Source organism: Plectropomus leopardus, chromosome 7 (genome assembly GCF_008729295.1).
Source record: "Plectropomus leopardus isolate mb chromosome 7, YSFRI_Pleo_2.0, whole genome shotgun sequence".
NCBI lineage: Eukaryota > Metazoa > Chordata > Actinopteri > Perciformes > Serranidae > Plectropomus > Plectropomus leopardus.
In genome coordinates this window covers 5,481,734-5,625,912 of record NC_056469.1, presented here as the reverse complement: position 1 = coordinate 5,625,912, position 144,179 = coordinate 5,481,734, and the positions used below count along the sequence as shown (strand labels likewise).

General features: G+C 38.8%; 4 protein-coding genes and 1 long non-coding RNA gene across 8 annotated transcripts; 1 reads left to right on the top strand and 4 right to left on the bottom strand.

Moving 5' to 3' along the window:
• Nucleotides 1-1,912: 1,912 nt before the first annotated feature.
• On the bottom strand, nucleotides 1,913-15,599 carry LOC121945574 (14-3-3 protein beta/alpha-B-like). Its single transcript, XM_042489819.1, has 6 exons — nucleotides 15,494-15,599; nucleotides 11,876-12,187; nucleotides 7,044-7,167; nucleotides 4,079-4,242; nucleotides 3,738-3,833; nucleotides 1,913-2,995 (listed from the first exon to the last, which is right to left on the bottom strand). The coding sequence occupies exons 2-6, from the start codon at nucleotides 12,176-12,178 to the stop codon at nucleotides 2,939-2,941; spliced, it is 744 nt and encodes a 247-aa protein (XP_042345753.1). The 5' UTR covers nucleotides 12,179-12,187; nucleotides 15,494-15,599; the 3' UTR covers nucleotides 1,913-2,938.
• Nucleotides 15,600-21,667: 6,068 nt separating this feature from the next.
• LOC121946326 (zinc finger protein 706) lies at nucleotides 21,668-25,730 on the bottom strand. Its single transcript, XM_042490845.1, has 3 exons — nucleotides 25,591-25,730; nucleotides 24,061-24,209; nucleotides 21,668-23,220 (listed from the first exon to the last, which is right to left on the bottom strand). The coding sequence occupies exons 2-3, from the start codon at nucleotides 24,193-24,195 to the stop codon at nucleotides 23,125-23,127; spliced, it is 231 nt and encodes a 76-aa protein (XP_042346779.1). The 5' UTR covers nucleotides 24,196-24,209; nucleotides 25,591-25,730; the 3' UTR covers nucleotides 21,668-23,124.
• A 1,777-nt stretch (nucleotides 25,731-27,507) lies between these two features.
• Nucleotides 27,508-43,089, top strand: LOC121946148 (grainyhead-like protein 2 homolog). Of its 3 annotated transcripts, none has more exons than XM_042490598.1 (15): nucleotides 27,508-27,833; nucleotides 28,545-28,731; nucleotides 29,303-29,740; nucleotides 30,441-30,496; nucleotides 31,452-31,608; nucleotides 31,890-32,001; nucleotides 33,073-33,167; nucleotides 38,654-38,812; nucleotides 39,321-39,378; nucleotides 39,634-39,776; nucleotides 39,900-39,937; nucleotides 40,163-40,254; nucleotides 40,343-40,428; nucleotides 40,581-40,645; nucleotides 41,777-43,089. In XM_042490598.1, the coding sequence occupies exons 1-15, from the start codon at nucleotides 27,820-27,822 to the stop codon at nucleotides 41,889-41,891; spliced, it is 1,815 nt and encodes a 604-aa protein (XP_042346532.1). In that variant the 5' UTR covers nucleotides 27,508-27,819; the 3' UTR covers nucleotides 41,892-43,089. The 3 variants fall into 3 exon arrangements, with proteins under 3 accessions (XP_042346532.1, XP_042346531.1, XP_042346530.1); XM_042490597.1 differs by having other exon boundaries at nucleotides 31,452-31,710; nucleotides 40,166-40,254; XM_042490596.1 differs by having other exon boundaries at nucleotides 31,452-31,710.
• On the bottom strand, nucleotides 31,613-46,608 carry LOC121946149. Its single transcript, XR_006105996.1, has 3 exons — nucleotides 46,523-46,608; nucleotides 46,231-46,319; nucleotides 31,613-31,686 (listed from the first exon to the last, which is right to left on the bottom strand). It is a non-coding gene; the product is annotated as an uncharacterized LOC121946149 (long non-coding RNA).
• A 3,587-nt stretch (nucleotides 46,609-50,195) lies between these two features.
• LOC121945171 (neurocalcin-delta A) lies at nucleotides 50,196-135,221 on the bottom strand. 2 transcript variants are annotated; one of them, XM_042489203.1, is made up of 6 exons: nucleotides 135,120-135,221; nucleotides 130,766-130,887; nucleotides 66,629-67,039; nucleotides 54,951-55,056; nucleotides 52,266-52,385; nucleotides 50,196-50,622 (listed from the first exon to the last, which is right to left on the bottom strand). In XM_042489203.1, exons 3-5 carry the CDS (start codon nucleotides 67,004-67,006, stop codon nucleotides 52,288-52,290), a joined length of 582 nt encoding a protein of 193 aa, XP_042345137.1. In that variant the 5' UTR covers nucleotides 67,007-67,039; nucleotides 130,766-130,887; nucleotides 135,120-135,221; the 3' UTR covers nucleotides 50,196-50,622; nucleotides 52,266-52,287. The 2 variants fall into 2 exon arrangements, with proteins under 2 accessions (XP_042345137.1, XP_042345138.1); XM_042489204.1 differs by lacking the exons at nucleotides 130,766-130,887; nucleotides 135,120-135,221 and adding an exon at nucleotides 97,064-97,382.
• Nucleotides 135,222-144,179: the final 8,958 nt, after the last annotated feature.

Sequence of the window (144,179 nt, the reverse complement as noted above, 5' to 3'; positions counted from 1 at the left end):
GGTTTTGCATAATTTTGTGGTTTTGTGTCACTTCATAGTCATTTTCTTGTCTCTGAGTGGTGATTTTGTCTTTTTTGTATCTTTGTAGTCATTTTGTGTTTGTATTTATTTTGGTCTCTTTAAAGCAGGGGTGTCCAAACATTTTTGAATGGTGGCCAACTGCTTCTCCCATCACATGGGTTATTTTAAAAAAAACATTTATGTCCCTTTGCAGTTCCTTTTCATCTCTTTGTGGTCATTTTGAGTATCTTCTGGTCTGTACATGTTAATTTGAGTGACATTTTTACAGTGAAAGCCAGGGGTGGCCTGTCTGGTAGGCACATTTAGTAATCCATTCATGTGTATACAAATACTTTAAGTGGTGTAACCAGGGTTTCTACAGCTTAGAAAGTTGGATTTAAGCATTTTTATTTTTAAAATGCCACCTGGAAAGAAATTTAAGAACAATTTTACAGTAGCCAATACTGAAGGGGAAAAAAAATTACTTAAGGTTAGCGGGAATTTTACTGTATTTTTCAAATATTTATTGCAACATAAAACATGACTCTATAGTGATGTTAACGCAAGAGGCATTCCGTGTATTTTTATGATTTTTAATGTTACCCATACTTTGTTTTTTTTTCATCAGTGTCAGAAAAAGATGACTAAATAATTAATATTTAAAAAATAATTTTAATGCCAATGAATACCTTGTATTTTAGATGAATCTATTCAATGTCTTTAAGACTTTTTGAGGATCAGCAGGGACCCTGGGTGTCGCCTGCACATACAATATGTAAGCTAGGGTCATTTTGATGAGGAAAGTGAAAAAGTTTGCTTGCAGATATGTAGACCAATTATATCTTGACAACTATATTCTAGTCTAGCCCAATTAAGCTGATCTTGGTTTTCTTGCAAGAGTAACTTAACTGCAGATTACAGTGAGGCCTTGGAAAACACAAAATATTCATAATTAGATATTCTATGGCCACTTACCTAATAAATGCTTATCGCAATTCAGAGCTTATTTAATATATCACCCACAGAGCCGGTTGCATGTGTTACCTTGATTTCACTTATGAGCAGAATTGACTGACAGCAAACTCTTCTGGAGCAGTTCTCTGCAGACGATGTGCTACCAACTGTATGTCTGTGCACTTGTGGGTAGGCTTTGAGAGGTGGCACTGCAGCTCTACATTCTTCTGTGGTGGCCTTGCAGTGCCCTCCCTCCTCGAAGTGAGACACACCCAGAGCGCTGTGTGGAAGGAAACAGTTTAAAAAAAGGTTTCCTTTCCCTTTTGCTGTTCATTCATGCAGTGGCAACGATGTAAATTTACTGGCTTTACCGTGTTGCTCTGCTGTCTTTTTTGATGAGCGATGCCTTTTTAAGGGGGGGCAGAGATCTTGCGTCTCCTGTCTACAAAGGTCCAGGATGTTCCAGTGTGTAGCTATTGTGCTTGTAGTTTACATTGCCTTTTATAATTTTATTTTTGTGAGAAATTTTCAGTTTTTCCACTGAGAACAAGTCTATGTGATATGTTTAAATGAACAAAAGACATGACTGAGCACAGCGACAGCAGCAGGGTGTTTGCATTGGAGACACTGAATCAAACTGGTGTGCAATAATGAGAGGACTTTCTGTGGGTCTCCTTGTCTGCTCCTAGCCACAGAATCTGTGTGACTCACTTATTCTTGTACAGTGTTTCAAAAATAGAGCAACTGAGTTAAATGGTTGCTGGATCTAGCGTCCAACTGTAGCAAAACTTACTGGTTTTTGAGGTAAAGCAACCACTTCTGGGAGTGAAAACTCATTAACTTCAAATACAGATGGCTTTGGATAATTCAGCTATGTAAAAAGAAACAAACTATAAGGCTGCTGGAGTCAAAACAGTCAAAACTAGCAGTGTATAACTTCAAATGGACAAGTAGAAACTTAAATTATTATTTTTTTATTCCACTTACATGAAATTACACATTTTCCCCAAATAACAAGTTATGCTTGGGTGTTCTGTATGAAAATTCCAAAGACATGAACAAACCTAGCCCGCCCGACAACAACCATCCTTACATCTCCACAAACTACTTCTTACCAACATGCAGTTTAGGCAAGTATTGAAAGAAAACAAAAGGAGAATAAAAGTCAAATCAAATAAAAATCTTAATTTGAAAAAGCAGTAACTAGATAAGCATGTGGATCTTTTTTTTTTTTTTGCTGTGCTCATAAAAACATCAACAATACCAAGCTTGTGTGCTCTTTTGTTCTTCAAAGTTTTCTATACCTCGTAATTGATACATAGAAATACAAAAGCAGGTCACCAAAATCAAAAAAAAATAATAATAAAGAGTAGAAAGTTGAGCAACTGACAGTAAATGGAATGTAACCGTTGTGTTCCAACAAAACCTTGTCTTCTGTCTCCAGCACTTTCCATCACACATCCACTGCCTTTACCTCTGCTGTCATTCCTTTTGCCAAGTAGACTTAACAGCTGCTGTCTTCTAACATGTGTGGAGCCAACTATGCATTTTGAGAAACCACAAAGGTATCATCAGAACGGTGTTAATCAAGGATGGTTAATATGAATAGGATACGCACACAGTAAAGCTGTTTTCTGACTCTAAAAACTCAACCTGCTGCATGTTTCAGGAGTATTGCTCCCACACACAAAAAAAGGTCAGCAGACAAGCAACCAACCCCAAATACACTTTACCCTTCCACATGGACACTCCCACCACGCAATTTAAAACTTTCCCTCCCTCCCCATCCCTTTCTCCCACAGTTACTACAAAAAGGAGAAATAGTAAACCGATAGGAATGAGATGAACTGAGAGAACTAAATAGAAAAAAGATGGAGAGAATTGGACGACAATGATGATGATGAGGTGGTCTCAGTGTTGATGATGGTGATGAAGATGAGCCAGGATGATGGCAGGTAGACAGGGACGACTACGGGGGTCTGGCTCATTCTCTGGTCTCATCTTGTTCATCTCCCTCAACCTGGTTATCGGAGGTCCACAGCTGAGGACAAGCAGCACAAAGAGAAGTAGTTAGAGGGAGGACAATAAGATGCTCACAGAGGTCAAAGAAAATAGATCAATACCGAATCTTAATATACTTTTATTTTTCAAGTGAATCAACACTAAATCAGGGTTCCTGCAGCTTAAGGCAAGTAATATTTAAGGTCTTCTAAGACCCTTTTAATGCCACTCTGACTGAAGTTTAAGACTTAAAGGGGAGTGGAACACATGAAATACAACGAACATTTATTATCATAAACATATCTATTTGGTTAACCAACAGAAGCAGGAAACATTAGGCATTTCTTGCTTTTTTTCTTGACGATCATGTGTTGCTCACTCTTCTCTCTGAAATCAATTTTTCATTTTTCCAAAAATGTGATTATTTTTCTTCTGGTTACAGTGTGGGCTTCATGCTAGTTCCTATAGCTTGATGGACTATCGAAAAGAGGCAGGGCTTAGAGGAGGGTCGGTTAGGGATTATCAGTTCGTCAATCACAGAAAATTGCAAAAACTTTTACTACTAAGGTTTAAAATCATTCTTCAGCAAAAATGGCAAAACCTCTGGTTTCAACTCCTCTAAATGAGAGTGTCTGGTTTTCTTACTCCTCTGATAGTAAATTGAATATCTCTGGGTTTTGGACTGAAAACAAGACATTTGAAAACAACAGCATGGGTATTTTAAAGCACAAAATCTGTTGGTGTAATTTGAATTGATAAATGTTTCAGTAATGGAAACTTACTGTCAAGTTGTCTCTCAGTAGCTGCATGATTAGTGTACTGTCTTTGTACGAATCTTCACTCAGTGAATCGAGCTCAGCAATGGCATCATCGAAAGCCTAAAAGATTCAAAACACCTTTTTAACAGCAAGAAAATGGAGATCTTCAACAATCTGTTATGTGTCAAAAGAATGTTTGTGTGAGGTCAGTGTTTGTGCACAGGTCTGTATTGCTTTCTCACTGCAATTCAAACAATCTTATGAGTCTTCACAAAAAAAGTGACATGATCACAAATTTGCATTACATTAAGCAGTTTAATATCCTCATAAATATGAAAGACAGTTCTTTGGCGGTATGATCTTACACTTTTTGCCAGCTGGCAGGCCTGTTCAGGTGAGTTGAGGATCTCATAGAAGAAAACAGAGAAATTGAGGGCAAGACCAAGGCGGATTGGGTGCGTGGACTGCATTTCTTCTTTGCTGATATCAAAGGCCGATTGGTAAGCGTCCCTTGAACTTTCAATGATATCTGAGAGAGGAGAAAAATTCACAAAAGCTATCAAACATTAAAAATCACAACTGATGATACTATACTATACTATACACCCACTTGTTGGTTCAACATATAAACCTAAACAAAACTAATGCAATATTCTGAATCATTTCCAATGTTGTGGATATTGCCTGGTGCATATTTTGGTACCACCTTGGTCGAGGCTTTAAGCTAGCTGGATCGATACCAGAGAGTGGAGTAACAACACTGCAGAGCACTGACTGATCAGAGAGAACTGTTACTGGTGCAACACGGAAATACTAAACCCGCCATTTATCAAAGGGCCAAGCTGCCGTAAATAGTGCGTGCAATATTTTCTCACACTCAACCAAAATTTAATAAAAATGGAAGCTGCAAAACCACACTGTGGTAAATTGACAAAGTGCAGACGTTCCTCTGGTTCAACTGCCGATGAAATGATAATTTGAGAGCCGGATTGAGCAAAGATTGTGTGTTGTGTTGGATATGATGTCGCAGCAGTATCACATCGCGTTGCTATGATGGTCAATTAAGAGTTCTGCCTATATTGGTAATTACTACGCTGGAAACAGAAACTGAGAAAAGCGCTTGGTATCAAAAGTGAGTTGAGTTGAGCTTGTGTCCTTTATTTTGTCCCCTTAATTATTATCAATTGATGTTAGATGAGATCGAATTGACACCTCACTTCGTATATATATATATATATATATATATATATATATATATATATATATATATATATATATATATATATAAATATATAAAAGATAAGTTAGCTTCAAAAGTGTCTCATGACTTTCCTCAACACTGTATAGTAACACTGTAGCAAAAACTAACAACTAACACAATACACCTCTCTGTAGTATGAGCAAGGGCTTCTTCTTTTAATCTCTGCTGAGTATATAGCACCAGGGAGAACACTTTTTATACAGATTATTTCCTGGTTAGTACAGTAGCACCTCAACAAGCTCAAATTTAAACACATGTATTTGCATCATCTAGGGGCAGTTGTTCTAAGATCTAAGTTCAGCCCAAAAAACCAAAACAGATTAACAAGGTTTGGAAAAAAATGGATGACATGACTCTTCATTATGCCCAATCAGACATGCAAAGCAGTAGCCAGCGGGGTGTATCATTGAGGTGGCTCAAAAAAGCAGTATTATTCTGAAATTGCTTTGGAAAACTGAATTTCTGCTTTCTTACAGAAAGTTTGATGAGAACATCAATACACTCACTGTCTGTCTGCCAAACGGTTTGGGATTTTATGGGAGAGTTATGTGAAGGACTATTTTTTACCAGGAACAGTAGCCTGTTAACGTTGTGGTGTCACCATGAGGTTGCCAGGCATCCAGACAGACTCTAGGAAATCCCTGCTCTTGGAAAAGAAATGGTGCACAAGAAACTATGAAGTTCTTACATTTTTTGTTTACACAGTTGACTTCTGTGACAGGAGTCAGAGTTAGACAGTAGAACTGACTGTAAACTGACAGATTACTACTGCCAGGGTTTTATTGGCTGTATGCATTGATATGATTGGAGGCAGATTATGTTGTCCTCTTGCTAAACAGCTTGTGACCTTTTAGTTTTCCCGATAACAAGAAATTGTTAAATAGAAATAAAATCAGTAAATGCAAACAGTTTCAAATAATGAGGACTTGCAAATGAGTCCACTGAGTTTACTAGCTTAAGGGAGGAGACCAGTGAATCATACTGCCTCTATCTCTTAACAGCCACTAGGGGGCAAATAGGTAAATGAAATGAAACTGATGGACTACACATGAGGTGCTTGCTATCCAAAAAGATGTGATCACACAAAAAAGCTGGACCCCCAATATTCGGCTTTTTGAATATTTGTTCATTTGGTGGGTATTCGTTGTCAATATAGGGATTGAGATATTTTTTTATTTTTTAAATTTTTTTTCTGCAGAGTAAGAATGTCATTTCAATATTTGTGAGAATAAATAAATAAATCCATCTTAAGTCTTAAATTATTATACTCTGCTTCTGTTTTACAGGGATTTGTCAGGTTACTATGGGTAGCTTATAGGTTTAGAATTATTTGTCATAGAAAGGCGCACGCACGCACGCACGCACGCACGCACGCACGCACGCACGCACGCCACACACACACACACACACACACACACACACACACACAGAGGAATGATCATTTCACCCAACGGTTATTAACGGGTTTATTGACTGAGTAGAGCCACTTCACTGTCGATTTGAGCAGCACCAGAAAGCAAACACAGAACCCCCCCCCCCCCCCCCCCACCCCCCCCCCCCCCACGACGCAGTAGCTCACCCTGAGTGCAGCTCTTTCCTGCAGCACAGCGCAGGCAAATTTCAACGTCTTTCAGACGCACAAAACATGTACTGGGGCCCATTAAAGCCCAACAGTATGTATGTTGAAATTTAGGTTACATTTACAAAACCAATGGTCTCTGCTTATAGTGCACTTTTTTTCAAAATATTTACTGACTAGTTGTTAACTATTAACAGTCAAAAACACTAAAAAGAAGCTGTAGCATTTAAAAACATTATACAACCTTTTCTGTGATGGTGTTGGAATCAGCACTGAAGAGCCACTGTCATAGAGCGTCATAGGCCAATGCTAAAGTGTTCATTTAATAGGATTTCATCTGATACACCCTTTGTGGCTATGCTAGGAATGGAGGATGTAACTTCTTACAATTCACCTTGCCAGAGAGCAAAACATACACATAAATAATGAAAATAAAGAACTACCACCCCCAACATAAGATGGTAAAGAAAAGATTGAACATGGTGCTTACTTGTCTTATCCTCTCCACAAGCCACCTCAGCTAAGTAGCGATAGTAATCTCCTTTCATTTTCAAATAGAAGACTTTGCTTTCTGCTGAGGAGGCTTTGGGAATGAGATATTTGTCCAAGAGACCCTGTGGCAGAAACACACAAAACAGAGAGAGCAGACTGTTAGAAAAGAGCTAAGATATTCAATCCATTGTGTCAACTATAATGCATATACATTGCTTGTTTTACGCTTGGGGCTGTAAGAAGTTGAAATGAGCAGACACAAGAGCAGTGGTCATTATTTTAACCTTTACTGAGCATAATATCTCACCAAATCTAAATTAGGGTAGAGCTGGCTACCTCCAATAGCCCTGGGACTTGAGCCTGAGACTTAGAGCTACATCACAGATGCTTCAGAGACCACTGAAGGGGGTGGGGTAGGGGAGTGGATCTGTGAGGATAGCAGATAACATGAAAGCATAAGGGAGGCGAAAGGGTCGGGCTGTACAGAAGACGGGGGAGTGCAGAGGGTTGGAAAAGAGTCGAGAGTGTCTAAGAGAAAAGATGTGAAGAAGATAAATGATAGGAGCATGGATGAAAGATGGTGGGGGTGGCGATTGAGAAGACAGAGCTAGGCTGCTGAACTCCTCATGAGCTTTTGCTGAGGAAGTAGGTCACTCACAGAGCCCAGCTTGGCTCTTTCTAACACATGCACCACTTGACAGCCTCTTCTTGTTGCTAACCTGACTGCTAGCTGGCAGAGAATAGCATACCTATTGTGTTAGCTGGCGAAAGTGCATCTAAGCTTACTATCTGAAGAGTGCTGTTAATCCACTATGTTAACATGTGGGACAAAGACTTAAATACTGCTTTTACATAAATATGATGTAATGCTTCACTCTAAGTGCAGATTTGAAACCATCATGGCTTAACTAAGGGTTTTAATGTAGTTTCCATGTGGACATTTCCATGTTGTTTCTTAACAAAAGCAATGACAAAGAGTTTGCCATATACATATATTCATAGGAAAACAGAAAAGCAGAATTCCCCGTGCCATTAGTGATGGTGAAAGGTTGTTAGAATTGCAGCTTAGAGCTAAATACAAAAAGCCTCCTAATTTCTAAAACTATGAGTTGAGATAGCATCAGTTATGGGCCAGCCTAATGCTCTTTAAATAGGAATAGTAATATACGGGTCTCTGGATAGAAGGCAAAAATGATAAGTGAAGCCAAAAGTAGCAAAATGCAGATTCAGTATGAAAAATGATGTAATGTAGGATTACACCGAATGACTCAATAACAACTCCGCTCCACAACAGCGTATGATATTAATAGCTCAAGCACAGACCAGTATTCCAAATGGATTCAGAGACATGGATTTTTCAGGTTGTGTAAGAATGTGTTTCATTACACAGTGCATTTGTACATTATCCCAAGTACAATGGAACAAACAAGCCTGATGTAAGTGTCTGCATTTGCTGAATGCTCTTAGACTGATGTGAGGGATCAGGGAAGCCCTCTGGGATCTGAATGTGGAACTGGGCCACTGGCAAGGGCATAGCTACAGTCCAACTACAACCATGACAAGGAGGTTCAAAGCAAACTAAATTCTATGATCCCATTTGATTATATCACTATATTCTCGTTGCATTCATAGGACTGAGAGATGCCTACAATGGGCAGCACAAGCAAGCCAAGATGAAAAAGCCTCAGAGCTCAGAGGAACAGGCAACATAGTCATGTTACTAAAAGAAATGCACAGGTCAGGCCTCTGTGTAGATTTCTGCCCACTGCTAGAGAACTTGTCGTTCTGTTTTTGCAACACGTCCTGGAAATCTAATAAACGCCAGTCAAAGTGAGCATCAGGGTAATGTGCGTGTGTGTGCAAGCACATGCTCTAAGGAGTGTCCAGGGCAAGCAGCCCTGCAGAACTGAAAAATTATTAGTTTATTTTACTTTTTCTATGCAGTATATGATGCTGCTGAAATAAAAGTCAGAAAGACTGACGTGATGTGCATCTATTATTTCTTAAAAATGTGTTTCATACTTTTTATGCACTGTTACTGTTTTGACTTTTGTTGTTTAATATTTATTTAATATTTCTATATTTCTGGCCTGTCTGCAACTTATTTCTATGTATGTATGTATGTATGTATGTATGTATGTATGATGTATGTATGTATGTATATATATATTTATGTGTGTGCATGTGTGGGTGTGTTTAAAAGTATAGCACTCTTGTATGTAAAGCACTTTGAGCTGCATTTTATGTATAAAATGTGCGATACAAATAAAGATTATTAAAATTTTTGTTTTTGTTTTAATATATGCCTTTTTAAAAATTGAATGTTTCAACCTTTCCCATGTTCCAATAATAAAAAAGTAATCAAAATTATCCTAATAAACCATTATATTGAAATCGCAATGCTTAAAAACAGCAACACATATTCAACACCCAAGAATTGTGATATTATTGAATCCGGTGATATACTTATTGTCCCAGCCATATCCGTTACCCCCATTTGATTCATCATGTTTGTGCCCTTTTTTAGTTTCCATTCAGGACAGGAATGAACACGACATGTATGTCGTCTGAAAACACCTCGTACAAACTAGTTTGCTTCATGTACACCCCAGCCTTGTCCCTGTCCTTATAACCCTCCTACATTGCCCTCTTTACTCACATCTCTCTCTATTTTGGTCCCCATAAGGCTGTTCGGCTGAAGTGGAGGTCAGCGAGCCAGAGCACTGGTGGCTCAGCGGCTGTCATTAAAGGATTAGGACATAGTGAGTCACCAGGCAGATAATGCACAGGCTGAGAGAAGAACAGAGTAGCAGATGTCCTATAGATGCTACAGTACTTCAGATATGTACACATGGCAGTTTGAAACTAGTTAGGATATAATCTGGAACAAAAATCAAGTCATTTAACTCATAAAACTCCATATCTTTAGAAAAACTGGCAACATGCTCTAACCAAGAGAGTCTGTGCGCAGGGAGCCCAGGATTCTGGGGCATCTTTGCACAAGGCCTGGTTGCCACTGTCGCTTTAAGGATACACCCTGCCATAACAAACCCAATCAAACAAAAGGCTGATTAACCAAAATCCTTGGTAATTTCAGTGATTTCCTTTGTCTTGCTACAGTATGCATAGTTTACACGGTGCAAAGCTAGCTTGCACTTCTGTCAGTGACATTTACACTAGCACCTGCCCATCATGACAGCCCTAAACCATAGCGGCGACTTTTAAATTGGCTTTGCTTTTTTGGGGAACACCCTTGCAGGCAGGCAGATGTCAGGTCTCAGCGGTGTGAAAGCAGCTTAATTTTTACATTCTCAAATGACGCATGATTACTTTTTAACAGCAGGCAGCAACATTATAATGTTGCCATTAGCAGGGCTGTATGTGAGAGTACACACAACACACCACATTCAGTTGATTTTCAGGGGATAACCCCACAGACTTGATGCTGACTCTGCACTGGAGCAGGGCCAACAAACCCCAGGCTAAAGTCAGGGTTAGCCTGCTTGGAATGTGTCAGGATGGGCTAAGGTGGAAAATGAGATTTTTAAAGATCGATGTTACTACAGGGATGTTGTGCATCACTGCATTAGATTGTTCAAATGTACCTGATAAAATGGCTACTGACTTTTATTAATTCCCTGCACTGTGTGGGCTCATGAATTCTGTATTTTCCTACTTCCTCATATTGAGGTTGTCCATTTATAATTTGACTGCGGCTTGAACCACTAATCAAACGAGGAAGTTTTTGCCATTTCAAAAGAACTGCTACTACTACTCCTGCTGCAGGTGTAATGAGAGAGGTCCACTTGGAGCACTACCATAAGTCAGTCTGACTTAAAAGGATTAACACACTTACCACTTAACTTACTGTTGAAAAATCTGGCTACCTCAGACTATGAATGACGAACCAAATTAATATAAGCTTAGTGTAAGCCGGTTTAAGAACTTAAAAATCTCCTTTTCATGTGAGGAAGAATGCAATGATAAGCTACAGGTCATTAATGATGACAGAAAACATATCGTTGTCGGGCGCAAACCTATCTTCACATTTCACCATTTTCATGTTTTTAATAAATTAATTCCATTAGTCCCCATCTACGTCTATCAATGGGTTTCTACCATTTCTCAATCAATGTAATGTGTTTAAAAATGCTTGTAATTAAACCTCCTATCTCCATTGGATCCTTTTAAAATCCTACCTTTTTTTTCGATTCCTGAAAAACAGCAATTTTGGAGATAGGTGGTTTGAGCCTGACAGCAGCAATATGCAGAATTTCTCTGAGACAGTCAGGAAGAGAAATGAAGCACTTAAGGCGTGGCACTTCTCTACAAGGTCTACTGCGTCTTATTGACAGAAATGACACATCAGACAACATGAGCTGTTGAAGGGAGGCATAACTGTGGAGTTCGACTCACTCCTCTGTCATCCAGTATTTCTTCACATGTTGAGTGTCAAAAGGAGATGACCAGCTTAAGTAATTCCATGAGGTGCATTTTCCTCTTATCAGTTACTTCATTATCCCTGTACCTCCACAATAGTGCCTCAACAACTTTGACACTTGCTGAAGATTATCAAATCCTTTTTGTGTTTATGGTAAAATGTCCATTCAGTACTACATGACATCATATAACTGAATTGTGAACATTTGCCCTCCTTTTACCATGCAGTATACAGAGCCTTGTATAATTAGTGTAACCCCATTGAGACAAATGAGCCACTTTCAGACATGCACCTTGTTAAGGATAAGGACACCTATGCCTAAATGACAAAAAGCTTTATCAGATAGACACAGCTAGCAATGTTGTCCAATGAAATGTTATCAGTCTCACCAGCACGTCCTTGCAGATGTCTCTCAGCTCTTTCTCGATCTTTTCCCGGTACTCTTTGGCCATGGCCTTCTTGCATTCGCTGCCCTCCGTCTTCTGCTCAATGCTGGAGATCACGCGCCATGAGGAGCGGCGGGCACCCACCACGTTCTTGTAGGCCACTGACAGCAGGTTGCGCTCCTCGTTTGTCAGCTCTGGGCAACTCTCCGTCACGTGCTTCATCGCCGCAGCCATGTCGTCATAGCGCTCAGCCTGCTCGGCCAGCTTGGCCTTTTGAACCAGTTCCTTCTGGGGTGCCTCGCACATGACTGCTCACTGGACAAAGAAAATCAGACAGGAAAAGAGGACAGATGGCAGCCAATTAAGTGAGTGGCAAGAGGACATATTTTTCTTTATTTGGACCAGCACCTATTTACCAGAAGAACCCTTCGCTAAAGAGTGGAGTAAAAGGGACTAAAAAAATAGAATATCAAGAGCAATTAATGCAGCAAAAGAGGAATCATCCATTGGTTTAATGATTTATTGTGTTAGTCCAACTAAAACTGGACTTTTAAAAGCACTGAGTTCAAGTGAAATAATTTTATGTCAAATTTCTTAAATTTCAAACACCTCAATAATGCATTTGGAATTGAGCTACTCTTTCATGTATATGCCACAAATGGACCTGAACTGGCCAGGGCATCCTGTGCATGATCCTAGTCGCGGTGCTGGGCCTGTTCATTATTTATGAAGGGGTAAGGGGTGGTGCAAAACAGGTAAGGCATTCTGAAAAATTAAGAAACTGGGGAGGAAATTGTGTTTTTAGTTTCGCTTAGGTGAGGGAAATACATATCTAAATTGTAGTATTTTGTTATCCCTTTAGATAAAAAAGTCAGCCCCTGCCACCCCCCTGGTCTGATAACTAAAGTACAGTCCCTACAAGAGATTGGGTCAGGTTGCAGTGAGGGTAACACACCAGCACAGAAGCTAAGCAATGCACTGCTGCAGATGTGACCTCAGCAAAAAATGTTAAACACCTTAAAAAAAAACAATATCAGTGTAAATGTACATTATATTTGAATATTTGCTCTGCTTTACCTTACACAACAGCTGATTGAGGCAGTGGTAGTCCAGCAACTCTACTGTGTGGTAGAGTAAAATGACAGTGGAGTCTGGTGTTTTTGATATAACAGCTTCAAATCCCCATTGGAAAGGGCTGTCTTGTGGCAAGATAAAGTGGTGAAAATATTCTAAATATAGTGTATACTGATATTGATATTTTTAGGTAGTTTAAAACTACCCAATGAAGGCAGAGTTTGTTCTGCTCTGTTTGATTATATCTACGTAATGCGGTGGTTTTCTCCCTCGAAGTTCTTGCAAATAAACATTTTGATTCAGTCCATTACAACTAGCTGAAAGAGCTATATCACCAGGTGGTCATATAGCTGACGGATATAGCTCTTGTGTCAATAAATCGATTCTACCCCAGTTGTTGTATACATGGACAGGAGTCCAATTAAGTAACTGTAGCTACACTTATCTCTGCATGTAAATGTACCGACTATGTACAAGCTAAAGAAGTTATAAAATAATCATTGTGACTTTAGTATTGAAATAATATTGTATCATGGGGCCTCTGGTGATATACACCCCCATTAAAGATGCAGTTGCATTAAAATAAAAAATACTAGAAATACTACTATTAGCTTAGTGCTGTATTAGCCCTGCAAGTTACTAAGCAGTATTCAGTGCAATAGGGGCTGGCAAAAGGAGAAAAGAAAGGTACCAAAAGATATAATGTAAATACAGCCTGTGTGTACATTTGACACAAACACTCAACGCGCAGGAATCCTCATCACTAGATCAATAAGCTACATCCGTTCGACCCGCCCAAAATAGCCAGCGGGGTTACCCAAAATCAATCCCTTCTTTTTCCATTTCAGAGAGCTTGTAGTGTGATGTGATCAAAATCTGTCCTAACATACAGAAAAAAAAGAGAATTTAACTGACACGTACTGACACATGTTTTGTTTTGCTTTGCTTTACTTTTTTTCAGGTAATTTCCTTGAACTTTTTACTGATTTCTTGCTAATATCTGGGTTTTTCTTCTTAAATTCCTCATTACCTTCTCCCCATGTTTTGGAAACAAATCAGGCCAATTTGCTCGGGTTTCAAAGGGTTAAAAACACACCACTACTGGTCTCTCTTTGTCAGACTGAAATGGTGTTTCACTATGCAGTATACACGTGTTATAACGAAACGGTTTCAGGACTTTAAAATTTTAAAAACAGAATGTACTGGGTTTGAGCTGGTTTGTGGAAATTATAACAGTTCCAGGAAGTAGACTGGCAATGTACCCCTGGATATTATGCAACATGAACGAGGGGTGTTTATACATTTCGATCGATAACTACATGTGCTACATGATACAGGTCATTTCGTATTTACAGCGTAAGTCACGCATGCTTATAGGAGACTAGGCACAGATACATGCAAAAAGAACTCAATCTTGAATCGCTGGCATGCCTCCTGGGCAAACGCCAAAGCCCCCCCCCCCCCGGCCTTCTCTTTATGCTGTCCTCACAGACACCACACCCATCCTTCTACCTGTGGCTCGCCCAACAACCGCGAACATGGAAATTAAAGTGAAAAATTACAGCGCTTTCCTGAACTAAACACCGGTATATTCGGCAGACATGAGCCCGGAAGCCCCCCATTAATTAAAGTTTCGTTAAATGTAACAAGTGCTTACGACAAACAATTCACCGAATGAAAGAAAACCGCGACCGTTAGGCCCTCGTGACCCGTTTCCAGTATGGCGCCGACTATTTCCTGAAACATACGCGCTCCAAGCCAGACCACTTCAAATGGACTAGGTGTTACACCCATTTTTTTTTTTTGGCTATTCTGATTCCTTCATAATGTGCAAACACACGCAGACGTTTCTGATATCCTCACGTTGAAAAAAAATAGTTTGGTTGGTTCGAAGCTAAATAAAAAAGGTGTGCATCAGAGTTTCGCTGACCGTCTGGTGGCATATGTGATGTTAATACTTTGTCTCATCTTTTTAGTTTTACCTATTCATAAACCTACTCGACACCCAGGAAATAAACCGATAAACTACATGAAGCGACCGTACCACGTATGTTATTGGCACTTTCAGCAAATTTGTAGTATCACAGAAGCTAAATTGCTTAAGATAAAACCCGGAGAATAACAGACATATTCACAAGCGAACGTTATTATTCCTCCAACACAACACATTCCCATCACAGTTGCCTGGATATTTGGCAACAGCCACACTTAACCTATTAGGATAACCTGACACTTTACCCGTTATCTGGTTTAACAGTAGTAGCTAATGTAATAGAATATTAAGAGCTTCAACTTCCGACTTGACCCGCCTTCCACGTCTGCTCCTCTGATGTTCCATTTTAAAACCAGCCATTAGACACATCCCAACTGTAGCTAAGCTAGCCATTGTTCTTGTGTCTGATGATTGTCGCCGCTACATACAGCCCTACAGTCAATCGGCGGCAATGCGATTCCGTTATCTTTACATTCTACGCTGAACTAGAAGACCCAACGATAAATTAGGCAAACGTAAAAGTGCAGTATTAAAAGCTGCTGGTCCTTTCATACCTGAATACTGGCAGATAGCAGTGATTTCGGCGTGCCAAGCTACAGCTGATTCTCTCAGCCCGTCTGCGTGAATGCAGTCCACGGGGTTTCCCTCCAATCACACCAGTCCAAGGCACGGCTGGAGCAGGGAGGACTGACGTCAAACGGTACCAAGACAACCGAACACGAGACATTGTGAGAGGTGTAGTTTCTCTTCCCTCTACCAATACTTATGTAGTCCATATCAGGCAAATGATGAAAAAAGACAGTGTTAGAGCACATTGATGTCTTTATATTGTATGGGTCCATGTAATCGATTTATAAAAATATGATTTTGAAGCACTTCTTATTAAATCAATTGTGTCGAGGTGCATCTTAGCAAGCACATTGCATTTCTGAAAATATTAACATGGAACATTACAGTAACATACAAATTATTTTTTAAAGAGGAATTATGTTATTTATTTGTTATTTCTTATTTGTTTGTTTATTTATTTTAAATTTATTTCAATGTATTATTTTTCTATAGGTATGACTTCCATTGTTCTGTACTTCACTTTATGACCAGGGTATTTGGCCCATAAGTTGAGTTAGCTGCTAACTACTACTAGAAGCTGGGTGCTCCCTTTTAACAACTTAGAATTTGCAAAAAAAAAAAAAAATACAATTTAAAATTTGTTTTTTAGAAAATATTTAAAATATAGAATTTTACTACTTATAAACAGAGTTTTCTGGAGATTTTGCCCTTTTTTTATTTTTAATTTTTCTAATAATTATGTCTCACTTTGTATCTCTATCTCTCTTTAAACTAATCTTTTATTAATATCCAGGAAATTTTCTTGTCACCTTTTCATAATTTCTCACAGTTTGCTGGCATCTCTCACCAAGTTGCTGAATGATTTTATTTTTGCAAGTTTAAAGAAGTCAAACCAATTTGTTCAAATTTCAAAGGTTTAAATGCTTGTGAAAAGAACACAACACAAGACACCTGATATGATAACTGATAAGTCTCGAACGCTGCCCATTGTTTGGATGATGTTGAACAGATCCTGGCTGTGTGGAGGTAATTGGTGATGGGGGTTTTATCTAGAGTGCACAAATCTCTACCAAAGTGATATTTCACTTACAAAATGAGATATCATCATTTTCCACACAGTGATGAAATTATGTCTGGAATTGCTGGAGATGCTGAGGGCATCACAAACTAGAACACAGGACACAGTGCTACAGTATATATTGCCTAATAGAAACTACTATTTCTGCATTCTGGTTGGTTTCCAAGGGGAGAGAGTGAAGCTATTTTTGCCTTGTCACATGTTTTCCCCTCGGGCCAAGATTTCAAGCTTGTAACCTATTTAAGGGCAGATCAGATAGTGTCGACCACAGAAATACATACCTACCAGCGCAACAAAAAAGTGAGTCACCTCTCGTCAAGGTGCGGTCCAGGAAGGTTGTAGCATCAAACCAGCAGCAAGTAAAGGAAATAAAGAGTAAACTGAGTGAGTCAAAGAGGTAGAACCGGTTTGGTAAGTTCTCATTTAGTGTAACAACGGTGAACTTTAGCACAAATGCAAACACACACACACACACACACTTACAAATGACTACAAAAAAATGTTTCCAAGCAACTTCTTGAGACTTATGGGGAACTTTTACATGGAATGTCTGTTCTGATTTCATCAACCAAAAGCAAACAAACGAACATCAGTCTATCAGTCTTTTCATATGTCATTAAAATCTAAATCTTCTGAAATCTAAAACCTATCTGTGCAACATCGTCTTGGCCACGACATGAGCTAGATTTCAGCTTGGGATGGGAGACTTCACCTTTGTAGCACAACGCCTGTTCAGGGTTAACCCTTTGAAATCTGGATCAATGTCACTTTTCTTGTGCTGCATTCAGGTGCCTTTCAAAATATGTAAACCTTTGAACTCTGAGAAAATTGGCTTGATTTCTTTCAAAACAGAAAAAGGCAATGAAAAACTTGGCAAAAAAACATAGATTTAAAGATAGTTTTTAAGAAGCTAAGCCAAAAATGCCAGAGAACCATAATACTAATTATATAAACTACACACAATAAGTAAGGAAATTTGTGTTTGGTAGATTTAATTCTTTGTTGTAACAATGCCTCTTGGCAATAAATCTTATACCGTTGGAAAACCTTTTTATTTCCCTTTTAAATGGTGCCACATTTCTAAGGAACATGCATTTGTGGGATGAGCAGCAGAGTTGTGGGTTGCACCCATGAAAAATTTGCCAAATCTTCTCTGCCAATGCCAAACAGCTTTTTGTGCTGTTGCTTTTGACTCTTGTTTGAGCTTCTGGTACCCCCAGGTGCTGACTATCAGGTGTCTGATTGGCACCTGATTGTCAGCACCTCAGAGCATGGCCCCTGTTACAGTGGTCAGTTGGTGTCTGCTCCAAGAATCGTGCCAGAGTGACTAACACAACCACGTTGGCTGACTTAGGACAAATGCTGGTTGAAGAATGGGATGCCATCCCACAGCAGTGTGTGACCAGGCTGGTGACCAGCATGAGGTGAAGGTGCCAGGCTGTTGTGGCTGTGTATGGTTCTTCCACACGCTACTGAGGCTCCTGTTTGTTAAATGAATTGTTAAATTGCCAATATGTCTTGTTTCCTCTGACTTCAAACATCCAGTCCACCAAACAACACCAAACAAGAGTCAATAGCACAAAAAGCTGTTTGGCATTGGCAGAGAAGACTTGGCAAATTTTTCATGGGCGCAACCCACACATCACCTCTGCTGCTCATCCCACAAATGCATGTTCCTTACAAATGTGGCACCATTTGAAAGGGAAATAAATAGGCTTTCCAAAGGTATAAGATTTATTGCCAAGAAGCTTTGTTACAACAAAGAAATAATCTACCAAACACAAATTTCCTTACTTAATGTGCTATCTTTATCTAAAATTATTTTAAACAGTATCTGTAATTTTAAAGTTTTGTTCAGTTTATTTCACTGTATTTCTTGTGTGGTTTTTTTTTTTTTTTAAACTGTCCTGCCTTTTTTTGTGTTTTTCAGGTAATTTTCTTTCTGTGTCATTTATTCTTAAATTGCTCATTGCCTTCTTCCCCTGTTTCTTAAAGAAATCAGGCCTGTTTGCTCAGGCTTTAAAGGGTTAACCATGCAGGGAAGCTCTATTGAAAGAAGCTTTTGAGGTGCAATATGGGAAATGTAGGATCTAGTGGTTTTGTTTTTTGAGCCAAAATAGGGACTACTCTGGAGCAGAGTTAGACCTGAGTTTGCAGGATTGTTCCCTGAAGGTGGACTTAACCCAGGGCTAAAAAGTGCCACTGTGAAACGGGGCTAAGTAAACAATGGAATTTTAGAATGTTAACATGAGTCACGTGTTTCAACTGACATTTAACCCCAGGTGAGCAGAAGTGCAGAGTGAATTTTGTAGCCCTGGGCTTAGTTTAACAATGGGTTAAAAATGTGTGTGTGACAAGGGGCTCATTTAGCCCAGAGTCCGATCAGGGTGAAGGATAGCCCTGGGCTAAGAGCATGCAGTGTCAAAAGCATAAGATTGTCAGCATTCAATTTTGGAGCATTATTTCTTAGACCTTATCAAGAAAGGTCTAAGAAGACAAACAAAGACCTATTGACTTAGATCCCCTGATGGTTCCAGGTGTTACACACTTGAACATTGTGGGGAATTGTAGTTCATTACAGTTGCTCTGATGCCAAATATAGAGAATTTTAAAAAGTGGAAAAAAAAGTACAGGTACAAAGTATATAAAATGTTTTAATATCAATACAGTAGTAATAAAAACAATTAACACTAGTATGTAAAATATTTAAAATTAGGAATATGAGTAATTTTCCAAGTACATAAAAATATAAAATATGTGCCAAATGAAACAACACAATGTGTAAAAGTAATATATGTAGTTTGAAATTGAAATTATATATAAGTACAATAAGAATATAGACAGCATGACAATAGACAGACAGATGTTTAGCACACAGATCTTCAACAGCCAGTTAATACCAAGTGTTACTAAGAACCAATATTATTGGTGTTCACCAGGGGCCTCATGTACAAAGGGTGCGTACGCACAAAAACGTGGCGTACGCTCTTTCTCACGGCAAAGTTCAGATGTATCAAGAGTGAAATGACCGTGGAAATGTGCGGTGCCTCACGCCAACTTCATAGCTGGCGTACGCACGTTTCTACAGCCGTTGATACTTTGGCGACACTCAGAGGTGATCCTGGGAAACATAAAATAAACACGTGTAACCAATCCGTCCTCTGAATGATGACTTAATGATGTGCACATCAGAGACACATGAACAATTAACACCAGTGAACAATTAACACACACACACACAAACATACGTGTCTCCAATTACATGAGTGGATATAAAAGCGTGCGCAAAGTGGTGCAAAAAGTACCGCTGAAAACAATGGCAGCTTTAGCAGCATTAGAGGACATTGCAAATGGTGCAATTAGAAGAGAGTGTGTGTTTCGAGACAGAGACGATGTACTGGCACACGATGACGACTGGCTCATCAGCCGCTTTAGGTTCCCGAGGGCAATCCTCGTGGAACTGTGCGCAGAGCTGCGGCCGGCCTTGGAGCGCAACACAGCCAGGAGCCATGCGCTGCCTGTGCCCATACAGGTGCTGACCACACTGGGGTTCCTGGCAACCGGGGCATTCCAGAGGGAGCTGGCCGACCGATCGGGACTGTGCCAGTCGACCCTCAGCCGAGCCATGCCAGCCGTATGGGACGGAATTATCCGCATGTCAGCCAGATATATCAAATTCCCATACCATGCAGCTGAACAGGTCAACATTAAAGCGCAATTTGCAGCGAGAGCCGGTTTTCCTAATGTAATCGGAGCTATCGACTGCACACACATTGCTATAAAAGCGCCGTCACATGATGAATTTGTATACGTGAACAGGAAACACTTTCATTCCACCAATGTACAGATCATATGTGATGCGCAAATGCAGTTAACCAACATTGTGGCGAGGTGGCCTGGTTCAACGCACGATTCACGCATTCTGAGTAACAGCATGGTTGGGAACAGACTACAAGCTGGCACTGTGCGCGATGGGTGGCTTCTTGGTAAATAAATTTGTCGTGTAATTATCCTAATATTAGTCCCTGTGATGCGCATTGAGCATGTGCGCCCCCAAATCATATCCCGTCTTCACCGCATCATTACAGCGGTTAGAGTTAGTGACTTGCTGTGTTTTGCTGGTTAAACTACAGTTTCAGATCTAACAAGCCCCTATTTGTCACTGTGCGCAACATACTCATGTTAATAACCCCGTGCGTAAAGTGTGCGTAAAGACTTATCGGCCTCACCTTCTCCCCGGCGCACTTCTGCACTAATTTGCAACAATAGTGTGTGATCCGTGTAAGTGTATAAACTTAATGAATGGAAGCTTAAAATCCCGTCTTACTCGTCTTTTGTTTCTTATTTTCTGATCGTGCAGGTGCAGGGCTTATTTAAATATGATTTGCTTATTTAAATGGGGGCGTGGACAGGGAGTGGTCGGGTACTCCAACATGTGCGCTCAATTCCACGCTGATTGGGATGTACAAAGGGAATGTGCTTGGATTCATGCGTGCGCCCAGATTCATACATCAGGATTTTTTTGTGCGTACGACGTTTTCTGGATTTGAGCGTACGCCATGTTTCAGTAGGAAATCCACGCAAGTCTTTGTACATGAGGCCCCAGGTCTTGCAACATTCCCACTGACACAGTGATCCATTATTACCTCCATGCTACATTTCTCGTTCTTAAGAATACAATTGATTTTATTTACACTTTGCAGATGAGCAACAAAACAAGTCTTATTCTCACACCAGGGTGTAACCTGATAAGCTAATAAAGTTATGATTTATGTGGTCTACAGCACCAACAATAACACTAAAGAGCAGAGGTAGATGAGTGTGCTTTTCTCATAGATTAATTCTCACTTTCATTGCTTCACCCCATCGTTTATGGACAGTGCACGTGTTCGCTGTAATATGATAATTATTCAAACTGTTAAACATTATAACTACAGTACACATTAGTCTCTACCCGTGTAGTCTGAATAAGCGTTTGACGAATAAACCTTACAGTAGGTAGAGGCTCAAAACAACTTGACGCAAACATTTAATCACACATTAATACATGATAATAAAAACAACTTAAAAATAGTTCATATAAAAGTGACACCTTTATTAAAAGGGTATACATAACATTGTTTGGACAAAGATATGATTATTACAAAAGTAAAAACATGCCTGGTAGTCAGTCCAGACTTTAGCACAGTGATACGATGTCAGTGGTTAATGAACAGTAGGTCTACATGTATTGAAAATAGTTCCTTTTTATAAATTAAATCTCTGTCTGTTAGCATGCTAGGAAAAATAAACTAATATAAAAAGCTAACTTACAGTGTAATGTGGACTTTCAACGTAGGTTCAGAGTCAAAATACCTTGCACCGTCATGATAACATGAAACAGCGTGAGACTGCACTTGGGTTTGTTTACACATATGGCCTTGAGATGACAGGTTACATTGCAAAAATATAATAGTGATGAGCTAAATCATGAGCAAATACTACAGTGGTGCACACCATTATGCCATAGACTTGTTACAGTGACAAAGTGGGAGGACAGGAGTAGATTTTGTGTTTTCATGTCGAACAACCAGTGCAAACTTGTATCTTCACCCACCCTTACTCAACAGAGCACTTCTAACAAGGAAGAAGATATTAGAAATGTGTTATGCAGTCATACGAGTTGAGGAGGTTGCGTCATGAAAGTGTTTGCTATGAGTAGACAGACAGTGCCCTCTCTGGTCAACTTTTACTTCTCTGCTTCACATAAGAAAGTTACAGTCAACATGAACTAAACAAATTTCATGTATCACAATGTGTTAAATATAATCTTTATATCAAAAAAGTAAGTACAGACTCTCGATGAAATTAAAAAAAAAAAATCAGTAGACTGGAAGTAAAACTGAATCTACTAAAAAAAAAAAAAAGTATTAGTGGTTTTGAATAAGCGTCTTTCCAAGCACACTATGAACTCCAAAATCCATCTGAGTAAGCCATATTTATAAACACATTACAAATTAATTTCAGTCAAAAATCCATAATGGATTTCACAGTACATTGGATTAAGATGCAGATGACTTCCAATTATCATCTCAGTATTATGACTTTGTTCAGCTGAGCCAGTGCCAAATTCACATTTTCTTCTAAATTCAAAGCTTGTCCTGACAGTGAGGGAGCCCTGAGATGGTGTGATGGTAGTAGAGCCCATGGACAAGCTAGTCTTGTGAGCATAACATTTTGAAATGATCAGGTAGAAATATTGCATACAATCAAGAGATAAAACATATACATTTTGGCACAAGCCAAGAGAGGGTAGCTTTCTGCAGTGTCTTCAAGTCTGGTAAGCGAGGATATTTTTGTAAAAAAATTCAAATTAGCAAAAAGACCATGGGCATGCAGGCCAGTAACTGCCCTGCATAAAACACTCATTTATCTAAATTAAGCAGCATTGGGGGAATAACTGAAGTTGGACTGATCATTTATCTAACTCATTGCAAAATGTAGAAGCCTGTCCTGAAATCAGCCACAAAAGGTCTTACTGAAAGAGAGGTGAATCTATTATGCCTCCACACCGACCAACTCCGGGGGCATCGGGGACTTTGGATGTTTGCTTTCAAAGTGCTGCTTAAAGGTCTTCGGGTCGGGCATTTGTGTCTGAAAAGGTGTGGGAAAGAAAGAGGAAAAAATGAGAAAACACACATTGTAAGAGACAATATAAATGAAGCACAGCAATAAAAATGGCAATAATAAATGAGGCATCCAGCAAAGCCTTGCTGTTACTGTTTTTCTCACTGACAATTAAAATGAATGGTGGAGGAGCACACGTCAATATGCAGACATACTATGTTTATGGGTGTTTTTACGTCCATTTGTAGCAAGCTGTCCTTTCTTGATGAGTGCGTGTAGAGCGGAGGTAAAGCTAGAGTTTGCATATCAGCTCATATCTGTCCCAGCTGTTGCATAGGTGGCAACAAAATACCAACAGAGCACAAACAACGATGGAGGTCAGAAAACAAGGTATGAGCAAAGACTTCAACACTTTGAGTTCTGCCCATTTTCATACCTGTAATGTGAATCTCAACCATTACTGATTACTGCGTAACCATCAGACGGTTACAGAAAGATAAAAAATTGGACAGAGCCTTCTCAATCGAAGTGCTGTGAAGGCCTTTAAACACTTAACACTACGGTCTAAAAGAGCAAATCTAAGAATTGGTTATGCCCCCAAAAGATGTCACAAGCAGGGACTGCAGATTTGCTATGGTTCATTGAAAGTGGTGAGTTTGGAAGTGTGGTTATTCACTACAGGGCTAAAGCAATAAGTAAAAGTAACATGATCAGGTACCAGCCTTACCTGAATCACACCTACACTACTAACTGCTAAGAACAATATATCTCAGTACTCATCTCCATTAATTTCCATCCTTACTTCACGGTTAAGTAATACCGAGCTCATACGGAATAATTTATGTTGTTTCCCGCCTAAGCACATACCCGACACACAGTGCATGTGTATACTAAAGCAGCCTTTGCTGCTGCCTTCTGGTCATGGCCTTTGCTCTTCTTGATGTCTGCCTGCTTTTTGGCATTCTTCTGCTGGGACTGGATCTTCTGGTGCCCACGGGCCATATCTGATGCTAGACCTGAAGAAATTATACAGGAACAACACCATGAAAAAGGTGATGAGCCATAAACCGAGAGATTATAAAACCTGGCGTGCAAACAAAAACTTCAGAAAAGGAAATGGAAGGGAAAATGTTAAGATAGAGGGACTGTAAAACCACCAACTGGACACTGAAAGCACTTACACCCAATGTTGAGCGAGTGGGATTTTTCTTTTTGGAAAGAAATTTAAGACCAATACTACAGTAGCCGATATCAAAGAAAATAAACATTTAACAACATTAATTACTTACGGTTAGGTTAAATTTCATTTTATTTTTCAAACAGTTACAGTTAAAACATGACTCTTTAGTGGTGTTAATGCAAGAGGCATTCTCTGAAGTATTTTTGATGTTACTCATATTTTGAGCTTTTTCAAAGCAATGTCAGAAAAAAAGATGAACCAAAATCCCACCTCCAATGTCTGAGCATTATTTAGACTTTTGAAAGATTGATTTAACACATTTCAATGCCAATTAAGGCCTTATTTTTAAATTAATGTATTTATATATTATACCTGTATTATAATGTATTGTACCTTTTAAGACTTTTTAAGGATCAGTGGGGACCCTGATTAGACCCATTGATGCTTCAGATGAAGCAATCTTTATGATTAACAATTTAAGGACAGCTGTCAAGTGGATCAATAAACTTCAAAGTGTGCAAGACAGCAGTGGCTGTGAAACATTTATTAAAACTAGGTTAATTGCCGTTTTTTGGGTCACAGGAATAAGGCAATTAACTTGGAAATTTCCCCAAAGAAAATCAGACTGCAGATAGACAGTTATTACAGACAGAATGCTAAAACTAGGTCAGTGGTATGGGTTTGTTTTCGACGGATATTGATGTTGGAGGGACTGACATTCAATCAATACATTAGGGTCAATCAACAGTCTAAAAATAGTGTGTGTTGGAAAGAAGTGCCGATTACTCTCGTTGCCTGAAACTTTGTTAATTTACAAGGCAACCCTTTCCATTAAAAATGTCATCCAGTCATGAGCACTGTGGGTGATGTGAGGTCAGGCCACGCCATGCACGCTAACTGATGCTACCGCTATCAGTGAAGACCGGTGAAGACTGGTTTAGCACAACCGTTATAGACAACTTTAGCTAGCCACCGAGCAACGACAGTTGCAGAGGTATACTACGGAAGACAGTCGTCATAGGTACATGAAACCCACATCTTTCATCATCGTCCATATAAAGAATAAATAAGCCATACATTTAATTGCCTGCTTCTCTAGAGAGGCGAGCATTCTGTTAGCCGGTTGCTAACGCTAGGTTAGAACACATACAGAAAATCGAAATGTGAATAGATATTAGGCATTAAGAGTCAGAATAAACATTTTGTAAATCCCTTACCAGTTCAAAAATAATGTACTATTGAAGATAGCCACCAAAATAAAATTCAATCAACGCTATGTTAAGTTCAGTGGACCCTCCGCTGCTTTTGGTGGTTTGTCCTCACTGTTCGCTTCTGCGCATGCTCGTTCCCCGCTCTGTGCTGCCTTCAAGTGCTGTCAGTGGTCCCGACTGAAGCGTGTGTCTCGCATGATGTCTCGCGATGCTTTGTAACCCGTATTGCAGGGATAATGATGGGATTGAGACATTTCTAACAACACTTGAAGTCAGCATCACTTGTGTCCTATGTTGCAGTCCTATGTTGCATCAGGAAACGCTTCAAGGCCACAGTAAATAAAATAATTATTTAAAAAAAAACATTACAAATGTACTAAAGTTTCTGAGCGTTAAGACGCATTTTACCAATAAAAACACATCTCTAAAAATAACGCGTATAGTAAACCACATGTTGGGATGACTGCTTGATTTTCTGTCTGCATGGTGCGAAATGAAATGCCTACCACAAGATGTCACGGTACAGACAAAAATAGGGCCGAGTTTACTCAGACCAACCACTGTACTTTCCTCCCACCTGTACAATATAATAAAGATAAAGACAGCATAATGTCTCTGGCGTATTAGAATACGACACACATCTTTAAACTATGGGTATTATTCTAATGTTCACTGTGTGGTAGGCTATAATCATACATTTCATCTCATGCTCAAATCAATGGCTGTGGGGGCGGGTTTCTATTAGTAAAATCACATTAGGGACTGTTTATTATGCGAGGGAGGGGTGCAAAACGGGGGAGGCGTGTCAAATAATTTTTATGCATTAAGGAGGGGCTTATGTACTTTTACACTAGCTTAGGGGATGGGATATACAACTTTAAATGGTTATACTTTGTGTTTGTTTTATTGCCAATTTTTACAGAAAAAATGGCTTCCAAACCTGATTTTGGAAGACTTTGTTTTAATCACCAATATTACACCATTTATCACTGCCAGAAACAGAGAAAACAGAAATAATCTTTGGATTTGCCTTGAACACATTATGTGGGCTGAATGCTTCTAGCAGAAGCAAACATAACCAAGTCTGAGCTTAAGATAGTGATATTTTATCAAATGTCTTTATTCTACAAGTCTTGTTTAAAATAGTTTTAGTGAAAAAAAAAAATATTCTAAAACAGTGAAATTTTATTAAAATCAATTTATTCTATATCTTTAAAATAAAGTTTTAGTGAAAAAAAAAGAAAAGCTAAAGCAGTAATATTTCATTAAAATCAGCCAATTCTACGTGCGTCTTTTGAAATTTTGCACCCAAAACAAACAAAAAACAGTTTAAGTTAAACACTTGTTTAAACTTGAGCCAAATATGAACAATTTAAGTAAAAAAAACAATAACCGTTTTTTAGGTCAAGGATTTCATTGTCAATTTTTAACTTTCCAACATCAAAGGCTAAGTTTGTTGGGGAAAGCGTCGTGCATTTTACTCAAGTCACTCAGGAGGCTCAAGGAAAAATATTTATAGCTTTAGAAAGGCAAAAAAAACAATAAAACCCACCAAACAACGCGCAACAGTCAACCCCTTTTCTGGTAAATAATGAACAGTCCCTTACCTCTGATTAATCTGCCATGTTTAGTCAAACTTCTCACATAATAGCTTAAAATGTGCTTAACTGAGAAAGAGGATGTTGTCTTTCACTACAAGTGACAGAACAGTTGACAGAGTGGCAACAATAAACTTTAAAAAAATACATACAAAATACATCAGTGTCAGACAGAAACTGAACTTGGATATCGGCGTGTCAACCATCCCTAATATAAGACCACGCCCCTCCCCCTTATGCACCAATAAGAACACGACTGTGCCACCTGTAGAAACATCTATCCAATCAGCAAGCCAACTTTCGCTTCCGTGTTTATTCTGCCTCTTCAGATGCTGCAGTGCCCATCTCTTAATTTGCCAACTTCTCCAAACAGGACACAAACTTGGCCCGTCCAAGGAATTTTACCCTATACATTTTGTCATTTTATGCTTAAATTTTACCCGACACTATAGACATTCGAGTTTATTTTACTACGCAAGGTTACAGCGGTTGTTTTATTGGTTGTTTTCACTGAGAGGTTAAATAGAGGTAGCCTCTCGCGCGCCTGGTTTTCTCCCACAGAAACTTACCTGCACCAACTAGAAAGTCCAGTTTCTCAAGCAAGTCCTACACAACGCCAGAGAGTCCTGGAGGCAACATGGACCTGGACAGGTAAGAGAAAGTCATTAACGTTGTGGGTAATAACTGTCAGTATTATTACAATTTTTACAATGAGCTTACTTAACATGTTTTAGATATCGTATGTCTCTTTGTTCTTTGCACACAAGGCAGCAGGACCTCTCTCATTTAATAAAACAAAACAAAACACTTTCTAGTTAATGCCTTTAACATCTATTTCAAATGGAACTGTTTTTTTTTTTTTTTTAAAATGTTTATAAATCAAATAGAGGTGCAAAAGATTTAATTAAAAAACTTTAATGCATCCTAGGCACTGCAGAAATGACCAAATTAATAAAAAGGTAATATAATTTATTGTAATGTACTGAGGTAGGGTTTAGGGTAAATGTTGCCATACTTTAATTCTTGCTTTTTACTTGGTTAATGTTACGTACTGTATAACTTGTGCTTGCCAGCCTCTCTGAATGATGTTTCTTAAATGACATATTTAGAAATAATTTTCATGTCAACTTGACATTTCTAGAGCTTAATCAGTCAATCTTTTTACTATTTAAATCTGATATAAAGAGGTGACCTTAAATAAACACGCCTCACACGGAGCAGGCAATTAGATTGAAGTTTGGTGAGAAACAGCCTGGGGCAGACTTGGTGGCTTGGCAGACATACTTTCTGTTGATGACAGATTGGCTTTTGCAGTAACAACATGGCTTCTTGTCTCTTCCCACTGTCCCGTTGTTCTCTCAGTAAAAGGCTGGTGGTGGTGGTACCAAATGAAGCGCTGATGCCCTCTCGCAGAGTGTTCAGCAGCGAGGATGAGGCGTGGAGGAGCTACCTGGAGAACCCACTGACGGCTGCCACTAAGGCCATGATGAGCATAAATGGAGATGAAGACAGTGCAGCAGCACTGGGACTGCTGTACGACTACTACAAGGTGCACAAAATTTGATTTCAGAAAGTGGGCCCCTGGGCACTGAAATACAAAAGCCCCCCCCCCCGCGTGCCTCACTTAATAGTTGTTAAGTCAGTTTGTGTCATTGTTTTATTTGTGGTTTTGTGTCTCTTTGAAGTAATTATATGTCTTTAAGTTCATTTTGTCTCTCTTAAAGTTAGTTTAGAATCTTCTTCTCTTTAAGGTAATTTTATGTCTCTCTGAGGTAATTTAGTGTCTGTTTTGGTTGTTTTGTGTCTATGCAAAGAATTTTGTAACCCTTCAGGGTAATTTTCTGTCTCACTGGGGTAATTTTGTGTGTCATTGGAGTAATTTTGAGTCTCTTTTGGGGTAGTTTTGTGTCGTGTTGTCGTTTTGTGTTTCTTTGCAGTTCTTTATCACCTGTTTGTTGTTACTTAGAATCTCTTCCTGGTCAGTGCGTGATTATTAGAGTGAAATTTTGCAGCTGAGGGCCCCCCTTACACTGTGGGCCCCTAGATGTGTGCCCGGTAGACCCACTTAGTAACTGATTTGTTGTAGATAATGTTTTTGTATTTGCTTTGACCCTTTTAAGGTTCCTAGGGAGAGGAGACGCTCCTCCAGCGGTGTTAAACCCATAGACCCCTCTGCTGCTGGGCCTGAAAACTGCGGGAGCCTGGAGATACTAGATCACCATCTTCAGGCTCTCAGATCTATGCCTGTAAACCTCTCCCTAAACAACAGCACCACCACAGAACATCAGGGCTCCAAGTATGGAGCTTCATGTCTCACAGGGAACACCAGAGGAGGAGACGGGAAAGGTGGAGGTGGAGCGGCTCTGGCTCTGGTCAAGACAGAGGGACAGACGTCCATGGGAGTGTCCTGTTCTCGAGGTTCCTACCGAGGGGAACCCAGAGATCAGATAAGAATGCTTTACGAGCAGAGCTACTATGATTTGTCCCGTGCTGGGTACCTGAAAGAAGAACGGAGAAGCACCCCCGACAGCACATATGAGGACGCTGCAGAAGAGGAGGTGAGCCTTGGGGGAATGAGGTGGAGATTATGTCCATTTTTTTTAAACCAGGATCACATTTACACAGGGTTCGCGCAGCTTAAGTCAAGTAATGCGTAAGACTTTTTGAGGCTTTTTTAATGCCACTGGGACTTAAGTTTACCACAAAATTTCTAATAACCAAAACTGAGGGACAGTTTTATTTTGCCCAAATGTTTATTGTAACATAAAACGTGACGTTCTTGTCCAGTGAAAAAGTTGTTGACAATTTTTGGAGCAGAATACATGGAAGACTTATCTATTAATTTACCAACAGAAGTAGGAAATAAATGGCATTTATAGTAAGGTTTTCTTGGTGATTTTGTGTTTCTCACCCTGCATGTGATATTCAGCAACCTGGATTCTCATCATGACGAGTTTAAGAAGATGAATTTATGAAACTATTTAACCAAAAATAGATCTTGCCAATATTTTGAGATTTTACAATGTAACGTCAGAAAAAAACAATTAATAAAATCCTACCTCCAATGTCAGAGAATTTTAAGACTTTTGTAAGATTATTTAAAATTATTTTAATACCAATTAAGGCATTATTATCAGATTAATTAGATCAATGCCCTTTAGGACTTTTTAAGGATTCATGGGATGCATGTTATAGGATTGTTTTTTTCAATTAGTGGCAGTTTCATGCATTAAACTCAGTATTATTTCTCCTGAGCAGATGTACCACAGACGTCCCTCTGCAGAAGTGGATGAATTCCATTGCAGCCTGCCATGGTAAATGGTTCAAATTCAAATGTTCAAAACATTTAACATACAGAGTGTAATAATTATGTGTTTGCAGGATGTTCTAATGCACAAGTGTTTTTCTGGTTTTAAAGGTTTCCAATATTTGTAGACATATCACACGTTAAAACCAAAACCAAGCCTGTCTCCCAGTATTTTATGACTTCCCCAGACAGCTGTGGCTCTCAGCCCCAGGGCCCATTAATTCCCACTTAAGATGATGAACAAAAGCTCTCTTAACTTGGGTCACAAATATATAGATTTGTTTAAAAAAGACCCGGCTAGGCCATGAAAATCACTTCTTGCTGCAACAGCCTTTTTCTCATGTTTAGTTCTTTAGTTCATGATATAAAAAAGCATTTTTTTGCATACCATCGGTGCATTTTCTGAAGTTACAATAACATCAGAAAATGCACAGATGAATGCAAAAACCCCTGAGCCCTTGCAAAAGTACCCCATCTAACATTTATATTTCAGACAGCTATGTGTGTTCACCAATAATTAACAGACATAATATATATATATATATATTAAATATCTTTAAAATAGAAAAAGTTCTGTAAAACTGACTATATAAAAGATCAGCACGTCTGATGTGAAAACAGTGGATCTGAGAACTACTTGTAAAGAAAGAAACTCAGAGAAAATGAGAACTTAATTGTTAAGAAGTTGAAATAAAATAAATAAATAAATAAATAAATAAAATACCAATCTGAAATTTACTTACGCCAAATACGTTAAATAACACTAGGGTTTGAATTAATGTAGTATTGTGTACATTTGCAATGTAAAAACACACTTTCCCCCATTAAGATACTTAGCCTAGCAAGAAAACAAATTTTAAAAAACAATTTTTGTATCCTTATTTATCAAAATGTTGACACTATTTGTTTAAATGTTACTTACAAAATGTGTTTTTTTCACACACATGCTTATGTTCCTACAGTGACAGCTTCCAGTACTGTCTGGAGGCCAACATGTCGTTGCGGCCGCGGCAGGGAGAAGGACCAATGGCTTACCTGAACAGGGGCCAGTTCTACGCTCTGACGCTGTCAAAGGCCGACTTCAATTCGTCCTTACATCAGCCCAGAGACAAAGTGCGGGTGAGTGGGTCGACGCCATCACACGGGCCTGAAGGGGGTCCGTCCAGTAATGAGCAATGCACCATGAGAGGCTCTGAGCTGCAACGGGACAGTATTGTGCAGGTGAGGGAGGGGAGATAGTTCATGGAGAGGACACACAGAGGTAGAGGCTTATACATTTAGCATATGGTCGGGTAGCCTGACATCTTGTTACACATAGAAAAATCTGTTTTTGATTGATTTTTATTGTTTAGGTGTGATTATACTGTATTTTTTCCTTTATGTCTTTGCTTCCACTTCAGAGTGTTATCATGGTTGTCTTTGGAGAAGACAAGTGCCGAGACGAGCAGCTGAAGAATTGGAAATACTGGCACTCCCGCCAGCACACTGCTAAACAAAGAGTCCTGGACATCGGTAAGATGAATACCAACATTCATGGCTAGATGCGGTTTTTAGGTGGAACAGCTGGAGATTAGGCCCAAATACAAAAATGGCACGCACACTTTGGTATCGAGTATCATACTTTGATATTTTGACACTCAAGCTCCACAAAACCGCAGAGGTAAAAACAAAGTAAGCAGGTGGCAAACCTGCAGGAGCCTCCAGGAGGATCCCGTCACACGTCCGGGAGGTGAAACACGACACAATTTGAATAACTGTCAATCCTCAATTCCCACAAGAGCACTGGGAATAGGCAGCCAATGCGTCTGCATTTGCATAGACGTTAACAGGAGAGATAGGTGGGGGCCTGGACGAAAGCCATATCCTGTACGATCAGCCAGAGACAGGCCTCAACATGTGGTTGAATGGAATGAGGCAGAGATGTTAGACACTGTGGTGGTTTTGTCTATGGCAAGTTTATGCCAGTACCATGGTAAAATCTTTAACCTAATGTAGGCGGGTGGAAATAAGCCCATGCGATGAGAGGTTGACTGTTTTACAAGGTAACAATGGCTTTATCGGAATTTATACAAGTTTGGAACTTGATTTATTGGCAGATCTGTTTCATGGCTGAAAATGTGGAAGAATATGATATAGATAGGATTCTGTATTTAAGATAAAGTTCAAAACGAGCGCAAATGGATGACTTAGAAATTGAACCAGTGGCTGATAACGTTTTCCCTTGAGACCCCTTGTTAACCCTCTGCAAGTAAATTTCTTTGACAAACATGGGAAGAAGGCAATGAGCAACTTCAAAATAAATAACTCACAAATTAGCAAGAAATTTGTAAAAAAAACAAAACAAAAACAAAAACAAAAACAAAAAAAACAACTGAAAGAAAGGGCTTCAAAATGATCACAACTCTGTAATGTAATTTTAAACGTTTTAGCTGCAGGACTTTAACTTGTTTAAGGCAGAATTTTCACACTGTTGCATTATTTTGTTGCTTGTGCTCCATTTTTAAAGACCCCTTTAATGTTAAAATTAGGGCTGACAACAAAGTTCAGCACCCACTCAAAATTTTCTCCTCACTTTGCATGCAGCCGACTACAAGGAGAGTTTCAGCACGATCGGAAACGTGGAGGAAATCGCCTACAACGCTGTCACTTTCACATGGGATGTCAGCGAAGCTGCTAAGGTAAAAAATAACAACAACAAAACAATAGGGGGAACCTTGTTAAATCAAGAAATGATCGATGCACAAGCGAAAAGAGTCAAATGAAGCAGCTTTCACTATTTATTCTCATACCTTCACTTTAACACACAGGCAGGCAGTTAGCAAATAAGTTTTGTCATATTTTTCTCTCTTTATGTTCGCCACCTGTGGGAAACAGTGCTCCATGAAACCACAGAATTGTGGAGCATTCCCCGGGCCCCTCCATCCACTCCAAACCCTCTTTGTCCTCAATGACACAGGATGCATCTCTTAGCTTTCTATTGTATACTTTTTTTTAAATTGTAGACAAGCAAGGCCTGAAACTCAGATTTCACCTTTGTAAAGGTGGTCAGTTGCATAAGCACAAATGGCAAACAACATCTAGACAGGCACATACACATGCACACACACACACATAGCAGCAGCCCACCCTCGGGGTGTTTTGGGCTCAGGAGACTGTGGCTCCCATTCAGCTCAAACATAATGAGGAATCTACAAACAGCCTCATTGTAGGAGAGGTAATTGCAGCTTTGTGGGTTTGTGCATAAATATTTACTGTTTGGCATAAACCTTCATTCCACCCTAATTGTTTTCATTGTGTTCACATGGTACAGCACCAAGCGCTGTTCAATCACTAAAGGCTTTTTCTACGTATTTGTTGCTCACCTGACCACAGTAATGTAGCAGTATTTTGAGGATGTGCCGCAGACCATGTGTAAATGGAAGGCAATCTCAGATGTCCCTTCAGCTATCATCGTCAGCAGTTAAAGAAATGTACAACCATGTTCACACACATTTTCCAGATTTAAACCACTAAATGTTACAGCTTGCTGTTTCATCTTTAATCAGTACTGGTCATTATGGAGAGATCTTGACTCACTGTCTTTCATATGAAGGCAAGTTGCAAAACCCTTGAGCCTACGCTTCTCATAATACACGTTGATAGCATCTTTTGATAGACCCTCTCTGCCAGGAGAACACCAGCGACTATATAAAAAGATGGATGACACATCTCCACTTCTTCAAGCTAAAATATTGCGGATAAAGAAACTGACATATTGTGCTGTTGATGTAATTTGGAACCAGAGTCTTTGCAAGAGAGATCGCCTCTGTATTAAGTTCCCGCGCATACACCCATCCGACCAATCACGAGCAGCACCACTTATGGCGAGCCCATCCATTGACAAACATAGCTGTTAGTTGCAATGTCAAATCTCCTTTTAATAGCATTAAAAAAGTAAGAAAAGTCATACTAATCAGCAAAATGAAGAGTCAAACGCACATCAGGCTGACAAGAACCATCAAAAACTGTTATGTGATTTTATGTGAGTCTCATGGGTATGAATGCTTTTTTTTTCCATGTTGTTTGAGCCCGTAACCAAAGGCACTTTTCCATCAAAATATGATGGACAATAATGTCTTCTGAATCTTGAAAATTATCGTAACCATCTTTGGGAAAATTAATTGGACATGTACTTTAGTTTTTAGTTTGGTCTATGTCCCATTCACTAACATAAAGGGGGCTGGATTTATGACCAGTGGTACTGCTACCAGCCACCGGGTGGCGAGATGTTTTGGCCTTTTGGGAAGCTGTCATTTTTTCCATCTTTATATACAGTCTATGGTAAATGATTTGATTTTGAGTAAAATTTCCGGATGACTTTTGGATGGCGTAACCTAGAATTTGGTGCAAACGTTTCAAAAGATAAACAACCAAGGAGACATTCCATCCAATGTCAATATCAGATCAACATTAATTTTATCCAATACTTGCTTATGACTAAATCCCTGCAAAACTCATGACTCTCCAATCACCCTCTCCTGGACTTTGTGCTCAGTGCTCATAAGCAAATGTTTGCATGCTAAATGGTAACCTGAAATATTAAACATGGTAATTATAATCTGCTAAACATTGTCACTTTGATCGTGTTATCATGTTGAACCAAGCATTTCAATCGAATCATAATGTACAAATTTGACATATCTGTGATTTGCAGTAGGGATGGGCATTTTAGGTAGCTTCCATATCTGAGTACTGGACTACTCACAAAGAAAAAAAAAAAATTAAATTAAGAATCCAAATGTAAATTAGCTGACAATGAGAAATTCGAAATTCATTTATTGAACAACCAGACTACAATTAGACTAATAAACCACAAATTAAAAGCTAGCATGAGAAAAATCTGCAAACTTTCTGTCAGTGCCATGAACAATATATAGCCTTGGTTAGATGCAGCGCTTAGGACCGTCTCCAAGCCACTACCCTCCTATTTAGATTACTGTCTGCACGATAAGCACGAGCTAACACAGTATCTGTGACCAACATCCAACACCAAGCGGTTTAAAAGCCCCAAATAACTATTACCAAAGTAGCTTGACTCTGTTGTTAAACCCATTATTCATCGTAAGGTAACATTAGCCGTGTGACACCAACAGTAAGCCCTGTCGCTGTGTGTGCGCATGCAGGCGGACCCTCACCAACAGTTCTCCAGTGCGGAGGTCACACTCCTGCAGCAGTAACCTCTTAATAAAAAGAGAGAGAAAGAGAGAGATGGACAGCAGGGCAAGGAGGCTCTGAGAGAAGCAATTCACTGCACAAGCTCTCCATAAAAATAATATTTTACTCATTTTAAATAGCAAAAAAAAAATGTGAAAAGTCATTTTCACATGTGGGCTGGGCAGCAGTGAGTATTCTATATGTTGAACAAATACTGATGTCCAAACAAGCACTGGAGTACTCGTGCCTATACCTAGTTTGCACAAATGTACAACAACAAGATTTCTTCTGGTCAATGAGTTGCATGGAAATCAGGTGGAAGAGGCTGAGAAAGAACCCCTCTGTTATTGTGAGGAAATATTTGGGCTCCCGGGTCACCACTCTCCTGTCTCTTCCCCTGTGTTTTGTGCCACCAAAAAAATGTGGTTTCCAAATAAAATTGGATGTCCAATCAGGCTGTGACAGGGTGACACACAAAATTGGTATTTTTGGTGTAAAATGATCAGTTTTGCTTTTTGTTTTGGCATGGCTCTGCTGTTGCCTAGCAACAGTCATCATCCTCATTGTAATGGAGTGTGAAATGTGTCGGTAGGGGAGATGAGGCGCTTCCTGCAGCATGACTGCTTTTTTGTTTGTTTGTTTGTTCCTGGTTTGTGGATGGCACTAAACAGCCACTTATGGGTGCCCTCCTGAACTTATTTCTTTTTAGGAAGGTATCTGAAAGCTCACACAAGCAGTACGTGCAAAAACCAAAAAGCGTCACACACACACACACACACACACACACACACACACACACACACACACACACACACACACACACACACACACACACACACACACACACACACACACACACACAGATGCTAGCAGCAACACGTCCGGTGCTTATGGAGAAATTGAAATGGCTTGGGTCTGTGGAGGTGTGAATTTGTGGAGGTGTGTAGGAGGCTCATTTGTGCTCCAGGCCTTTCCAGCAATCAGCCCTCACCTCTGCAGGTTCAGGCACGATGCTGTTGATGCTGCGTAGTGGGAAAACTGCTGTTGAGCCACGGTGAGGAATCTCTACCGTTATCCGTCTCTGCCGACCTGTTGCTCAGGCTGTCTGACCGGTTTAACTGGAAAATTCAGCAGGAGGTTATGTTGCTTTAGATGGTTAGGCATCATCGCTAATCACGGAAATCCTGTTCCTTCATGTAGCTTAATGTGTGAAGATAAGCGCAAGTAGTTCACAGTGTAAACTTCATGGTTCAGGACTGTACTGCGATTTAGTTGAGATTTTAGGAATTCTTTTTTTCTCTCACAAGCGTTTAAAGATTCAGTAGATCAGCAGGGCTGCTCTGCTACATTATTTATCTCTGGTAGAAGAGGGAGTTTGGAGTGAAGCCTTGCATTTCTAAAAGCTGCAGCGGAAATGGGTTTGCGATAATAATAAAACACCTGTAATTCAGTATTTTAGTTCGCAAAAATGTTTTCCTATGAATCAGTTTAATTCACAAGTGTGTTCTCACAGATTAGCAGCTTATTTGTCTCTATATAAAACATTTAACGTAAGGAGCGCTGAGAGGAGGTGGGACACATTTGCATGGCTGAGTGTTGCCTCTGGCTTGTAAACTGACGCTGTTGTCATGACTCATGACCCTGTGGCCCTCTAACTCATCACGGCACTGCATTTGAGTCAGAAAGAGATTCACCAGGGAACACATCTCGAATCCTCATCAATTCTGACTCATCATCTTAGCCACACTGGCTATAAAACTAACGGAGGACAAGCAAGTGGGTTTTCCTCATTAAGATAAAGATGATGATGAGATATTACTTTAAGTTATGAGTTTTTTTTTGTTTTATCTGTACCTAAAGTGACTTTATGTGTCTTCATGGACATCCCCCTACAAACATTAGTTGCTTTACTAGTTTAAAGGAATATTTCATCCCCCAAATGACAATTTGTATATCAGTGACTCACCCATGTTACGTTGAATTTGTGAAGAAAACTTTGTTTTTGTGGCATGCCTGCAGTGAATGAAGAATCCAAAAACAGAGAAAATTCTTGATGAATTGAAGTCATACAGGTTCATGTTTAAAAACAGCAAAACTATATGACAACATCAGTTTACAAACTCTCATCTAACTTGTACAGTATAATACAGATCTCATTAATCCTATCATGATCAGTGCTTCCTAGACAGACAGCTCTTTCAGACAGTGGAACTTCTTGATGCTGTCATAAAAGCCAGATTCCATTGACAAAAAAGGTAACTTTACCCCACTAAACATAGGAGCTGCTGGTCCTACAGCTGCTAGTTAGTTTGTGTCAGTGGTGGATGAAGTAGCTTAAAGCCATACTTGAGTAAAAGTACATATCTCTTACCATAAAATGTCTTTGGTAGAAGTCAAAGTCACTTTTAGAATCACGCTTGAGTAAAAGTCTTGAAGTATCGGATATTTACAGTACTGTAGTACCAAAGTATCCAAAGTAATTTTGTGGCATTAAATGTACTTAGGTTTTGACAGTAAAAGTACAAATAATGTTAAATGCTGGTTATAGAAATACAAGCAGTCAGAATTTTAGTTTACTTCTTAAGATGTACACCACCTTAAAAATGGAACTGAGAAAAAGTAAATTGTTAAAGGAAACACCAGGTGTGTTAATTATATAGAAATGGTCATTTGGAGGCTGGACTATCCCTTTAACTAATTATTGTAACTACTTGTACACTACTTTTAGCTAGCTGTAGACGTCTTTGATTTCTTGCTAGTATTTGTTATAATTAAATCAAAACTTGCAATTGTTTCATATTAGTTGAGCTATTCGACAATCTTTCCATGTACCCTTTGGCAACTGCAGAAGTACCCCATGGTTGGTAACCACTGATCTATGACGACGTTTTGATATCCATCTCACACTACTTGTTTTAGGGCAGAAAAGTCAAGAAACTGACACCATCTCCTGTTTTTTTGGTTTCCTTAGGTCTTTATCTCGGTTAACTGTCTGAGCACAGACTTCTCCTCACAAAAGGGCGTGAAGGGGATGCCTCTGATAATCCAGATCGACACCTACAGCTACAACAACTGCAGCAGCAGGCCGATCCACAGGGCCTTCGCTCAGATCAAGGTCTTCTGTGACAAGGTGAGGACAGCCTGCTGGTTTGATCAATAATCAGTATGTTTACATGCACAGTTAAGTGGAGCTATGGTTATAGTTAGATTAGCCCATTTAATTGGACTATTGTCCTTATCCCAATATACAAGCACTGGGGGAGAATCGATTTATTGACGAAGTATGTCCGACTTTGCCATAGTAGTTGATGATATACTGTACCTCCTTTCAGCTAGTTGCTATTGGACCTTTCTCTGGTTGACCTATTACGCCACATACTAGAAAAGTTAGCAAGCGACAAACAGCATGTACAGAATGCCTGGACTAACATGTTTGCATGTATTTTAGTATTAGTAGTAGTATTATCTAGTATTAGTCCAATTTTAGTCAGACTTAAACAATAATTAGACTTTTTCTAACATCATTTAAATGTACTGATGGAGCAAATCGTTTGGACTTGGAAGATTTTACTTCTTAACTTTTACTGTCTTTGAGCATATTCAGCCTTTTCTGTCCCATCAAACTGTGTGTTTTGCAGGGCGCTGAGAGGAAGCTTCGTGATGAGGAGAAGAAGCAGCTCAGGAGGAGGATGAAAGGTAAAAACATTTTTTTTCTTCTTCAGTTTGGATAAATAATGAAATATTGATGCACAGAAATAATGCTGTTGAGCTTGATTTAAAATCTGCTGAAACAAGGTTACAAAGCACTGTCCCGGAAATCCTAAAATTGAATAGAAGAGTGCGGCAGAAGACAATGAAGCCAGTCAGGGAAATGTAATCAAACCATATCAAATCTGCTCTTGGAATGGTTGCCTGGCAACAGATGCTGAGTTCACTGTCTCTCTGGATTAGGGAAAAATGGCAGCTCAGGGCCGACCTCTCCTCCCTTTAAGAGGTCTGATAACACGCTGTTCAAAACCATGGTAGACCTGGACTCCCAGCCGGTTCTCTTCATTCCTGACGCCCACTTTGGAAACCTGCAGAGAGCTGGACAGGTGAGCGACCCCGCCCTGTCTCACTGTCTCACTGTCTCACATTAACACACATGGGAAATGTCCATTCCAGTTATTGTTTAGTCATGTGGTGTGTTTCATGTTGACTTTTTGCTTAATTTGCAGGTGTTTGCTTTCAACACTGAACAGGTTGACAGAGATGGGTGAGCGTCATACTGTTATTTTCATGCCTCTGGTTTGAGGATGTCTCCAGACAAATAGTTAAAGATTGGTAGACGCACATGTGGGATTGTTTAATTCTATCCATCAGAAATCTTTAAGAACATGCAAAGGAAACAAGACTTTGCTGTAGTTTAGAGAAATGAAACATTCAAGTAGGGATCACATAGAATTTTCCTTTTAATGATGGACATGTGTCTGTGTGTTAGAAGTGTCCTGGTGAAAATGATGTCATGTGTCACTGAGGAAGACGTCTGTCCACCTCAGCCCAAGAAGTCCAAGGTGGAACAGGAAAGGAAAGGTTTGCACGTTACTTTTCTACAATTACAAAATTCTGGTCTCAAACCGTATTATTTGATTAAATGAATGACAATTTAATATCTCATCAGTTCTGCTATATGTGAGGAAGGAGTGTGATGAAGTGTTTGATGCCTTGATGCTGCGCACCCCAACCCTGAAAGCACTGATGGAGGCAGTAAGTATTGAAGTATGCTTTGAGCTACATCCAGTGTGCTAATACAGGATTAGTCATTGATACATTGGTTTTTTAAACAGTGATAATGCAGGTTTGGCCTCATGGTGCTTCAACATGTTAAAAATGCACTGTTGCTTGACATTGTTTCACAGATCTCAGAGAAATATGCAGTGCCTGTTGACAAGATGACCAAAGTTTACCAAAAAAGCAAAAAAGGGTGAGTGAGTCAAACTATTGGAATGAGACTACGAGTTCTAAGTCTATGTGAGACCGTATGAAGGTACTTTGAGCGAAATGCTAATGTATATGTTTAGCAGGCAGGGTGTTTAAAATGGTCTCCATCCTAGTTTGCATGTTAATGTGCCAACAAGTGCAGCTGTGGATAAGGATAATGTTATTGGCAAATTTACAGGTATTTGGTCATAAACCAAAGTAGATGAATGGTATAATTAATTTCAGTCAATCTTATGGCAAAATAAATGAAACAAAATTCATGGCAATCAGTTCAACAGATAATGAGACATTTCACTGTAAAACACAAGTCTCAACCTCACAAAGCCATCAGAGGGAAAGTAAAAGAATCAACTAGGCCAAAGTTCAAAGTGAATCATCAAATGGTTGAGACATTCCACTAAAAAGCAAAAAAACAACAATTACGCAGCGGGGACCACCAGAGTCAGTAGAATTCATTACAGTACATTACAGTCTTGACAAAAGTAATGGGGCGACCTACAGAAAGAAATTACCAATCACAGAGCCATGCTAGCAGCTAGCGTAACAAAAATTACGTGCACATCAACTCAGGGAAGCTTTAGTTTATTGGAGATTTTGCCCCAAAGTAATTAAGGACCAGAATCATCAGGGACACGGGCCAGGATCCAAATACACTTGACCAAGAAAATCCAGTTAGTTTGATTATTGTGAACACTGTGTCCCACTGGATTCCACTTGAAAATGTGGTTTCCAGTACAGTTCATGCCTACTCTTGTACAGTACACATCACGGTAAACAACTGTACCAAAACATGGCAACGGACGACTTATTTATTCAAGTAGTTACACATTACATGCTACCAAAATGTACTGCGGTGCTAATAGGTTGTGGTCCTTTCACATTGTCTCCAAAATATAAACCACAGTAGGCACAATGTGAAGATCAACTCCATCGTATGTGCTCGGGATCTTGCGACTGGTGCTCTTAACTGCACTGTAGTGACAACATAAACAAATGTGGATTACACTAGTGCATTCTGGTACGGGACAGGGGTGGGGGACAATCATACTTGGGCACAGTACAAATCAATTGGATCTGATATGAAAACGCCCTCAGCGTGTTTTGTCTTTCACAGGGTCCTGGTGAACATGGATGACAACATCGTCCAGCACTACTCCAACGAGGACACTTTCATCATGGCTATGGAGAGGTCAGCAGACTCCTTATGTGTCACACTGTCAGAAATCTGATGACTGTTAGCCACAGCACTACGTACACGTTCCTCACATTGTCAGAGAGTGATGATCGAGGCTGGGTGACATGTTAGCCACGCCTTGTGTAGCATATGTGAACACTGTTAGCAGTATTAGATGATGGCGCCAAATTGTGTTCCTCGAAGAAAGCCACCCAAGGAATCTTAATAGGGTTTGTTGTCTTACGCGGATCATTGGGAAACTCCATCCAGCAGTACATGTTTGCTGCACAAGGGGCTCTAGGAGGATTTCTTGCACCATGAACACTAATTTAAAACTCATAAAAGTGCTCAGATTTGTGGCTTAGGGCGGGGGGATGTTTGATATTTCTTGCGCAAGTCTCGACCAGTTGATTTGAATAAACTTCTTGATACTTCGGAGCACCAGAAGAGAGGTCTCTACCTATATCACCACAGAGCTTCCAGACAGCTTGCTGTGGTTTCAGAGGAAGAAGACTACACAGTGTACAATAGTCTTATTGGATTATCAGTAGGGACTGCTGTTTGCTTCCTCTGCACTTCCTGCCATCCTTCCCCTTACCTCCTCTGGTGGTGGAAGCTTATAATGACTTGATCAGATGTGTGAAAGGCTCTGTGTAACATCTTTTGCTGGCACTAAACAGTTCAAGATAATGGCTTATTGTTTAGTATGTATATAATTATTTTTAGATGCATCTCATGTAGTTTTTTATGCCATGTTTCTAAGTCAAAGTGAACTCTAATTTGTCTTTTTTTTTAAATTGATTGGTGATATTTTTACTGCATACTTAATGTTTCCAATCGGTGCTAGTGAATAACAGTTGTGATTTCAAGTTGCAATTCCATGCTGGTGTCTAAGGGTCTGTAATTGCATGATGCACCATTACAGAACAGGACACTAAGTCTCCAGGATGCTGTTAAACTGTTTTGTGTCCTCTGTGCATTGTGTTTATTGCTTTTGCTCTCACTGGAGAGACTGTGGTCATTAGTATTTATGACGTTAGTTCGGTCTTATGAAGCCAAACTACTCCATCCATTTACACAGTCCTGCTCTGAGGCTGCTGCAGACCATCAGAGCTGAGCAGTCTAATTGCTTTGTTCCTACTCACCGCCTGTGTTTACACTTGATTCACTGACAACTTCAGCATCCTTCATTTGCTTTATACACCGTGATGTTCAGTCTTTTCAATGAGTCAATAAATATAGTTTTATATGCACTCACTTGCATGTCTTGCATGTTTTAAAATTTTTTTTAATACCACTCTCTAATAAGACAGCCTTTATAAAGATTATGGAAGTTGTTACTAGTGGATTTATTAACGGTTAATAATCAGCTACCAATGCTTTATAGACCAGTTATAGCCATTGATAAGGACACATTTTTGGTGGCCAGGTTGTTATCAATCCCTGTGGTTGTTTGTTGTTTTTTTTTTACATATTTAATTTAATAAGAAATGCAGTTATAAAAGCACTTAAAAGGTCCAGTGTATCAGATTTAAGGGGGATATATTGTCAGAAACTGAACATAATGTAATCAACGTTTTTTTTACGCAAAATCCCTGAAAATAAAAATTGTTGTATTTTCAGTATCTTAGACTAAAACGTTTATATGTACATAGGGAGCAGGTCCTCGTTTATGGAGTTTGCCATGCTGCTCCGCCATGTTTCCACAGTAGTTCATATCAATCACTGGCCCTTGATAGGGCCAATCGCGTTTTTTGCATTGGCCACTATAGTTATCAGCCCCTCCATGACAAAACTGTTGCTAAAACAATGATTTTTCAAAAGTGCGGCAAAAAAAAAAAATCTGATTTCTAAAGCCATGCACACGCCTGCAAGTCTGCAATTTCCCTTTATAAATCCAAAATCAACTTGGAAATGTCCACAAGTGAATCTGCCTCATATCCTGCCCATCAACCATAAACACCCAATGCAGAGCACCTCATGAATGTTAACAAGCTGATCAGTGGATTTTTACTGTGAATCACGGCAACAGCAGAGTCTCACAGCAGTTTACAGTGATCACACTGACTGTTTCACACTGTGCCGTAATGATCATGACGATCAGTGGTATCCCCGAACCTGGGAGGTCATTTCCAGATGCCAGTTTTATAGATGAGCACAATTTAGCCTATTTATTTCTATAAATTGGTTATGGCTATCTCAGCTTGTATAAGATCAGGACTCAAAGTGAGGATACGGAGCACAATGATTGTGCAAGAGCTGTCACTGGCTTTACATCTAAAGTAATTTACACAGTCCATATTTGCAGAGAGGGGAAGATGTACGCAAGGTGACCGGTGAAGGCCAAGTGTGTGTGGAGACATTGCCGTGGCTGATGTCTCCAGTGCGTCCTGTAACACACACAGTTATGTTCACTGTCGCGATTTTACACACATACCGCATGAAAACAGAAGTTGTACTTGGTGATCTATAAACAGTATGAGAAGATATATATTTGACACTGTTGATGCTTTGATTTGCAATTATTTAATGCTGTTTCATCAATAGATGCCTCCAAATCCCCCTAAATCTTACACACTTTCTGTAAATAATACTGTAAAATTGTAGATATTTGGTTTTGGGTATGTGGGTGTATGCATTCATGTTTCATTAGGGGATTGGGATTAAATAAGTTTATACTTCTTCTCACTCACTTTTTATTATGTAAATTAAGTCATCATGTGTTTGACCTTTTCTTTTGCTTTATTGTTTAGTATGATTTTCTTGGTCCTGCATTATATTGAGAGTTATGACTATTCTTAAGACCATTTCTTAGATGTTTTACACATATCAGCTCTGATCTATAAAGCATTATAAACGGATCTTTTTTCACTAGTTACAGCGGATAATCCCTTTATAAAGGGCGCCTTAATAGAAAATGGTGCTGGCCTGCTTCGACTGGAGCCTTGGTGTAGCTGTAAGTGGGTGTTCAGAAAGAATAAGTGGCATTGTACTGAGTGATAAGGTTTGGGGTGACTGCTCACAGTTTTAGGATCGTGCCTCGTCCAACACAAAAACATTGAAGACGCAGTAAGAAACTGGAGCTACATCAATTTTCATCTTTCCAAGAGGTGATTTCACAGCGTTCCTCTCTGTAATCAAGGATCAGAGTACTTTACACAGACTGCAGCTCAGTGCGACAGGTCACAGTGATCTCATCTGAGCAAACTGAACTGACTGAAGTCTTCAGTTGACATTACAGCTGAGAAAAACGGCTCTGTGGATGGTTTTGGTAAATAGAAGCTTTCACAGAATGGGAGTATCATGTACTGTACTGTCCTGTAGTGTACTGACCGATTAAAAGACCGAATAAAGCAGTTTCATGTTAAGAAATGTGAAAATGATCGAAAAATGAAGAATGAAAAGCGTGTAAAATGTGACAAAAAACAGTCCCTAAGGGTTAAATAAGTCTACCTTTGCAATATTGCACTTGAAGTTCATATTACCTAACTAGTCACTCAGTATATGTGCACCACATATTACATAGCTGAGCTTTTCAAATTCTGATTCATATATAGTGTAAATATATATGAATCAGAATTTACACGACAAATAATAATAAAAAAAACCCCACAAACCTTCCCATAAGATTTGTATGTAAATGCAGTTCCATTTTGGAAAAACCACATCAGTAACACGTGTTACTGTGGCACAAACATTCTATAGAGCCTCCACAGCTGAGTATCACTTCTACTATGATCCTACACAAAAACTGCAGCCACACCTTCAGAACCCAGCCGACCCACTCAAATCTTTGCAGTGTTGTACTGCAAAGATTTGTTGTCGATTTGTAGTCGACTACATTTTTGACACTTACTTGTGTTGTACACGTACTTGCATTTTTTTAAAAATGAACACACACACACACACACACACACACATATATATATATATAAATAAAATTTGCACAACCATTCATCCGATACACGGCTGGCATAATAACCTGTCCAAAGGAAGCGATAGAGGCCACTGATATAAAGATGACGACAGTCCTCACAAGTCCAGCACCCTGAGATTATACACTAAGCGAAAAAAGAGGGGGCCCAGGTACTAAAGAGCATAAGAGCCACTGTTTAGGATGAAACTGCTAAAATCCATAAGTATATACTTTGATAAAAGCCAGTCTGCATAATGACAACATTTTACTTGGATACTTTCAGTTTATTTTGCTGATAATATTCTGATACTTCTGAGCTGCCAAACACTTTTCTTGGAATGGAGTATTTTTAGACAGTGGTAGTTCTACTTTTACTTAAGTAATAAATCTGAGTACTTCTTCCACTACCGGAAATAAAATCATAACCAAAGTTTCAGTAACTGCAAACTGAAATGTCATTTGACGGAGTGCTGCTCACCTCCTCCATCAGCTGGGAGTCGGGCTGGGCCATCGGGGGTGGGGGGTTACACAGGCCTGCTGAGGATGAAGCTGCATCTGTAACAGCTCCTGGTACCGAGCACGGACAAGGACAACTCATTTAATATGAATAACCCGCTAAGGTTTGGCTATACTGATGAAATGACAGCTAAAAGAGGAGCAAAAATGTGAACTCAATTTTCTGTGAAGACATTAGCTAGCTAGGCTGCTGTTAAAGGAGCTATTTCACTCTGGACTAAACAGGGTAATTTCCAGCACTCCCAGTGACCCACCTTTCTTTGCGAAGAACTGGGTGACAGTCTGCCGCTCTTTCTTTTCCCTCTACTGTTTCTTTTCGGTTTTGGTAGCCAGGTTTAGCTCCTCCATCACTCCTAAATCTGTTAACGAGCACCGTCTGCGCCAGGTGTAGAGGCAGGACAGAACCATTTCATGAAAATACAGGGGGGGGGGAGAGGGCAATACACGGGCTCTCTGAAGGTTTACTTTTTCTTTTGTCGCCAAAAACAAGAAAAGAAACTGTTTGTATAAAATAGCAAATTCAAAATAAAATCCTCTGTTAATTATAGTAGGTTAATAATTTTCTATGTTAAAAAAAACTCTTTATGTTTTAGTATTCCAGGTCCCCTATCAGTCACGGGTCCTTAGATTCCTCCTAACTTTTGATTCACAATTATGTTGGAAATACATAGGAAAGCAAACCACACACAAATTGTCTGAAAATGTCACAAATTACACCAATTCTGGGAATTCTAAGGAATGCAAAAGTATTTAGCTTGGAAATGAAAATGATTGTAACATGGATAATGATAGGTAATGATAGATGACGTTATTGATCACAAGCAAGACAGCAAGGAACTGGTACAAGACTGAACTCCTATGAAAAATTGGTTAGAAATTATAAGAGACATATATACTATGGAAAAAATGGCCTTCCTGCCCAGAGTGGGAGAAAATGTTATCAATAAAAAAATGGAAGAAATTGATGTGATAGTTTTTCTTTCTATCTGTGATTATGGAAATAAATCCACAAGTTAATATGAATGGAACTTGTGGCTGTATACACAAACTAAAATTCAATAAATATTAATTAAAATAATAATAAATAAATAAATAAATAATTGTCCTAATTTTTCTCCCCCATATGGTGCCACTAAAATCAAGTACAGCCCTCCTATTCGGGACTCATGTTAACATGCCTCTCCTAGCCATACTCAACAGGATATAAACATTTCTCACTATTTTTATGAGCCTTTTGGAATTATTGACCAGATTTCAACATTACTAAAACTAGAACCTTAATGTTACTGGATTTTTGAGGCCAATACCCACATCGATATTCAAAACTTAAAAGAATTTTTAGCCACTACGCTATATATACATATGTGTGTGTGTGTGTGTTTTGAGGGACACAACAAATTATCGTTAACATCATTTCTATACTGATATTTCTTGTTGTACACATATGTGATACAATATATCTGCAATAAGCTAATACAGGTTCAACTGTATGGGTCAAACCATTACTAAAACCACAGTATTACAATTAAACAGACACCACATAAATGCTTGCACACAATAAATTGTAAATTTAATTCTTGCCTTTTAAAGTTGACCAAAAAACAGAATCCTGTGTTTCCAAAACTGCAGTCACTAAATACAGGATACCATACAAAACCTACAAAATGCAACAATTACAAACAGTTTGTTCAACAGATAACAATTGTACAGTATAAATTTATACAATACTGTTTTGTTTTTATTTGGCACTTGACCACAAGATTCTATTTTGTGTCTTAACAGAAATGTAACACCTGACATAGCTTTTTTTTTTTTTTTAAAAAAAAAGAAAACAAAAATCAGAAAAATACATAAAAGCAACACATGGTGACGGTATTGTTGCAGCAGTTGTAATTCTTGGTTTGTTTGTCTGCATCTTTTTTTCTCTTCTTCACAATAAAACAGCAGTTATTTAGTAAAACATTCAAAGCTTTTCCAATTGGAGAATAATGCAATAACTCAAACGGCTTGTGTCTGCCCCGGGGAGGGCTCAGGTACATTCAGGTGAGGGGCACATTGGTCCTGGTTGAACTTTTTTTAAAGGGGAAGTACGCCCATTTTCATAATTTGTACGTTATTATTATGGTCTAAGACAGTACAAAAATATTCATAAAAATGAGCAACTCTCTCCCAAATTCAAAACCAGGAGTGCTGAAAGTGCTGAGTATAAAGTCTGGTGCTACTCAGCAAACGATGAACTGAGGAAGATGTTATGATGACACTGAGATGAAATAAACGGACACAGAGAAGTTGCATTACCAACAACAATTACTTCTCAGTAGAAAACTGGCAATTCATTTCAAATGCGAAGACGTAAAATTGGCAAACTTGTTTGTCATTTTCAGCCATAACTGTATTGTTTAAAGATATACAGTCAACTTTTCAAAAATATGGCTTAAGTTTTGCACAAATCTGTAATTGAAACCTGCTTATTGTCTATGACGCAGCTCCAGACTTTATACTCCATCACAAAGTTTGAGACTTATTTCTCTGGTTTCTGGCTTTGAGAGAGAGCTCATGTTCACAAATATTGATTAAACTTTCTCACTAATGGAAATAACATATTGGAATTCTTAATTTAGGAGGCATTCCCCTTTAAAAACATCATGGAGAGCTTTTTTTTTCACTTTTCTTTGACAGCAGAATGAAGAAAAGAAAGAAGGAAAGGAGGTCAGACGTTTAAATTAATGTCATTGTTCTTAATAGTGGGGGGCCAGCACTTCAAATAATGTGTGACCAAGAGAACATCACTCATTTTATGAAATATCATAAAGGGGATACATGCTATTTGCTTGTGAACTGAGACTGTTGCTGCAGAATTCAGTCCTCTCTGTGTATGTTTGGCCCTGATATAAATACAGCTGTGTGATGATTTCATTATTAAGCTCAAATGAAACAGAAAAAAGGCTCTCAGCTCTGACTACCCAGCATCCCCATTAAAAAGTGTGTCTATTTATTGATTGTTGTGCGTGTTGGTCTTTGTTTCCGTCCATGAAGTTACTCATGTGATCCATACGATGTGTCAGCTTCGGCAGTCCGTACGCTGTCAATAACACTGACCACTGGTAGCACTAATCATGACAATACTAACGTACAGAAGCGAGCACAGAGCTGGATGGGCGACTGGCTGTTTAGCCACTGATATCCATAAACGTACAAAAAACACACACATGCGCCAAGTCACATGCATATGTGTTATTGATCCTATGCACCCCTGCACCCAAACATGCTGTATTTAAAAACATCAAAAAGTGAGCGTGAAGAAGTGTGAGTCTACTCTTCACAGAGTAAATGCCAAAAAAAGAAACTGCTTTGCATGCTTGACATCCTGCAGTAGCTTAAATAAACCATTTGTTTTTTTTTTTTTAATGATCTGAATTTGCTTTACAAATTTCGGTGCACTTTAAAATATCTACACAAATACTTTTAAAGACTAGTTTCTATTTTACTAAACCTGGAGCGGAGCAACACACTGCCACTCTGAAACTCTCTCTCTGTCAAATTCTTACCGATATGAAAAAGCACTGGAACAGATGATGGATAAAGGGTTTCCTTCTTCATTACATCAGTGACTTCACAAACTACCGATTTAGGGCGCGTATGCATAGTAGCATAATATTACAAGTTCATGTTATTTTTAATTTTTTTTTTTTGTCCCAGCACAAAATATGAAACAAAGTCTATCAAGTTTGCAAAATGCACAAACACACGTACACATTCTCACAGTAGAAAAGAGGAAAACTAAAAGCGGTACTCGTTTGGAGTGAAGGACGAACTTCACAAGTCCTCTCTGCGGATTAAATAATCTTACCTACAGTTTGTCCCGTTATTCAACACCATTATGTCGCTCTCTCTCTTGTCTCATGCACACGCTCTGTCTATGATACACGTTAGAGTGATGGAGGCTCTGTCGCTCTGGCTGGAGCCTTCGAGGGGCACAGAGAGCCAAGCAAAGACACTGATACAGAGACTCCAGTTTATACTGTATATATACAACCTACTGTAGACCTTCGCTATACTCTGACGTGCCTAGAGGAGAACTGAGGGGTCCTTGGTCAACTACAATCAGTGGGAGTGGATAACCTGATGAAGGTTTGGGAGAGTCTTCAGGTTCAGTCTTTGTTTGGGTTAGGAGGGTTTAGATAAACAGCTCATGGGGGGAGTAAACTGGAGAATTTGGCTCCCGTGCCCGTATTTGATGTCCTCAGTGCATGTTGAAGGCCTGTCTTCTTCATCGTCATCAGCTTGTCATTCTTCATCATCAGTCTGCTCCATAGTGGAGAGTTATGGGCATTTGGAGTCACCCAAAGAAGCACTGCGAGGAGATGGATAAAAGTCAAGTCATGATTATCACAGGAGTCGCAATTAACCCTTTGAAACCTGAGCAAATAAGCAGCTTAACAAGAAATGACACCACAATTAGCAAGAAATTAATAAAAAGTTGCAAGAATGTGACCTGAAACTAGCAAAAAGAAAGAAAAGTGACAAGAGAAAAATAGGAAATGACCTGAAAAAGGGATAAAATGACAAAATTAAAAATAATAATATAAATAATAAAAATATCTCTATTTTTTTTCCTGTAATCTAGTTTTAAATATATAATCATAATAATCAGAATTACTGTTTCATTGACGCACACACCTCAAATTTTATCAGAATAGAAAAGTATTTTAAAAATAAATGACCTGACATATTACATTTATGATTCATGACAAAAAACGGACAGAATGACGAGGGAGTTTCACAATAATACCACTACTACTAATAATACCAACAACAATAATAATAATACATTTTCTTAACAGGGTTGCAAAGTGCTTTTCAGACAAGCAACAGATTGAAAACAAGGCAGCAATAAAACAACAATAAAATAAACTGCAAAAAACGCAGTGATCATATATTAATAATAATAACCAAAACAACAAGCAAACCTTGTAACTACTTGTTGGGATTTTCCTGAGATGGTCTTTCTCTCTCTCTCTCTCTCTCTATCTATCTATCCTAATATTGTAAGTGTTGCCTTTTCCTGGTTTGAAAGGCTGCATTACAGTAAAGACTTTTGTAGTTGTTCTATTTGGCTTTACCCACTTAGTTATTATATTCACATCACTGATGATTATTTATCAAAAATTAAATTGTGTAAATCTTTCCAAATAGAGTACTTTATCAAACTGTGACATTTGATTCTCTCCATATCCCACAGCCCGAGGTTTTCCTATCGTCATAAAACGTTATTAAGATCAGTCGCTCTGATGGACGCTCCAGAATATTTCTATAGCGCAGGAAGAGGTTATGTTCCTGTTACACACTGCACCATCTGACTGCGCTTACAAAGTTCATCAAGAGCTGCTGTAACCTCGGGTTCAGAGTCACAAAAATTAAGAGATGCTTGTTGACTGCACATGACCTCTACAAGTGCCATAAGAACCCATGAAGAGGCAGCACAAATCCAGTTAAAAGTTAAAATCTTTAGGAAAGAGTTTAAATTTTAAGAAAACAAAGAGGTTCTCTACAAGACTGCCAACAAAGATGGTACTTCAAAAATTGGTGAATCCTACACACGGGGGCTTTAAAAATAAGAAGCATCTTAAGAGCATCAACACCTTCAAAAACTGCTCCAAAAAAACCCAACAAAAAACAGGCCACCTCCTACAGATTCTCTAATATCTATCCATGAACTACAAATAGTCACCCAGCCTGTGACATCGTGGATGACCCATCCCACGTCCAGCACGGTGCACGCAGCCTGCGAATCCTGCCTCCAGCAGGCCTGTTCACTGCCTGCGAGGCACGACTGATCGTAGGAGAAACACCTTTGTTCCCGAGGCGGCTGAACCTCAGCCCTCACACTAATGGCACGCTCTGAAACTGGCTGAAACACCAGCGCACTTTAAGTAACTCTCACCTAACTGTTTGCAAAAAGTTTAACTTTCATTCTGAGCTGAGTGTGAGCCTTACAGGTTGTGTTGATGCCTCGGCTTTAGAACTGTCCGGCGCTGCTGGGGTCACACTGCAACAGACGGACGATGGAGGGGTCGCTCTTTGCGCCTTTGATGAACTCCTCCAGAGACAGCTTACCTAAAACATATACAAAAGGATAAATTATGTTTTTGTAAATTCTACTGCAGTACATAGCAAAAAAGGGACAGTATTGGAGCTCAGAGCAAAGACAGGTAAGATCTAGGAATTTATGAATTACTAATTTCCCTGGCGTTTAAATTCAAGTTTAAACATTGGCCAGCTGACTAGTCTAAAAGTAAGAAACACACAAAAAAAAAAACAATTGAGAATGACTGAACCAATTAGGTTCAATGTCTGAAAAATTATTGTGTATTTTATACGATCTACTGGAAATTGTTTATCAGAGTTTTCAATCACCAAACCGTATTTTAAATGACACTGATATGTGTGGCACTGCACTGTGACATGATTATTATTGATTCAATTATGACATTTTTGGAAAATACATCTTCAGGAAATGTTGCCAGTTATTACGAAATTTTCAATGGGTGAACACAATTGCAAATTGCAAATATACAAAAATACAATAAATAAATAAATGAATAAATAAAATAAAATGAAAAAATAAAATTAAAAAAAAAGTTAACAAATTAGTATATCCAGTGCCGACTAGCGAGGACAGCAACTTTCAATCGACTAGTTGTATAATAATGCACATCCTTACTAAAACTGAAGTAAGATCGCCAAAATTTTACTTTAAATTAAGAAGAAAAAACCTTTCCTGCAATGTTATGTACAAGACATATACAGTACTAATTTACAACAAATACTATTTACTGTTTTATAGTGAACATAAAGACTTCTCTTTTTTAAAAGATTATTTTTAATGCCTTTATTTGATAAGACAGCTGTAGTGTAAAAAGGGGGAGGGAGAGGTGGGATAACATCAGCAAAGGGCAACATTGCAGTGCATAACTGGAAGACACATTTGGTTCAGAAAGCAGCATTTACTGTGTTTTAGCTCCTGTGTCCCTGTTGGGTCTAATCAGCTGGGTTACTCATTGTGCTGTAAAACGTGACTCATACTCTATAAGCTCCCTCATGTTGTGACAGGCAACGCTGTAGAACGCTTTAGATGATCTTATACCCATTCACTTCGAACATTCAGCATGGAGTGGCTGGGATTTGTAAATTGGGTTCAACCTAGTTAAGGATTTTGAGAGATTATTAGTGAGATGACAACAAAGCACACATTTCAGTGTGAATTACATGTGATTCTTTGTGACTGTTATCTCTTCAGAGCCTTCGCAAGCTGCATCAGTGCATCCTGATGATGTTTCATTTCTCACCAACAGGTGGCGGTGTTGAAGCAGCTCTTCTCTCTCACACTTGAAACAGAGTCAAGATGCCTCTCTAAGACTCGCTCGCTGCTCATGATTCTCATTAGAAAAGAAAGACAGCACATTTTCCATGTCCAGGTCAGCACACTTTCTCGCTCTGTGTTGCTGTCTTTGTTCTGCTGTCACTTTCCTCCCCGCTCCTCTCTCTCTTTTCCAACCCACTCCTCTTTTGCTGTGTCTTCTCTTTCTACCCACACTGCTCACTAATTCCTCACTGTCCATCTCTCTGTTCCTCTCGTCTTGCTTCTGTTCCTCCTGTTGCTCTGGAGTGTTTACGCTGTATGAATGCGCTCTCCGAGTATGTACTGTGCAATTGTGTGAGGCTGAAGTGTGTTGTGTGTGACTGAAACGGCAGGTCAGGTGTGAGTTCTGTTGTCAATGAACTGCTGCTTCATCCTGGAGGGCTCTACAAGTGCCTCTGCTACAGAGAGCCAGGCCTCTGCGTACAATGACAACAGCTGCCCGCCAGCTAACCAGGTGGCCGTGACAAGCTGTTCAAAACATTTGCAATTTAAATACCTGCTGTGTCCCATTTCACTGGAACCAATCAATTGACCCATAAATACACCAGTTCCAGCAGGTTTCAATTTAACCCTTTGAAACTTGGATTGATGTAATTTTCCATGTGCTACATTCAGACGCTTTTCACAAGTATTTAAACCCCTGGACCATGAGCAAATTGGTTTGATTTTCTTCTAAAACATGGGGGGAAACAATGACCAATTTGACAAGAAATGCCCTGCAAATTGCAAGAAATTAGTAGAGAAAAAAATGTTATTTTTATTATTATTTTAAATTGGAAAAAATGTCTGGAGAACAATACTTACAATTACCATATAATGATTTATCATATTTAAAATGATTCAGAATTGTTATATTTTTTTCTTTGTCATTTTTTTTGTCTGCTTTGTTTGTTGTTTGTTTATTTTTTTTGGTTTAGTGTTTTTTGTTTTTTTGCTAATTTTTAGGTAATTTGCTTGTACTTTTTACTAATTTCTTGCTAATGTCTCGGTCATTTCCTCTTAAATTGCTCATGTACTTCTTTTCATGTTTTTGAAAGAAATGAAGCCTATTCGCCCACGTTTCAAAGGGTTAAACAGAATCCATATGGACCTCATGCAGATGTTTATTTTAGAGTTATAGCAGGTACACAAAGCAATTTTCTTGACTTACAAGCTGTAAGCTGTTTTAAAGTCAGATGCCATTTTTTTTTACCACCGTCTACTGTTAAAGCAAAGTGAAGTGAAACTACTCAAAAAAGGAGCAGATGAGGTTGGCCTACCGTCTCTGTTGGTGTCCATCTGCCTGAAGATCTTCTCTGTCCTCTTCTCAGGTGTCGACTCGTCCTCAGGCATCTTCATCACAGAGGACACCATCTTATAGATCGCCTGCACACAAGAGAGGTCACAAAATCAATGATAAATCCATGCATTTCTAAACCCTTTATTTTCTAAACTAAAGGTATTGTAGTACCAATAGATTGCCTCAAGGAATGTCACAACTCTGCAAATGTCCATGGCTGTCTTACTGTATCAAACTACACATGAGATTTTGCTGCCATTCATTTTTTTTCCAATATTTTGAATGTTTGAACGGTGGATGGACTTAACTGAAAATAAGGAGGAAGATGAACTTTTTGTCTACCTCTGTATTCTGTAAAAAGCTTTCTCTGACTAATATCCAAGACCCTTGAGATAGATCATTTCAAAAGACTTGATAACCTTATTTTCTCAGTAAACTTCTTACTCAGCAATGGGAATGCTGAAACAAACAGGCTATTTTCTGCCAATGTTAAAGCAGTCCTGTTTATTCCACAAACACGATTTCTTTCTTTCTTTCTTCTTTTCCTTTTTTTGTTGGTCATCTGAGCTCTTCTTACTGGTTAGAAGGTGATGTCATGTACTTCCGTGCACCAATTGTGAATTTAGAAACATTTGAATGAGAATGTGATGACAGTTGCGGGGTTATTTGAGTATGTTGCCAGATCAGATCATACACACCCACACAGTCTGATGAAGCAGACTGGCTCAGTTTGAAAGTATTAGACTCAATGGATAATGATTTGCAAGACAGACTTCAACTATAAATGCTGTCTTAATGAAAAACTTTGTAAATAGTAATGCCTCTCACATCCTCTTTTAGTGTGCTGTTGCTATATGTGAATGTTAGAAATTAAATGACTTTGGTTTTCCTGAGATTGTGTGTTAAATAATCTATGCTGCCATTTTGGCCAGATTTGTCTTGTAAAAGAAAAAGTGCATCTCAAGACACTTTCCAACTGCGTGAAGGTTAAATTAAAAATGTATGATTTTCCACAGATCTGCGATATTTTCGTAATGCCATTAAAACACAGTTGCGAGATGACTGTGTTTCCATTGATTGATATTATGTGACTTCTCCTCTGGCGATAACATTCTAAGAAGCATGGCGATGGATGTTCAAAACATCCGCAGCTTTATTTCTAGTGCAGCCACCGCACTAGCTGTCATTATTTCCATGTGATAATGAAAAGGCAAGTCCCTTATAAGTAGGAGCAGCCACTTATAAGGGATTTCTGGGAGGTGATCGTCCACGACTTCAGAGGAATTGTGGATTAAAAAACTCAGAATGATCTGCTTAACTTTTGAAGAGTCATATGATGCAGTAACACCTCTTGGAGCGCCTGCTGCATCATGAGGGAGCCAGTTCCTACTGACAAGTGCATAGCCATAGCATCATATGACCTATAAAAGCCAAAATAGTGTTTCCATTGCAGTTTTGTAAAATATGGCTTTTCCCAGTCGCCTGAAATACCACGTCATGTCACCGTAAAAACTTTTTTTGCAATTCATGGAAGTTTTTTCAAAAATGACTTGTTCCCATAAGGCAGCATCTGCGCTGATATCAGCACAAATACATCTGGTAGGTGCGTCCCTGGTCCAGTCTCCAGAGAGGAGACTCCAGAGGCTGCTTCACTGTTGTGTGATTACATTTCGGTGGTTTAGGTAACGAGGGGTGCACATACACAATCCCTCAGACTATTTATCAGTGTTGTGTCTCCTCTCTTCTGTGTTGCATTGCAGCCTGTTTGGCAGTAAACAGTGAAATCACAGCCCACTCTCCCAGTCTCTAATAAGGGGGCGGATTTGAGGGGAATGGGAGCTGACATGTGAACAGAGGAGTGCTGATTGTGATTACAGTGCAGGGCGAGCTTTAAATAGGTGCTGGTTATGCCTGCGATTACATGGTAGCAGGGCGGCTCAGCTCCTGGGTCACTGAGGAGCTGAGGAACCAGCAGCAGCCACACTTAATATCAGTCTTGGTTTCAGTTTGCAGCTGGGTCTGTTATTAATCAAAATCCTTCAAACTGCTGTGAGTGTTTAGTGCATTTAGCCAATATTACATTTTGGGGATTTAGCTGCTGGTCTAATCCAGAGCAACGCAGTGGAATAAGCTTAAATTTGTAAATCCTAAAATTACAAGCAACCAATAAGAAGTGAAACGATCTGGAGCTTAGAGCCCTCTCATATATTCCCATATACACACAGTGCTGATGTGAGAACAGTTAGAGCCAAAAAGAAAGAGGAATTTTCTTCTTCTTCCTCTAGGCCAATGATTTTTGGACAAATGTTTTCCGAAAAACATTAAAAACACATCAGTGAGCCACCTTGTTGCACTGGGTGACATGCTCCTTCATTACTATGAACTAGGGCTGAACGATATGGCTTTAAATAATATCGCAATATTTTAAGGTTATATCCCGAAACACGATATACATCTTGATATTTTTGATACCCTTTAAACTAATACCAACTACCAAAGTACAAAGTTAAATAAAGTAACTACTGTACTGTAACATAATAAAGTTGAATACACTACTTTTATAATAACATTTAAAAAATTTTGGTTATAAGGAAGATTAAATAAGGCACTTCTATAAATACATTTTTAAAAAAAGTATTTTTATAATTAAATAAATCGAAGCAAATCTACGTCTGAGTGGCAAGGACAGGACAGAGAAGTCAGAGAGCATTGAGAAACAGACTAACACATTTGGGTCTTGTCATGAGATTTGTTGAGAGTTAGAAATATACAGAACACCAGTGTCATCCTTTAACAGTCAGTCTTTAGTTTGCACGCCTGAGGTGGTTGAAATATCAGGCAGAGTAACTCTCCTGCACTAAAAGTAAAGCCAGTGCTATTGAGGTTTGATCCTTTCTTCCCCTGTAGCCACAGACCTCAACCTTTGTCTTAATTGGCTGTGTCTTTCTATCTGTTTTTTCTTCACACATGACACCATGCCAGCTGGTGTGTCCCTCCTGGGCTGATTGTCTGTCTCCAGCTCCCCTCTCACCTCCACCTAGGGATTCCTCTTTATGTCTCTCACAAATTAAATAATATAAACCTCCTAGTCATCCTTTGTTGTTTTTTTTTCTTGCACAGATGTATTGTCTACATTTTAGACACACAATTCTATAATCGGAACACCACAATGAGAAAAAAACGCTTTTTTTTTATTCTCCAGGGAGCGTCCAAACAAGAAAACAACATAGTCTCCCGTAGAGCTGGAAACAGCCTCAGCCACACTTAAAGTGAGAACACAGAGGAAAAAAAAAATAGCTACGAAGCCAGAACTATTACCTGGCCACTTATGAATGAGAGTGAGGAGGAAAGCATCATCGCATAAATGTTATAAGCTCCCCTTTGCACCTCAAACACATCAAATAACAGAAAGAGTCAGAGTTTAAGAGCGACACCGATGGAAAGAGTGAGGGGGGCTGTTCACTTGTTGAGACTTATTTGTGCGGACAGAGATAGCTGAGCACCGTTTGAGTTGTCCTGCCGTAATAAGCACACATACACAACGTGCATGCAGCGCCTCCCCTCACCCTCACACAAAAGATGAATACGTTTCCCATGGCGACTTTATCCGCCTGAGCAGTGATCTATTCATCAAACCTGCTATTCTCTTCAGTCTCACTTAATTACCAGTATGAATGCTCTCTCCCTCTGTTTTTGCCAATACAGACAATGAACTTCCCTCTGTGCCCGTCCGCTCTGCTGATAACTCCCTGTTTCAGATGAAAGGTCGACAGAGGGTAGATATCAACTATTGGTGAGTGGATGAGACACTTTTATCCTTCTCCCCGAGTTCGGTTTTGGTTATTATCTGAAGAAGATGAGGCAGGCTGGCTGCGATCCATCTCATTCAATTACTCCCACAGCAAGGCTAATTATGAGCATCACCAGCATTTACACACTCTCTGCAGGAGAGACCATTAGCTAGCTGGAGAGAGCCGCAGAGCTCCCTCACCACGGCGAATGGAGGTCTGTGAATAGAAAACACAGAAACCACTGTGGGTGGGATAGCAGGCTCCGGGATAAAGTATTTGCAAGTGATGATGACCATAATGCTGTTGACGTGGTCAATATTCCTTGCAGAGAGAACAATGGTGTTAAATCATTACTAAAACAGTAAAATCACATTTACAGAAACATAATTTGTTCGATTTTGGATGCAAATCATGTCTTTGCATTTAACATTTTTGCTCTTTGTCATAAATGGGATGTCAGTTTCTGTTTGTTTTGATTTCCATTGGGCATCACCCATGCATTTCAAAGTGCCTCTATTTCGAGGTGGGGAAATTTTAATATTTTAAGATGTAAATGTCTTGACCTTAAAAAAAAAATTCTGTTGCCTTTGCTGACAGACAGCCTGCTAGCTGCGTTAACATGTGGAAACATCCCTGCTGCCCACCCTCCAGTCTCTCCTCATTCCTTTGCCACTCTGAAGTACTCACCATGCAGGTTGAGTGGGAGCTAATATTAGCTAGTTAGCAGGACTGCTCATTTGGCAGTTGGTAACGCTGCCCTGGTGGCAGAATGTGCTGCTGTGGAAACATTGTGGCCATCCTCTGGTCTTCTCCAGGTTGCTCAGGTGAGTAAGTGGTTTGATTTTGACCATAAAACCCCTTAAAGTGTAACTAAATGCCCAACTTTTGGCTTGAGTGCCTCCTCCCTGGAATGTGTAAAAAGTCTCAAAAATTGGCAGGGCTGATGGGGGGGGCGACACGCCTAGTCACCCAATCATGCAGCCTCTCGATCCAAAGCACCTCCCTGTCCCTTGCAAACACAGAAAGTACACGGTTGGTGAGAGGGTGGTGATGGGGCAGTGATGGGGGCTCAGTTGATGAGAAAAGCGGGCTCCTGCCACTGGGATCAGCCAAGAGCAAAATTTAATTGCAATAGCAGGTTTGAACTTTTAGAGGGCAGTCCCTATGCATATTTATCATATAGAAAAAATATGGACATTTAGTACTTTGCACTTAAATGTCAATTGGACCTGAATCAATCAGCAACACTACTAAACACCCATTTATACTGCTTTTCAAATGAAAAAAGTGGTTTGGGGGTTTAGTTACTCTATAAGCATAGTTAACTATGTTGGCACCACTAGCCGTGCTGACACTGCTAACGGTGGTAACATTGATAACAAAGTCAACAAGGCTGTGAGGTTTTATGACTCAAAATTGAGCTGCTTACTCAGTGGGGCAAAGCTGGGGGGAGTCCAGAGGATGGGCACAATGTTTCCACAGCAACAATGTTGGACTGGGATAGAGTTACTCGTGGGACTTAACGAATGAGTGGCGCTGCTAGCTAGCACATACCAGACCCAAGTGGTGCACAGTGAAATAACTGAAGACTAGTAACCCTTCAAAAATATTCTCTGCGATTAACAGATTAACAATTTTTCCATTTACATCCCTATTTAGAATGATAGTAATTTTAGTTTGCCGTAATTGTCGGATAGTTTGCATCCCACATGTGTTTCTTTATTAACAGAGGTAATTTATTTTATTTCACTGATTTATATGAAGTGGGGGATTAACAAAGTTACTACAATTGATGCTGAGGGGGACATGAAGGTCTGCATCAAATATCACAACTCTATCCATCTATCTAAGAGTTGTTGCAAAATTTCACTCACAACCATAAATGCCAACCTCATGATGGTTCTAGGAATTTTGTGTGTACAAAACTTCAATGCAATAGTTGTTATTATTTCAGTATTTCAGATTTGAGTTTGAAACTGGAGTGGTGGCCAGATCGAATGAAATGTCCATCCTTGAAGCCAGGCCACAAACAATGCTAATACTGTGTATGATAAAGGTCACTAATGTGAAACAGGAAAGTTCACTCACCACTTAATTCGCACTTCTGATAACCTGAACTGAACCAGCGCTACATCAGCAGCAACACTGACGCATCAGCACTGAAGCTTGTGAATGTTGCCTTTAGGCAGAGAAGGTTTGTAAATCTGGGCTTCTTTGCTCAGTCTGCTACCATCACGACCCTGACCCATGTACGCAATTCAAAATGAATGGATTTAGCTTTATAAGATCCACAGGCCAATCTGCCCTCTGAAAACGCCTAAAGCGAATACTGTGATCACACTAAACTGCAGACTTTACTCAAAGACTTTGAGCTCAGGCATCATTTTAACTTCAGCAGTTAGTAGCAGGAGTCAGTGCTACCTGAAAACTTTTCTCTTCAGCCTGCAGAGGTGGGTGGCTTTGAACCGGGAGAGTTAGCCAGCCAAAACCAGAGACGGACAAAAAAGACAGACATGAGGGTAGATGAACACTGCGTGTATGTATTAATGCTTCTGTGTGAGTCTGAGACAGTGAGAGAGAGAAACTGATATGGCCCTGGGCTCTTTGTAAAACTGCGCTTTAGCAATGCAAAGGAATGGCATTGTCTGATTTAAAACTATGTAAAACATAGAGCTCCTGCTGCCACATTTCAAAAGCCACAATCAAACTTTAGTTAGAACTATAATACTGTTTTTTTGTGCATGGTTGAAGAGGACAACATTTCTGAGCCCTTAACAAACTTCAGCTAATTAACAACTGCCACATACACACAAAGAAATGAACTAAAAAGTCACACTCACACCCATTCCCTCATTAAAAGCAGATCTATCAACTTTTCAACACTCTTCTCGTCTTATTCACTTCAATGGATGAGTCCTACAGACAGCCAGACATGAGCGTCTGAGTCATTGCCTTCTATTCTTTTGTCCTTGGGAAGAGCAACACCTTTTAATGGAAAGTGGGCACAGGGTTTGTGTCGTCTGGTGACAAGCTGAAGTCTGAATCACTGCGGTCTTGAGGTAAGAAGGCTGATTTAACCTTGAGGTGATGATACATGGGCAAATATGAGGCGTTACAGATTCACACTCGCTGGGATTGTGGCTATCATGAAATTGATCAAAGAAGTTGGCTGGATGAGCTAAACTATCGTTACTAAACTGACACCATCAGTGATTCAGAGTATGCGTAGAGAAACTAGAATTCGAAATACCAACCCAAGCTCTGTGATGTTACTGTGGGAAAGGCACTGATAAGTTTTAACAAGGAGGAGAAGAAAATCTGACAAAAGTTGTTGCTGGTTGTTGCTATGATCAACCTTTTTTTGGATAACAGTGGATAAAATAATTAAGTGTATTGCAAATGGGTTGGCTCAGAGTGACAAACCCACAAAGAATTATAATGCGACTACACTTCCTCTGAGCTCCACAGGTTTGTTTTTTAGCATCTTTAGCTCACTGTTTTGGTTTTATGGCCAACACAGTAGGCTTGGATCGGTACAAACATTTGAATCGGCCCATTCCACTAAGTTTGATTTGACAGATTTGCCTGGCATTGGGACAAGAAAGACCAACATTCACAGCTACCTAAAGTATCGTTAGCAATGATATTTAGGCTGCATGTTTAACTTTATGTTGGATAAATAATAGCTAATTTGTATTAATCTTTAAATACATGATTGTGTATTTTAGAAATATGCAGAGGAGATTACTGAGCCTTTTACATATATTTGTATATATCAGCACCACTATAAATATTGCTATCAGTTTTTGATTAAGATTATACTGTGGACACATTAACAACAATTTAGTCAAATTTCAATAACGGAGTGTAATGTGTGATTGGCTGTATTAACACACAAAATAAGTAACCAAAGACACAGTCTTTAAGTGTGTCTTACCCTCCGAGATAAGCAGCAGATGGTAAATTTTACAGTAAGTACAGTAAAGAACATTCTAGCCAGTACAATACACTCCTTTGGTGCACAGGGAGTCTCCAGATTCCCTTCATAAGAGCCTGTTTTTTGATTTGTTGAGTGAGGGTGAACTTATATTTTTGGTCACACTGTCTGCAGCAAATTACAATCACATTCAATACATGTGATACATCAATTTATGACTAACAAAAAAATATTCTAAAACAGCTGTTTTAAAACCTTGTAGTTTGTTTTCTCTACCCCACGTTACTCTGTGTTTCTTGGCATCCATTGGCAGTTGTCATAGTGATGTACCTCCTCTTTTCGGTCAAAATTCTGAAGTGAAGTGTATTGTACTATAGCTAATGATTAGTTAGTGGGATTGCAAGGGCGTTTTGGGCTCTACCTCACTCACAGATGGAGCCTGGTGGTTGTGGGAGAACACAACAACTACTGGATGTCAATACTAAAATGCAAATTAACTTAAAAAGTCCACTTTACTTTCTCTGCGGCTGAGTGGCAAAAGAAAATGAGACACAACTTAACATACATCACAGAGAAATATTGTCTCTAAAATTCAGAAATCTGCTCAACTAGAGGTGAAACCAGTTCAAACCTAAGAGGGACCAGCTGCTATTACATCTATGTGGAGGAAGTAAAAATGAAAATGAGTGAAGAGGTCTAACACTCTCACGCTCTCTCACACGCACACACACGCTCACACACGCTCACACACACACACACACACACACACACACACACACACACACACACAGATGTAGTGTGTGTGTGCAGCTGTAATAGTCTGTTTACATGAGGAAGTCTTGTGCAGGAAATGCCACCCTGCTCCTTCTTTTCCCTCCGTTTTCTCTTTTAAAGGTGAGCTGTGCCCTGCTGCTGAACCCAGAAAACGTTTCCAGTTGTTATACTATAATCCTAAAGCAAAACTACTGAACACCCCAAAGAAACTAACAATGGGAATAAATTCAAATCTGAAAATACACTATAACTCTCATTTCAAAATGACAACGGTTCCTCAAACTGCCTATCGCTGCAGTTGGGCGTTAACCTCCTATCTCAAAATTGCTATACTGTGTTTTTAAAAGGATCCAGTGGAGACAGGTTTAGTCACAAGCTTTTTAAATAGATTTCATTGGTTGAGAGAGATGAACCCACTAATAAAAATAGAGGGGGACCAATAAAATTAATTTATGGAGAAAAATGAAAATAGTGAAATGTGGAGACACAAGGTTTGCGCCCAACTACAACGTTATGTTAGTTTAAATCGGTTTTTATAATAAAAAATATGACGTTAAAGCAACAGTTGGTAACTTTATAAAAAATTACTTTTGTCATATTTGCTGAAACTGTCACTATATCAGACCTGTACATGAGTCAGACAGGAGCTGCAGTCGAACTGTCAAACTAGGCAGCACGGATCAAATATATATAAAGATTCTGTGTCTGTGTTGCCTATTTCTCATATCAAATGTTTTCAGAGACATATTTGAGTGTACTGTTCAGCTTTAAAATGAGAAAGTTTGTGAGCCACCTGACAGTTGAGCTGAAACAAAGCACTTAAGAGGGCCAAGGGTTTGGGATGCATAGCAAAAAAAGGGTGACAGATGCTCGAAAATAGCCCGACTTTGACCAATGACCGACTGTCGACTTGGTGTGTCAGGACTCTTACAGCTTAACAGTACACTAAAAAAAATTTCTGAAATTATTTGAAGTGAGAAATAGGTACTGCAGTGACACAATCTTGATTCGGATTTGATTAAAGCTGACTAGTTTGACAGTTTAAGCAATTCACAATAAGGGGTGACAGACTATCAGCCTGGTGATTATTGGGGCAGATATTGGCAATAAAATGTATTAATTAATTAATTTAACTGCAAAGAAAGTGTCAGCATGGGGGGAACTTTTATTTTTTAAAACCTCAGGGAGCTTTTTTTTATCCATTCATTTTGTATTTAAATTGTGATTTGACTTTGCTGGGAACTTGCTGTTTATGATGTTAAACATTTCAGTCTTGATCTAACATTTGCTAAAGGCATTTAAACTAAGTTTTTTGTTGGAGTTTTTTTATATTTCTAATTCTAAATATTGACAGAAAGATTTAGAATTTTATTGTAAATGCATATTGGTTCCAAATATTATTGGTCTCATTAACTATTAATAATTTATATCAGCCCTGAAAAACCATTCCTCGGCTCTGATTGGTTGTTTTTCCTCAGCCGCGTTGGATTCTTGCAAATGCCATTAGAAACACTACGAGGAAGTGGATAAACAGGATTTTTTTTTTCAAAGAATATCTGTCTCATATATTGCTATGTGGATGTACTGAAGTTTCAGCAAATTTGACAAAAAAAATATTCATATTAAAGTAACCATCTGTAGCTTTATGAAAATGTTTGAAAGCCTCCAGAGCATTTTAGTTGACATTTACCTCCATTACCTTAATGCCCAACAACAGGGTGTCATGCAGGACTTTTAACACTGTCAGGGGATTTAATATAAATGTCCTTCATCATCTTTCCAGCATTAGACTGTTTTTGGCAACTATAAAGCAAACCAAGTAGGCTTTACAAAATAGACTAATGCTCACGCTAAAACCTACATACATAAACACAATAGTGAAAGACTTAATACAGCTGTAAGACAGACAGATAACCCTTAAACATAGGAGCATATACACCACACAGTAGGTGTTTTAACAGACATGGATTAGGCTAAGCTTCCATTTGTGGAACATAAAGGTGCAGAGCAGATGGAAAATCCATCTTCTTCCTTTCTATGTTAGACTAGAAGCCACATTTAAGAAGTAGAGCTAATGATTCCCGAATGACTCCAAAACTGCTTTCATTCCATTAATCTTAATATCTAATTGCATATTTTAGGTCCACTGACATTCAGATACTGGCAGTAAATAAAGAATGAAATATTTCTAAGAAATCATGCATTAGATGGCGGCACGTCTAGCTCCATGTCTGTAAGTGCTTACTCCCTGTGTGGAGCAAAGCTCTATGTCAGCGATACTCAACTTATGTTCTGTGAGCCAAATCTGGCCCCGGATAGGTTACCCCCCCCCCCAATAAAAACAAAAGTGATTCACACTGGGAACTGTTTTTGTACTTTTAGTTTACATAGGTGCCAGAGGGCATAAGACAGTTAAAAAAACAGAGCTTGTTTATCATAAAAAGTGCCAGTAGAGGATACCTACAACCCCCGACAGAGGTCCTAGCTAACCGAAAACGTCCTGAAATACTAAAAGCATCCTAAAATCCAAGAAAAGTCCTAGAATCCCTGAAATTCCCTGAAATCCTAAAAACATTCTAAAATTCTACAAACGTCCTAAAATTCTTAGAAATATCCCAAAATCCTAGAAATGTGCTAAAATCTTAGAAATGTCTTCAAATTTCTAAAAATATCCTTAAGTCCCAGAAACATCCTAAAATCCTAAAAAATATTCTAAAATCCTAGAAATTTCCTCAAATTTAAGAAATGTGTATGGGGCTATTTCCTGGGCTCCTGTCATTTGATACAAGCAGGCCCCAAGTAAAGCAGGTTGAGTATCCCTGTTGAGTATCCGGTCCTTAAAATGCCAGCCTTGTTCTTCCTACTCTCACAAATAGTGTGTTATGGACACAGTGGCAGTCTTGTTAATACAAATGTTTAACAATCACTGCCCTGGCTAATGTAACAGTGAGTGTGTGAGTCACCTGATGGATATTAACTCTGAACTAACTGCCCCGACAACACTAACATGTAAGAGAAACTTTTTTCCTTTTAAAGTAATCTTCTGTTCTATTTTTGCACTTTTTGGTATTTTAGACACTGTGATCTTCTTTGGTCAATATGAAATGTCTATACGAAAACAGCCCAACATGTCTATCTGCCTCCATGCACACTCACCTGAACAATCTCCAGCATCTCAGCTTTACTGATGTACCCGTTTCCGTCCAAATCGTACATGCTGAATGCCCATTTCAACTTCTGCTCCAGCTTGCCACGTGACGTCACACTTAGTGCGATGATAAACTCCCGGAAGTCTATTGTCCCGTCACCATTGGCATCAAATGTGCGAAAGACGTGCTCTGCAAACTTCGAAGCGTCTCCATAGGGGAAGAAGTTGCCGTAGATCTTCTTGAACTCCTCCATGGAGAGGTTCCCGCTGGGGCAGTCCCTCAGGAAGCCCTTGTACCACTCCTGGATCTCGTGCTCGGTGAAGTCAGTGCTCTCCAGGAGGTCCTGCATCACCTCCGGACGGAGCTTGCTGTTCTGCTTCCCCATGTCTGTAGGTCTGGTCAATCACTTGGCTCACAGCTGGGAGACAAAGGGAGGAGAGAGGGTTTGGTTTTAGGATGGGATAAAACTTAAGACGTCATTTAAAGTGCAATACAGAGTTTTATTGATTTCCTTGGTCCCACCTAAAGGACAGAGATGACAATAATTGTTCATCAAACATGTGAAATATACAGACTTTAAATACCAGAATTATTGGCTTAGTGGTATAATTTTAAATTAATCTTTTGGACAGGTTTTTGAGTGATGTTTTTAAGACAGGCTTGCACATGTGGGGGTAGGAAAAATTCAGTGTCAGAACCCTGGATTTCAATAATAATTTCACCTGTTTAAAGGTACAAGAACTCACACATTCGAACTCACTCATTCGTCCTAATGACTACTGACAATATTCACCATGAGGTTTTAAAAGCACAGTAATGAAAACACGATTTATTGTACAACCTGTAACGGTGGCAGACTGATGCGCTTGGACAAAAAGTGCATCATATTGTTACTGTTACAAAATACCAGGGAAAAAAATCCCCTGCTTGTCATGATTCCCTGCAGCAAATGTTACTAATATCAAGGATGAGGGAATTTCATTTGATTTTTCTGTGGTTAGAGGCACTCCCATGACCTGCAGAGTCAACCCTTTGAAATACATGTTTTGTGTTTCGATATTGTATGCTTCTTTAAGGGGAGTTCAGTGATGGGCTCCATTATGGTATGCTTTTTCTTTTTTTTTGGCCTGAATCTCATATATGCATCAGTTAAATAACCACAGACTACACTCTGCAGCTGCTGTCCTCAAGTGGCTTTACAAAACCAAAAATGGAAGCAACCCTTCTCTTTAGACCTGACGTTTATCAGGACTAAAATCACCCTCTTTTTACAAACTATTGGAACTTTCCATGGAAAACAGCCCTGTGTACTCTGAGTACACACAAGCCATATGCCCATCATGGGTTTAATTAGTCTATAAATCTCTGTACACACACACTACGCTCAGTTTAACTGTACTTGGAGGAAAAGGTGGCGCAGTCAAATGATATTTAAGCTGAGCCCCTCAGCAAACATCATTCAGATTCATAACCTCCTGAAAGGCAATTTTATAATCCTCTTCCAGGAAAGGGTGTATCAGTGTTTGTAGTATAGATCTTTATGACCAGGATAAAGCTTTATAATCCCTGTTTGCAGTCAATTTTAATATTCATGTAAACATGTATACCTCAATAAACAGATGTCAAATTTACTGGATTTATGGGGCTTGACTAAATTTACTTGTTTGACTACAAACTATTAAATGTTTCAAAGATCTATTTTCCTAGATAGCCTATGACCAAAGACGATAAATAAAGGATGTAGCTGAGGTCACCCATTGGTTTGTTGACACCTGTTTTGAAACCTAAGGTTCGTCCATGCCCTTAAGTATGTGTGACTGTTAATTTAAATTAAAGTATTAATAAAATGTACGGGTGAGTAATAAACAAATTGCCCCCAGCCCCCCCGTTACTTCATTTATTTCTGCTGTAAAGTTGAACACGAGGGTCCATAGAGATTGACTCACTTTTGGAGCCAGCCTTAAGTGGCCATTAGAGGAACTACAGTATATATACAGTACATATCACAACATGATATCTGTGCTGAAAATCAGTTCAGAAATAGTTTAAAATAACCATAAAGTTTGGCGTCGTCTAGCTAACCTAGTAGAGTGTATGCCCCATGCAGGTTGAGGCCTTTGCAGTGGCCTAAATTCATCAAATTTGATTATTTTCTTGGAGTTTCCATACAAACAAAAAACAACTGCCTCACATGAGACAACAAGAGTTAAGTCTTTACGATAATGTATCCCACAATGTTTGACAGGAGCACAGAATACATTCTGTATCAGCTCTGTATCTGTATGTATTCTTTATCAATTAAACTTGAATGATGTTTACAATGAGTAAAATATTTAAACTCAAGACTGTCTCATGCTATATTTTATTAGCATATCCTAAAATGTGAGGACATATTAGGCAATTTTGGAAACAAAGTGTGTTTGGCTGAACAGCATGAGTCTGCTTTGTTAAGGGGATTAAAAACAAAAGACTAAATAAACAATAAAACTAAAGGCTGTATGGTTCCTGAGAACAACAATTTAAAGTGTCAAAAGTTTCTGTTTATAAACCTTTACTGTCCTCCTCCACGCATGCCTAAATCATTTTATATTATGAGGCAACTGGATTCATGAGATCACGCGAGAATCACAAAATTACATGAGATTTTAGCCATGATTTGCTACATAGTTCACTCCAAATAGTGTCCACAGCTCTCTGGTGGACACACTTCTACCATCACAGTATACTGTCATATTGCCAAACCCTACTGTTAAACAGAAAAAAGACTTTCGAAAAAGTTTTAATAATATATATATATTTCAAAATAAAACTGCTCTATGACAGAAAAAGTATCCCAATAAACTAAAATTCTATTTTCTATTCTACTGTTTTTCTTTTTTTTCACAATATCATAATAATAATACATATATTGTCTGTTTTTATTTGTATGATTTTCCTATGCTGTCTTATGTATTTATCTAACATCTGACACTTGACAGATATGAAATATCCAGAGACAGAGGATGTAGCAGATACATGGACATACAGATGGAGTGACAGACAGAGTAATAATGAGAGGAGCCACAGTGGAAGAGTTCTGAGTCTGTTTTTTATCTGCCCTTTTGGTGACACAAACAGGAAGTGTCTGCTCCGGATCTCAGTGTGATTATGTTCTAAATATTCAAACCATGCTCTCTTTCTGTATGTGAGGATATACGTGCATGCTCATATTTTAGCATGTGTTCTGTCATAAGCCTTTATGCAATCAAAATAAAACTTTAAGAACCAAACAGGTTTGAAAACAACAGCACAAGCAGTTATTTACATTGCATACTTTATCTTGTAGGTTTAGGTTGTTGGTATTTATGTAGAGTATGTATTCATCCCCGTGCAATGCCCTGTTAGCCTTGATATGGCCTTCACTTGGAAAATCTCTGGAAACGAGTCACTTGTGTACTCAAAACCACATAGCAAAGTCCTTGAATAGCACTAGGCTATCGGAAATGATAACCAGTGCTGAAATCCTTGTGAGAAAGTCATCCAGAGTGTCTACTATTCCAATCCAATGGAGAGAATTCTGACTTTCAGTCCTCCAACATCAAGTTATATCACGGTACATACTAAAAAACAGATATCCTGGCCTCAAGGTTCAACCAAGGCTACAGCAGAGTAGGAATTCCACAATGTAAGCAAGGATATTTGAGAAGTGATAACTTATCAGTGTTGAATTATCTACTCTCAGAGGCTGATGGAAAAGCTCTAATGCTTTAAAACACTGTTAAATAAGCAGCCAGGCGGTTAACGCCACAGAACAGCATCTATTTCTCTTTGGTAAACATGATGATGAAAACAGCTCTGATGTCTGGGTGGGACAGAATCATAATTAAGTGGAGCAGTCACTTGAGTAGCACGTGAAATTAATGGAAGAATGATTTTTGTAGGGAATTATGTTTGACAATCTCCTTTGTTTACTTCTATCAAAGACTTGTGTTTGCACGGCCACACTGAGACAGCAAAAAAACTGCTTAGCATTCAAACAGCAGCACATTTGAAAATGTGGGAAGGGGAGATAACGCAGAAGTAGATAGCAAAAATTTAACAGGGTGCACATATATCAATAAAAATAAGATAACCCGGAGTAACAGAAGAGAGAACAGAGTCTCTCAAGGCCGTGTGAAAGTTAGCCCAGATAATAACGCTACACATGGAAAGATGCTTACTATAATCCTTAAATAAAAGCTAAGATGTTTACAGAAGTTTAGCAAGACTAAAAATCTACAGCCGTGCTATCGGCTCTGTGTGGCTCTACTTAAGCACAACTGTGCTTTGAGCTCACTGCTAACATGACTGCTTATGTTTAGCAGGTAAAATGTTTACCAGTTTCACCATGTTAGAGAGTCTAAGCGTGCTAAAGACAAAGCACAGCTGATGGGAATTAGCTTTGGTATTTGGTCATAAAAATTCCTGGCCAAACTGATGTTTTGACTTGCTGGTGGAACTAGAGTACAAATTGGGAGATCGCCCAAGTTATGAATACTCATGTTAAGGGGGGCATATAGACAATGGGACAGTCAGCAGGATTGGCAGGTCATTTTAAAGATATGTTAAGCATGTAACCCAAAACAGGGAGACTTGAAAGGCAACTAGACAACTTGATTCCACAATGACAGCATGCTGCCTAAAATCGCACACTGGAGCAGCATGGTGCCACTATTGTTTAATTCAGTGTAAAAATAGAAAAGTGGTACAAAAAAAGGAAACGCTGTAGCAGCACTATGGGACAAAGAAGGAGTAAAGAAGGGCTGAATAAAAATAACTAGCATAAACATGTTTATTTTTGCTGTAAAGTTGGGCATTTTAACGTGGGGAAATTGACTCACTTTTGGAGCCACCCTCAAGAGGCATCCAGGAACTGCATTTTTTGGCACTTTCGTGACAAACCTCATGTTTTAGCCTTGGAAGATGCTGCCCAAAAGGACTTGAATGTGTGCAACAAATGTCACGGCAATCTTTCCAATAGTTGAGACATTTCATTCAAAAGCGGTACCTGAGAAGATGAGTGATCACCACATTTGAAGGGATTCATCCTCCTGGGAAGATGAATATCTTTACAAGCTTTCAAAACAATCCATCAGATAGATACGTTTTTTTTAGTATGAAAAATGGTGGACTGATACCAAAACTGTCATTCATGAGAGCCACGCACTTAATGTGGCTAAATCCACAATTCCAAAGCTGAATGTGGATGCAAGATTGTTCATAATAAGAAATAATGAGTTCTAGTCTATACACCAAGTCTTTTGCTGCAATTTCCGGATGCTATTCAGACCATTTTAATTAGTCGTGGCTTTCAGAGGGTTTTATCTGCATTCTCTCTAGTGTATCCTGTTTGTCTGCTCTCCTTTTATTCTTCTTTTACCAAATGCTTTTGAATCACGAGGCACAAACAAAAAAAAGTAGGCAGCCAAATAATATTAATACCGTCAACATTTTATGAAAGAGCATCAAAGATTTATGTACCAGGCTTTTAAACATGGAGTTAATTAATTCGGAGACCTCTGGGTATGTTTGTTTTGGGCAGGAGGTGTCCTGTGTGCTATAATGGCAGGGGAAACTTTATAACTGAAGGTTTGGATGAAAAAAGTTTTAAAAAAACTTTGACTTTATGCCAATTAGCGTACTGACTCCTGTTTAAGGTTCTGTTTTAGCACCTGACCCTCGGAGTGATTCATTCTGTCGTCAGGCTTTTCACTAATGGAAACCACAGCCATGACCCTGTCCACAGCTATAACACAGACTACATGCACAAACACACGCACACACTCACACACTCACAGAGCCCTACTTACTGACCCGCTGTGCCCTTTCACCTGTTATGATACACTCGATTTCCAGTCTGTACACATAAGTTTGCACACACATAAACATAGCACTGAAACCACTCTGATGCTCCTGATGACATGCTCAGCCAAATGAGGATACTGCTGGCAGCCAACTTGTGTGATGACATGGATTTTTCTTATAGCTGCTTGTCTGGATGTGTGCGTGTGTGTGCTTGTACCTCTGTTCTTGCGAGACTCACTTTGATAGTTAAAAAAAGGCAGAAACATGAAAATAAAACAGGAGCTTGTGCATGTACTGTATTGTACATTAAAAGCAGCTGACATTAAAAATGAGTAGGCACTGGTGAGCGAGAAAAAAACTTTCTGTACTTCTCAAGGCTGCTGCACGCTTCAGTGTGCTGTTCAGAATGTCAGACAGCGTTGGAAGGCTGTGTTCTCACAGCTGGGCTGTAGGTGGTAAATCTAAACATTTTCATAGCTTTCCAAAAGCAGGAAATCTGACAGTCTATGCTGACATCAACTGCTGCTGAGGGAAAAAAGAACTGTAAAGGAGAAAATCAAAAGAACTTAATGTTTCAGTCAGTTAGATAAATGGTAGGGAAAAGAAAATTCTGTGCCAATGGAGCAACAGAGGTGCTTATCCATTTAACAAATAGTAATAACACTTAAGATATTAGTTTCACTGTCACTTAATTATGGCACTTCAAAGTGTTCAGTTCTGAAAACAGTAGACATGTTTCCATGGTGCAATAACTATCATGTGTCCCATACTCTATTTATTTATAAATATAATCTGAGTGTTTTATCTCATATTTTTAAGCTTTACAGGTATGAATATGTATGTGGTTATGAGTATGGGTGAGGTGAGGTGTGCTTGGGCTTGTGCGTGTGTGTGCTTATGTATGTAAATATACTTAAATTCTTTATATCTTATTTATGTCATGCTGCAAACTGGACTGCTCCAACAAAATTGCATTGTATTATATATGTGTATATATATATATATATATATATATATATATATAAGATACACCCCATGAAAACAAGTCAGTTTTTGAAAAAACCTAATTTATCACAAAAAAGTTTTTATGCTCGCATGAGGCGATATGTCAGACAATTCAAAAAAAGGAATATTTTGCAAAACTGCAATGGAAACAGTTTGCAGTTAGCCAGTTTATAAATAGCTATGTCTATGCACTTGTTGGTAGGAACTGACTTCCTGCAATTGGAAATAATGTAGGCTAGTGTGGTGCAACAGAAATAAACCTGCCAATGTTTTGAACATCCATGGCCATGCTTCTTGGAATGTTATTGCGAGAGGAGAAGTCACAAAACATCACACAATAACACAGTCATCTCATAACTGTGTTTCTTATCGATGTAACTACATTTTATTATATTAGTAATTTATTCTCTCTCTCTCTTTCTCTCTCGCTCTCTCTCTCTCTCTCACACACTCACACACACACACACACACACACACACACACACACACACACTCACCGGTTAAGCTGGTGATATTTCCTCTGTGGACAAAACAATATTTATGTAAAACACAAAGGCTCTCCACAATGAAAGGCTGTGAAGACTGAGATGATGTATGAATACATTTATGAGACAGCTCTCATACACTCATAGGAATGAGGTGAAGAGACTGAAGTAGTGAGAGGCAGAAAAGACATGGAGAAACACAAGACACTATATCTATATTTGAACCTTTTCAAGTTATCCATACACATTGATTTTTATTCATTTTTTCTCATCTTCATCCTTTTCAGCTGCCCTTCATTCATCCCACTTACATGTCAACAAATTTTTCTACTACTCCATTCATAAACTCCTCATCTTTCTCTTCCACCTTGTACCTTATTTCCATACTCTTCATCCTCAGTTTCATTTCATCCTACACATGAACAATTCGCTCTCTTATGAAGCAATTTCACTGCAGTTACCATAGTAACATTCGGCAAAATCTCACAGCCATTGATGAGCTTTCTGGCTGAGTGCTCTGCACACACACACACACACACACACACACACACACACACACACACACAGAGAGACTACACACAGCTACTCAAATACACAGAATCACTGCGACTGTGGGGTGTGTGTCTCTGTGTGTGTGGGTGTATAGGTGGCTGTGTGGGTGCAGGTATGTGAGGTGAGTAGCAAGTACCCAACTGTGATCAACTCAAAATAAAATTTATTAAAAATCCTTTTGATGGAGCAGGGAGTCAAATAATAATAATAATTGAGACACAAAATGGTACCAGGTTACAGCAGTCGACTCTGCATTTTGAGTTAGTGACTCAAGACCAATCTTTTCACATCTCTGAACTATAATAACCCCTTGTATATTGAGCATAACTGAACTCAACAATGACAGGATGTTGGCACTGCTTTAACAGCATTTCTACTTATATTTCCTTTTTGAATGATTTTGCATGCATCACACTGGTAATCCTGCATAAAAACCTGTCTTTTACACTGTGTCATCTGATTAAGTGTTAATGTCTTTTGTTATGGATATCAAGTCAAACAGTTTAAAGTACAAAACAAGAAGAGAAAACTGCCCTTAAACACCAATGGAACAAGAAGAAACATCCTCTTTGTTAGAGAAAGAAAAGTGTAAGAGATGTCGTCTTATTTTTGAGAAACAAATCTCTAACAACAGCACTTGTAATGACGAGATTATTGATATTCTTGGCTATAGTGTTATTTGTTTACAGTAATTATTCTGAAGGATCATAACTGCTCAGACAGTGACAAACTGAGTAAAGCAGGTGGTCTGTGGTTTTGGTAAAAAAAGAAAAAGAACACTTTTACAGTCAACTGTGTCACTTCTGGATGCAATGGTTGCATTGCAAAGTGGGACCTTTATACAGTAGCATCTGTTTTGGGGTTGATAGTAGAGATGAAAGGAACAACAAACAAACAAATTCCATAATTTGGGGACGTTTTAATCCTGGGTTACTAGGCCAGAACACAGGTTACTTCTTTGCCATAATATTATCAATTATTCAACCAAATTAATATCCACTCTGCTCTCTTTCACTATAGGAAGCACACAGTAGATCGCCAGCCCTCCCTAAATAAATAGCCCAAAAAAATGACCAATTTAAGACACCAAAACAAAACAAACAAAAAACACAAGAACATAATTAATGATGAGCCAAACTACTCCTATGATGCCCTTTTGGCCCTGGCAACCCATCTTTCCCAAAGCTTTAACACCAGAGGAGATGGAGATGGAATCTCAGATGGAGAAACCAGTAAAACGACTATGCATGTCTGAGTTTTTGAAGTTGAAGTGGTAACAATCCATTAACTGAGAAAACGCGAGACTGCCATCACCAACACAGCCAACTTTATGACAAAATTAGAACAAACAATATCTGTCCACCAGTTTTAGGGGCTGAATCCTTTGAGCTCTGCAGTTTCACACCAAATATGTCGTGAGACATGTTCTAAGTTCTTTTAAATAGGGGTGATCTCTAGTTCACCAGGTAGAGTGTGCACCACATGTAGGCTGAGTCCGCAAAAAGGCAAAAAAAAGTTCTTTTAAATGTGGCCGAGAAGTGACGCTTACCGAGAGATTTTGAAAAATTGAAGTTATTTGGATATTTTTCCAATTATAATAGTACACACATTTGTTTCCATCATGTGGAAGAAACTGTTGACTCTGGTACACGTGAAACGAGCAAAGTCTGACATTCAGATTTTCAGACTTTCTGAGCTGACAAAGGCGCTCCTCTGAAGAATCCACCTTTGTCTAGTAAATCCTCTGACAGGTCCAGCTCTTAAATAGGGACATATCTGTATTCCATCAGAGCCCACTTTGCAATAATGTTTTCAAACATTATTTATAGGCTTAACAACAAGTACTCACTGATCCAGTGGTAACAAATCATGAAACACACTTTAGCATGGTAAATTAGAGGTAAAACACACTGCCTTGTGGTTTTGCTTTAACAAGATAGTCAATAGCAAGCTAAATTGTATTTATTATATTGCAAGTCTAAGTGGATCAGTTCACTTACTTTGGTTAATCTCTCAATGCACTGCAAATAGTTCTCAATGGAAACCCAAATGGTGATACTAAATCTGCAATGGAAAACCAATGTGGTTTTGGGATGAAATCCCAGAATAATACGAGTGCTAACCACACAAAGAGATTGTGATGTGCAACCATAAAGAAAAGGGAAGGAGGAGTGCCATTTTTTTGTAGACACATCTCTACATTTGGGTTCTCTCAGTGCAAGGCAGCAGCTTAATTCTTATGAACAATGGACAGCAGGAACAACAGAGATGGAGGTGAGACAGAGAGGGGAAAAAGACACACACACACACACACACACACACACACACACACACACACACACACACACACACACAGAAATTAAAATAAGAATGAAAATGCTTATATCTGCCCACATCCTACTGCATCCTTAGAGAGACAGCTCTGTTCTGTCTTTTCCTGTCCCAGCAGGAAAACCCAAAGACAATTCAAGCCATTTCATAATAATTCATCACTCAAGCCACACTGTTCTTTGGCTATAAACCACCAGCGTACCTCCTTGCTTTTATTTTCTGGTAGGAGTGCAGCCTGACTGAAACACAACAAGGCTGGGTTTGTACACACCGGGGCGAGTCTAATTCAAGGACTTTCAAGCACTCTTTCAAACAGGGTCGACAGATTATTGGCCTGGCTGGCTGGGGTTGATATTTGGCATTTTGTCGATTATTTGTATTGGTATTTTATTTTAATAATTGCTGATAAAATAAATAAATTCAACAGTGCAAAGAAAGCATGGGGGGAACTTTTAGTTTGTAAAACCTAAGGGTGTTGTTTTATTTATTCATGTATTGAAATTTTCACTTAGATTTTAAATATCATATACAGCAAGTTGCTGGGAACTTGCTGTATATGATATAAGTATGATGAAAGTCTCAGTTTTGATAAAACATTTGCTAAAGGCTTTTAAACAAAGTTTTGTTTGTTATATACCACATTCTAAATACTGACAGAAAGATTTTCAATTTCGATTGTAAATTGGTCTCATTAACTACTTATAATCAGTATCAGTATTGGCCCCAAAAAACCAATATAGGTCAAACCCTACTATGAAGCCCTCATTTTTATTTCAAAGGGTGAAATTGTTATCTCAACAGCCATCTGTTGCAAGACAATTGTGCAAATTTATAAATGGAGAAAACATGCTACCAGAGGCCTAAAATCAACTTCCGCTAATTTACTGCCAAACTTGTGCTAATGGCTGAAATGACTCCAGTGTGAGTGTTTTGCAGGCTTATGAAACATCCTGGTGCTGACTATTTACTGATGTTTACCAGGGATTTACACTCATACCGTACATCAGAGTCAATTAATTGCAACCACAGCCAATGTTTGCATCCCAGTTTAAAACCTTTACCTAATAAATTTCATAAAATAATTAATCATTCTGCTCTCCTTTGAATTATATAAATTTTTCAAGGACTAAGATTGAAAAAATGTCTGATTATCAAGGTATTTCAAGACTTCAATTTCTGAGTGTGAATTCAAGTACCTCAAGCACCTTGTAGGAACCCTGATAAGATCTATTATCCATCAAAATTTTAAGCCAAAATCAGTCTGCAGTATGTATTGCTTCCAAATAGGCGTGTGAAAGGAGAAACCTCTCCCCTCAAACTTCCTGACAATGCTCTGGCACTGGGAGGTGAGGTGGGAAAACACAGAGACAGGCACTGGCAGACAGCCAGGCAGTAGCTGGATAGAGGGTGACCCAAGAGGGGGCAGATGAGTTTGTACTACTTGGACCAAAGCCAAGGTTTCTGGCATCAGACTCCTTGATTCCCTCTTCTTTTGTAGCAAAGCTGACCAAACTAGTGCACGCTCTTTCCCAAACAGATCAAAAATGAACCTGTGACGGCAACAGACGAACGGCGTTTGAAGTAACGTCGGATTGACTGGGGCTGCCGGCCAGTTGGCCTGACGCTGCCCACAGTCAATATTTTCAGCCCTTATACTTTTAAACGGCCTCCTTAGCCTTCATTAGGTTGCTATGGTAACAGACCTGATCGGAGGAGGGGGAAGAGGAGGAGGAAGAGGCACACATTGTGCCTACTGATTCAGGAGAAAAAGCGAACCAATGAGAGGCGCAAGATGACACACTTCCTCAAGTCACTTTCATAATCAACTTCAGGGTTATGTAATTTCATCTATGTAGCCACAGTGCGGAGATCTCACACTGTGCCTGTTCAACTATGTGTTATTATCCATGTCGGAGGTATTAAATAAGGATTATATAACAGCTCTATTGTTTATTCTGGCTTGCTTGCAAGCATTAGATATATAAATGTGTAAAGATCACGATAACAGTGGATTAAGCAACTTCTCAGCTGATTTGACAAATGTTATGAGAATCAGCTCAGGCTGCAGGCCTGCGAGGAATCTCTTCTTCTTCACTTCCTTTGTCTAACAGCCCATGTATTCGGAGGTCATGTCTAATTTGTCTGGCTGCCTGTCCGTGGTGCCCTAGTGGGAGTTCTCTGTCTGCCTGGCACTGGATCACTGGACCTGGGTAATTGGTTGAATGACTGACCAATGGGCTCCAACAAGGGGAAAGACATTGTTATTGCAGTTATTATGGCCCTGTGATGTAGTCTAATAGCTTTAACAGCTGCCTTGTCCGACTCCTATAAATTTCATGCAACTGACCATTTGCTAAGCCCAGCCCCCATTACGGATTGTTGCTGTACCATGCCATGTTGCACCGCCATGTTTCTACAGTAGCCCGGAAGAGACAAACCTAACACTGGTTCTAGATAGGGCTATTAGCGTTTTTGTGTTACTGTAGTTAACAGCCCCTCAGTGACAAAAAAATGAAGGCTGAGGGCCAAGCAATGTGTGAAGCAGACAGAATGCTTTATCAGATAACATGTTTGGCTGGAACTGCTGGACTGTAAATGTCCCCAAATCAAATCGAGCAGGACAGATCTATCTTAACCTACACTATACAGAAAGCATCCAAGGCCAACTTATACCCATATTCCACCACATTAGCTCTGGTTCTTGTATCGGTTCTGTTCAAGTTTCTTCAAACTTTGGAACTATCTAGTGAACCAGCTCGCATTTCCACGAGTTTTAAGCAGAACTATTGTAATAAAGGTTGTGTAATTCACAGAGGGCATGGCATAAGGCACAACGTAACTAAACATCAGTAGCAAAATGGCAGAGGCACATTACTTGCCTGCAAGCTTTAGCTCTGTTATTACAGAAACTTCTTTTTATAAAAAAAGCATAAAATGACTATTAATGAGACCACTGCATGCTCTTTTTTACCCCAAGGATTTCTTACTTGACTTCTCCATTGTTATTGTTGCCTTTTCCATCATGATTCATATCTGTGAAATATGACATATCCACTAACAAAGTTAACACTTTAAGTCAAGAAAAAAGTGTGCATTTTTTTAGGGTCCAGCTGAGAACCAACTTTATGGGTTATGAGACAATTTTTTTTTGGTCAAATTGCACAGAATGGTTCAAAAGTAGGTACGGGGACAAGAAGGAAATCTGTTTTATTTTGTAGAAAACAGGTTAGAGTGTTGATATCTTACACTCTTGTTAGCGACACTAGGTTAACTTCTGTAGGTAGTTACCTAGTTAGGTAGACATGCTAGTATATGCAGCTTGCCATAGATCAGACAAATACAACAATCCAATCCATTTTTTCCACTTTTGTTCTTGTATTTCCCAGGTAAAAAACTATCCACTTTAAAGACTGAGTACCATGCAGTCTAACTACAGCCCCAAGCACATCCCTTCAACATGCAGAGGAATCCAACGTTTGACAGAACTGCTGTGTCTAGTTATAGCTGCTATGCAATAAATGAAATATTGGTGTTTCGGGTTTAGTGAGCAGTGAATTAGACTTAGATGTGCTCAGTTACACTTTTTAACAGTTTAATATTGACTGCCATCTGGGAATGGAAAACAATCTAAAGTAAATATCAATCTCCAATAAAAACAACAGTGAGCAACTTAAAACTTTTTTTTTTTTTTTTATCACTTTAAAGGTTTAATATACCAACTGCTGCCTGCTTTGGTTATGCATTATTTGTACAAAGTACATTTTCCATAAAACTGATGACCCATGATAAAAAAGAACTGCTTCCCACTCAATCACACCTGCTGGATACACATTTCCATTAGCATTGTGAAAGATGAAGTGGGATGGCTGTAATATGTGCCAAAGCTGGACTATAACTGATAAAAGATGTTTGCAGAGCAACTATAAGAGCAGCTGGAGGATGTATGTAGACAAAGTCCATTATGTCGAATAGTGTATGCATTATGAGAGACAGGGCAGAGAGACAGAGGCTGATAAAAGAGGAAAGGAAAGAGAAAATGCGACTCAGGGAGAGCTTGAGCCTGGAGATGGATCTGATTGAAGAGTGCCCCTGGGGATGCAACAAAACTTGCTCTGCTTCCTGTGGTCAAAGGAAAATATAGAAACAGGATATAACATCACGGAAAATAACAAACAGAATGGAAGTTACATCACAGTGAAGGTCAGAGGTTGGGATGAACCCAGGGAACAGGGGTGTGCTAAAGAGTGACAATGTTTTGGAGTGTTATGATGACTAAATATATAAAAAAAAGAGACTGGTAGGCAGTTTGAATGAGTCATTTCCTGTGTTGCACCAAGAAAAGTAAGAATCTGCCGCTGATTAATATGAATATAATTAGTTTAAAAATCAATATAGAATTAGTTTAGCTGCTCTCATCAGTGCTTAATTACATACAAGCTGTAAATTGATCTATAGCCAAGTCAGTACACTCATGCACCGCTTCAACTGTGCATTATTTTCTTGTGAAAATCTTCAGCACAGTAATGTCATGAGTGCAGCCACAACACCAGTTACTTGTTTCATATAAATAGGTAGTTAACATGCGCAGTGATATGGTCAGGTGCTTACGAGAAAAGGAAGCCTATACAGTGAACGATGGGGTGAACACAAATGAAGATTTATGACAGATGTGACTTCATTTACTGTGAACAGGAAGATTTGGCTAATGTTTATCTTAAAGGGGCTCTATCTGAAATTAAACGTGTATATGCTGTGTGGACATGGTTCCCAACGTGGAGGTGGCTGAGCAGGCGGCTAGCGGCAAACTGTGCTTATTGACAGACACAGGAGTTTATGGTGTTAACTGGGGGGAAAACGAAGGATGGGTTCTATGCTTTTGCTTAACCACTGTTAAGACCAGTGCAAGAGGGCGAGACTGTGTGCTTCACAGTCAGGTGGGGAGAGACTGTGCGTCAGGTAAGGGAGAGATGGGAACCTGACCCCTAACAGTTTCAGTGTCAGGTGAGAGAGAGACACTGTGCACCATGGAGCTTCGGTGTTAAGTGAGAGAGAGCCTTGTGTGCCTTTAACTGCTTTACAGCTTTGTGACACTTTGTAGTTTGTAAAGTAAAAAAGCACTCAGTTACACCATACCATAATCTGCTCACATGACACGATAATGGTGGATTTCCACCGCTTGCATGTGCATTGTGTTACGGCTCCACTGCAGTTTTGCTCTGTGCTCCGTCATCCGTCAATCCCCACCAGTTGCGTTTTTAATCCAGCATGGCGCAGCACCGCTGGATCCGCTGGAGCGGCGAGACCGAGGAGTTCTCGTGGCCATTACAGAATCACGCGCAGTACATCATACAGAAGAAAAAGTAGTAACTCCATTCACTCCGTGGATTAATTATAGTAATGTCAATTCTCTCCAATAACTCCCAATAAGTTGCTCCTCACCACTTTCTATGGTTGTCCTTATAAAAGGATGTGTGGTGTCATAAATAATTTTGTGGTTTTCCACCTTACAAATTGGCTTCTCCTCGTCCGTGTTGCTGGTAATGACCTCCGAAAACCTCTGACATGTTGAATACAGGCCTGGATCTGCTCATTTTGACGTTTTGTTGATGTAGTAAAGAGAAATATGATCAGACATAAACACAAAGTGTTTTATTCTGAAAAGCAACCGGATGTTTTAATGTTGTATCACTGTCCAATTTCCTGTCTGCTCTGTGTTAAATTTATGCAAAGTGATCCGGCGTCCGGCAAAAAAAGGAGGCTTGCGTATCTGATCCGCAAGCCTCCGGACTGCTGGAGCTGGGACGAAGAGTTGATCCGCAGCCAGCGAAGCCAGTGGAAATTGACACATAGACTATAGTGCAATCTCTTTGCTCTGTCTGCTGTGACGGAGCGGAGCCGGACCGTCACGGATCTAGTGGAAATCCGGGGTAACTGTTGGGTAAAGTGGTCACTCCTGTCACTGTGTGTGTGACAGCTGCAGCAGCAAGATCACATAAAAATAAATGACATTCATACTCCCCCAAAAGAATGCAAATGCCTAAGTCGAAAATCAAATACCTACCCAGTTAACGAATACTTGAATAGCTAAATATTCGGCTCCAGCCCTACTAACAAGCACACGTGATTGCTCCGGCTTACCACCACAAACCACAGAGAAGCTCATGACAACGCACACAGAGGATACACCATTGCTCTACTGTTTCTTTAAAATATAGCAAAAAAAAGACGAGCTTGGGGCAAACCTGAAGGCTCAGATTTCTTGATGTCTTGAAGTTTCTGACAGGAAGAAGTAGTATAAAAAAATACAGTGGACAACACACTGTACCACTGGCCAGTAATGGCTGATGTTCTGGCGGTAGAGTGCCTCATTAAACCCATGAGAGAAAATATTGCAATACATAACGGAACAGCATATACTTTTTAATAGCCCTCTTAATGAATGGTCCAGCTCCAAAAATAGAAGATCTAATCGTGGCATCAGATGTTTTAAAAGTGGTGGGCCCCAACAAATAAATGGATGCGCGGGAAATTGTATTTTGTATGCAGTGCAATATGAAAAAAGGGCGTGGAAAAAAAGCACGAGTTTGAGTGAGATCATAGATGGAGAGGCATGTAGGACTGTACAACCTACAGAGGGAAATGGAGGTGAGTGAACTTTGTACAATGAAGTCAGTATGAAAATCATGTATGTTAAAAAAAAAATCGTTTTGAGAATAACAGGCAGTGACTATTTAAGATTAAAATAAAATGTCACACTATATGATTGACTTTACACCAACTGACACAGAATGGAACTGAAAGATACAATATTACCACCAGAGATGTTAAAACAGAGCGAATCACACACACGCACGCACGCACGCACGCACGCACACACACACACACACACACACACACACACACACAGTGCGTGTGTAGAACAACCAGTGTGAAGTGCAGTAAGAGGTCACCATGTTTCCAATCATTAACCATAACTAAGGCCAGTTTTATTAATGGATGCTGTATGTTTCTGACAAAAAAGAAATTGTGACAGTATGTGCTGATGATAGTCAGCAAATATGCCTTTAGATTCTGCTTATATGTACAAAAATATCAGAAAATCTACTGCTATGAGAAAGATTTTTAGATTAACTTTAAACCTAAGCAAACTGGCGTGATTTATTTCAAAAACATGGAAAGAGGGCGACAAGGAACTTGACAAACATTGACTAAAAATAGCAAGAAAATATTAAAAAGTTACAAGAAAATTGCTTGAAAATGATAATTAAAAAAGCAAAGAAAGAAATCCTTTTCCTTTTTTTCAGTAACACAGTTTTGTCCATTTGTATGACATTTGAAGTTGTTCATTATGTATTTTTTACTGGGATTTTGAAAGAACTCAAACTGTTTTCTCAGGTTTCAGAGATTTAACTGCTTGTAAAAGGTGTCTGAAAACAAAACAAGAAAAGTAATGACAATCCAGGTGTTAAAGGGTTAACAATGGATCAAATGATATACTGTGCACCTAAAACAAAAATATTGCTCTCTCATTTTTTACCAGTACTTTAAAGAAATATTAGATTTAAAGGAAATCTGGCATTTTGGCCGGACTAACATGGGCTCAGGACAAAATAAACTACAACAGAGTTGTGCCATTACACCAATGCTGTTACCATCAAACTCTCTCCTAAACAAAGTCAGACTTTATATGCATTATAAAATGATCAAAGACATAACAGGAAGTCTCAGTTACTTTGTAGAAAACGAAAAACAGTGAGGGAAAGTCCTTGCACTGTATCTGTAACGTGTGTGCAAAAGATATTCAAACCCAGTAAAGCGCTAATGTGTGTGGGCTCACAGTATCTCTATTTGAGTTGTGAATAGCTGCCACAACATACGCGTGTACAACACAGTATCCCCTCTTCATGATAACATCTTCATTTCTGACGGCTCACAATAAAATGCACAGATTCAAAAAGCCATTTCCAAGCACATGCTGCATTCAAGTGATTTTTAAGTGACAACTCAGCGATAGCTCTTCTTTAGCCTCAAATACCCCAGAAAAGCATGTATCCTGACTGACCAAAGATCTCAGCAGGCACGGAGGAATTCTAAGTAGCTGTGTATCTGAGACCTATCACCTCCTAGCTGCCACACTGTCATTTGCAACGCTCCCTTTGGGAAATAATTCACATGCTATATTGTGAATAATTCAAGATGTTCCATATTGGCTGAGACGTGCTCCGTGTGAAAGACAGCTACTTTCAAAATAATATCCACAGTAATTGGACAGGATTTTTTCCCACGAGTATCAAAACAAAGACTTATGAAATACATTTCATAATTCCCTTAGTCTTCTCTTCCCGGACCCAAAACATTATTTAATACTCTTGCTATTTTTGCTCAGCTACTAATTCTCCAGTTACTGCCCAAAAAGATTCAATCTGATATTAAATTAAGATAGGAGTGGATAACTGTTGAATTATTAAACTCCTAAAAAGCAATGAGTGTACAGTATGCAGCACCAAATGTTCCTTCATGAAGTTTTAATGGTCTACATCCCAGTCTGGACAGTTATTATGGACTGGGCCTTGAAAAGCACGAAAGACATTTATCACTGTTATACTAAATTTAGCCTTGAATAAATGGTTTTTGCAAATGTTGAAGCAACTTTTTAATAAAACACACTACATTTTCAGCTGATCTTTCACTAAACATTTTTAAGCGTAATGAGGTTTTTGACAACCGAGATTTGAAATACAAATGTAAAAGTATAATGTGCTTGTGGCTAAATATCTGTATAGCACTACAGCATGCTTCAAAGTACTGTAATAGCTGACATTGACATTAGATATCGTCTTCCTGTGTCCTCGCAAACATTCAGAGAATCTCATTTCCAAAACACATTAACTACAATCAGTGAAATATCCTGATGTCTCGTAATATTGTACTCTGCCTCTCTCATTAACAAATTACACAAACAGAAGGAACATAGCGACAAATGAAAATTGCATCAGATGGCTGATTTTCTATTATGTTGGAAAGAATGAAGATGCTGCTTATTTCCATCTCTGTGGCCAACCACAAAATATTGGCCAACTACACATAGAAAAGTCATTAAATCACTGATTTTGATATGTTAAAATATTCTGTTATGATAAATATTTTGTTTAACATGCTTTTCCCACATAAAAAGAAAAACCTGAAAAGATTCTGGAGGCTGATCCAATCTTTCTATCTCACTGAGAAATTCTGGATCACATTTCCACTTCACCAACCAATGCTGCTGAAACATCAGATAGATTCAGCCATACATGTTTGAACCTCAGTCAGACCCAGACTTAGATGAAGAGTCTGTTGTGCACCAAAATTGGCGCCTGCCAGATATACTGTATCAGAATGCAGTGTTAGACTTGGATGGTGTCACAGTATTATGGTATTCCAGGGTATTTAGATATCCAGACAGTGTGATTTTCAATACTGTTAATATACCCTTATTTTTCATTTAACTTCATACTAGAGAAGCTCTCATGAGGATGTTTTGCATGCAGTGTGGATAATGTGCCACCAGAGTGAGTGCTGAAAAAGAATGTTACAAGACTGTTAACAGCTGGTCAACAACGGCCCATGACATGCCCGCAACAGCAAAGCAGAGAGACTGCAGGGAAAACAGCTTATTTTAACCCGGTGAAATCGGGATTATTTTGACCAAACCAAAACTGCTAATTGTTTGAACAGTGGAATTACTAACTACACGAGTAAAAAGACTAACCAACATGGTTCTGATGAGTTGTATTTTGGGTCTGTTAAGGTTGAATGAAATGTTTAATGATGAGTTAATGAGCCAGTTAAGCTAGTCTTAGTTTGGTAAAAGAGAGAAAGACAAATTCAGATGGTTTATGGTTGTCTTTCTCTGTTTAATAAAAAAAAAAAATAGGTGTAATATCACCTTATCTCGTGAATGTATTGTGTGTATTGAGTTGACTAAAAATGGCAAAACAGCCTGCAGAACGTAGAGAAAAACCTCTTTAGTGACACGTCATTATAATCGAAGTCAGACATTTTAAATAGAGGAAAAACACATTTTTTAGTTGACGGGAACTTTGAATGTACAACACAATCACAGGCGAGCGGACCACAAGTATTTAAAGCACACTCTTAGTTGCAATATTGTACACACTAATAATGAGAATTTGATTCATAAACTATGAGAATTGACATGTGGTTTCGTGACTCATAACTTTGCGGGAGACCCCCTATTTCTCAGTAATGGCAGCAGGGGAAAGTGACAGCTCACTGAAAAAGAACTCCTTTTGTATCTTGTGTCCAACATGACATGACAATGTGTGTGAATTCCTCTCTGTGACCAAAAATAGAACATCTGTTTCCCATAGTTCCCCAAATCGATGCATGGGAGCCTATAGGCCAAGGTTACCCTTCAACTGGGGGGGCAGTCTCTCAGAGCGTTCTGCATCTCATTAGGGCTGGATTTCAGTTGACTGACCTATGACCTCTTTATAAAAGAGGCCTATTTGAGAATGACAAGAGCTCGGCGGACCAGCTGTCCCACAAAACCACCACTAGCATGTGTCTGTCTCTGCTTGTACGTCACAGAGATGTATGCTGTCACAGGGGATGGAGAGTGACATTATTTATGGGGTGCTGCTCTGGGAAACACTTAAATTCACTAATGTTCCTGTTCTCTTGTGTCCAGTATTTTTGCCAAAACACTCATCTCTGGGTCAAATATAACTCTCATAAACGGTCGAAACACCACCTGTAAAAAAAGGGTCGGGGCTCTGCAGTTTGTCAAATGTCCAGTGAACATGTTTAATGTCTCTATAAATATGCTAGGTGTCAAATTTCTCCAGGTATGTCCTCTTCCTCTAGCAATAACTGATGAGTCCTATGCCACAGGTGTTCACTGATGCTGGAGGCTAAAGAGACATTGTAAAAATGAACCTCTTATTCCACATATAACTGAATAAAATTAGTTTTGTAATGTGAGCATTTGCAAATCAAAAACTAAAATGAAGCTCATCTTTGACGGTTTAAAAATGTTGAGTAAAGGCTGAATTCTGCAGTAAAGTGCCACACCACAGCTGTTCACGTGCACCTTTTCAAACAATGAACAGTGGGGGTGATGCAGGGACTGCAAGATAAGTGACTGGCTAGCTCAAACTGCTGCTTTGTGTTTGTTAGATGAGTGATATGGTGCAGGTTGTAGGCAAGTAAAATGATTTTTTTCTTTACAGCAATCCAAGACAATTTTCAACCTGGTACTCGCAATTGTGTGTTTTATTGACATTTTGATAATACTGCTTGAGTTTTGCCCAAATCTGTAACTGATACCCACCTAGTGAGTAACTTTAAACTCTAACCACCACAACACCTCTGCAGAGAGGTGTGATTTTCCGTAAAGTGTCAGTTTCCAGTACTCCCTCAAACTGTATATTTCACCTGTATGTTTTGACGGATGCAGCAAATCATGCTCCAGCGTCCTCTGAGTGCATACTTTATATGATAACCTGCATGCACTTTTGTAAGAACTCAATGCAAAAAATCCTCAATAATTTTGCTCTGATGAAAGTAAGAAGTTGGGCTAAGTGGTAAAACATGGGTTAGATTAATGTCTAAAGCTTAAAAAATAGGGCAAACTAATTTGATTTGAATTTTGTTGTTGGACATAATGTAATCCAGCTAGATGTCAATATATGACAACACTATTTACTTGAACACATTTTTCAATTTAACATTATGATGGGCCATTTAGGGATTTATCAGCAGTCAGGTAAAAGTCATTTGGAAATCTGCAGGGAAGTCTGGGTCCGGTTGCAGCTGTGGCAGCAATAAGTGTTTCTTTGTAAATTGAAGATCAAAAAGAAAGGAAAGGTCTCCTGCAAATTTTATCTTGGGATTTAAGGCAAAAGATTTAGTTAATTAAGAACTTTTTTTGCTTGGTTTTGCTTGCTTATCCAAAAAGTAACGAGACAACCCACTGCGGGCTGACAACAAAGTGTGTCAGGCACACAACACAGTGATGCAGGACGCAACGCACCACGCTGGGTAAATACTGTTAGTATGTCAGTCGCCCCCTTCCTTTCATTCTGACCTTTATGTTGAGTAGTGAAGGATGTCACAGCAATCTGAGCACAGTTACCACAGTGACCAACATTTCCACACTTCAGTCGAATGCCTTTCGTCGCTTGCTCTTTTAGTATAGTTGGGAATTTACACTGCACTGACACATTCTGACATCAGTGTAACATGCTCATTTAACAGTGCCATTGTTAAATATATTTAAATGCAAAACTGCTGAGGAGATCTTACAAATTCATAAACCCAGTGTGTCAAGTATCTTTTGCCAGCTGTGACATTTAATTTACCCACTGAAGTTTGAGATGAGGGGCTCTAACATGAAAGGCGCTCGCTTCGAGTGGGTGTTTATGTGAGAGGCCGCATTTTAAAACCTTTTCCACTTCAAATTAAGTCCACATGCTACACAAAGCTGTAAATTTTACCAGAAAACTTCTGACTACTAGTGATGCAGATTTGTTTGTTTGTTGTGATGTTGTTAGTTTGTTTTGATAAGCAGGTGCTTTCACAGTTTCTATCTTCCTCTCTGCCATATGCATTTCTGCCAACTGCAGAATGAATAGATGAAAATGAAGACACTGAGTTTTACAGTCTATTTTGAAGTTCACACCACACACCAGTATCGATTTTGTTAATGAAAACCATAATGAAAAATGTTTGTCTATGACCTGTTTGAAATGTATGTATGTTTTGTTTTCAGTGATGAGACAAGATGTCACTCACATGTTAGTGGAGAGCTATTGGACCATACAAGAGGTAAGAGAGTAGAGCACAACCAGGTTGGAAGACAGTGGTATATAGTCAGTGCCAAGATGTTCACTAACCTGCAAAACACACCAGAGCAGTCACAGCTGATAACTCGAGTTGTGAGCTGTAATCTGGCAGTAAATGAGCAGCTGAGTGTATCTGACTGTGGATGGTGGAGTTGCTTGAAGGATTTGTGGAGCTGGTTGGTGGTGGTGGTGGCTGTAAACAGCTAGCTCCACTTGTTCAAGCTGATCTCACAAACTGTTCATATGTTTTCAAAACATCAAAAATTTGGACTTTGCCCCACAACTTTTCCCTGGAGAAATGTGTTTGGGACCATGTGAACTTTGAGTGAACTTTAAGTAATTTTAACCCTTTGAAACCTGAACAACACCACTTTTCTTACGCTGCTTTCAGACACCATTCACAAGTATTGAAACCTTTTAACTAGAGCACATTGGTGTGATTTCTTTCAAAAACATAGGGAAAAGGCAATGAGCAAATTAGAAAAAAAAAATGATTAAGAAGAGTATTTTTTAAAACGGAAAAGGGAAAAGGCTATGTTTATAATTATATTTACATATTTAAAATTATGCTACAAAAGTACTATAAAATTTTAACCACTTTTTCAAAGGTCATTTCTTTGTTTTTTTTTTTTTTTTAAAACTTTCTTTTCTGTAATTAAAAATACATTTTTAGGTAATTTTCTTGTACCTTTTACAAATTTTCTGTTAATTTGGGGGTCATTTCTTTTTTGTTCATTGTCTTCTTCATATGTATTTAAAAGAAATCAAGCTAATTTGCTCCGGTTTCAAAGGGTTAAGGTACGTCCTGACCATGTTTTGTTTCCTAAGCCTAACCATGATTTAACTTTTTTTCTGGCTAAAACTAAGCTTCATAACTGTAAATGCATAACTTCATGTTATGGACATTTGTGATGCACTAACTCGTGTGATATCCTTTGAACTGTTGTGTGTGCAGGATATTATTTGTTATTTGTAATCTGTACTGGTTATATTTATACAGCCTATCACCATGATTCTAGTTTCCAATACTTGCATTAGTTTAATTGAATCAGTCAAAAGCGAAAAAAACATTCTGACTACAAGGAATGACTAAAAATTAACCAAACTGTAATGACTTGTCATTAACTAAAACTGGACTGAAACTATGATGGATAAAAATAACTAAAATGTGACAAAAACTAATAAGCATTTTTGTCTAAAGACTATGAGTCATTCTAAAATCACTGCCAAAGTTAACACTGCAACACACACATACACAAACACACTCACACAGAGTAAGGTGTTTCCTACAGCCTAAAATCACTTACCACTATCGCCACACTCAGCGCTGTAGGTGGAATTTCAGTAGTTTGTTGCCCTTAACACTTCGGACAGGTATTGAATTAATCAGAAACAATCTCTTTCTACAAATAATTCTCAATAATAGTTAAATGATTTAAAGTCACAGCACTTGACACATGCTCAGAGTATGCTCCATTATTTCACCCACTAATAAAAAAAGTGATAGGAATCCAGGCAGGAAAGACGTCTAGCTGCCTCCCCAAGTGCCTGTCTCCTCTGTTATCTCTGAGAATCCTTCTCACTTAAACTCTTTCTTTCCATTTCTCTCTGTTTCTGTCTCCCTCTCCGTCTCTGGTCATAAATCACCAGTTACATAAACTGCCTTCAAGTTAGTTTCCACCAGTGTTACATGAGACTCCCTTAAGTACAAAACAGGATGTTATAGAAGCCTGGTTCATATGGTTCAGCTGAGCTTGTGTTGAGCTGAATTAAACTTTTTTTCTCCTGGTTCTTTTAAATGGATGTGGGCACAAATACATGCCATACAAATACAGCTGCCTCTGTGTATGTGTAGGCTCTGTCGCAGAGAGATATCTAGTCCCCTTTTTCCATGATATAACTCAACTCTTAAATCAATTTAGACGTTTATAAAAAACCTAATGCAACACTGGATCTCTATTTGTTCCATGCAGAAACCTATTAAAACTCGGGCACTCGGACACACAGAAAAGTTCTGCATTCCAAAACACAAAGTGTTATCATGCAAATAACTGCCACTCTACTTTGAAACCCACCTGTGACAACACAGACACATTTTTGCATGCTCACAAACCCACACGTTTAGACACAGGTGGCACAGCTGATCTATATGCAGAGTTGTGAAGGCAATACCTGCAGCGCAGACAAAAGACACTGGCAGCCTTGGAACTAATTACGTTTAACAAATGCCAAAGCATGATTATGTAATTCAGTAATACTGCACTGTCTGTGACTGTGTATTTTCAATTTGCCTGAATTTCTCAGTGTAGCAGCAAAGCAGAAAACGATTATCAGACATCTGAAGATGTTTATTTTGGGTGCTTTAATTCCTAAAAGTTGATTGTCTGTCATTTGGTGATGATTTTTTAGGTTGTGACAGTTGTGGGTGGCTGTGGCATAGGAAGTAGAGCACTAATTGGAAGATTGATCCCTGACTCCTCCAGGCCGCATGTTGAAGTTTCCTCTGGCCGTGACTGTGTAGATTTGTACGAATGTTTACTGTAACTGAGCAGCAGGTGGCACCTTGTATGGTGACCTCAGCCACCAGTGTATGAATGTGTGTGTGAGTGGGTGAATGTGACTTATAATGTTAACACCCAAAAAACTGGATCAACATCAGTTTTATTTTGCAGCGTACAGACATCTTTCACAAGCTTTTCAACCCTTTCTTTAAAAACATGGGGACAAGGGAAATGAGTAACTTGACAAGAAATGTTGCACAAATAACCAAACAAAAAAAAAAAGGTAACAAGAAGATGACCTAAGAATTAGTTTAAACGGGGGTATTATTACAAAATGATCATGACACTATTATAAATTATAAACTTAGACCCCCATGTTATCAGAAATCAGACATTATTGCTCCCCTGGGGGGGGACTGTGGTTTGTTACAGTCGCTCTGAAGCCAGCATAGAGAATTATAGCAAGCAGAAATAAGCACCAACACCAGTATCTAAGAATAGAAATTATAAATACAGTAAGAGCAAACAATCTGCACAGTATGTAAATATTTTGATCTTTAAAAAAGTATGTAAATAAATATGCTCAGTATATCAGTGTGTTAACATAAATGCAAAATACAATCAGCTCTAATCTGTCAAAATTTAAATTATAAAATTAAAAAAAAAAAAAAAAAATCACAGCAGAAATAAACACGTTTCCAGCCTGGGATGAAAATGCTAATTTCAATAGTCATGACAACAGTCAAGGGGATGATTTATTTATTTATTTTTAAAACTCACCCATTATACTGTATATTTAGTTATGCATAAGTGCGGCGGGGCTGCCTGAGTGACGTGCTGTCTGTAAGGCGTCACAACTGTCTGTAAGTCAGATTCACTCTTCTTCACACAGCTTTGACCTCTCCTGTAAATATTGTCACTTCTGGCTCAAAAATAAATAGAAAAAAATAAAAATTTGGCAATGACCGAAATGCCAAATTCAGGGCGTCAAAACAGATATCCACAAACTAATGGATCACATTGTGACAGTATAGACAGAGACAAGATCAAGAGAGAGAAAAAGAAATGAATGCAACACGTGGCTGGCAGGAACACAGCAGATCATGTTGTGGTTATGTGTCCGTCTTAACCACTAAGCTGGATGCAATTAACCACCAGTCTTAATCGTGTTATCTGTTTTTAAAACAACCCAACACGCTGAACCCTACTCATTCACACTGAGCCAAAGAGTCCGGAATGCACTGGGTGTAGATGGTGGATAAGGAGTCTTTTTTAAAATAATGTGTGCCAAACTGCACCATTGTTGACTGTGTTGCATATTTGTTAAAGTTTGCCTTAAACCTTTACAAAGACGATTTTTTTTCTATCCAGCAAGATGTCAGCAGTTGCTAATATTTTGAACTCAGGCTGCAGGAAGCTGTACCTGCTTCACAGTTTGTCAATGTAACACTCTAACTCTGAACCACATACAGGAAATGTTATTGCCACTAAAAAACCTGCAACTCTACAAAGTCAACTGTTACTTGCAGGATGGATGAGAAAACTCCTAAGTTTATTGCTGTAATGTTGCCTGGTTGTTATGAGGACATTAATGAGCTCAATCTGCAGTATAACAGCATCAATCCCAGCCCAATGTAAGAGGTGTAGAGCAATTAAATAGTACTTTATGTGGGAAAACACCAGCAGTAAAGCAGTCATGCCACCAATAGACAGAGCCAGAGATAAACCATCCCCAGTGAGAAAAGCTGGATAAAAGCCCGACCTGTGCCCGGTGTGTGTCCTGTGTAAATGAAAGCCAGTGAACAAAATGAGATAATACCATGGTAACCATCTCGCCCCTCTCAGTCATCTCATTACCTCTGCTCTCATGTGAGTGTGTGTGTTGAGTTGGAGGGAAATGAAACAGTCCGTTGAAAGTATCATAAAGTTTTACTCAACAGATTCCAGTAACCTGTTCAATGGTAAGACCAAACACTACTGTGGGGGTGAGTGTGTGACTTTTTAACTTCTTCTAAGTTTAGATCTGGTTTCACATGCAGGTAAAAATTTGCAATTTGGTATAAAGAAAAGGGACTTTGTAGCTGCTCCATAGCACTATTGCTGTGTAAAAATGGCTCATGAGCTAAGTCTCAGAAGTGGTTCAATACCATGCGAGATTATAATAATCTTATAAAGTCTTACTAATTTACTTTGTGTTAAATTTGGCCACCTCCTGCACGGTGTTGCCTGCGAAAATCTTGCTGGAAAACATTCAACAGCACACACACACGCGTCAAGAGAATAATCCACTGCTGCAGGATGTCAGATAAAGCTACTGGCTGCATGCTAGAGGTGTGTGTGTCAGTGCCCCTTTCCTCACAGTGAACGCTGCCAACACACCCAGCTCACACTACACACAAAAACAGTAGATAGCAGCATGCGTGTGCACAAAGTATTTGTATTAAATTTGTTAGACGCACGTGAAGACAGAGTGTTTTTTTGTCCGTTAACTCAAAATGGCTTATTGTGCAGCTCATTTCACAACAGGAAGACACTTTTCTGAGTGATGTACCCTCGGGCTTGCACGACATTTGGAACTACTTTACACAGACAAAACACAGCAAAGAAAAACTAATTAGGGCTGGGTAAAAAAATTGATTCATCAATGCATTGCAATATGTTTTTTGCCAATTCAACATCCATTCATAAAATCTTGAAGTTGATTAATTTCGTTGTAATGACGCCCCGCTCCTGTGGGGGCAGTATGAGTGCTGCAGGAATGTGATTGACGTTGTTTAGAGGCCCCGCTTCACCCCCGAACAATGTCTGCTGTTTATTCATTAAAATTCTGACAGTAGTGCGAGGTAGCAGTGTGTTAAAATCAGCGCCAACAACATTAAAAGCCGACGTTTGGATACACAAAGTCGATAGTAGTTACGTGGTGTGTGAGCCTCGTGAGTCAGTGTTAAAACAATGCAACATACGTAATTACCTACGTAAACATTTGAGCCGACAACATGCAGATGTTTTGCAACCTGTTGCTAACGCTAAAGCTGTGGATCACACACAAATGCAGGTTGACAAATCATGCATAAATGTTTATTACTTTTGTTAAGTTCAGCTCAGGCAAAAATGTGCACTTTTCTGTACTTTAAACTTATTTTAGTTTTAATTTACATTTAATAAAGAATAATGTAATGGTAAAATAAGTTTTGGTGTCAGTTTGTGCTAAATCATTACAGATAATGCACGCTTTATTGAACACATATCAGAAGGTATTCTAATGAATTATCTGGGTATTTCTGACATCAACACACATAACTGAATCGATATCGAAGCAACTGGATCAATATTGAATCGAATCGAAATCGAATCAAGTCATGACCCAAAGAATCGAAATTGAATTGAATTGTGAGGTTCTTGACAGTACCCAGCCCTAAAACTAATATGTGCCTTTAACTAAAGCTTGCACAAATAACTGAGTGTCAAAACTCATGTTTCTTTTAGTCTGCTTCTGTGACTCTCAGTAAAGTAAAACTATCCAGAAGACACATTGTCATATATGGCATAAATGCACGTGTATTCATCATTTAGGAGATACAAGAACTCCTTAAAACCCATTGTATATTTATCTTTATCTACCTTCATGCTATTCAAAGATAAAAAATACTTGCATTCAAATAGCCCATGTATGGTATTATGTCACAACAACCCCCACCAAACCAAACCGTAAATCCAATTTAATCTGCACGGCAAATCCAAATTTGTGTCCTAATCTGAGCATTTAATTGGATGGAGTCAGGAGATATCGGCAACTAGAATACTTCAGCTGGTGACAAAGACCTGTTACATGCTCTTGGCTCGTCTCCACTCCATTAAATTGGAGGAGGGAGGCACTGCTGAGGAGAGTGAATGAGAGATAGTCTCGCAGCAGAAGAGTTCTAGTGAAGTACAGAGCGAAGGAGGAGGACAGAGAGAGAAAAGTGTGGAGTATTGGAGAGAGATGCAAACCACTTGTTATGCACATTTCCCTTTCTTTCCACCCTATTTGGGCTAAATGTGGGCTGGCATGCTATTGTTTGAGGCACGCAGGGAGGTGTGTGTGTGTGTATGTGTGTGTGCTGGGCAAATACAAGGGGGGGGGTTCTCAGGCGAGACACTTGTCAATAATATTCCAAAAAAAAAAAAAAAAAACGTGTTAGAAAAAATGCCCTTATCTCACCCTATAACTGAATTTCTTCAAAAAAATAAATATCACAGCTGACCTGTGACCTGAAGTTACATTTTTGCAGCACATACCTCTGAGGCTTTCCCATCTCCCTCCGAGGGGGGCAGGTGGCAGCTGCTCTGCCCCCCTCCCTCCCTGCCTGCCTGCCTGCCTCCAACTCTTCGGCAGACACAGCCAGCAGTTCCAGCCCACACTACTGCCTCTAACATTAGCAACGCTTTGAGAGGAAAAGCCATGTGGAGCTGCCCATCACTTCCAGCTACACAACACACTCGGCCCCCGTAATGATCACACTCTCCTCTCTCTCTCTCTTCTATCGTGCACTCACTTCCTGCAGGGGGGTTTGAAAACAGATCTGGCTGGCTGTGTGTGCTGAGAAAGAAAGCGACTAGTCTTCGTGATCACACCCTGATCAGGGAGCTCCCTGGAAACCTCAAACATCACACTGTGTTTCTGCACTTCTTTGACTCGTGTGTTACGCCAAATGATTAAGAAGTGCAAATAAGAGTTTTCCCTGACATGCACAGAGCACTCTCAGTCAGGGAATTTATCTAAAAAGACAACTTCCCTTTGCACAAGTATGTGACTCACCAAGTAAAAGCTCTCCTTTATTCAGCTTTAACTTACTGCACACCCCTCTGGAAGCTGCTAAAACACACAATACACACACACCAAGAGAAAACAGCTTACCTCACTTTGTAGCAAGCCGTTCAGCAGTCCATCACCCAGCACTTTCTCTCAAGACTCAAGTTTGTGGAAGCAGCAGGAGCAGCAGAGGAAGAAGCAACAGGCAAGAATAAAGACCAGAAAGAAACAGAGCAACAGAGAGAGAGAGGGGGAACAACAGCACAGGGGGGAGGAGAACACGGACTGAGCGACTGAGACAGAGCTAATGGTGACTGACAGACTCCCAGAGACGCCTCGTCTGAGCAGGAGGTACGTTAAAAACCCACAAACTAACTCGCTCCTCTGCCCGTCTGCCTCTCCAGCTTGACGTCAGCATGGTCACATGACCTCGCTCTGGTGTGGAGGGGAAATGAAAAAAGGGGAGGGGAGACGGGGAGACAGAGAGAGAGAGAGAGAGAGAGAGAGAGAGAGAGAGAGACAAGAGGGAGAGACGGAGAAGCCTGTGTTGCCGTGGTAACAGGCACACTGCACTGCAATGATTTCAATAGGTCATCTGACACACACACACACACACACACACACACACACACACAAAGATTCTTACATACAGAGGAGATGGTAAAAGACGAGCTGAGTGCTGCAGACAAACTAATGGAGAAAAGGTGAACAGTGAGGAGGAGCGACAGAAAGGAATGAAGAAATAAAGCTGATACTCGGTGGTTCGAGTTTCCTTTTTTTCTCCAACTCACAGAAATAAATGCAATTTGAGATGGAATGTGCACCAGACAAACTACACTTTTGAACTCGTGCTTTCGAGCCTCTTACAAGCCACTTTTAAGCTGTTAACATCAAGTTTGTTTTTAAAACAATTTATAACCTTTTTGAAGGGGCACTAATGCACAGAAAGGGGGGATTTTTATTGTATTAAAAAATTTTCAATGACAAAATCAGGACTTTCAAAACCACCTTAAATAGACTGTTAAAAACTGCTCAGCTCTGTACTCGCTGACCTTGAACTCTGGACTTTACAACTTGGTACTAATCTGACAAGCATTAAATTGTGATGCACTATTGTGTGTAGCTTTTTATTGTTTTGTATGTGTAGTTTTATCTTGTATTGTCAGTCTTGTGTCTTCTACTTGTATAACTTTATATCATGTGTTACTGTGTGTATTATTTGTCATGTGTGCTTTCTCTTCTTCATGTACAGCTTTGTATTATCATGTCACTGTGCTGTGTATTTGTCTGCAGATGCAAATTAGCTCTGAGCTATAATCTGGTACAGTGCATCAAATGGTAACATTTAAACTGTACATGTTCCTTTTAAATGAAACAAATAAATACAAATACAAATGTTCATCATGGTTTGGTTCAAAAGACAGCTGGGCTTATGTTATCAGAACACAACTTTAATATTAGAAATTAATCTTCTCTCTATGTTGTTACTCTCATACGCCCAAGAATCTTTATTCCCTTCACGACTCCAGTGATTTATTCAACACATGACTAATAAAAGAACTATATCTGTACAAAGGAGAGTGGAGAAGAAATGAGTAAGAAACTAAATAAGCTTCATGATTACTTTAGGGAAGTGGGGAATACAGTAGCTCCAGTTTCAATTGCGTTTTTATTACATTTATATCATAATGTGACGAGACAGGCTGAAGCAACGCACCTTGACAAAAAGACCAGATTTCAGGTATAATATGATTTACAGCCAACAGTAACAAGGAAATCAGCAACGGTGGCAATCAGGGAGGGGATATGGGTATGATTACAACTCCATGTCTCATTAGCAGAGTTAATGATGCACATCGGCCCAGACTCTTTCAGGTAGCAGAGTTTGGCAGAGACTTCTGTCTTTGCACAATAACAGATTTCTACTCAAGCACACTTGACGCTGCGAGATTTTGCTGTGAGTGAATTATTCACAAGTAAAGCAATAGTTTGAGACTTTGGAAAGTACACCTTTTCACTGCTGTGAGAGGATTGAAACCACAGTCAAGTCTGTATGCTAAATATGAAGCTACAGGCAGCACTGCATTTGGCATTGCTGAACATAAAGACTGGAAATAGAGGGAAACAGCTGGGCTCCATCCAAAGACTACAAAATCCATCACCTGTCAACACCTCTAAAGCTCATCAAGTTACATATGTAGGAGCGCTGAGGCAACTTTGCAGTGACTACAGGACTCCGGTCACTGCTGCAAGCCAAGAACAACCCTGTAAAAACCACATCCTGTTGTTTTTACACTGTGGTATTAGTACAATATAAATAAACTAGATAAAAAGTGTTAGGTAGTGAGCTTTCCAGGTTCTAGAAGGCAGATTTTAGTGTTTGTGCTGAGCTAAGATAATGAGCTGCTGCCAGTTCCCCAAACTATTCTTTAAAAATAATGGTAATCTCTGAACAAAAAGCTACATATTTATGCAGAATCTGTAAGCAACGGGACAGAAGTTTGGTATTAGAAACATTGTGGTGTCAGTTTGTAGCCAGAGTAGAATTGACCAATTACGTTTAAGTGGCAGGTAAAAAGTCAATGTGGACAAAAGAGGCGGACCATACTGGCTGAAATGCGATCTCAAAACCCATTAGCTCCACATCAGATTACCTGAAGGGCAGCATTTACATCTGAATGTCCAATTCATTAAAGATACTGCCTTAATGATATTACACAGCACACATGCCCATTAAGTTTTAGAGTTGAATGCAATTTGCCCTTTTTTGCATCTGATTGCAATTATCCACTTGTAAGAAATTAATGTTGCCTTTGCACCAACAACACAGTAGGTACAACAATAGCAAATAGAAAACTTCAGTGGGAAAGTGATATTCTCATTCAGCATGCCTGGCACACCTTCACCTGGCTTCAATCACTGCTGCCATGATCACTGGAAAATCTGGGCATGACAACACCTTCAGTATGAATGTGCTTCAGTTACCATCAACTCTCTGAAGACAATAATAATTTCAATGTAACTGCGTGTGTTTATTAGCACTGATCCTTGTGAACAGGCGTGTATATCTGCATAGAATGACAGCGACACGGGGGTGGTTCTGTTTTTTTAATCTTTTTTTGGCATCTTTTAAATGCCTGTGTGTTGCTCTAAATTTGGACATTTTTACGGGTCCGTGAATGCAGCGCAGCAGGCACAGCTTCATGAGTTCTTCCTTTTTCCTCAGCAGCAGTTTGCCACTTGTGGGGTGGATAACTGATCCATCGATCTGTTCACAGCTGATCAGATCACATGGATGGATGAGCGGAGCAGTTTGTAAGTCAAATTAAACTTTCAGACCCCGCAGAATGAATGGTTAGCTTTCACTTTCAATGTGGCTTATGTTCTGCTGCGCTGTCTCTGTCCCAAATGAGCTACAAATAGCCCAACAGTACATATATTCTTATAGCACTTCTGCTAACCAGTTCAGCTCAAAAAATGTATTTGTGGTTGTGGATTTCGTTGTGTCAGCCTGCCACACATAAATGAATGTGTGGGAAACCCTGACATTACTTAATTTAAACAAGTGGAAATAGCACAGGAGCACTGAGATGCTATTTGCTTGGCAGCCCAATTAGAGGTGCATTTCACCCTTTGCAGGTGCTTTGAGAATGACACAGTTTCTTTTTGTCTTATTTGTGCAGGTTTAGCAGCCACAAAAGCCAAACAATCCATTGCAATTTGCTCATATGTCTTTTGTTGCTTTTATCTATTATACTTTAATTAAATCCGAGCAGTCAACCATCATGTTGCAGGCACTCAAGTACAAAAACTCTCTGTATTTGGAATTTACACATAGTCATCTGTTAAAATGTCACCTCACCTCCACTTCCAAAATCTGCTTTGCATTGTGTGAAGTTTATCTGGGGCAGGGCTTGAGTATCGGACAAAGACTTGAGGGTGTGCAGTGTGGGAAGACAAACTATTTGAGACCCTCTTTAACCCCCCCCCCCCCCCATCCTCCACTGACCCAAGCTGTGAGTATGAACAGCTTTGGGCTGATTACATTCATCTGAATAGCATCTGCTTGTCCGTTGAATGGAGCGCAGTGGGGCCCAGATTAGGGTGGGGTAGCTCGGAGGGTGGAGCGAGGTCAGCCAAGTGAGAACCACCCCCAGCTGGACTGCTGTGAGTGAGGGTAAGCGCGGCTGAGTAAGAGGCACAAGGAAAGAAACGCAAGCTGAAATGCCACACAAGGCAGAGAGAATCGACACGGTGAAGGGAAAAGTCATTTAATAAAGCCTGCAGCTATACATGACTGCAAAGATCCTGCTGGGGCGTAAAGAGGAGACAAGAGTGAGGAGAACACCAAAGCACAAAGAGATCAGATGATGTAAGACACTGAAATGAGAGTCTGAGTGTCAGGTGGGTAAATTGGTTGAGGGATAAAAATCATTTAGACTAAAGCTAGAGTCCTGGGATTAGTGGGCTGATGGGTGATGCTTTAAGGTGAAAACATGGTGACTAAGAGTAAACCTGGGGTAAGGGATAGTCTACTATGTTGAAAAAGCCAAGATGTACCAGTATAACCTGTTTATACACAAATCTGGGAAAATAGCACAAGTCACCATTACTACAGCGGCATCTCCCTCCTTCTCGAGCATGTTTGAATGCAAGCTGCAGCTCTTTATTGATTTTGCTAGCTAATGTTAGCTAGTACAGTAACTGTAGTAAAGTTACATTACAGCACTTCATCGCTTGTTTATATATGTAATATGTACATTTGAATAACGTTAAGATCACCATACATAGTACCTTCATCACTAAATTTATCCAACTCCCCATGCTGCTGTCATCATAACGTTATTGTTTAATACTATGTCTACAGATGTCAGCAGGCAACAGTCTAGATGTCGGAACACACAAATTGGTCGCCAGATTCGTTTATGGGGTGTCCTTAGAAGGAGGAATGCTGGCCATTAAAATGAAGGGTTGGGGGATGATAAAGTGATGGTATTTGTTGGTATAGCAGGTAAAAAAACTGAAGAAATTCATTTACAGATTTAGGGCTGGGGCGACGCGTCGACGTAATCGATTACGTAAATACGACGATTCGCGTAATGTGCGTCAATGCATTGCAACGTTTCACACAGCACGCGCCATGAGAGCGTGAGAAGCGCCATTCATGTTTCTGTTTCAGCACTCATATTATCAAGTTAGAGCGTGCACACTGCTCGCCTGAGCAGCGCCTGTCAGGCGCGTCTCTGCTGCGTTTCAGCTGCAGCACATCTTTACACGTGACGCTCGCGTTTGTTGACTCTGTACCACTTTATACTGCAGTTTAAAGCCTGTCTGTCACAGAGATGAGGAAATATAAAGATGTTGGTTTTACCTCAACTTCCTTGCTTCCCTTTCAAAACAAAAGTTATCTGACTGTGTCTCTGTGGACAGAATGCCATCAGCTGCTGATACAATGCATTTTATTTTGAAACATTTACAGGACGGGGTTTTCAGCTGTGCAGGAGCTTGTATAACTTCATAAATGAGTGGAATCTGTTCTTATAAATATGAAAATACAGCACTCATGTCAGCAGGCAGTGATATGCCTTAAAGGCTCAGTTAAGGCTGGACTATTTTGATACAGAAAGAATGTACAAGTTATAATTATTTCTGTTAGAGAAAGGTTATAGTGTTATTCAAATTACACTAATTTTACTGTTTTGTTGGACTTCTAGATTTGAGGTTTGTTACTGTAACAAAGAGTAACTATTTTTTTATTCCTCCTAAAAGTGACTTGTATTTTAAATTGTTTTATTTATGTGGCTGTTGGATTGCTAAATGTAGATGCACTACATCCCTTTTACTTGAGTGGAACAAGCTCTTGCATTAATTTTATTTTGGAGAGACTTTATATCAGACTGTAAAAGACAGATTACCAGTTAAGACTGGGCTATTTTTTATTGGGGAATAACGCCCTGCAGCGTTTTAAAATGTTATTTTTGTTAAATTTGTTGTTATATTAATCGATTAATAAAAAAATAATAGTTATAGCAATAAAAAAATAATTGATAGATTAATTGAAAAAATAATTAGTAGATTAATCGATCAAAAAATAATCGTTAGGTGCCGCCATATACTGATTACATTTCAGCACTGCATGTTTCATGTTTTCAACCCTGCATACTTGGACGATCACTGTGGAAAGTGGGCATGACTGTCAGATTATTAATATGAAAGCCCCCCAGGAAAGATTTGGGATTACAGACCACCTCATCTGACCTTTTGAAAGAGTCTTTCAACTACTTCTCAGACTCTCTGCACAGCACTCTGAGGCATGCAACCAGCGTCTCTCTGTGTGTGTGTGTGTGTGTGTGTGTGTGTGTGTGTGTGTGTGTGTGTGTGTGTGTGTGTGTGTGTGTGTGTGTGTGTTAGGATGTTGGGTGGGTAACCGGCACTAGAGGGAATTCCTTCCTCCTGAAGACTCAGGAAGCAACAGCATGGGCGGAAGAGAGAAAACAACTTCTCTTTCCGAGGCAAACCCTTTAGAAGTGTGTTCCTTTGGAAGAGGAAACACTCCCCACACTGTCACTGTTAGAAACTCGCTTCCAAATAACTCTATTATTGTCTGCAGCCAGTTTCTAAAATCAGTGTAGGGTAGAAAAAAATCAAGAAGAAACAATAGACTCTCAGAAATTCTGGGATGAAACTGAAAATGAACCCAAAACAAGCCACACTGACAGATGACAAATGCATGCCTATTGTTATGTTAAAATAATTTTGTAAAAGTAGTGACTGGGCAGTGAGACCTAAGGGAGGCTGAATGTTGGATCTGTATCAGAGAGTGGACATGTTAATCTCAGCAGTTGGGCTGGAGGTATTAGATAACAAGAGATTATGAACTGGATAATCAGATGTCAGAGAGGGAAGTCCTAGAACTCTTAACAAGGTCTGAGTGTCTTATCTAACAAATCAATGACACACACACAACCACACACACACACACACACACACACACACACACACACACACACACACATGTTATCCTTACAATCCCACAGGATGCTATTAGTGTTTCATCATTCATCTCAAAGAATATGATGAAATATTTTGAGAGAAGCACTGCTGGATGGAGGCTTAACCTAATGAACTGGACTGAAAAATGAAGCCAACACTTAAGCATGAAAATACTGCAGTTCCTTAAACAGCCACATGAAGCTGGCTCCAGAAGTCAATCCCCACACACCAACATGTTAAATGCTGACCTCTACAATAGAGATAAACATGTTTACAGCCTGGTACAAAACAAAGTTTTGGTCTCTATAGACTAATTGTAATATTTATGACAACAGTGCAAGGGGTGAATTTTTATATAACTTTACATTTTATCATTTACATTTTATTAATGCTTTAAGTTACGCATATTAAAGGGTGGGGCTGCTTTCAGTGCAGGCTATCTGCAAGGCTCCACTACATTCTGAGTCAGACTGTCCCCTCATTCAACCATAGCTCCTCTCCTCAAAATATGTTCACTTCTGGCTCCAAAAACCAAGATGGCAATGGCACAGTGAGCAACTGTGAAGAGAGGCTGCGATAGGCATGAAATGAGTGGTTTTAACTTGATATAAATAGATTTCTTTTTGGGTAGCTCATTCTCCATCTCTGTGACCTAAGCCACTAACAGGTTTAACCATGTGCTAAAATGCACTTGGTGGTTACCCTGCATATCCTGTGTTGCATTAGACAGTTATAAGCTCTCAAGATATCAGAATGCAAAGTAAGGTCAAAAGTATTCTCTGAAACAGCGAAGAAAACAATGGCAGAAAGATTTAAAGAGGAACTTTCTATGCCATTTCCATTTTTTTCTGCTTTTTCTGATATCAGGATTAACCTTGAGCTTCTGGGGTAACACGCCACTGCGCTGTGGTTTGTGCTATCTGAATTTGAGTTGCTCCAGAAGGCAACTAATGCTAACTATAGCTAAATAAAGGTCTGTGTGTCACAGCATCAGCCAGCTACCACGACAGGTAGAATTATAAATATACCACAAGCCTTTTTGCTGACAGTATACAAAGATGACTCTACAGGCAGTGTGAACAGGCAGACAGTAATTGGCCTAAACTAAGCACCGCTAAGCTGAAGCCGGTAACAGAGCTCTGCAGTCAGCTTCCCAACAAACCAAAACTATTACTGCAGCACCAGTCTATTTTCTGTTGTATCCCATTTTAGAAATCTCCTAGTATCACTGCTGACTGTGTTTTCTAAAAATAACATACTTCTTCGACATATTTGTCAGTTGTGTCTAAACAATCAGCGACACAAGCACAAGCACGCACACACACACACACACACACACACACACACACACACACACACACACAAGCAGATAAAAGGAATATTAAATATGCCTAATGGAAACACATCAATTTGAAAAAACTCCCATTCATCACAAAAAAAGTTTTTTACACTTACATGAGGTGGTATTTCAGGTAATTCAAAGCCATATTTCTCAAAACTGCAATAGAAACACTTTTCGCTCATATGATGTACAAAAAAGTGTCGGTAGGAATTGGCTCCCTTGGGTATGATGCAGCAAGTGCTACAAGAAGTGTATTGCATTGCTTAATTTTTTTTGAATCCATAATTCCTCTGTGAAATTGTGGACTGTCATTTCCCAAAAATCCCTCATATGTAACCGCTCCCACGTATGAGGGGCTTGCTTTTCCAATATAGCTCGCATTACATGCCTTTGTTGCTTTGATTGGAAAGAATGACGGCTAGTGCGGTGGCTGCAATAGAAATAAACCTGCTAATGTTTCGAGCATCAATCACAATGCTTCTTGGAATGTTATCATGAGAGGAGAAATCCCATAACATCACTCAGTGGAAAGCAGTCATCTCGCAACTGTGTTTTATTGACACTTTGAAAATATTACTTGAGTTTTGCGCAAATCTGTAATGGAAACCCGCCTGGAAACAGAGGATTCACTCAGAATGTGATAATAAAAGAGCAGAGAAAGAGAGAAAGACTACATCAGCCCTGCAGTAGATTCAAATGCTAAATTTTTGTTACAGAAAGAATAAAGAACTGAGAAAAAGTATCGCTGGGTACTGCTGTCACTTCAAATATGAACGGTACCCAGTCCTATTCAAAACGTACAGAGACAAAAGGCAAAATGAGAGAGACTGACGGGATAGACCCAGAGTTTCTCAGTTCTGAGTTCAGTCAGAGGTTGAGCTGAACACACGCTACACACTCCAAACTTCAGTGTCTGTCCTTGTGAGATTCTCAGAGAGCTACTTTGTGGAAACTCCTTGAAACTCATCCTTATCATTTCAAAGGTTTTGGCGTGAAGGTCAACAAGTGCAGCTTTAGGTGTCAGACGCTCCGTTGCTGTGGAGGAACGGTTTGGAACATCAAGCATTTCTGTCAACACAAGACCGAGGCAGCACGTGGTGACTACAGTGATGTGGAGAATGTGGTGTTGCGTAATTACAAGCGTCGCCTTTCTATGTAACTGCCAATTACAACACATACAGGAATCAGCAGAAAGCTGGCGGGCAGACAGGGAAGTGAATTCATCTCCCACGCACCATATGGTTATGAATATAACAATGCACTGTCCTGAGAGGAGACACAGAGGGAAGAGGACATCCTCATACACCCCCTACCATCCAGACATGTAAATGTGCAGCCAAGCATAATCTCAAATACTGCAGGGAACCTTGTCTAAAGAAGATGTATTGTCCACACAGTCTACTGCTTGTGACGACACACTCCTTTATCCTTTGGCAGTGTGTCAGAGTCTCTTCCAAACAGCAGCTGCTCTTGAAGCTTTACGTGTACATCACAGTACAGTAGGTTAATTGACAGCTCGCTGAAATGAGTAGACAAGATTGTACAAAAACAAATCTTCTCCTTATGTGTTATGTAACGGCAGTACATGAGGTGGGCGAGCCGATGCACCTCGCTGAACAGGCTAATCCAATGTACCACACTGCGTGCCAAAACAAATGACGAAAGCATTTCAGTGTTGTGTAATAAAATATGTTGATGTAAATTAATACAAGATAAAAACTAAAAAACAAAAGAAACCACCATTTGTCTATTAAGGGGGCATTGAATTATAGTGGATAGAAAAACAGAGTATTTTTAGAAGATATTAGCGATAAAACTGAAGCTCTGACATAGCTACACATTCTCATGAAGTGAACATTAGCGGTGGTACTGGTAACTGTTGGGATATCACGCAAAACTCATATAAGCTGGTACTACTATATTAACACTTCATATAAACTAAAGCCATTTTGACACAGATACCACACTACAGGGTTGCTACGCAGTCCCTTCTTTCTGCCATCTTTCCATTTTTACACACATCAAACCAAACAACAGCGACAACATGTCCATCCAATATGTTATTATAGACAGCATGCTGGCATCGCAAAATCAAAAGAGGTGTAACACAGCAGCAACAGCCTTGAGTCCAATTTTGAGAGACTGGATTTAGTCTGATTTCAATCTAATGTGTCTACATTTATTTTAAGTCTAGTTTTAGCCAGACTAACACAATAATTTCCCTTTTTCTAACATCGTGTAAACATATTGATTATTTTAACAATTTGTGGACATCTACAGCCACTGTCCATCTTCTTTGAGTTAATTACTAACTGCTACTAACTTCTTTTAAAATCTCCTGCGGTGGGTCGCATGCATAAAACGCAGTCAAATTGTCACACCCATCCAGCCCATGATCCATCCTGCTTGCTGTCCCTTTTACATAGACCTTAATTTGGTGCTGTTACTGCCTCAGGTGCTGGCTCAATGGTGAGAAAACTTTGTCTCCCCCTTCTGTGATTGAACCTTTCATACTGAACTGCCAGGTGGCAAATCAGCATGATATTCCATGATATTTCCCTAGTGTAAAAGGGGCTTAGATAACTGAATTGAAAAAGTGTCTGAATTAAAGTATATTTTCAGTACTTCTTATTTAACTATATTCTCAATGAGATCCTTAGATCCAAATCCAGGAATAGAATTTTTCATAATCAAAATGAGGTCTCCAAAGAGAAGAGGAATTTATCTTCCTAAATCCCTTTACACGAAATGAATGTCTACCTGTTCTCCTATACATATACACCTGACCGAGGAGAAGATGACGAAAGTTACAAGAAGAGAAAAGATGGACGACTCACCAAGAAAGATGAGCTATAACTCTTTTTTGTTCATTTTGAAATGTCATGCTTTTACTGTGAAACCTTCTACAGCTTGATTTGGCAATACTGAACTCGATCATGGTGATGCCAAAACAGAAAATAAAATTTGATATGAGAGAGAGACAGAAAGAGACACACTGTGGACGCATTGCCCACTGTCCTCCTCCATCTCTCGCTTTAGTCTTGTTTTGCGTCACCCGTGTTTGGCCATCCTGGTTAGACAACCTGCTACACTAAAGTAGTTGTCAGAGCTCTGGGCAGTTGGAAGAGTTTTTTATGCTGAAAGTGGTGACTGTAACATTTTGTATGAAGTAATAAACTGGCAGAAGAAAGTGGAGTAAAAATTGTTGATGCTATTGAAAACAGCAAAGTTACTATTAAGAGAATTTATTTTAGCATTAGAAATATAATGGAAAAAATTATGCATCTACTATGCATTTGAACAGGTGCAGAAAATGCTTTCATTCCAAATGTATCAAAACAGCACTCAGGCGTGTGACTCATTCCATCTGCCTTAATGCCATTAAAAATCAAACAGCAGTGGTTATGAAAAAAGCCGCCATGACAGGTTGTTGCCCTGAAAATTACCCAGTATCTGCGTACATTAGTAAAGCAGCCACTATAACTCTCAGACTGTTAGTGTTATGTGCTTGGATAGAGGTAGTCTTACAATTTCAGCAGCAAAGAGGATAAATACAACACAACCTTTACAACTGTGAAGTGTCAATGATTAAAGCTAGAACAGACTTTTCATACAGATAATGTAAGACTTGACAGAAAGTAAAACCCATTGAAAAACTGAGGTAATACAGAGGACAACACACTGGACAATAGGTTAAATGCGATTAAAGAGTCACTTATGAAGTACCAGAATACAGCCACGGTAGTGGCTACGTGAAGCTAAGCTGCTGGGTTTATAATGTACCTGCAGCATATGCTCGATGTAGATACATACCCACTGCTGTACCCTGATGTGTACCTATGTACCTAAAATTCTTTAAATGTCACAGCAATGTAGAACTTTTTATTTTTGTAAACCGAAAACCATTTTCCTCAGTGGAAACAAAGCTTTTACTTACTTTTACTTCCCAGATCAGAAAAAATATATTATAAAAACAAAAAAGCCGCCACAAAAAAGCATTGTTATTCTTATGTGTGATTCACTTTGGCTTCATATGAGTAATAGAAAAGTTTGCCAGCCACTAGGCTAATTTATGCAATGAAAAATGTCAAAGGTGTATGCTATTAGCATGTTGAATAGAGAAAATGTGTCAAATAAAAGGCAATTGTATTATGTGTTAATTGTGAGTTATAACTGAGCAGAATTTTGTACTCAAAAAACGTCCCCATTAAACCATGTTTTATGTGTGTTGTTATGTTTTTTTTTTTTTTAAATTAATCAAACTTTACGGCACTTGACAGAAACTCAATACAGTGGCATAGAAACCCCACTGCTAACTGGAGTTTTGGCGATGTAATTGCACAGAAACCATACAACACACACCAGACACACCACCATACAAGTACAAATACTCACAGTAGGCCAATGGCATAAGCAATGGCTGATGGGAATGTTATATGGTTTCTAGGTATTTGGTCATATACCAAAGTAACAGAATAAGTGATGAGGAGTAAACAAACTTGAGGCACTCATGCATGGAGCAGGAACAAATGCACTTAAATTAAGTATAAAAGCCTTTATCTAGAACATGACTACATGCATTAAAAAGCTAACTGGTGTCCACCCTAAGATTCATCAGGGTTCAATAGACTATGTGATACTTTGACTTGAGGATCACCAAAGTTACCAGAGATCATCCTAAATGTCCAGATTTCATGGAAATCCATCCTACAGCCTTTGAGACATTTCACTTAAATCCCCCAAATGTCATTTGGTGGAGCTAGAGAAAAAGTCAGTGGATCATTTTAGTTATTTGGATTCATTATATGCTGCAATTTGGGCAGAAAAGGGAAAGAAACTGAGTAGCAGAGAAGTGCTGAACACAACAAACTCTACTCCACAGAGTGGTGGTGGTGAGTTAACTTCACAGGACCGGAGTAAATTTCAGGTGAGCCGTTCAACCTGATGAACTGGATTATAAAGTTATTCATACAACACACATCACTGTTTGCTAATCCCTGATTCATCCATTCAACCGTGGTTACAGATCATCATCCTAGATACATAATGAGATAATTCCTGGATATGAACTACAGATTTATCATCTTTTTGGTAAGTTTTGTTTACTATTCTCACACATGTGATGCTGATGGTCCAAATGCCAAGTCAAATTTAAACGAATGAATAAACAACAAACACTTCAAGTGTGTCAAAGTGGCATTACAGCTCTGGCTGCTAATAATTATATTATTGCATATATCTTCATAATCCAAAGTGCTAAGAAGACTGTTATTTACAGATGATATCTATTTAATCGCATTTATAGCTGGGGAGGTGGGCTGTGAACAAAAGAAACTGGAAGTGAAAAAAGGTTTGTTATACAATCTGCAAAGTATCTCAAGAGTTACTCAACAGCATTAACAACCCACTCCATCCTCTGTGATTCAGGAGCTATAAACAGAAGAAAAGATGGATGACCAGTCTGTCCCATCTATTCTTCTTTTATGGCAGACGGCAGGCTCGGTGCACAGAGAGGATTAAGCAGAGCCCACTGTCTCGGTCTCTCTCTTATCAGGGAGCAGCAGGTTGGAAGTCAGGAGCAAGAATATGACACATCACCACCTCCCCTATGAGTCACGCTCTGGTCCTCTGCTCACTATTGCTGATGCACACATGCATACAGACTCCACACACACAATGAATACATACACACAAACCCAACTTACACATTCACACACACACACACACACACACACACACACACACACACATGCTCCCACACATGCATCAATAATATTCAAACAGAAATAGAGCTGTTGTCTCTGCATATTGATGACTGTCTACTGGCATGGAGGGGATGGACAGATGCAACTCGCCTATCAAATGTCAGACACAACGAGGTTCGTAGCTCACAGCAGCAGCCGTGACTTTTTTATTTTTTATTTTTACTGGCCAACCACTTCCTGTGAGTCACACAGTTTTTCCAACTTTAGACACATCACTTGTTGTATTAATACATAGGTAAAGTAGCTGGTGGTGTTTTTGTATTTAAAATATGGACAATGGCAATGTTTGAACAGTGCAAATGGATGATTGTCAGATAATTACTTTGAGGGCCTGAAATGGTTTGTTGATTTATCGATGAATCAATCAGCAAAAAAATAATCTGCAACTAGTTGTGTTTTTGTTGCTGCTTTTTGCTGCTAGTCTTTGTCACATATCATTACAGACTATCTTTAGGTTTTAATGGTTGGGAACAAAACATTCTAAGACATCACCTTTTGCTCTAGGGCATTATAATGGGCATTTTTCACATTTGATAGACTATAATTAATTGAAAAAAATGAGAACATTAATTGATAACAAAAATAATTGTTAGCTGACAGCCAAAATCGCCATAAATGGCTAATGTGCATTCTGCAACTGAGCAGTCATGTGTTCACAGTATGAATTAAGGTTTTTATTATTATAAAGAAGTCAATGTGTTTATATGTTTATTTAAACATGGAGAGAGACAAAAAAAAAAAACCACACAATGCTGCGTGGGTAACTGTGTGTCATTATTATTATTATTTGAACAATACATCAGTTTAACAGTGCAAATACAAAGTGATTCAACTATGCTGGTGTTATCAGAAATAGATGTTACATTAGATAATGAATCAAAAGCATGGATGTCTCATTTCTCTAAAAATGTGTTCCGTCTCCTTGCGTCTTCAGCTGGAGGGACAATGATGCAAAGAGAAGGCGCAAGCAAGGGAAAAATACGGGCTGCAGCAGTAAAATATATTTTAGCCACCTAAACAAATTCCCACCTAAAAAAAATCCACAACAGATCCTAACTATTCCTTAAACCCTTTAGAACCTCTTTAATAGTACACAAACTCATATTGTATTATCAAAATCATGCTTTCAAAAATGTTATGCATTAATATGAATTTCTACTATCATTGAGTTCATTTTGTTAACCAACATCAGTCTTAATTATTAAGATCAAATATTTATTATTTTTCATAATTTTAACCATTTAAATACCAAGTTTTTATCATGATGACACTATGTTTTTAGATGGACAAAAAAACACAAAAATGAATTATTTTCTACATGCAAAGTAGATTTGTATTTTTATTATCACAGCCTGGGATATGTCACTGATTTGCAGCAACATCGATTATGACAGGGAAACCTAGTGGAAAAAGCATGTATTTTCTCCATATTCTTAATATTCGATATATCTACTACCCCTAAGGCTATACATAATGTTACAGTAATCAAATATTCAGCTATGATAAGGTTGTGAGTAAAGCCCCTTTTAAAATGCAATTTTTGAGTTAAGTGTCAAAACATGATTCTTGATGTGCACCTGTACCCTAATTAGGGATTGACAGATTATCGACTGCCAAAAGTGGCTAGTAAGAGTGACTGTGTGAAACGCCTCTTCCAACTTGTACCCACCTTTAGCGGGTGCTAATGCCAAGCCCTGTTGATAAATATGGATTTATTCCATGTCACAACCTCAGTCTAAAAAAGGAAAGGAAAATAATAGTCCACAATCACATTTTCTCCACCAACTCCACCAAAGCATCTCATAAAAACAAAAAATAACCCCAGCAGCAGCTTTTACTGCTGTGAACCCCAGCTCAGAGGGTAAGGCTGTGGGAGAGAGTGAGGTCACCATACCAAACATAACCTTGGTTAAGTGTAGCCTGACCTAAGCAAGAGACCTGGAGCCTTTGGAAAACAACAAGGCAGCAGAGAGGGGTCATGCTTCTCATAAGCATCCAACTTATCTCAAGTACAGACACAGAATAAATCGCAAGATAAAGTAAGACGAGTCTGAGATTATCACCTGCTAAATGTAGGTAAACTGTTGGCAGTTGTAAAATTTTCAGGCCATCTGCCACTTTAGAGAAACACACAGCAGAAAGACACATTTTGAGATCTTAACGTATGATTTGATAGAGCTACACCACTGAAAATCTACAATTCTACAATTCTACAATTTCATTTAGCAGACGCTTTTATCCAAAGCGACGTACAACACAAGCAAGAATTTAGACTTAAGGAAAAAACCCTTAGTAAGTGCAAAAAGTGCTTCAGGTGTGATTGGTCACAGGTATTGCCCGTCTAGTAGCAGAAGAAGTGCTGCACCAAAGTAATAACCAGTAGCGATCTCAGCATCTGAGATTCAGCAATCTCAGTATCACTACTTACGATGACAATCAACATACAACATCGCACAACTTTGTCAGTGCTAGATAATCATTAAGTGCTGGGTTTTGGACCATCTGACTTACTCTACCCCAAAGGGCAAAGAGGAGAAGAGTCAGGTTAAGTGCCTAGGTGTTCTCGGAACAATTGAGTTTGCAAATTGCTATATGAAAGCAGAACTATTCGCCTTAGAACCTTATTTATTTTGACAGTGTTGGTCGATGCATCACGCTATAAGCAACTAAGGAAAATAACTAATTATTATCTCTGTTTCACCATTTTAAGATTAAAATATGTGACGTTTTGTATTTCAGGGAAGCTCTGAGATAAGTGGCTGTCATCTTAGGGAAGTTCAAAAGTTTCACTGGAAGCAAGTGACCTGAAGTGTGACTGTTTGAGGCCGAGTTGCGGTCGGCTCTTGTTTTATATGGCGGGCCTCTCAGCTGGACAAACTGCAGCTGTCCCTTAAACTTAGAGCCCTGCAGGCCTGCGTGTGTATGAGTGTGTTTGTGGGTGACAACATAGAGGGAGGGAGCATGTGTGTATCAAAGAGCAAAGGATGTCCATGTCATTTATCTCTTTTAATATTAGTAAGACAAACAGGCATGTGACAAATACACACACACATACACACACACACACACACACACACACACACATTTTTGTCCCTGATATATGAGTGCTTGAGTGTGTTAGTGTGTATGTGCGACTGTGTCTAATGGCCTGTGTTTGGGTGGATCTGGGGGCCTGGGAACTGTGTGGAAATCACATTGGGCTTCCTCTGGCTCATCTCAGAGTCATGGGAAACAACACTGACTAAAAACAACATGGATCGTGTGCGCTGCAGCTTTACCACCCGGCATTACACCGTTCAGGCTGGACGTCATACAGCTTCTGCCATACATTAAAGGAGAGGGCAGCACGTTTACGCCTAAAACGCTTAAAACTAATCCGTGGCTTTAAGTTTTGTCTTTTTTTCAGCTTATATACTGGTAGGAAATATGAACAAAATCAGTCTCAGTAATTATAGCATCATTTTACAATTTCATATCAAACTTGTCCCTGAACATGACCCAATTAAAACCATTTGTTTTGTTTTTTTGTTTTACTAGAACCAAGGATAACTAGCACTCATAATTTAAAAAAAAATATTTATTATTTATATGATTTTTGACTTTCTGAGGACTAAATTTCCTGGTTTAAATGTGAGTGTCAAGGCTGATGATGAAAATATCGATTCACTTCTTTTTCTGGGTTCACACGGGAAATTCTGCCTTTTAGTCTGCACAGAGTCAGATCTGTAACAAATAATAACAGCAGAAGCTTGGATTTATATGGCGCCTTACAATAGAACCAAGAACGCTTTAAATAGTAGAGTGAACTAAACTAAACAACATACAAAAACAAATACAAAATCGAAGAAAAAAAAACATATATGAAAAGTAAAAAACAATAACAACAACAAAAAGAAAATGACCCTTAAAAGTACTGACATTTATTTTAAGTGTCTACGTTACAAGAGGCTGCGATTAATCATTTTTTGTCTTTAAGTCGAGACATTTATACACCAACATGCTTTTTAGTCCAACCAACTGACTGACTGACCAGCAGACCAACATAACCCGTCCTGCAGTTGCTAACATGGCGAAAAAGCAGCTGTCATATGAATTCAAGTTTTCCCAGCCTGCTCGGAAACATGGCTACCGTACCACAGAGAAAAAGCCTAATTAGCAAGGAATTACTGGAATTAAGTATGGTCCTTGGGTCCTCTATATTTAGATCAGAGTAGGAGAGAGAGAGGGAGAGAGAGTTGGAAACATCCCAAGGCCCAAATTTTATTTTAGGCCAAAACAAAAATGCCTTTAAACTTACAGTAAGTACCAGCCAGATAAGTTCCATCAGCATGCTAAAAACATCCCTGTGTTGATTTTGAAGTCAACAAAATACCTTAAAAGTTAAAAAATATACAATATAGTTAGATGTTATGTGATAAACAGAAATGGTTAGAATACACAATTAAAGAGGCCAAAACTTCAAAACTACAAGACTACACTTTTTGTGACGATCAGATAATAACTCAGAGAGAGCGTGTGTGGGTGGGTGTGTGTGTGGACAAGTTTGGAAATAAAAAGAAACAAAAGAGTAATGGTCAAGAATTAAATGACTTGTGTTTGTCCAGAGAGACAAAATACAAACATAATGGAGGCCTGTTTGATAAAGACACCAGGAACAATAAATAATAGCTAAAACATGAATGTAATGTGCAATACAGAATAAATGGAGGCTGACAAAAAATACAATGGTTCATCGTTTCAAGAATGGAGGATTTCAGGTCAATTTTACCACTACACAGAGATGAGTCACTTTAATAATTACTGGCCTTCAATTCTTGGTATTCTTTTTAAATACCAAGCTACATGAACCGCATTCTTAAAGTACACTATGTTTTTCTCAATTATGACAATAAAAGTCAGTGCCATTTAAGTGTTTTTGTGTTTTGCGCATAGAGAAGGGATAGTATGAAGAAAGCTACTAGCAGCTGAGGAACAGAACATCTCCTGAGGTCCTCTCACTTTCTCTCTTCCCCACTTGCTCAAATAACACAACTCTTCAGGCAGAGCACAGCTTGATAACCACAAACTCTTCAGTCACACACTTTTTTGCACACAGCACTGGTGTTGCTGAGGTTAAAAGTGATGTAGCACAGACCACAAAATGTAGCACAAGTATAAAATAATCTAGTAGATTCAGTTGTAGTTTGAGACTATTCAAATTTTGTGTTGGGGGAGTTTTAATAATAATTTTCCTTGACCTTTCAAATGAATATAGTACAGAAACTAGAGAACCATCTTGCGCTGGAATCAGCAATACAGCGATCTGTGACTAAAAATGAATGTGGCCCAAGGGCAATGGGCCCCTTTCCTACTTTCTACACCCCGACTTCTTTCACGATTGCTTGAACCTCAACCATCTTCGAACTCAGCCTTCATTTTAATCTTGACACACGAGTGCTGGGCACAGATAATTGGCTATTCAAATATTTTTTCATTGGTTAGGTATTCATTTTTCAATTTAGGGATTCGGGTATTTGTTTGTGAAAAAATATTCTAAGAATTGCTACAAGCTGCATAATGTCACTGTCAGTGCCACTTACAATATTTGCATGTAACATCACATGCTATCATAAATTGCATTTATTAATTTTCTGATTATTACTATTGTTATATGTTATGTTATTATTACCATTATTGCTGTGCATCTGTCCCCCTCTCTCCCTCACTCTCTTTCTCTTTCCTATATGTCATTTTGAATTATATATTTTAAATTTTGAATAGTTTTTTTTTACGACATCTATTGCAAGTCTGTCTGTCCTGGAAGCGGGATCCCTCCTCAGTCGCTCTTCCTGAGGTTTCTACCATTTTTTCCCCTGGTTACAGGGTTTTTTGGGAGGATTTTTTTCTTGGTCGATGTGAGGGTCTAAGGGCAGAGGGATGTTGTATGCTGTAAAGCCCTCTGAGGCCAATTGTGATCTGTAATTATGGGCTTTATAAATAAAACTGACTTGACTTGACTTAATGTCACAAAAAGTGCTGCAGGCACTGCAAATCATTTTAAGGTACCTCATCACCATGTGATTCAATTCAATTCAGCTTTATGTTAAGTACGTAACTTAGGACGCAGTGTCATTCATGGGGTGTTAATTTGTAGGATATCATATGAACAGCTGTAAGAGGATATGTCAACCTGAATAGCAGCTAAATCCTAATGTGTCAATGGGGATGAAAAAGTAAAGGAGAGAAAGGGTTACTTCAATGCGAAACTTCTATTTGACGGGTGAGCGAAAAATATATTAAATGTTTGTTTTTGAAGGATTATAATGGCACCATAGCTGGATTATTTAGGAAGAACCCTGTGAAGGGTCCTCCGTAACAGCTCCAAGTAGAACTCTCAACATGAGGGTGTTGCTGCTGTGACTTTCCAAGAATAGTCACTCAGTGGGAAGGTTTTGCACTTTGGGAGATAGACGCGAATTTAATCATGTGATAATAACACTTTCTAGTATTGGTTCCTATGTTAGGGAGCTTCTTCACAAATATCTTAAAAAAGCTTTACTGACATCAGAGCAAACATTTCTCTTGCCATTTCAGTGACAAAATGACTCAAATTTACTTCTGCACCTTGCAACCAAACACTAAGGCAGGAGAGAAGAAGGAGAGAAACTGCTGTCTGAGAATTTGTACCAAGGATAATAGGCAATCCATCAAAAAACCTTTCGAAAACAATTTCTTCCATCCTACGATGCCTTCAAATCATACTGCATTATTTCCCCTGGTTCTGTGAGAGCTGCTTTGGCTCAAGACAATTTTAATATTCCCATGAGTGAAAGCAGAACCACTCGTGTTTATGTACATTCATGCCCTCACTCTCACTCACGCAATCATACATGTACAGACACAGCTGATTGTCCTGGGCTTGAGCATATTTCACACACCATTTGTGAAACTACACAAACAGTTCTGACCTAGAAGTTGGCCTGTCTGACGACCGTATATGGAATGCCACTTCTGGCTCAATAAGAAATTTACTCAATAACTTCGAGGTTACAGTACGGGGAAGAAAAGAGGAACGAGCTGAAACTAAACTAAAAATAGAATAGCTTGTCTACAAATCCATGATGGAGTCCAGATTTTGTTTTCTGGCAAGGTATCACATTCAATGCAATAACATCACCACAGAGCCATTTAAGCAATAGCAAGCAAATAGTACTATGAGAGAAGTATTCAGAAATTTAGCTTAACAGCTTAATATTTTGGCTTTAAGCACATTAAAAACCATCTTTAAACAAGCGTAACTGTGGGCTTTTCTCTTCTAGTGAAGATGATGTCATTTTCAGCTTCTAAAAATCTCTAAGGAAGTGGCCAGCTCCCCTGTGGAGACACATGGCCTCAGTCTCAGGGCACAGGAGAGAGGGACCGAATGGAAACAAATGTACTGAGAGACAAATGAGCAGAGGGTCTGAAGAGCTCAGGTTGTCTTTGAACAGAATGTGACAACAGGGAGACCTCAGCCTTTCCACTGATGCCATGGCAACATGTTCCATGCAGAAAAAGCAGCAAGAATCAGGTGTAAAAACTAGAACAATATTCAACTAGAAGACAACGATCGAGGATCAAACAACCTGTGTGCGTGTGTGCGCGCGCATTCATGCAAAACATCAAACACCAGCAGCAATGTCAAATGAGCAGGGAGACTGTGTAATTCAAGGGATTAACATTTCATTAGCAGCAAGCTCCTAGGCTCTATTTCTGTTCTATTCATGAGGATAAAACCTCCTTATGTATCACCAAACAGCACTGTTGCTGACAGCTGAACAAGAAAATTATGTAATACGAGGGCTTAAACATGTTTTAGCAATGAGCAACCACATTTAAGTTTAGCACCATAAAGCTGTTTTCCCAGTCTCTTCTCATTTATTGTTTTATACTTGCAATGTTTCCCTTTATGCATATTAGCACTAGGATTGCTGGAGGAAGCCTGAGATCTGAGATTTTCATTGCCAATGACTGCTTCTATTTAATTGTTTTACATGAGAAAAACTCGAAATTTCCTCTCGACATAGACATTTTCACTGTGCTATTTTAGTATGAAAAAAACACTTGTGCCTTGCCACCATCACAGGTTCTGATCACAGTGGCTCCCATTGTGGTGTGGCACAGGGATCCCAGCCATATGGAAATTAGGCATATGAGTGGTGCACTAAAATTAATTACTTCACCACTAATAAAATTACCACTTGCCACTCCTGCAGCTGCCAGCAGCTCTGACTCTTCTTGCACCTGAAGGTCATCGTTTTGGACAGATATTTCACACTATTGTGTTAAAGAGCCCAAGCTAAATAATATATTATATTGTATTGCTTTTTCCCCGAGGGAATTGAACATGGCATTGAATATTGACATTTTTCCAGGTATTTTATCAAAGTAGGACTGGGAGATAAAATTATCTCAATAGGGGATTGCGATGAAGTTTATGTCGAACACCTTGATAAACTTTGAACATTTTTTCCTGATATGAATTAGTCGCACAATGCTGTCACAAGCACAAGCCTCTTGTTTATGAGTAGATGCACACTTCCTTCTGCACGCTGATACGGTCGTAGCTCAACAGAAAGAAAATAGTTCTAACAAGAAATTGCTCACAACAAGGTCTGTGGATTATTTTGAGAAACCAGGTCATGATTTCTGTAAAACAAAAAGAAAAAAAAGAAGAGTTTTTCAAATGTATTTTTTTGGTGCTTTGAGCACCACAAGCTGAGTGCCATCTAGGTCACTTTACAGCAACACTTAGCAACTCACACAAAAAGAATCTAGACTGATAAACAGCAATACAGGTAAGAGTAAAAATATGCATTTTTGATTATGGCGTCAACTGTCCGTTTAAATTAATCTAGACTAGGTTTAGCAACAACAAAAGAGATGGCCTGATCCTTGTTTGTCACACAGGGATGACTAGTATGATGGTATTTCACCAGGCCAATGTAATATCTCTGGAATGGTTATATACTGCAATGGTGCAAGGTTTTAAAAACAACCTAAAGCACAGACAGAAACACAGAAAAACTTAACAATGTATTGCTAATCTCTTCGGACAGCAGCCCAGGCAGTGTGGGTGTCTGGACGAGACGCGCTTGCTTGCTCATTCGCTCATCTGCTCAAAAAAATTTTTAAAAACTGGGCTGCAGCTGCAATGTGTTGTCTTCCTACCATATATGCTGTGGTATACTCCCACATGTAACCCCCTCCTCTTATTCACTCTTTCTCTCGCGCTCCCCCCCTCTTGCAGCAGACCGGCTGTCACGGTTTCCAGCCCACTCATTACCGCTCCTCTCTCATATAACTGTCGCTCCAAGAAGCTTTCATCCTACCTCTCCTCTACCGCACACTGGGTGGCAAACTGGAACATTACATAAAGACAATGTGGGCCCAACTTATGTGTGTGTTTGGGCGGACATGTGTCCATTTACTTGTGTGTATTTACCTGCAGCTATAATTAAAATGCTTTGTGAATGTAATATGTTAATTATGGTCATATGTGTGGATTAAATAAAACAAACTGTATAAACAAGACAAACAATAAGAAACTAGTTTTGTGTTTGGTAACAACCCACAAACAATGAAGTATCCAGTAGCCAATATATTGTTTTCTGGGAAAATTTCATTAGTTCTGTTTTCCTGCAGAGAGCTCATAGAAGATTTACCAAATTCATCAAATTTCAGCCAAATCATCATCCCGATTAGTGTTCTCATTTTTGGTAAAGCACTACTTTTTACACCAATGTCTCTCCATATTATTTGCGTTTAATGCTGCTCAGTCTGTACCTTTTTAATAAAGAGTGTGGTTTCTTTCTGCAACTTATTATTATGCTTTCATGCTTGCTAGAATCACTGACTCATCCTAGATACATCAAATGTCTTCAGTGAATGTTTACTGATCACTTTACCAAGTTTATCTCAGGGGGTTAAAATAACAGGCATTCTAGGTCCAAAAAATCCCTCTGAAGTCTACTGTGTACACAGGTCTTCACACTTGTGACAGGCGTTCCAGCCACCGCAGTATTCTTACATAGTGGGAAAGCCCTGTGCTAATTCAGGGCATGCCCGCGGACTCCTGGACAGCCGGGGTGTGAAGCCAAAGCCTGTCAGTGAAGCTTAGCAACTCCTCTCTGCTCTCCCAACACAACCTGCGGCTATTGATGCCACAACTTCTGACAATCTGTCCGGCCTTGGAGGTGGGGTGTTACTGTGTAAGTGGTGAGGTAATGGAGTGTGTACTTTAAGGGTGTTAGACTGCACACAATTTTTAGCACTTCAGATTAAGAATGCATACTTGGAAGTTTGCCTGTTATCTTGCTTTTTAACCATTAGCTGTCTGCCTGTAGTGTATGTCTTCGTGTTTATATTTGTAGTTATTTCTACATGTACTGCATGCATTCTGTTTCTTCTTCACTGTTTATTCGTCTTGCTCAGTCTATGTATGGCATGGAGAGTAGGCCTCAGAGTGGAAATTTAGCAGCTGTTGTAAACGATTACACACACATCCAATGTTAGCAACAGCAACAAGTGAAAACAACTACTGTTGCTGTTTATTCTGATCATTTACTATGGAGAAAAATACTAGAGTGAAAGTTATAGAAGCAGATCGTTTCATTTGTAGTCATTTCATTTCTAATACAGCCTAATTGGACATCAACAGCAAACATGCATTATGAAAGTCTTTCATTCAATCTTTTGTTTTATATTAATCTTTTACTGTGAAATCCTCACTGTACAATGCTGTCTATATGTTTAGAACCACATATGGAGCAAGCAGAATGACATACAGACAGAGAGAGACCACTATGAAATGTCACAGCTGCTGTCCATTAAGGCAGTTCAGAAATGGATGCAGCATGTTGCCCACTGGGGTTGATATTCCACACTGACTTGAAGCACCTGGGTGATGTTGACAGAGGTGTCTACCAAAAAGGCTACAGTAAGCCTATCTGCGTTTGAGAATGGGGTCATTTACTTTGCCTCTGATGAATCTTTGGGATACTGGGGCCGGTTTTACAAAAAGGGTTTGCAAGAACTGCTTGTACGCAGGCGAAAAATTGGTGCTACAATTCAATTTTACAAATGATTGTTGCTGACAAAGTACAGATAAATGTGGCACAGTCTTCCCACATGCATGGGTTGCAAATATAATGTTTTTTTATTAAGTTAAACCAATAATGTTAGAGAAAACTAGCTCATGTTGAAAATTACAGTGTGCGTGCTGCAAATTTGGTAATCTGGCCCAATATGTGACTTCTATGTAAGATCTTTAGATCCAAATTCTTAAGCTGAATTCCAAAAAGCCACATTAAAGATTACCGAGTAAATTCACAAAAAGATTGAATGTCTTTTGCGGCTGCTAAACCTGCATTTTTAACAAAATTCTGAGAGCACCCACAAAGGGTGAAATAGACTTTAGCTACCAAGCAAACAGTGTCTTTGTAATCTTGTGTGATTTGCATGTATTTATATGAGGTTATATGCAAACATTTGGTGCCTTTACTATTCAAATGAGCCTCATTATAAGAACAGTCAAATTCACATAAATCAGCACTAATAGCCACATGCGGTTACAGTGAAGTTATTAGTATCTTCAGTGAGGTGGTGGTAACTGAAGCTCAAATCACGCCATCTTTCTTTACAGTTGAATGTTTGAAATCACCAACAGCACAAACTCTAGTTCACAATCTGAAATTTACAGTTACCTTTTCCTTTCTGCCAGTGTTCTGTCTACCGTCTTCTTCCTGCAAAGGCAACATTTATATTTTGCCATGTGAATAATTGCAATCGGACACAAAAAAGAGCAAATCAAAACTTTAAGGAGGCTGTCATTGGCACAAAATATTTTGGAGCTTGAGATGGGCAGGTAGCAAGTGAAGCGCAATTTTTTTGTTTGCTTGCGCCAAAGTTTCATTTGACCTGCAATAACAGTTTCTTTTTTTATGCCACTTGGAGACAACAGGGACAAGCTGTAAACACAGCAGAGACACGTTATGGTGATTTGGCAAACTTGTTAACAAACAGTTGCCTATTTACAGGAGTCGTGATTGTTTTCAAGTTCATTAATTTTTCTTCTACCTCAGCTTTGCTTTTCTTCTAACTTCTGAGATATATATCCACACCTTATCTGCCAAATGTTCCACTAAATTTACACTTCTTCATTACTTCATCACCGCTAGCAGCCCATTTCACATACCAATACTTAAATAAAAAGAAAGACAGAAATTAAGACTACAGCAACTCAAAGGCAATGTCTTACCTGGGTGTTAAAATAATCTCAACTCAGAAGTCCACTAACATTAGTCTTTGCTCTGAACTTTAAACTGCATTCTATCAGTCTTCATCAGTGAATGGAACGGGCCCATTAAGTGATGAAGACAGTGTAATGTGTTTGAAAGTTGAAAGTAGACCTTTGATTTGAGATTTTTCACAGACACTGTTCAAAGTAAAGTAGAACTTCTATGCTGAAACAGACTGTCTGTACTGAGTGAAACTTTTACCGTCCAGATGTTTTACACCACAAACCAAATAAACACTTGACATTGTATCACTCATTCCCGTGGGATTCAGCGTGACGTGTGTGCTATTTTTGGAATACTTGGAATCTTTTGGAATTAAAAATAAATGTCTGTGGGTCTGAACAATGCATGACAATTTGTTTGTAATGATGACACCGAATCATTTTTCAGGCTCGCAGTGGTGTTCAGTTTAAATCAAACCTTGACTGATTTATGTACAATGTGTGGCTATAAACAGCCAAATGCACAACAGACGCCACTGAAATCCACAATGTGTGAGCGAACAGAAATTTGGCTCATATTAGCATCAGGCCCTGAAGCCCATCACCAGATTGTTAGACACTGGCAGTTGGTCTCTGTCTTTCTATCTGACCTTAATTGAGGGAAGTCATGCCAGACAGACAGATACACAGATAGACACACAGAGCAGAGTTATAATAACCAGCTGGTGCGTTCGGATGACATTTGAATGAGAGGCTGCAGAGGGATGTGGTTTCCGAGGCATACCAACAGAGGGGTGCGGTAAAGGATGCTGCACTGATCAAGAGCACATTCTAAAAATAAATATGATCAAATGCAAAAAGACGCTAGTGTAAAACTGTGAGATCAACGTCCATGTGGATCTAAACTCTCAACAGAGCCACAATTCTCCACAATTCCACATAACCTAGAGCTGTTAGAAGGCTTAACTTCACTGTGCAGGCAGTTAAATTAACACTCACTTTTGGCTGTTGCTGCCAACAGGGTACGGCTATAAACTGCTGACATGTCACAAAGACATACAGTGACAACACTGGCACTCAGTGACTAGCTTTAATTTCTCCCTGTGGTGCACTTCAAAAAAAATTACAACATGGCTATATAATCAGTTTACAATTACATAAATATACATTTGTTTAAGAGAGCAATCCTGCTGCAATTAAAACATTCTTTCACTAAAAAGATTACTTATTGCCTGTTTTGATAGCAGGGATGGAGGAAAAAAACTGATACACCATAGTATCGTGATATTTTGGTGCAGCATTTTTGTGAGATATTTTGTCACTATTTATCTATTTATTAAGCTATGTATTTCTTTATCTATTCCTTTATTTAATTAATCAATTAATCAAGATTACTTCTCGCCTTTTTTGGATGGCAGCGGTTCAGGAAAAAAATTAATACACCACAGTATCGTGATGTTTTTGTGTGGCAATGTCATATCATTATACAGACCAAAGTAACAAATTTATCATTCTTCTTATTATTATTATTTATTGATATATCATATCATTACAAATTACACTATTCATAGCCTAGCAGAATAACACAATCAATTGTTCAATAAAAATGACTGAAGTGAGTTAAACCAACACCTTTAAAATCGTAATAATATAATAAAAGTGTTGTGACTTTAGTGTTGTAGGGCCTGAATTTGGTGATTCCCACTCCTAACTGATACCTGGATGTGTGACGGGAGAGGAGGACAGAGAGGGGATGATATGGAGCAAAAGGCAGCAGGATGGAATCAAGCCTGGATGACCTCACCTCATGATTGGACTCCATACGACAATGATGGAAATACATTGTATAAGTCACCGGAGCCTGTGTGCCGCAGACTGCAGAGATTTGACTAAAGTCTGTCATCACTCTCAATGTCAGCCATTGTTCTGATCTAACACATCAGACAGACTGGCAGCTGTGATGACTCACAGGTCAGAGAATAGCATCTGACCAGTCACAGGGCCAGGTGTCATCAGTCTGTCCTCTATGGACTGCAGGAACAGTGTGTCCCTCTGTTGTAACATAAAACAAGATACATGCACAATGATTAAATGGCATTAAGCTAGATTATAAAAACCTTAATGAAACAATCTGACAGAGATAGGGATATTTATGATTTCAGCAACCTGGAATCTTGCTTTTTAATGTGCATATTACTTCACAAAAAATGCACATGTAGATAGGCCAGAGAGGAGGATGGATGAAAAAAGTACAGAGGTGTAAATTAACAACAAAAAAACACTTAAAACTTGGTTTGATGTGCAAACTGGAACTTCATTTAAGTTATCAAGTGTCTCTAAATTGCCTACTAACATATTTTTCATAATAATTATGATGTGAAAATGAGTATGCAGTGTGTTCCAACAGCATAACGTGGATTTTGTATATGAGTGAAATGCCCCGCATGTATACTAGATTAGCAAAATTTCTGAGTATGACAAATGGGTGTACCAGACAAACTCAACTTCCCCAAAATGCACTAAGGCTACTCAGTCTGTCAAATGACGGACTGCAAGGCAGGGGAATTAAATAATTGGATGATGGACAAAATAATTGTGAAAGAAAGAAGTGGAGGTAATGCGTAATGTAATAGACATATTGTTCAGTGTGAACACTCTGCTGGTAATGGCATACTTAATCCCTAATTAAATAGGCAGTATACAGTATATGAATGTGCAATTTCAGACACACTCTAGTTACTGTGCACAGTCAGAAAAAAATCCCTAAGTGATATCACTCGGGTGGTTTGACTCGTTGGCACTATTTCAGACTGAGTACACTGATCTCTTTTTTTTTAGAAAGCAAGTTTTGAAACATCATTGGCTTCGACACTCTGAAAGAATTAAAGAAGGAGCAACTTTTTGTTGGTGATCACTCATCACACTTAAATCTTTTTTTTTTTTTGCTTTGCTTCATTACAATTTTAGCTACTTTTACATTGTGGTTTTATCAATTTTACTTAAAGCTGAAATTTGTATTTTTTTTTTTTTTTTAAAAAGGTATATTCTTTGTATTAGCAAATCCACATCGCAGAAGACAAAAAAGTAAGTCAAGACCTAAGTTGACACTAGTGTTTCTGGACTCATCAGGGACAGTTCACAAAATCATTAATCACCAAAAAATAGAAAGTACATGCTTTGAGCCAGATTTAGCCACTATCTAGATTGGGCAGGTAGATAATGTAAATAAAGAAATATACTGTAGTTGTGTCTAGTCTATGTGGTTGGATGAAGACATAACTGTACTCTGATACAGCAGATTAACAGCAATGATGAAGTGACACAGCAACACAAGTGACAAACTGAAACCTGGACTGACACTGCTTTTCAAGCGCTGCATTCAGATAACTAACTTCAGATAACTAAAAAACAACAAAAAAACATGAGAATAAGGCAATTTGCAACTTGGCAGGAAATGTCTTGCAAATTGCATGAAATCTGTAAATTTAGAAATCATATATATATAATCATTTTATCATTTTACAGAATTATTGTAATTTTTAAGCATTTTTTTCAAGTCGTTCCCTTTTTCTTATTTTTTTTACTTTCCTAATTTTTTGGTTTGTTTGAGTTTTGTATGTATGCGTGCTTATTTTTTTTAAACGTCATTATTATTATTAATAATTCTTAATTTTATTTTTTTCTTTTCTTTCCTTTTTTTTAAAAAATAATTTCTTGCAAATTTCTGGGTCATTTCCTCTCAAGTTGCTCATTGCCTTCTTCCCGTGTTTTTGAATTCAGCCAATTTGCCCAGGTTTAAAAGGGTTAAGGGTGACAACCACAGACTATAAAAAAGCCTAGACTGACTGTACTGACAGTGTTGACAGTAGTAGCAGTGACGGTGGTACCCTACCATCAAAGGACATCTTAACACTTAGATTTGGGTTTACTGTGAGCTCCTGCGGCCCCAAATCCAAATCTGAGGAATAGGTGGACCGGAGCTGGGTGATCATTTTTAAATATATTAAATTGACTGGCAGCACTTTATAAGTGAGCCGCACAACAACGCAAACACTAACCTCACAAATGATCCGCCCATGAATGGATGAAGTGAGGGGGTGTAGTGTGCCAGGCCTTCTCCTGAAGGCAGTGGGCAGCACATCATGTTCCCTTGTTCAAGCTGTCACCGCCGTGTTTGTGGGAAGCGTGAGGCTGACAGTTGATGATTCCTGTTTGATCTCCGCCACTAAGCCACTCGTGTCGAGCAGAGCAGAGACACGAGGGAACAACTGCTGCGCTCTGTGCAATGGTGGTGGGTGGGATGCTGTGATATTTACCTGTACACTAGCACTTCCAGGATTTTTCATGTAGGACATGTCTTGACATTTTTAGATTTTAAGTAGCCTAATTTTCTTCTTCACATGACATCATGGAAATATAACTTCAGCATTTGTTTATAAGTTTGACAAATATGGAGCATCCTGGTAGCTTTGCTGTCTGAAGGCACATACCGTGTGACCGTGACATCCTGAGGTTCATATCAGGTATGTGTTACATGTTGTCCCCCTCAAGTTCGCTCAATCTCCAGTCTTAACATTTAAATTTAACATACCAATAGGCAGGCATGCTATGTTAAAAAAACAGAAGGACATTTGCCCATCATTTGATTTGTTTGGCATTCTCATAAATAAGAGTGGGCTCAGTTAACTGTAGCTGTAGCTGTCCTTGGTTTCAATAAGGAATGCCAACAATTCTAACTATCCATCGTGGGAAAACTGAACGTAGTAACTGTTTCCCACACTATCCGTGTTTGATAAGGAAGAAGAACACCAAACAATCCACCAAAAGTGATGGTAAGCTGTCAGTTCTGGCTGAATTTCCACACATTCACTGTACCAATACAGGAACATGTCTACTGCACTCATCCTGCTCAATAATGCCTGTCTTTGCCTGTCACTACACACTTCACAATAACTTCAAGAGTCAAGATTCAATCCAGATTCAAGGATGGGTTTGGTGGGGTCCCACATAACAAAACAAACAATCGAAAAGAATTGTCCATTACACAGTAACCACCATCACCCTTAGACTCTTTTCTGAAGTTAAATGGTGCAGATTTCAGCAGGAGGTTGTAGCACCAAAAACTGCAGTTTATTGTATGGCTTCTTGAGGCTGGCTCCAAAACAGGGTCAAGCCCCATAGATCCCCCATGTCAAAATGTCCAAATTCTTAGCAGAAATAAACATGTTCAAGCCTGGTAGCTCATTCCAACATTCATTATGTGATCCAAAGGTACACATAATTAAGGGCAGGGTTGCTTGACTGACAGGGTGTCTGCTGATAGTGTCCTCAGTCTCAGTCACATCCACCCATCGCTCCTCCACAGCTCCAACCTCTCTTCTAAATACGTTCACTTCTGACTTCAAAAACACCAAAATGACGACAGCAGAAATGCCAAACTCAAGGCTTCATAACGGCAGTCCAAATCAACAGATGTCGTCACGGTAGCTACAGCCTTTGCTCCTGACTTATGATTTTCGATATTGTACTTTTCTTAAGACGCTTCCTGTCTTGTGTCAGTTATTCTAAATATGAGGATAATCATGATCCCAGCATGAGAAACATTGGATCATAACTTCACTTTTTTTGAGCTGTCCTAACTTAACAATTAATTAATCAAAGTTTAAATAGTTATTTGTGGCTACTTATACTTTTTGGTGGTAGTGCCCTGATGCCGCTCACCCCCTGCCAATTCCTGCAGTTCCTGCTGGGGGATCCCAAGGCATCCCCAGATGGGATGTATGATCACTTTAGTGTGTTGTGTCTGCTGTGGGATCCTCCAGAGGGAATACCTCCACAGAGAGGCATCCTAATCAAATACCTAAACCTGGCTCCTTTGAATCCTAAGAAGCAGCCGTGCTTCTTCTATGAGGTCTTCCAGATGTTGGAGCCTCTCACCTGATCACAAGTACATCATTTCAGTTGCTTGTTTCCACAATCTCATGCTCTCGGTTACAATTCAAAGCTGATGATTAACTATAGGAAAACTGATCATAGGCAAAACACCTGACCATGTGTGAGTCAAGAATTGTCGTGGACCAATAGCAGACAGAGCAACCTGGTTTGGAGGAGGGAGACTGGGCCCCTTCCTGGCAGCAGGCCAACAATAAAGATGAGTGTCATGACACTATGATGTAACACTGCTACACTATAGTCTTTGCACAGAGCTTAATTAATGTTTAGCCTATGCTACATCCTAGTATGAGTTGAAAAAAAGTTGAGCAGCATAATATATTCAATGTTAATTAAAAGTATCTTCATTTAATGTAGCGCTGTATCATATTGTACCTCACAAGCTCTTCTCTCCAAATACTGAATATCCTGATTCAGAACTATTAAGTAAATGAGATCCAAATGTGGATCTGATGTGAATCAAAGTTTAACTGAGAGATTCTTTGATTAATATCAGTTGATCAGCAGATCGTTTCTCTTGAGAAAAGTTACCAGTTGTCCCTGCTGAACTGTAAAATAAGTCCACTCACAGTAGAGTACAGTGGTGTTATGGAGTCATGTGTCTTCCAGTTGGCTAATTGTCAACTATTAAATAAAAAAAAAACTAATTTGATAATCATTTAAACAGAAAAAAGGTCAAACATCTCTGATTGCAGCTTCTTAAATGTGAATATTTTCTGGTTTTTGACAATAAACTGAATATTTTCGGGCTGTGGACAAAACAAGACATCTGGGGACAACCCCAGCATAACATAGCAAAAATTTAAACTGAAAAGGTGGTGCGTTAAACACTGTTATGTTATGCAAGCCCACGTCCTACTACATTGCCAAAGCAAATGTGAAATAAATGCAAAAAATGTACACACAGTAAGATCAATTAGACATTTCTATTCATAGGGTCGCTGCTGATGGTTAACACCTCTGACAAACCCACTCACACCATTTCGAGGAAAACATGTTATTTAACCCAGAAACCTACATGGGGCATACAGTTTTCAGACTGAATGTGCCCCACGCATCACACACCTGTAGGAAATTCATGTACATAGCACATCTTTGGTCTGTGGCCAGAAACAGGTCCCTGCCACGCTCTGAGACCACAGCGCCTACGGAAGCTTTTACCACCAAATGCAGTCTATCACGCTAAGTGGGCGATGACAGAGGGCAATGTGTTGAAACGAAGCACAGCCACGATCGATGTAATTGTTGACACAAAAGTAATCACAGCTGCTCTAATTAAGATACATTCACAGCAGTGAAATCAATCTTTTACAATGGCTGTGCTTGGGGATGCCCCTGAGAATCTGTAATGTATGCAGCTGTTGTGTAATGTCAATGTCTAACACTCATGTCATATGTGCACACTCCTGCACTTATGTGCAATATCTGATAACTACAGACAAGCTATAAAACATGCAGGGGACAACTTATTCAGCTACTGTAGTTGTGTCACTTACCAGGTGGAGCGTGTGGACGCCTGCAGCCCAGATAAGTGGTTTCACTCTGCTGGGTCACCCCGTCTACTTTTTGGGTTAAAGTGCCCTTCCTTATCCACCAATGACCTGAAGCTTAGCAGCACCTGAGGAAAGACATTTTTGACTTCAGTTGGTAGATTTGATGTTACACTGACATTCATTTGACCAGTAAAAATAATTCTTGCACTTACTGTATTTGACACAGATATGTTCTATAGTGTGTATGTTTATATCCATAAATTTGTGTCCATAAACATGTTAATGAGCAGGTCTGTGGGTGGTTGTTTGTCACTGACTGTGGTCCAGATGTGTGGCCTAAGAGGTTTAAGCTCAGACTTCACAGCTCTTACACAGGGTCAGAGGAAACACTGACTAAGGGCAGAGCTTGAATTGTGTTACTGTACTGATGACTCTTATCAGAGCCTCAATTTATTTGCTTTATTAAAGCTGCTGAGATGCTTGCTGACTACTCTACTTCGCGTTCCCTGAGCTTACTTAGTAGGACTGGCAAAAGAATTACAAACAAGAGAAATATATCACAAGGTAAATTTTTTTAAATATCAGAAATTTCAAAGCTAGTCATGCACTGCAAGGTTAGTTCCCCAACTGGATTTGAAATAAACACCTCAACCTGTAGTGGAGGAAGAGAATGGCCTATACATACAAGGAAAACTAGGGATATTACACATGTTAATCAATTCTAAGTACAGTTTAAGGCTCATACACATATTATACACACACACACACACACACACACATATATACATACATATAAAATAATTTAGCTGCTTTCCTTACACAGAGAGGACGGTCTGCTTACTTTTCTGATCACTACATCCCTGCATAACTCAAGTTGTGTTCAGACAATATTAATATTTAGTTATTTGTGATGCCAAAGTATGTATTTATGCAAATCAAAGACACTGACACATTTTTCTTCAAACTAATTTAATTGCAGATGTCTAATATGCCTTATTTTTAAGGCACTTGGGGCAGAGCTATGCAGAGTGTGCTTTCAGTCACACACCCGCGTTCTGCCTTGCTTTAGACAACATTAAACTTATCCACACACTTTCACACTAAACAATGGCTGCAATGGCTGCCTGCTCCAAACACCATGAAAGACACTACTTGTATGTTGAATTTATTTATTTTAAGAAATTCTGAATGTTTTATTTTAGAAAACAGAATAGGGGAAATAGTTTGGAAACACAAATATTTTCCTATATTCTCTTTCCTTTATTCTATACTTACTCAGACCTGTAATTTATTAACATACTATTCCACACTGTGTAGGAACCTTAAATCTTGTAATTTTAGGCTAACTTCCGAAGACTGACCAGAAGCCAGTGCTTTCACAGAAAATATGAAGCCACAGAACCAACCACTTTTTTTTTTATTAAATGCATTAATTTAAAAGCAGAAAACAGCCAAGTATCATTAAGAAGGGATGGCTATTGACATTTTAATTCTACCAATGATGATACTGCTTGACGATACAGATACCTGTGGATACTCTTATTAATACTGCTGCTGTCTGATTACCATTGACAATGAAGTTATATAGGAACATAAATTAGAAGTGCTTAAAACTGATGGCAGCTGTGTCCTGAGTTAAATTTTCTATAATAATTATGATTATTTATAATTATTTTTATATGACAAGTGCTACCTTAATTTTCCACGAGGTTGTCGGTGTTACACTTCTAACACACAACTACCTTTTTGTGTATATCGCATTTAGAAGCATTTTAATTGAATTTAGTAAAGTGACTGAAGAGCACATAATGCAAACATGGAGTTACACAACGTCAAACATAATCACCTGACACCAGCAGCTTCATCATCATTAGGGAATGATTAGGAATTTGAAAATTGCCAGCTATGTTAGAATAAATTAATGTTACATAAATAATGATAGCAGCACCGTCTGTCCAGGATATATTTTTGTTCCGACAAGTCGGGGAGTTGTACCAATTTAGTGCTGTTTTTGGAATACAAATCTCTATGATTCAATCTCACCTCAGTCTGACTAACAGGTTCGCTTAAGTGATTAAAGAAGCTTTATTTCCATCATAATCCCTGTGGTAAAATTTAACCGAATCTACCATTAAGCCCTGCCTCCTCCGCCTGTTGACGCTGACTACAGCTGTCAGGAATGCCACACTGCCTGATGATGTGTGACCTGCCCCAGATGTCGGCTCATCTGGTTCCTTTTACATGTAATAAACTGAAGAGATAGGGTGAGAAATCTACTTTGCACATCCATCAGGGAGGTGCTACCACTGCTTTCTTGTTATGATCTCCACCAGCAAACACCTCCTTATTACTGCGACCAGATGTTTTACAGATATAAAACATGTAATCACACTGACAGAGAGTTTCAGAGAGTGCTGAAAAACTGTTTCTGGCTGTTGAGGGAAATTGATTAGCGTAACCCAGTAGTGTTAAACCACACTGTGGATATTGGTGTAGGCAGTGTTCTAAGTAAACAAGTCTCCTACCCATAAAAGAGATAATAATGGTGAGCAATATTCCCCCTAGCTCCAGCAGTAGACTGACTGTACCTTCCACCTAACAGATATGTTAGTTACATGCATTTCAGTTGTTTTGTATAAACATCTAGTCATTGTTGACTGACAAAAGACGAACCTCCAACTGCGTTTTCAACTTATTTACAGCTCACATCTTTCAGGTGAAAACAGACAAATATTTTGCCATTTCAGCATCTCAAGAGTGAAGATTGAGGTTGTTCATGTCTAACATTATAATACACTGAGTATTTTTATTATTTGAGGCCCAAAGAAATTATCAGGAGCATTTTTAAATATTTCTGGATGTTTTACAGGCCAAATGATTAATAAATTATTTGATATATTATTTAGCGGATGTGAGAATTTAAATAAAAACACTCTACTTAAGGAGGTTTTGCCTTCATCGCATCCTCATGTAGCCCTAATATGTGACACCAGGTGTTCCTTATAGCCAAAACAATATGTAGTATGTGAGTAATTATGTGAGTAAGACAAATAATAGGCAAGACTTTTCACAGTTGCTCCCTGGTGGGCTAACTATGCAATGATGAAACAGTTTCTAAATTACTTCAGATCTAGCTTGGCATTTCCATAGTGCAATTTCTTACTTAGTAACAGATACCAATACACTCACAAAGACCTGAAGATGGCCAATATCTCAGTCTGGCTGGTTTATCGGTCTCGCTCTTCTGTCTAATATACACAATATTTAATCAAAGAAGCTGATATCGTTGCATAACATTTGTTGAATTCCTATAAAACTGGGTAAACAGAGTTCAGGTTTGTTTATTCTAGATTTCAGTCTATACTCTAACTCTGAGACAGCAGCTGTCAGCTGTGTCTTGGCCATAAGTGAGAAATCGCTGTGATACAGACTTACAAAATCTCTGACGGGTGTATTTACTCAAACTACACTTCAGTTTGCATGAGGTTAAGAAAATTGTTTCATGGTCCTGTTTGGCTGCAGCAAAATGAGGAAATGGCTGACGTTAATCCCATTATTACTGCATTGCTTACAGTTATAACATGAAATATAGATGACTAGTTTCGTTTTTACAGTACAGCTGTTATCTCCTCAGTGCAGAGCTGTGATTCTGATAAACATGTAGCAACAAAGTATTAACGTTACATCTTTTCAGCCATGGCTCTGTGTGGTGTAGTAGGGTTCCTAACAAACACTTTGGTAATTCCTGCTTTACACATTCAAAAAAAAAACAAAAAACACGAACACCTCAAATACAATCTCAACCCCTCTGCACATTTTGCCCCAGGCACAGGAAACGGTTTGTGTGCTTAAGAGGTTTTGTTGTTTTAGTTTGTATCCGCCCAGACCAAAACCTACGGAAATATTCAAAGTATTTGTAAACACATAAAAATGAGAGCATAAAACACACTGACAAAAGTGGCACATATAATAACAGTTGGAACATTAAACATTGTTGTATCAACACGGAGCTGAAGACAGAACTGTTTCTATACTACAAAGCTCAACTAGCATAGCGAGCTAAAATGCTACAGTTTTAGGATGCGACAAAGCAAACCCTCACACGGTGAAATGTGAGCTGCTTCACATAAACTACGAAAAGTAATGCAAGCCAGCTAAACGTTATATAAAGGCTAGTACATGTGGAAGTATTTTTTAAATGAGACTGCTTCATTTTAACCAAGTAAAGAAGATGCACTGACGTACATTTTGCCAGAGTTTACCACAACGTAACATAGCTGTATATTGATAAGGTTCTGTGAGAGAAAACAAGCTAATAAAAGCTAGAAATACCGTAAATGGCTAACAGGAGACGTACCACTAAGGTTAGAAATGTCCCCAGAGGTGGTTTCTTCATCTGCCGGTAACTCGGTAAACTGCAGAGCAACACTCAGGAACACATGGATCCCCAACAAGTGTCACAGTGTGGATAGTTAGGTCGAAGATAGCATAAAAGTAAGATGTGCTGTGTGAGAGGAAAACTGGCTCAGCTTCCGGTCTGCTAAAGTCTTTGTTATAACGCATGCGCCGTCGGAGATTACATAAAGTTAGCCATTAAACATTTTATAAATCATGACACGAATGGTGTTTTTTTATGTATTTATTTATTTTTTACAAAAAAGAGAGAATTCATCCACCCTGCTGATAGCAGTATTTGAAATCCACATCTGCATACATGTGCTGTGTCCGGAAAAAAGATCAGAGTGAGAGTTCTGTTTTATTTCTGATCTCTAGCCACCCCACTTGAATCACATTATAATATAGTTTACATGGCGCTACCGCTATCTAGTGGACTGTCAGGGAATGTGGGGCTTTTCTTCACTTACACAGACTTAATCGTAGAAAATTAATTTCCTAAACTATTCTGGAGACAGTTTTACCAATTTAATATTTAATGCTTTCACTTTTTGTGAGTGCAGTAGGGTGCCTATGTGCCTCTTTATTAATATAGTTTTCCTGTCTTGGAAGCCTGTATGTCTTCATGAGACTTCTCTTGTCATCTTACAAGATTTTCTAGCATTCCCAGGTTTTAAAGACACTTCAATCATAAAGAGTAACAAGTATTACAAACATTTAAAATATACCAAACACAGGAACATAGTGAAACACACAACAAGACCCAGGCATATTTACAACTTGGCCTAGGTCTTGCTTTAAAAATGTTCGTCCTTTGTTCTCATTAAACATTTTTGGAATATTTTATAAAAGCACATACTCTGATCCATCACCTCTCAACATCACCAAAACATCCTCAGAATGTTGCAGTTCATCTTACATCAACATTACAACATTACAATAACGTTCAACATTACATCTTAGTCAGCCTTTAACCTTAGAGGAAAATTATTTGAAATAATAAACATCCTTAAAACATTCTTTGAACATTAAATTAAAATATTTTTATTTATTACATTATTACATATAACATTATTACAACTTGTAAGTTATGAGTGTGTTGTGGGAACATTCCCTGCTAGCTGGATACTGGCAAATGAGCCTAGGATTTTCAGTCTACCAGTCAATCAATCAATCATTTATAGTGTTGTACAGTCAGAGAATGGTATTGTGAATGACACCAGCAGGTGGTGATCAAGTGCTGTGCTTCACAGTATGCTCCTTTTTTCTTCTGCATCTCACTTCATCTTACACAAGTTTACAAAATAAGTTTCATTAATTAATTCATTTATTTTATTGTGTTTCATTTGCGCTGTGCTGTACACTTTACCCTTTGCACAAAGTCAGTCAGAATCACTATAATAATTGCCCTTAACCCTTTGAAACCTGGATCCACATCAGTTTTCTTGTGCTGTGCTCAGATGCCATCCCCAAAAATTTCTCTTGCAAATTTTATTTCTCATGTTTTTCAGGACATTTCATGCCAGGCTGCTGATTGCCTTCTATTTTTCACAATGTTTTTGACAGAAATCCAGCCAATATCCTTATGTTTCCATTTTTTAATAAAAAGTTGACTAAGAAGAAAAGACCCAAAAATTGAGCTGGAAGAAAAAGAACAAGACAGAATAATTCAAAAATTCTTTAAAAAAAGGGTAAAAATATCAAATATAAACAATATATATATATGTGACAAATTTAAAAATATATCTCTTATTATTATTATTGATTTTATTTTATTTCAATTATTATTTCTTAAAGGTCATTTCCTCTTTTCCCATCTTTTATTGCTAATTTTCTTCAAACTTTTAATGAACTTTGTTTTGCCAAAGTTTGGATCATTTCTTGCGAAGCTGCTCGTTGTTTTCTTCACATGTTTTTTTTTTTTTTTTTTTTAAAGAAATCAATCCAGTTTGCTCAGGTTTCAAGGGGGTTAACCGATTTAGCCACACATATGAAAGCATGGATTTCATATAACACATCAAGTAAACAGTGTAAAGTTTTATCAGGTTTGTCTTGTTTGTGTGTGTGTGTGTGTGTGTGTGTGTGTGTGTGTGTGTGTGTGTGTGTGTGTATGCATTTGAGAGGCCTTTTTTTTCAAACCTCACATAAAGCTGCTAAGTCACTGGCCTCTATAGGTAAAGCAGGTTACCCCATATAACCCCTGCCTCTGCTTAGATCCAATATAATGATGCTTATTAATCTCTGGCACTTTTTAAACCATCAGCCTCACTGCACAGCCCCACGTATACATTTGTCACCATTTTGACACAGTGAGATTTTCTCCCCCTCTTCACCCATGCATCAGTCAGATCTGTCCATAAATCTGCTCTCACTTTAATGAGTAGAGAGGTAATCAACAAGAAGTGATGCCAGGCGTGGCAATAAATTCTCTAGGAATACTAATTGGGGTTTTGAAGGGTCAGAGGACTGAGCCTGTAACATAAAGCACTCTGTCACATGCTTCAGACATTATGTTTTTTTTCAATCTTATGCACCAATTCAAGCATTTAGACAATTAAAAAAAATAGATTTTATGATAATTCTTAATATGTAAAGGAGATGTATATTATATGTTTAACACTTTAAAACCTAAGCAAATTAGCTTGACTTTAAAAAAAAAAAAAGTAAAAAATAACATGGAAATTACCTGAAAATAAAGAAAAAAAATAAAAAAGTATAAATGAAAAATAAAAAGGTAAATCAACTAAAGAAATTAAAAAAAAAAAAAAACAACAAAAAACCTAAAAATATATATTTTTCTGTAATATAATTTTGAATATAAAATAGAAAATATAAAATTTCTGGACATTTTTCCTTATTTTTTGATAATATCTGATATCCCTCCACAGCTAAGTTTTGAGTCATTTTCTTGTAATCTTTCACTTTTTTTTTTTCAGTTTTCTGATTTTTTTTTTTCTGCCAAGTTGCTAATTGCTTTTCTTCCATGTTTTCAAAAGAAATCCAACCAATTTTTCAAAGGTTTAAATGCTTGTTAAAGGCATCTGAACGCAGCACAACAAGGCTGATGTTGATCCAGGTTCTGAAGGGTTACAGGCTGCTGGATTTTAAATAAACAGAAATCCCGGATGTACAAATTTCATATGCTGATGTTTTATATAGAAAGCATAAGCACTAGTTATCATGGAACATATCTGCGCTGCTTAATGGTTGTAATTACTGAAACATTGTCTTTAGAGAGAGTCTGTGTAGGATGTGGGTGTGGCAGAAAGAAAATGTAAAGATTTCATCATTCATTGTGCCGAGCCACAACAAATCCACTTTTTGTTCAGCTGAATCTTAATTAGTGTTAATCACAATTAACTCGCCAATAAAGTAGATAGAATTAATGGACAATTGAGGGCCAAATGACCATTCTTTACCCCGACAAAAAACCCGCAGAATGAAGGCAGAGAATTCCATAATAAGTCGAGCTTGGTGATCAGAAGAGAGCCTCGAAAATGGCCCAAAAACAAAAGAATGTGTCCAGAGGGGAGGATTACATTTATCAGGACTGCAGAGCTGCCATGCAGACAGAGACGGGATCAGAGAAGGATAACTCACAGAAAGCAGGCTTAGTGAAAAAAGGAAAGAAAAGCGGAGGCAATCTGAATAATAAAAGAGTCAATGTGTAAAATAGGACACGCACGCACACACACACGCACACACACACACACACACACACACACACACACACACAAAAAGTTTTTAATTATTTCAGTTGTATTTTGGAACATGAAATTGCTAATTATGTCAACAATGATTCCGTAAAATTGTTATCTCCAGAAAAGATTTGCTCATGCCTTTTACGCCGTGCAGCATTTTTAAATGAATTAATTAGGCGATCACAGTAATTACTGTTTATATTGTTGTTAATGAGCCCAAAGGCAAGCGAGCTGCACTCATCCAAATTACACTCATGAGGCACGGAGCCAAGAAAAGGTCCAAACCAGAGTGCGGCATGTTAAACATTCCCCGAGTCTTCCTGGTTAAGAGGGAACCAAGAGTGTAACCTTTTATTCAATTTTGGCCAAACATCTTTCCCATTATTTGTAATTATTTTTGATAATCTAATGAAAAAAATATAGTTTTTAAACTTTCTCTCAAGCCAGCACTGCTGATGTGCCATTCAGCTTAATATGCATACAAAACAGAAACCTCAGATCACAATCACTGTGTCATTTTGCCCATTTTTCCATTTCATTTTTCATTTTGTCAGCCATCTATCTCGGCTTTTCCTCCCTCCGTCTGTCAAATTGGTGTGGCATTTACTGTCTGCATCTTGTGTTGTATTTCATCACGCACTGCAGCTATCTGAAGCACAATAGCTGAACGTTCCAATGGAAAGGTCTTATTGTAAATATGATAATTCCATCAGGTGCTGTAATCAGGTTTCTGAGTGAGTGACACACACACGGATTGCTGCCTGAGAAATGTCTGTCCTTTTGTTTTTGATTGGTGGAAATGTCAGAGCGATGAAGTAAACAGTACAGTGGTATCAGAGAGTACAGTTTGCAAGGAGGTCAGAGCACCTCAGCCCTACAGTCCCACACATCACACAGTGGGCTGATAACTGGATAACACTTTGCAGTACCCACTTTCTTTTCTGACACTTAATTTCATTTTCTTTCTTTCTTTCCCTTAATATTATACATGTTCCTCATATTTGACTTATGCTTTTATTATGCAGAATAAATTGGAAGTGGGAATGACTGCTGCTCAAGATTACATGACAACTAATCATTACTGCAATATGCATAAATGCATATTATGCAAAATGCGTCCATGTGTTTTCTGTCATGGACAAATAAAGTCCTGTTGTCCTCTGCACGTTCACATATTTTATGCATCTTCTTCTTTTTTATGCTATTAATATTTTAGAAATGAGAAATAACATAACAACATTTTTAAATAAAATGGGAGTAAAGAAATTGATCTCTGTCTATATAAAATAATGAATGAATAAATCAATCATTTAAAAAAAATCTATCTTTCCCAATATAAAATTATTGTATATAAAACATAGTATAGTATAAAGTATAAATAAAGAATAAAATAAAATCGGATTAAACAAACAAACAAATAAATAAAATAAAATAAAATAAAATGAATCTGAAGAAGTACAAGTTGGTAAAAATGAACAAACCTTCCTTCCTCTTCTTAAACCTTTGAACTACTTCCCCCTTCAGCAAAAAGAAACATATAACTCTCATCTCTTTGTTGATTTTTTTCAGTTGCAGTAATCAATTTATTCTTTTGACCATAAAATGTCATAAAAGCAGCAAATAATCCCTGGCAGTGCTGTTAAACCCAAAGACACTGTATTTGTAGTGCAAGACAAAAAAACAGCAGCAAAGCTTCACAAAGAAGCTAGAATTGTATAGAATGTCCAACACACTTGCTAGAAAATATGACAAATGAATAACTGCTAGTCAGAGCAGTTCCCTATTAATTTTCTGTTGATCGACTGACTGATGAACCAACTAACCACCTCAGTCTTATGCAGAGTGTGTGTTTATGTGTTTGCGTGTGAGTGTGTGTGTGCATATGAGTATGGGTGTGGTGTATGCTTTTGCGTGTTGCACCTGTGTTTCTGGGGGGGTCATCCAGAGTTGTTGAAGTCTCTTTTGCTGTTAAAGAAACAGGGAAATGATCTTTTTGTTGCCTTGGTAACCCTCATGCTACCACTTGCCTCGTACACCTGTGTGCTCTCTCTCTTTCTCTCTCACAGACACACACACACACACACACACACACACACACACACACAGGATAACACAAAATGGCACAACTTGTCTGTAGATACTTATGGCTGCTCTAAAGCTGACTAAAGTATTGTAAATTTGGCATGAAAGCAAAAATTCACATAAATTTCACACAAAAAAAATCCTGAGTATGTACAGTAAGTGATGCCAATCATCTGTGACCTGTTGCACAAAAGTTGACTAAAAGACAAAAGCACAAAAAGTTTGTTAGTGGCTAATAGCTACTGAGTAGCAACAGAGTAGCTTTTTACCTGGAATAAAATCTAACACAATAGGCAATAAATATAAAATAGGCCCACAAAACCATAATGGCATATAATAAAATAGATGGCAATTCCTGTCAGATTACTGGCTCTTAAATGTCATGTTTACCTCTTAGGTATGCCATTTTCCTTGTCATAGTTGCCACTTTAATTCATGTCAAGAAAAACATAATTTGTCCAACAGTACTCGAAGGCAGCAAAGAATTAACCAAGACCAGGTTAAAACATGTGTTTCAGCAGAGCCTTTTTTAAAATTTTTAAGACAGCAGTTTGATTTTTTTTTAACAGGGATATTGTTTTTTGTCTCATTTTGTGAATCATCAACATGTAGTGCACACATGAAGCAAAAGACAAATGATGTATGAGTGGACTGTTTTCAGCTGGCTGTCTGAGCGAGAAGGTGTGAGCGGAGCTGATCCCAGACGGTGCGCTGGGGCTGAGGGCCGGGCAGCTGCAGCACCAACAGGAGAACAACACCAATCAGCGGTTCTGATTGAGACGCTGCCTCAAAGTGTTGTGACTGGGACCAGATGGAGCACAGAATCCTATTTACACAGGGTCACACTCACATACATGCATGCATGTAAGAGCTCCTGCAGACGCACAAAAAGCACACGTTTAAGCATGTACATGCAATTATGCACCTACATGCATACACAGATATGAGTGTGTATGTGTTTGTAAGCACACCTGAGACAGAGAAGAAAGAGTTATGTGTGTTGTGTCTCTCTAGATCTGTCTCTTGATCAACAGTCATTTTTGTCGTTTCCTCAACAGCTGTGTGTGTATTGAGGGAGGCGCACACAAAAACCAGGACAATTACAACATCTTGCTGTCCTAATCTGAGGAAAACTAAAGCTCAGAGTTTCACACTGTTTAAGTGATGGACTGACTGAGCAAAATGCTGCACTGCAAGAAGAATTTTAAATCACAGGAAATACATCTATCAAAATAACATTATTCATGATGATAATATTATAAATATACACAGTTATACCTAGAAGAAACCAAGATAATACAACCAGGAAGTGCATAAGCTTGCAAATCCTCATATTTCCATGCAGAAAACCAAGAGGGAAATTTATTTGCTAAATACAAAAGTGCCATTTCCACATATTAAGAAACATTGTGTGCAGTTATTTTCATACTGCATATTAATAACTTCCTTTCCCACTCTTTCTCTTTCTCTGTGTCTCTCTCAGACATTTATCTAAATAGATGCTCTCTAATTAATGTGTCTGGCGGCCTTATTATTCTTTGAGGGTGATATTTTCCTGTGATGAAAGGCAGAGAAGGTCAATTTTAACAGAGACCCATGGGAGAGAGCAGGACGAGCAGAGACTGTGTGTGTGTGGGTGTGTGTGTGTAGGTGTGTGCGTGCATGTATTTTACCACCAAGCTCTTTTAGTTCACAACCTATTGAAGAGGATACAATAAACTTCATTAACTGGTAAACTGACCATCACTTGCAGCTACTTTAAAGAAAAAGACTGAAATCAAAATCATAGTCCTAATTTAAGCATTTGTCAACATTTTACATGTATTTCTATTTATTATTATTATTATGATGATGATGATGATGATTATTATTATTATTATTATTATTATTATCATCAATAGCTATTGTGGTATCATTTCACTTTGCAGCAGTAAGTAAGTACATTTCTCTAATACTACTCAGATACAACTTTTAGGTTCTGGTACTTGTGTACTTTTATTTAATGCTACTTTGTACCTTACTCCCCAACATTTATCTGACAACTAAACTTACTGTTCATTTTACAGATTGAGATTTGAAATGTAAAATCTAAGTTCAGCAAGAATCTGTTGATAAAATATGATTCTTTGTAGATTAGTCAGTCAGGCTGTGCCTTAAATTCATAAAGAAAATTTCTTGCATGCCCCTTTGCAAAATATGAACATATTTAATTTATTAATTGATTAGGGGCCACTTTAACAACAGCAAAACTATATCAAAAAATCTGTTTAAATTCATCTAAACTGCCAAGTAGTTACAATAAATGAGCCACAGTGTTAACATGCTTCCTAAAGTCTGCAGCAATTTACTGCAGATTATTATGATTATATTACAAACTGACTGGAACCATTTTGAACATTGAGTACTTAACTTTGATACATTATTTACATTTTGCTAATATGTACTTTGATACTCTTACCAAAGCAAGATTTATTATTTTATTATTTTTACATTGTGGTATTGCTACTTATACTAAAGCAAAAGATGGTGGTTATTCTTAAACATCTTACATAAACAGATTTTATTTTTTGGAAAAATAATCAACTTTTTTCACTGTCAAATATAATGGTGAGAATTCACAGTGAGCTAAAACTTCTGATCATTAACCCTGCATGTTGAAATGATGTACAATAAATCAGTGCTGACTGCAATAATCACATCCTTCTATGACCTCAGTTTAACTCTTTTTCAGGCTAAATTGTACTGTAATGTATGAAATAAATAGTTTTATTCTGTTATTTTAGCAGATCAGATAACAGATAAGAGGACGAGCATCTGCTGTGTGGGAAGAATGGCTGTGAATTTAGTCTGTCACAATCACACATTTATTACACTTTATGCCTCCACTGTAAAAATATAACTATCAACAAAACATGTAGCTCCATATTTAGAATTGAGATTTTATTGTTTTTTTTCTGCTTGTACTTGTTGCACGAGCTTTGAAGCCAGAATCATAACAATGACTTTTCTTATAGAGAGGATACACATTTCGTCTCAGAATATTATCTCTCAGGAGAACCTAAATGTGTGAAAAAAGGCACGTATTTCTGCTGTCTAAATCATTTTCTTTAATGCTTCCATTAAATGATCAGACAGTTTTCCCTCATAGCTACATCTATAGTTAGAGATTATGTTTAACAAAACACTTTGTTTCTTTCATTTCTTCTGCAAGGTATTTCATATCAAGTGAATAAAACTGT

Bases quoted from the DNA above. Each gene is read 5' to 3' on its own strand.
- LOC121946148 (XM_042490596.1), top strand. The intron at 30,497-31,451 runs GTAAATGGTTCA...ATGTTCCTACAG, and splicing joins TTCCATTGCAGCCTGCCATG to TGACAGCTTCCAGTACTGTC. The intron at 33,168-38,653 runs GTAAAAAATAAC...TGGTTTCCTTAG, and splicing joins ATGTCAGCGAAGCTGCTAAG to GTCTTTATCTCGGTTAACTG.
- LOC121945574 (XM_042489819.1), bottom strand. From the start codon at position 12,178: ATGTGCGAGGCACCCCAGAAGGAACTGGTTCAAAAGGCCAAGCTGGCC. The intron at 7,168-11,875 runs GTGAGACTGATA...TTTCTGCCACAG, and splicing joins ACATCTGCAAGGACGTGCTG to GGTCTCTTGGACAAATATCT. The intron at 3,834-4,078 runs GTAAGATCATAC...TGAATCTTTTAG, and splicing joins CCTGCCAGCTGGCAAAAAGT to GCTTTCGATGATGCCATTGC.
- LOC121945171 (XM_042489203.1), bottom strand. From the start codon at position 67,006: ATGGGGAAGCAGAACAGCAAGCTCCGTCCGGAGGTGATGCAGGACCTC. The intron at 55,057-66,628 runs GTGAGTGTGCAT...TCTTGTGTGCAG, and splicing joins AGATGCTGGAGATTGTTCAG to GCGATCTATAAGATGGTGTC. The intron at 52,386-54,950 runs GTAGGCCAACCT...TATATGTTTTAG, and splicing joins GATGGACACCAACAGAGACG to GTAAGCTGTCTCTGGAGGAG.
- LOC121946326 (XM_042490845.1), bottom strand. From the start codon at position 24,195: ATGGCCCGTGGGCACCAGAAGATCCAGTCCCAGCAGAAGAATGCCAAA. The intron at 23,221-24,060 runs GTATGTGCTTAG...ACACCTTTTCAG, and splicing joins ACACATGCACTGTGTGTCGG to ACACAAATGCCCGACCCGAA.